This window comes from Solanum stenotomum, chromosome 12, assembly GCF_019186545.1.
Source record: "Solanum stenotomum isolate F172 chromosome 12, ASM1918654v1, whole genome shotgun sequence".
In the NCBI taxonomy this organism is placed as follows: Eukaryota; Viridiplantae; Streptophyta; class Magnoliopsida; order Solanales; family Solanaceae; genus Solanum; species Solanum stenotomum.
In genome coordinates this window covers 32,190,290-32,327,365 of record NC_064293.1, presented here as the reverse complement: position 1 = coordinate 32,327,365, position 137,076 = coordinate 32,190,290, and the positions used below count along the sequence as shown (strand labels likewise).

General features: G+C 32.8%; 9 protein-coding genes, 2 non-coding genes and 2 pseudogenes across 14 annotated transcripts; 4 read left to right on the top strand and 9 right to left on the bottom strand.

Annotated features, from left to right (window-relative positions):
• Window positions 1-6,004: 6,004 nt before the first annotated feature.
• On the bottom strand, window positions 6,005-7,354 carry LOC125847331 (beta-D-glucosyl crocetin beta-1,6-glucosyltransferase-like). The gene has a single exon (XM_049526973.1). It carries the CDS (start codon window positions 7,352-7,354, stop codon window positions 6,005-6,007), a length of 1,350 nt encoding a protein of 449 aa, XP_049382930.1.
• Window positions 7,355-11,137: 3,783 nt separating this feature from the next.
• LOC125848345 (amino acid transporter AVT6A-like) lies at window positions 11,138-16,426 on the top strand. 2 transcript variants are annotated; one of them, XM_049528196.1, is made up of 6 exons: window positions 11,138-11,269; window positions 12,148-12,668; window positions 12,800-12,952; window positions 13,532-13,735; window positions 14,429-14,894; window positions 15,909-16,426. In XM_049528196.1, the coding sequence occupies exons 2-6, from the start codon at window positions 12,239-12,241 to the stop codon at window positions 16,045-16,047; spliced, it is 1,392 nt and encodes a 463-aa protein (XP_049384153.1). In that variant the 5' UTR covers window positions 11,138-11,269; window positions 12,148-12,238; the 3' UTR covers window positions 16,048-16,426. The 2 variants fall into 2 exon arrangements, with proteins under 2 accessions (XP_049384153.1, XP_049384154.1); XM_049528197.1 differs by lacking the exon at window positions 11,138-11,269 and adding an exon at window positions 11,464-11,488.
• A 25,213-nt stretch (window positions 16,427-41,639) lies between these two features.
• LOC125848357 (biogenesis of lysosome-related organelles complex 1 subunit 2) lies at window positions 41,640-44,827 on the top strand. Its single transcript, XM_049528210.1, has 3 exons — window positions 41,640-41,825; window positions 43,803-43,907; window positions 44,431-44,827. Exons 2-3 carry the CDS (start codon window positions 43,830-43,832, stop codon window positions 44,695-44,697), a joined length of 345 nt encoding a protein of 114 aa, XP_049384167.1. The 5' UTR covers window positions 41,640-41,825; window positions 43,803-43,829; the 3' UTR covers window positions 44,698-44,827.
• Window positions 44,828-45,166: 339 nt separating this feature from the next.
• On the bottom strand, window positions 45,167-48,427 carry LOC125848349 (uncharacterized; annotated as a pseudogene). Its single transcript, XR_007444508.1, has 5 exons — window positions 47,987-48,427; window positions 46,925-46,961; window positions 46,608-46,844; window positions 46,454-46,501; window positions 45,167-45,830 (listed from the first exon to the last, which is right to left on the bottom strand). The product of XR_007444508.1 is annotated as an uncharacterized LOC125848349 (transcript).
• A 2,370-nt stretch (window positions 48,428-50,797) lies between these two features.
• LOC125848358 (GDSL esterase/lipase 7-like) lies at window positions 50,798-52,988 on the bottom strand. The gene is made up of 4 exons (XM_049528211.1): window positions 52,616-52,988; window positions 52,280-52,528; window positions 51,941-52,193; window positions 50,798-51,012 (listed from the first exon to the last, which is right to left on the bottom strand). The coding sequence occupies exons 1-4, from the start codon at window positions 52,976-52,978 to the stop codon at window positions 50,798-50,800; spliced, it is 1,080 nt and encodes a 359-aa protein (XP_049384168.1). The 5' UTR covers window positions 52,979-52,988.
• Window positions 52,989-56,415: 3,427 nt separating this feature from the next.
• LOC125848355 (E3 ubiquitin-protein ligase At3g02290-like) lies at window positions 56,416-66,805 on the top strand. 2 transcript variants are annotated; one of them, XM_049528206.1, is made up of 5 exons: window positions 56,416-56,582; window positions 57,395-57,773; window positions 58,678-59,098; window positions 59,471-59,580; window positions 66,565-66,805. In XM_049528206.1, exons 2-5 carry the CDS (start codon window positions 57,657-57,659, stop codon window positions 66,589-66,591), a joined length of 675 nt encoding a protein of 224 aa, XP_049384163.1. In that variant the 5' UTR covers window positions 56,416-56,582; window positions 57,395-57,656; the 3' UTR covers window positions 66,592-66,805. The 2 variants fall into 2 exon arrangements, with proteins under 2 accessions (XP_049384163.1, XP_049384164.1); XM_049528207.1 differs by lacking the exon at window positions 56,416-56,582 and adding an exon at window positions 57,261-57,282.
• Window positions 66,806-67,542: 737 nt separating this feature from the next.
• Window positions 67,543-71,905, bottom strand: LOC125848353 (truncated transcription factor CAULIFLOWER A-like). The gene is made up of 8 exons (XM_049528204.1): window positions 71,721-71,905; window positions 71,563-71,632; window positions 70,725-70,789; window positions 69,928-70,027; window positions 69,503-69,544; window positions 68,375-68,416; window positions 68,189-68,292; window positions 67,543-67,846 (listed from the first exon to the last, which is right to left on the bottom strand). The coding sequence occupies exons 1-8, from the start codon at window positions 71,903-71,905 to the stop codon at window positions 67,750-67,752; spliced, it is 705 nt and encodes a 234-aa protein (XP_049384161.1). The 3' UTR covers window positions 67,543-67,749.
• A 9,620-nt stretch (window positions 71,906-81,525) lies between these two features.
• Window positions 81,526-84,872, bottom strand: LOC125848352 (probable UDP-arabinopyranose mutase 1). The gene is made up of 4 exons (XM_049528203.1): window positions 84,541-84,872; window positions 83,251-83,501; window positions 82,913-83,081; window positions 81,526-82,177 (listed from the first exon to the last, which is right to left on the bottom strand). The coding sequence occupies exons 1-4, from the start codon at window positions 84,844-84,846 to the stop codon at window positions 81,845-81,847; spliced, it is 1,059 nt and encodes a 352-aa protein (XP_049384160.1). The 5' UTR covers window positions 84,847-84,872; the 3' UTR covers window positions 81,526-81,844.
• Window positions 84,873-87,300: 2,428 nt separating this feature from the next.
• On the bottom strand, window positions 87,301-92,786 carry LOC125848344 (cytochrome P450 85A3). Its single transcript, XM_049528195.1, has 9 exons — window positions 92,596-92,786; window positions 90,841-91,165; window positions 89,724-89,876; window positions 89,385-89,633; window positions 89,117-89,206; window positions 88,939-89,017; window positions 87,717-87,823; window positions 87,509-87,633; window positions 87,301-87,405 (listed from the first exon to the last, which is right to left on the bottom strand). The coding sequence occupies exons 1-9, from the start codon at window positions 92,784-92,786 to the stop codon at window positions 87,318-87,320; spliced, it is 1,407 nt and encodes a 468-aa protein (XP_049384152.1). The 3' UTR covers window positions 87,301-87,317.
• Window positions 92,787-100,159: 7,373 nt separating this feature from the next.
• Window positions 100,160-100,246, bottom strand: LOC125849585 (small nucleolar RNA SNOR75). The gene has a single exon (XR_007444664.1). It is a non-coding gene; the product is annotated as a small nucleolar RNA SNOR75 (small nucleolar RNA).
• Window positions 100,247-101,046: 800 nt separating this feature from the next.
• Window positions 101,047-104,713, bottom strand: LOC125848348 (protein COBRA-like). Its single transcript, XM_049528200.1, has 6 exons — window positions 104,457-104,713; window positions 103,493-103,572; window positions 102,731-103,187; window positions 102,328-102,487; window positions 101,939-102,216; window positions 101,047-101,701 (listed from the first exon to the last, which is right to left on the bottom strand). Exons 1-6 carry the CDS (start codon window positions 104,521-104,523, stop codon window positions 101,409-101,411), a joined length of 1,335 nt encoding a protein of 444 aa, XP_049384157.1. The 5' UTR covers window positions 104,524-104,713; the 3' UTR covers window positions 101,047-101,408.
• Window positions 104,714-115,268: 10,555 nt separating this feature from the next.
• Window positions 115,269-115,340, top strand: TRNAH-GUG (transfer RNA histidin (anticodon GUG)). The gene has a single exon. It is a non-coding gene; the product is annotated as a tRNA-His (tRNA).
• Window positions 115,341-128,656: 13,316 nt separating this feature from the next.
• Window positions 128,657-131,921, bottom strand: LOC125847330 (uncharacterized; annotated as a pseudogene).
• Window positions 131,922-137,076: the final 5,155 nt, after the last annotated feature.

Genomic DNA, 137,076 nt, shown 5'->3' with positions numbered 1-137,076 from the left:
GGGGGGGGGAACAGAAGCACAGAACAAGGGATGTCCTTGTGCAAATTTGGAATCTTTGATTCTTCCGGAATCAAATTTTTACGGAAGAACTTTTGATAGATTTCGCTATTGTGAGTGTGGAAGTAGGCCGTTTTCTATGAGAATTGGATTTATTTCCAAAAACACTCATAAAACTGAGATAGCAAAAGGCGGTAATGTGCCACCTTTTAAAACTCATGTCAACACCTTGATTATTATGTGTGAGCAGTGATATTTTATTTCTCTTAAGCAATCATAGTTCAAGTCTGAGATCACTATAACTCTAAAGTAAAAGTTACTATTTTACTAAGCAGTGGCAGATTCAGGATTTTTATTAGGGGGTTTGAAAAATAAAAGTATAAACGTGTGAATAAGCCAACAAAATACAATACCAAAAAGTAGTAGTATATATTTTATGAGTACAAAAAGTTAGTTTCATTAAAAGAGACCAATTAGCACGTTTGAATTTTCTTTCACGTTCGTATTTTTTGGGTTTAAATCTACTCTTTTAATTAGCACATTTAAAAAAAACGTGAAAGATTGGTCCTGAAACTAAATGAAGAGAAGCTAAAGAAAATGTTCACAATGAATTTTTTTGGGTTTAAATCTACTCTTTTAGCACGTTGAATTTAAAAGGAGTTCTACCACTACGCAACTTGTTTCTTGTTCATGAGGGGATGAGGGGGTTTAAAATTAATATATCTACATAAGTACAAAAAATTTACTTTATATATACAGTGTAATTTTGTATCGAGAGGGTTCGATTGAACTCCTGAACCCCACATGGGTCCGCCCCTATTACTAAGTGGAGGTTCAATACAGAGCATACATTTAGCTAATAAACTCTCTTATATCATATTCATCATATCATATCATATTATACTAAAAGTGGGAAGCCACAAAAGTAAAAATTGAAATATTATTTTATCCTTATCTTGATTCAAATTTTTTTTTAATAAATATCTAATAAGTTAAATATTAATTAATTACAACACTTTATAACCTTTTCACCTCCTAACTTAATTACAAACTAAAGAATTACAAAGTGACCATATTCATTTGTAAGTTAAGTGATCAGTTAATCATCTAATTGATTACGATATTATGAGTAAACACTATGTCATAAATGTTACTCTTGTAACCGTAAAAACTTAAAAAATCAAATCAATGATATAGTTGAAATAGGAAAAGATAATATTCTAAATAATAGTTATTATTAATAACATAGGTAAGGATGTATGACCTACAAGAATAATAGTTATTAAAAAAATATGTAAAGGTGTATTGATTTATTGGAATTATTGTCATTTCGTAGCTAATTTATTTTATAGTCTTACATATAATTTATCATGAAATCTAAATGTATGCCTCCATATTTATGTGAGGTTTATCCAACTTCTATTACATTTTTAACACCTATAACTTTTTATTACCAGTGCAATAAAAAGAGAAGAATTTTAAAAATTGCATTCAATATTTTATTAAATAGCATTAACCAAATTCGTAGTGATAATTATCAAATGTATACAAAAAGTCATTATTTACTACTATAAATATAGAAACTTATGGTTCAAACAAGTGCTTCCAATTAGGTGAAAAGAGATAAATAAAACAAAAAAAGACAATTTATTAGTGAAGAGGAGAGCATAAGGACTTAGGAAATCAAGTATTTTCATTATGTTAGATAACTTAGTACAAAATTTTAGCATCTTCATAAAGTCTTTGTGTATGTATGTTGTTGTAAGATAAATGATAAGTCTCAAGAGATCTTGAAATAGTTGAGTTATAATCAATTGTGTATCTATGTTAAAGTAAGCATTGATAGACTAAGAGGACTCTTTAACCTTTTTGGTTTTCCATCCGGTGTCCGGACCCCACATTGGAGCTCCGATTAAATTCGAATCGTGCTCTGCAGGGCACATTCGGGGGTGACGCTCCCAACAGGATTTTCTCCATACCCAGGGCTTGAACCCGAGACCTCTGGTTAAGGGTGAAACACTCCCACCAATGCACCACAACCCATGTTGGTAGAGGACTCTATAACTTAGTTTTTACTCTTTTTATATGCTTTGATTTTGAATTCATAGCACAAAAAAAGTCATATAACATATTATACCAAATTTATCATTTACAATATGTTAGATTAAGTTTTTGAGATAAATGTGCGAAGCACGTTCTATTAAAATGAGTGGAGGATTGTTAGTTTATTAGCATTTTAATATTATTCTTCTGTAATATTAATTTGCTTATTTTGGAGTATATATATCTTTTAGTTGCTGTTATTTTCAGCTGTTTGGTGGTCAATTGAGTGTGAGTTACTCCTTATGTGTTGTATTATCTTTGTGCAACAGTTTCTATTTTTGTTGGTGGCATTATGTGCCTAATAATCCTTATTTCACTTTTTATTTCTCCATTATACCTTGTAATTTATGTAATATCTTCTTTATTTATCATCCCTTCCCGGCCCAGGAAATATCATAATTCGAGTTAATTTTCCTAACATAACTAGTTCCTAAGATGTTTGCTTCAATTTCCTTGTGTGCAAACGGTTGGAGGAACTAGCAAAATCTTTGGTTCATCAAAAACTGCGTTCTTTGCGCTCTCCTTAGCTAAGGCGTCCGCCATTCTATTTTGTTCCCTGAACACGTTCGCCATGACTAGGGTGTCCAACGCGAGCTGTCGAGTTGAATATATATATTACTGCCAAAACAATAAATATGACTTGTATATTCCCAGTTATGAAGATTAAATTATGATGAAATAGATGTTATTACACAATATTTCAACCAATTTTTGCATAAGTTGTTATAAAATCCTAACTATAGCTACGAATTGTATTTCTTTTAAACTATAGTGATGTATAGTAAATACATATCACATGTTAGCTTACTACGTAATTTTTCCATTTTATAAATATACAACAAAGTAGTTTAGACTTCATTTGTTTTCTTTATGATCAACTTATTTTAAGTGTTTGGATTAGCTTATTTTTAAGTGATTTTAAGCTAAAATAGTTTTTAAGCACTTTTGGAGTATCTGAGAAAGTTTAAAAAGTGGGTGTAGCACTTAGTTTCAAGTTAAAATGATAAAAATAAATCAAAAATGAAAAGTCAATATAAGATGTTTGAATCTGAATGTACATCTGAATATTAAAATATGCATTAAAATTTAGAGGTTTTAATTCGAATACACATCTGAATATTAAGATGTAGAATTAAGATTTGAATACAAAATAGTTAAGACCGTTTGTTTTCTCATAATCACAATGTAATCATAAAATTTGTCTTTGTTTATAAAATAATAAATATAAAATACTAAATTAATGTAATATTATATCAATATAATATTTTAAAAATTTATACGACAATTGATGAAGGTGATGATTAACGATGGTGATTATATGTGCTAATTTGGAACGATATTGACTGATGATGATGGTTATGAATAATATCTTATGGTACAGCAGTAACGACGACTTTAGCATATTCACTCGATCTGATAAATTTGACAAGCTTACACATACATAGTCTAGTATTTCTGCTCTAAAAAAATGTTCACAGCTTACAAATAAATCAAATTACCTGAATTCTTATTATCATAATAACAAAAAAAAAAGTTACTCAAAAGGAATAGCTACGTCAGATAAAAATAGTTTAGGTAAGTAATAGTACCAGGATTAGGCATAATCTAGTTTGATCATTTTTTGTCTTAAAAATTGATGAATCATAATTCACAACTTACGAATGATATAACTTGTGTAGATCCTTATTAATCTAGTCACTAATCTCTTGCTTATCACAACCATAGCCATGTGTTTATATTAATAAAAAAAAAGAAGTTTACTAATGTACTCTGAAATTGACAAATTTTAATATTTTATTATATATGAAAGAGGAAGGAAGTAGAAGGTGATTGATTAAGTACCAATGGTTGCGATGGGATGATGTGGGATCACTCCTCCTGTAACTAGTCTCTCGGATTTAAAAAAAAAAATGAGACAAAGGATAAATATATTCCCGAACTATTATAAATGGTATGCAGATACCCTTCATCATTTTTTTGGGATATTGATGCCCTTGCAGTCCAAAAAGTAGAGCATATATACCCTTCACTGTAACGGAAGATAAATAGGGATACGTGGTGCAATTTTATCGGTCGAATCGGTGGATAAGATTATGACACGTGTATGTCCGTTAGTATAAAGGATATATATGCTCTAGTTTTTAGTTGACAGGGGCATCAATGTCCCAAAAATATAACAGAGGATATCTGCATATCATTTACGATAATTCGGGGTTTATGTCCTTTTTTCAAAAAAGAAAAAACATGTTAAAAACATTATTTTATAAATAAATTTTGTAATATGTAATTTATGTTTAATTAAATCACAATATAATATAAAAAAAGATTATTGCAGGTGAGGTAATTAAGAAAAAAAGGGGGAAAACAGAAGCACAGAACAAAGGATGTCCTTGTGCAAATTTGGAACAACAGCTGGATTCCATCTAACATTGGAATCTTTGATTCTTCCTGAATCAAATTCTTATTGGAGCACTCTCGATATATTTTACCTATGTGAGTATAGAAGTAAGTAGGCTGTTTTCTATGAGAACTGGATTTATTTTCGAAAACACTCATAATATTGGGATAGCACAAGGTTGTAATGTGCCGACTTTTAAAACTCATGTCAACACCTTGATTATTATGTGTGAGCAGTGATATTTTATTTCCCTTAACAGTCATAGTTTAAGTCTAAGATCACTAAAACTTTAACGTAAAAGTTACAATTTTACTAACGGGAGGTTCAATGCAAAGTATATCTTCGTTATACATTGTAGTCTTCCTTTAACTGATATATAAATTCTCTTATATAATATTAAAATGAGTGGAGAATTATTGGTTTATTAGCATTTTAATATTATTCTTCTGTAATATTAATTTGCTTATTCTGGGGTACAAAGGTGCTGCACCTCCCATCTTTTAATTGCTGTTATTTTCAGCTGTTGGTGGGCAATTGAGTGTGAGTTACTCCTTATGCGTTGTATTATCTTAGTGCAACAGTTTCTATTTTTGTTGGTGGCATTATGTGCCTAATAAACGCCCTTATTTCACTCTTTATTTCTTCGTTAGTTTGCTGCAGATTTTTGTATCCAATTTCCAGAAAAATCCTCACTCATGTAATCAACACTTTTCTTGTAGTATACCCCTTCCCCGCCCTGGCAAATACCATAATTCGAGATAATTTTCCTAACATAACTAGTTCCTAGGATGTTTGCTTCAATTTTCTTGTGTGCAAACAATGGAGGAACAAGCAAAATCTTTGGTTCATCAAAAATTGTGTTCTTTGCGCCCTCCTTAGCTAAGGCGTCCACTACTCTATTATGTTCCCTGAACACATGCGCCATGAATAGGGTGTCCAACGCGAGCTGTCGAGTTGAATATATATTACTGCCAAGACAATAAATATGACTTGTATATTCCCAGTTATGAAGATTAAAAATTATGATGAAATAAATGTTATTGCACAATATTTCAACCAATTTTTGCATAAGTTGTTATCTAGTGAGTTGTTTAAATTATCAAGTAAAACGAGTAGGAATAAACAAAGTTTTAAGAGTATCATATTCATGTTTTAAAAGATAAATTCCACATTCATTTCAAATTATGGGATTAATAAAAAAATCTGATAATGCATCTCCTGTGAAGGCTACTTCTAGACACAACACAGTACACACACTGTTATGTAACAAAATTTAGTTAAGTAATTTTGAAAGATAAAACATTTTAAATGGAGTAATTTTATTGATACAAAACAAAGTTCAATGACTTAACTAGATCAATTCTTATAGTTGATTGACCTTTTGAGATATTAACTCGTAGACCGAACAAGCAATCTGTTATCTAACAAATAGAAACAAATTAGAAGCTAGTTTATTCATATGAAGTAGTGCTAATAACACTAGTTCATTCATATGTTATCTCTTTATCAATCATCCATCTTTGACTGATTCTTCTCACAAATCTGTTTTAACACCATAACAACTTCATCCATCTCTTCTTCTCTTAGCAATTTTATATTTTCGCAAAGACCTTTCACCTTCCTCCTCAAATCCTCCCCAATTTTTTTTTCACCAAAAATCACGTCTTTGATAATCTCAGCTACATTACCTCTATGAATCTTCCCATTTCCATCTCTAGCCATCTCAATAGCTACACCATTTTCCACAATCAATCTAGCATTCAGAGGCTGATCGGAGTAAAAGTTCATAGGCAGCGCTATGATTGGGACACCAAACTCTATGGCTTCAAGAGTCGAATTCCAACCACAGTGAGTTAAAAATGCGCCAATACTTGGATGCTTTAGAATTGTTGTCTGTGGAGCCCAACATTCAATTATCCTTCCCTTTTCTCCGATATTTCTTTTAAGAAAACCTTGAGGAAGTACGTGTTCAAGGCTTACGACTTGTTCTTCTTTTGGAAACCTTACAACCCATATGAAATGAACATTGCTAAGCTCTAATCCATAAGCAACCTCTTCCATTTCTTCCTTTGTTAAGAAATTCTCACTCCCAAATGAAACATACACAGTTGAATTCTCCTTTTTATTCCCAAGCCATTTAATTATTTCCATCTCTTCTTCATTGATCGCGATATCTTGAATAACTACTCCAGTAGGTAAGATCTCTGTTTTTCCAATTTCCGAAAGATAATCCATGTACTTTCCATCTATTGCTCTAGAGCTATTCACCAGCATGATTGCTCTGTTTTCGCCTAATTCTTCCTTCACTTCAACGTCATAGGGACGCGTTATCTCTCGCTCATAATCCTTGAGATAGAGCGCGGGGAAAGGAAATTCCAGCCCTGGTTTAAGAAAAAAATGACCAAAATAACAACACATAGTTATACTTGTAAGGCAAAATTTAATTGATGGGATATTGAGACTAGATGCAACCCTTGCTGCCCATGGTTGCATTACATCATGTACTAAAACATTCGGTTTTTGATCTTTAAGGATTTCGTAAAATTGTGGTTTTGACATTGTGATGGCTTTGTAGAGAGTAGATTGAAGATGGATAGGGAGGCCATTTGTTGTGTGGTAATGAGGAGGAAGTTCAGGCAAGTTTGGTAAATGAAATTCCACTAGATGAATTGAACAAGAGTACTTTTGTGTAATCTTTTTCTTGATCAAACTAAGATTAATGGGAGTCGAACACAAATCAATGGAAAAGCCTTTATCTGAGAGTTTTTTGGCTAACTCAAAGAATGGTGTGATATGGCCATAAGCTAAGTATGGGAACATTAGAACTCTCACATTTGTTTTGTGCTCTACAGCCATGACTTTTCTATGTGTGTTTGTGTAATTGGTTCTCTTTATAGGCATTATTAAAGGGATGTTGGTGTGTGCGCTTTGCATGTTTTAAAACATAGCAATTGAGCGTTTGTTAGTTGTTACCCTCTTTTTCTCTAATTCATTTCCTCGAGCTTCTAAGTTATTAATAAGTCAAATATTTATATTTTCTTATTATTTTTATTTATTAATATTGTCAGAGGCGGATTCAAATGATTTGATAGGGGTGCACGTGCATCAGTTGACTTCGGAAAAAATCATGTGTATATATATGTATATCTATTTTGAGAAACTAATAGAAAGTATGATATAATTAACAGTGCACCCATAAAGAGCATAGGAGAACTCTTGTGCCGCTGATACAAGCTAGAGGAACTACCTACGAGACTAGGGTTTGAATCCAGCTAGTACCCTATTTTACTGTTTTTATTTTAAGTTTAGCTTAGAACTCATATTTGAGTCATTAGCTTCCATATTTCAAGATACGATTTTTTTAAAATCGAAAAATCCGACAAATCTGACATTTGCAACAAACTATATTCGATTAGGGAAGTTCAAAATCGAATTACTAAATAAAACATGTTTTCGTTCATTCCAAAAAAAGTGCTCAAATTATGTAATATTTTAAGCAAAATGTACAACTAGTTAAAGAAAAAAACTATGTTAATGGACTATTTTATCCCATAACAAATAGGCAGGCATGTTGACGTCTTGCCTGATTCACCTAGTAAACTTCCTTGTTATTAGAAAAATATAATCACTCTAAAATACCTGAAAATATATTATTATTATATATTTTATTTTTAAAAAATCAAATAAATCGATAAAATAAAAAATACGAACAAGTTTAGAAATACTTTCGACTTAAGTCTATCCACTTGACCTGAGAAATTTGACAAGCTTATACAATTTTATCATTACGATAAGAGTTAAGTGTCAATAACACATCTAAATTATCCTTTTTAGTTTCATACTTAAATCATTGGCAGTGTTAGAAATATACACGTACACTATTATTTATTAATTTGAAAAACACACATCAACGCTGATTGGATCAAATGTGTGTATACATATACACATACGCAGGCGCATCTAGCCCAATTTTCCCCCATGTGCCCTTTTTTATTACCGATATCTTTTTTTTTTAATTATTGAGTTAAGTGTCAAAAACACATCTTAGCTATCCAAAATTTTTTTTGTGAGTTTCATTCCTAAACTATGAGAGTGTGAGAAACGCATATATAAACTATCACTCATTAGTTTGAGAAACACACCTCAATGCTGAAATTATTTTTCACGTGACAGTCCATGTGACAATTTTTTATTTATAAAAAAAGAGAGTATACACACCATCACACATTATGAAGTGTATTTCTCAAACTTATGAACATAATTTTAGGTGCATTTCTCACACTCCAAATAATTTACGTATGAAACTAAAATAAAAAGAAAATATTTTAAAAGTGTTTTTTATACTTCACTCTTATAATAACAGAAAATATATTACTCAAAAGTATGGGTGACAATTGACCGTGTTGGATCAAATTTGGACGAGTCATAATGTGTTAAGACAACAATCGGGTCAAGATCCAACCCAACCCAAATTTGCTTGGGTCAAAATGGGTTAGATAATGTGTTACATTACGGGTCAAGACCCAACCCAACTTTTACGAAGCTTAATTGTTTTATTTGTTCTTTTAAATTATTTTAGTACCTAATAAAATTATTATTATTTCTTTATTATGGCTATACACAACACATCAAATTGAAAAAAAGAATTTAAAATATTTTGACAAGATTTTTCATCAGCCAATTTGAGTTACATATCAACCTAATTTTTAATGAATTGAGCTAATGAATCAACAAGTTATTAACCCGTCTAATCTTAAACGGATTAAAAAAATTGAACCAGTTAAGTTTGATTTTGCCACCCCTCTCAAAAGTCAAAACGAAGAGCTACGTAAGCTAAAACAGATTAGGTAAGAAATACGACAAGGATTAATAAGCATCATCTATGATGATCATTTTTTGTCCTAAAAATTGATGTATCACAACTTACCAATGAAATTACTTGCGTAGATCTTTGTTAATCTAGTCACTAATCTCTTGCTTGTCACAACCATAGCCAAGTGTTTATATTAAAAAACTTATACTAATGTACTCCCTGCTGTCAATTGAAATTGACAGTTTTCATCATTAGGAAGGGAAGGTGATTAACGAGTTTACGCTTAATGAAAGACTTAATCTTAATTATTCAGATCTCAGTCATTAAGTATATTTATTTTCAATGTTTTAAATTTTAATTATTCAGATCTTAATCGTTAAATGTGTTTGTTTTCTAATTTTGTAATCAAGTCTGAATAATTAAGGTCTATAATCAAGCCTATCATAGGATCTGTACACCCATGCAGAATCACTCCTCCCTTAATTAGATTTTTTTGAGTTAGAAAATTCATGTTAGAAGTTTCACTCCGTAAATAAATCAAGATCTCAATAAAAGTAATATTGAGAAAAAAATTATGCAAATTTGAAAATACAGCTGGATTGCATCTAACATTGGAATCTTTCATTCTTTCTGAATCAAATTATTGTGTAATAATGAACCTGTTATACAGCCTAAATTATTGTCTCTATTAAGGGGGATGCAATAAATAAATAATTAAGTTAGCTACATATGCTCTAAATTAATACAACAATTTGGTAAAATATGACATTAAAAATTAAAAAAGAGTAAAAACATGATGTCACTTTGAACTAGATTGAATTTGCCACAACTCTCTCATCTAATCATTCAAAATAAATAATAGGACCCAATTCATTAATCTATAATAAATTAGTGGTTATGGTTAATGCAATGTTAATACGAGTACTACTTCTAAAAATTATTGATATATAAAATATAGTCAAGTAGTTTTTAAAATTTAGTTTAGAGGAACTGTTTCTGAAAATGATTCAAAGATTAAAATCATGAATGTAAATTGTTTCAAACATTTATATCTTTACAAAATCAGAACATTATTCAAACACTTTTTTTTAACCTGTTTTAGTTTTTTTTAAAAAAATTATTAAAAAAAAAACTTTGTCAAGTAAGTAGGTATCACAATAAAAAAAAGTATTGTCATATGGTGTTTGTACAAAATTAATGAGTGCAATACACATATCACTTGAGCAGAAGGACTCAGAAACTAGATAGAGTCGAGGGATTGATTCAAATCCATTCGAATCTCCTTTAGTCTCTCTGTTATTTATTTTTGTTATATTTTAAATACATTTAATGAAAATTCTGAATTCAACACTATTAAAATAAAATATATTTTACTTTTGATACATGATTCTTGAAATTATATGGTTTTGATTCCATGCAAATAATAGTAGATGTAAAATTAAGTTTTTATGTTACAAATACTTACAATAACTAAATGCTATAGACCACCTAAAAATATGGTCGCAAGGGATGAAGCTATTAGGTCTCAGATTCGAGCCCTAAATATGAGGTTTTTTTTAGGTATCGTTTTCTCGTATGAGCCATATGTGGTGTGACTCTAGAATAGTCAAATTCCCATACAAATACAAGATAGCGAGTTGAAACAAAATTAGATATTAATACAATTTTTTTTTTTATCTCTAGTAGAGATAAAAAATAAAAATAAAAATTGGAAAGCAGCCAGGTAGTTGTACTGGTAAACAAAATATTTTTTTGGAAAAATAAATAAAAGATCCAACCATTTTTTTTTTTTTTAACAATTGAATTTTGGAATTTACATATCATTTGCAGATAATAGCAGTTTGTGAAGATCAGCAGCAGCAAAAAGGTTCAATCGTGAAGAAGAAGAAGAAGGGTGGATCTATTAACAACTTGTTAATGGACACACCCTGCTTCTCATCTTAAGCATAAATCAAAAGGTATTATCAATTTTCAATTAGTTTTTGGATAATGAATTTTTGGTTAAACCATTTCAGTGCCACACAATTTTTTCTTTTTTCTTTAACGTCGTTGTCATGGAACTGTACGTATTTGAATAATATAATACCAATAATTGCATTGCTACGTTTCGACCATATATTAAGAAGACGAAAACCATTGATTGTTACCCTAATCAATTTCATCTGTGGACTGTGGTGGTGTGCTCTCTTCGTCTTTACTATTTTCCTAATTGAATACTGATTTTTTATTCATTTTTTTAAAGCTTCAGGCTCATATATTGAGCAATTTCTGTTCTGGGTTTTTAATTTTTTGTTCGATTTCTAAGCTTTTTAGTTAATATTCATATAGTTTTTGTAGGTTTTAAGTTTTTGAGTAGTTAAAAGTGTGTAGATCAAGTTGATTCTGTTTTGGTTAATGCTTAGTTATGTCTAGTGCTAATTGCTTTATTGATTTCTCCATGAAAAATGAATAAAATAAGCTGATCTGTATCAATATCATTGATGGTAATTGGTATGAGTGTCATGTTTGTTTGGGAATTGAACTCTTACTAACAAAGTGAAAATTCAGGTAGCCAACTGAGCTACTAAGATTCCCCATCAGAAGAAAAGAATTGTTTTTTGTTCCTTAGTATATTGTTTTATTTTGGGAAAATGAACTAGTTTGGTATTCTTGGAGCTTCTGTTTACTTCCTTGTGAAAGTAGTTTGAAGTATCTTATATCAGTATTGTTGTGAATTAGAATTTTATAATAATCACTGATAGTACTGTTTAAATTAACCAAGCTAGATTGAGACTGAAAATGTTATTGCTGTCGACTATAATAATAATGGCTGATATTTGGTATTTGTCATGTGCAGATATTTTCTAAAGAAACCAATAAGTGAAAGCTTGTGTGTATCAAGTCGGTGAAGTTCTGAATCCTCGATCGCTGAGTTTCTGAATTCAAATATGACGATTGGAAGCCTAAAACAAGCAAAAGAGAAGAAATCACGAAAAAACAAACAAGCAGTGGTTGATGAGCAATCACCATTGTTGCCTACTAAGCATAAGGAAGATGCTGGATTTGATGAGTTCGATGGGGCTTCCTTTAGTGGGGCTGTATTTAATTTATCAACCACAATTGTTGGTGCAGGAATCATGGCCTTGCCTGCGACTATGAAGTCGTTAGGTCTTATTCCTGGGATTGCTATGATCGTCTTCATGGCTTTTCTGACAGAAGCTTCAATTGAATTGTTGATTAGATTTAGCAGGACTTCTAAATCTGCTTCTTATGGAGGTCTTATGGGAGACACCTTTGGAAAGTATGGGAAGATGTTGCTCCAAATATGTATACTTGTAAACAACATAGGTGTTCTTGTTGTATACATGATTATAATTGGTAGGTGTAGATAAATAGCTGAACAGGACTTACATTTATTTATCAACTTTCATACTCTATTTAAGGCTGTTTCTTTCACCTTTTAATCCATAATAGTTATAGTAATCACTCTTCATATTGTCCACTTAAAGGTGACGTGCTCTCTGGAACAAAGTCAAGCGGAGTTCACCATGCTGGTGTCCTGGAAGGCTGGTTTGGGACTCACTGGTGGAATAGTCGGTTCTTTATTCTTCTTGTCACCACTCTTGGCATATTTGCACCATTGGCTTCCTTGAAGCGTATAGGTGAGTTCTATCCAGATGTATCTTACGTTCTCGAAAGTACACTTTAATTTTCAAATCCTTACCTTAAGTGCTATTTTTATTACTTGAATCTGAGAATTAATTAGGCAATTGGGTATATATGCCTAGTTACTGTTTGGCGAATTCAATAGAATTCTATTTCTTGCTCCTTATAAACACAAGCCCAGATTAGCACTCACTCTTACATGTGGCTTGAATCCTGCACTTTTTCAAGAAATATGAAGACAAAAATTAAGGGTAGAATTCTGTTTTCAGTTCTTTAAATCAACTGACGAAGTTTTTGACAAGCATTAAGATTGGAGGTGTGTAATGTGATCTTGCAATGACATGCTTCAGTAATCATCTCTTTGCTCTCTCTCTCTCTCTATATATATATATATAAAACTTGATTGTGGATACGATCACATCAGATATTTTGACATCGATCTTTGCGTTGATGTGCAGGTTCCTATATCCTTTTATTTAGAGCAATCCATCAGTAGTCTTATTATCAATAGTATTGTCTTCCTGAATTTTAACGATGTAGTGTAGCAAGTCTAAGTTCCTTATTTTCCTTTGCAGATTCATTGAGATTTACGTCTGCATTATCAGTCGCCTTGGCTGTTGTATTCCTGGTTGTGACTGTGGGAATTACCATATTCAAGCTAATGAATGGAACCATTCTTATGCCCAGATTGTTTCCTGATGTGTATGATATAACATCATTCCTTAAGCTCTTTACAGTGGTTCCTGTACTCGTTACTGCATATATATGCCACTACAATGGTATGTAATCCAGTATCCCAACTATATTTTTTACATATGTTGCCATCGTATGCTTCTTTGAAAGAAAAGCTATACAAAATTTCTGCCAAATTAGAAAAAGGTTAACATGAGGCATTTCTATCATAATATCTTCATTAGTTGCCTCTGGTAAAGCTTAACTTCATGCTTTACCATAGTCCTTGGAGTTTCTAACAGAAGTATTGCTCAAATGTAAGTGCAGATAGGATTTACTGTATTGAAAGTTCTATTATTGCCAACTTCTGGTTATTTGGTGCATCATTTTAATCCTTGATGATCAAAGGCTCTCGTCAGTGATATTTAATCTTTCAAGTTTAATAAATCCCCTGCATTAATATGATTTCCCTATTTGTTTTCTTTTAGTCTATCCTAATATTTGTATTTGTCAGTTAATCAAAATACATACATTCTTGAAAAATTAGTATTAACTTAAATAATCCTACTGTGTGCTATTTTGGTCTTAATCTACATTCTTTCAACCAACTAGTCCACTTTATATATTGTCTACGCAACTCTGATTGACTTCAATGTAATATTTTGTCCCACTTTTCTTCCTTGATCGAAATGCTAGTCTGATTGGAAGATTTTATAGCTAAAGGAGAGTTAATTTTTCATCTTACAATTAGAAATGCAACATTAAGAATTGCTCGTTTTCTGAAAGTGAAAATTTTGCAGTTCACTCCATAGAGAATGAACTTGAAGACAGCACACAGATCAGAGCAGTGGTGAAAAGCTCTCTTGCTCTTTGCTCAAGTGTGTATGTGTTGACGAGCCTGTTTGGTTTTCTCCTTTTTGGTGATGCAACCCTTGATGACGTGCTTGCCAACTTCGATACCAATCTTGGAATTCCCTTAGGCTCCTTGCTCAATGATGTCGTTCGTGTCAGCTATGCTGCCCACCTAATGCTTGTCTTTCCCATCGTCTTTTATCCATTGAGGCTTAATTTGGATGGTCTTCTCTTTCCTTCTGCAAGGCCTTTGACTTGTGACAATTTGAGATTTGCATCGATCAGCAGTGGGCTCATAGCCATCATCTTTCTGGGTGCAAATTTCATCCCAAGCATCTGGGATGCTTTTCAATTCACTGGGGCAACTGCTGCTGTTTGCATTGGGTTCATATTTCCTGCTTGTGTTACTCTCAGGTAAAAACATTTTTGTTAGATAGTTTATTCCAGGATGTTAGCTTGTTCTGATATTTTTCTTATCCAAAACCTCGGATCCGAATCTTGCATAGAGATCTTGCTAACTCCTCAGCCAGACTGAAAGATTAAATGGGAACATTAGGATGCTCCATCAGGAGCAAATCTAAGTTCCACATATTGGAGTTAGACATTTAATAGAGTTTGTGGAATGGAAATAGAAGAACAGCTTCATTGTTTCCTTGATGTCCTTGCAAATTTTTATTGTGACATATTTACAGTCATCCTCTGACAGTGTGACTGATAAAAATAGATTAATGTTGTCTACTAGTGCATTTGATGAACTTGTAATTTTAGGTTGTAACATGCTTATTTGTCATCCTGCGATGGAAGCCATTAAGTCTGGAGCTAGTTGTTCCTGCTTAAATGCACCTTTCTCTCCCTTTTGAAAAGGTAAATTGAAACTAATAACATATGCATCCAACTTCTGTATTGGAGGGAGTTGGCCCGGAAACAACAGATATCTGCTAAGTTTAGAAAGTTCCTGCTTACATATGTCTTCTTGAGGAGTAAAGAAGTCACGTCTGGAAAAATGTATGCTAGTAGAACAGTCTTTAGTCCTTCATTTTTTCAATCCATTGAGAGAACCAGAATTGGGCAACTTATGTACAGGTTTCTGTGAACATAGAAGCTAAAGAATATAACATGCAAAAAGTGTTTCTGTTTCCTATCCTTTTCTTTTCTCAATGTTGCCTGCCATGCCCTTGAATTGTGTCTTAAACGAGGCTAAGGAGTTCTTGGTATTGTAATTTTGAGGTTTGCTTTGGTTGGTACTGCTGATGATCAAGTAAGTTCACTTATAATTCGATGTTCAAATATTTTAACTGTCAAAATTTTTGATCTACTAGGATCATGTAAACTTGTCAATTTACTTTTGCCATAGATCTTCTCTTTCTCCTTCCCAGCATGTATAGTGTCAACCAGTTATTGATATAGTTGCTGTCTTTCATGTTCCAGAGATCGATATGGCATAGCAACAAAGAAGGACAAGATCTTGTGTATATTTATGATCGTCATTGCTGTGTTTTCAAACGCGGTGGCCATATATAGTGATGCCTATTCCTTAATTAAAAAGAATTCATCACCAAGTGAGTGATTTTCTCATTTCGCCTGCTAGCAATAATTGAGATGGAACCATCAGATGCACTCCCGGGGAAGATAGACAGACTGAAGATGGGATCATTATGGTGTGCAGGAGATGGTGTTTTTCCTTAAATTTCCCGGTTCGCGATTTAATAAGTTTATATATATATATATATAAACTATATATTAAAACTTGAGTAGCTTTGCTCAAGATGTATCAAATCCTATCATTCATGTGCTATCAAGTTATCGTTTGTATTACAAAAATGTTGTCTGTTTAACGGAATGAGAGAACAGACAGTACGATATGGCTGAGACCTGAGTTGTATAAAAGTATTTGTTGTTTCCTTTTCATGTATTGATATATGAAATGTTGATGGAGTGTTTAGTTATCTGTTAGAGGTATGTTTGCTGGTCAGATAAAAATGGTAAATATAATACATTTTGATATGTTTGCTAGTGAAAGCTTAAAATTATCCAACATTTTTGGAAAGTTGGAGTAATGAACTGAGGAGTCGTTTGGTAGAGTGTATAAGAATAATGTTGAATATGATGTATTAGTAATGCTTGCATTATTTCTTATACATTGTTTGGTTTGATGTATTGGAAATAACAAGCCTTGTATAAAGACTATTAAAGAAATATTTGTTTACAAAAATACCCCCACATTCTTTTACAATAATANGTCATTAGTTAATCTAATGCATGCATTAAAACCATTGCATTGCTAATACCTAGAAATCCATGGTATTAGCAATACACACTTTAATACACAATAGAGTGTATAACTAATGCAAACATTAGTTATACATAGGTTGGAAAAGAGTACCAAACAAGGTACTAGTAATACACAATATTAATGCATGCGTTATTTTTCCTAATACACTCTACCAAACGACCCCTAAATTCAAACAAATTTAGATATAAAAACCACAAGTTTAAATTATTTTATGTGGTTAAGAAATTTAAAAGATATGTCAGATTTTATGTGGTTATATTATCTATATAATTGAAATTTGACTATTTTGAGAACATTAGTTGATTTGGAGGTGAGTTATACCGTTATTAAATTTTGCATAAGTGAATCATGTTTGGTAGCTAATTAGGAAGTAAATTGTTCATGAATAAAACTAATATTATTGTGTTTAATTTGTTATTTAGAAATCTGCATAATATATGTATAACGAGAGAATTTATGTACTTTTTTATATTAATAGAAGATGAAATAACTAATACAAGTATAACAGATATTTACATAAAATAATAAATAAGTTCCCTAATAACTAATCTCTACATTATAATAAATATATGCATAACTCTTACCAGCTACCAAACGACTCCTTATATATAAAAATAAAAAAAACTTCTTATACATCCAATAAAATTAACCTACATTAATACATTTAATTTGATAATCTAAAGAATAACATGATATATTTCATGTTAAATTGGATTAATATTGGAAAAATGCTTCTCTTCTCACTTCTCCCTAGCCTATTTGTATATACCTATGTGAGTTTTTGATCAAAATCATCCTTAAACTATACCTGAAACTTAAACTACATCCTTAAAATGTCATTCTTAGCTGAAAACATCCTTCTAATATTTAAAGTGAACAATTTTCATCATTCTACTTGAATTTATCATAAAACAAATTTCACAAAAATCAAGTCATCCCTTTGTATTTATTATTCTGAGATACGCCAAAATATTATCGTGAACTTTTTCGATAATTGAATTTAACATTATGCAAAATCTTTTAATTTGACAGTTTTTTTTTCATTTATTTTTCATGTAATTTAATATTAAAAATATTATTAGGTGAAATATGTTTCTTCTCACTTGAATATGCTAGAAGCGGCATTTGTTGGAGACTTCCGCTTCTAATAATGTAGAATGAAACTCAAATGCGAGACATAATCAATATTTTGATCACTTTAGTAACAAATTGCCCATCTAAATACAGTTTGACTTTGAAAAATGTAAAGATAATTAAGCTCCAGCTTCTTTCCGTTAGTAAATGAGAAAATAGTAGATCATGTATCCTTACACCTTCCAAACATTTTTTGTTTCAGTAAGCAACGGTGTCTAAGATTTTTAATATTTATTTCCAGGAGCTTCTTATAGCAGATAGTGAAATTATGCAGGAAAACTTTTGTTGATAGTCACTTAAACTATTCATGTTTTTGTAGGATCCCTTAGTTTTTTGACGATACCTAACAAAAGGATGAAATTGTTAACTTTCAAATACTTAAAGGATGTTTCTTGCCATAAAAGATGTTTTATTAGAAAAATATATTTTAGACTGGTTTAGAGTCGCCACTTAATTTTTAAGAAAAATTAAGAAAACTATTATTTTCAAAAAACTAAAACAGTAAATATATTGAAAACTATTAAGGGGGTTTGAGGTTCCTATTAATATTCTAGGAAGGTTTTTAAAGCACCTAGGATATCCGCTAATGCGGTTATCTGATAACTAATTTATTTGGCTAAAATAGTTTTAACTTAGCTTGACTTGCAAAATTGAACTATTTTGTTAGTTAGGACCATTTTAAGGGAGAAAAATAGAATTATGAAATGTTATCTAAGCGAAATATTTTGTAAACTTATTCTTTAAGTTTTGTTAAGAGATGACCGATTTAGTTAAATTGTTAAATCAAAATGAACGTCTCTCGAGGATTTGAATTTTTCAACCTTTAGATTAGTGGCAAATATTAACAAGCACGCAAACACAATAAAATAAAGAGGGAAAGAAACTCGGGCCCAAGTTTGATTTTCTGTCCGCCTGGACCAATACTTGGGGCCATTTTTATTTTAGACCTTTGGCCCATTTAAATCACAGGTACCTGTCCTAGTCTAACAAAAATAGATATCTTTCTTTTGGGCCTTAGGCCCAGTTCCTTCACCTGTCCTAAGAACTAACAAATAATAGTAAATAAGTGGGCTTAGGCCCAAAAATACAATTTTTTGAATTAAGAGTAGGCCTTTGGCCCAATTTTTTCAATTTCTCGATTGTTGGTTCTTTCAACTTTGGGACCTGTTCCTCAATTTTTAAGCTGGCTAACTTGAAAAAAAAGAAAATTGGGCCTTCGTTGCCCGATTCGAAGTGCGAAAAGGTGTAGGATTTGAGTCCAACTCGGACTCCATACGAAATCACATGATACAGAAAAAGAGGAACATATTAACCGAATGAAAGAGACATGGAATAAATAATAAACTAATGAGATAAAATAAAATAATATAAAAGAGGCTACTACTTCTAAACAACCAAAGCAGGGAGAACATGCATAGTCTAAGAAATGAAATAAAATCAATGACTGCTCCAAACTTATCCAAGTATTAAGGTCAATGGGGCATTATTTACATTACTTCAAGCATGCAAATAAAGCACCAAAAGAAATAACAATGAGAGCGACGACACAACTCTTAACCAATTTAAAACCAAAATACTAAACAAGTAATCATTGGATCTATTAATTATATGAAAATGGAGAAGCAAAATGAAATAGAATAAAAAAAAACAAAAGTTGGACCAGTAGTTATACTAATGAACATAGGAATCATATTCCATGTAATGGTTGGGGATGCAGTGACGAATCCATTTTTAGAATATTGAACATGCTATTTTAACAATCATCTTAACGAATTTAGCGACCGAATAACGTGAGCAACACATACTAAACTGATATTCTTATGCGAACTCACTTCTTTAACAGATTCAGAAATCAAAAGAGGTTCAGAACACGTGTGTGCCAATCCGCATAAGTGCTCAGAAAGAAAAGAGATAAGCAACGACTCAGAAAGAAAACAAGAATTGCAACAAGCTGTAATTTTAAAAAAAAATAAATCAAAACCTTGCATTTTATAACTCGACTACAAATGGTGAGCATTTTTAATTTAAATTTAAACAAAATAAGGACATAAACGCGATTCAAACAAAGCATGCTGAATAACGGGATAACCACGAGCTAAAGTAAAATAGGGCAGCCAGTTAATGCCCTCAACACATAGTAACTAATACAACATACTACTTCATATTAGCTAAATTTCGAGATTTTATTTTCATTTAGGGAGAAGGCCAGGCCAAAAAAAAAGAAGATAGTAAAACAAAAACAAGTTGACAAACAAGGAAATAAGGGCATACAATCATTAATATTCAGGCAAATGAACTTAAAAGAGATAACAGAATACTCTTAAAATAAATATCAACAACGCAACGGATCTAAGCACGAACAAACAGGAACGAAAACAACACTCATTGGCAGATAATATAATAACTAAAACGTCATAAATAAGGTGTTTAGATATACTAAGAACTCGACGACCATCAGTAATAACACAAACTTTCCAAAAATATCCCTTTTTTTTTAAATAGAAAGGACGAGAAAAGTCGAGAAAATTGGTACCTTTTTTAATGCAGCGAAATGAGGATGGCAAACGAGCTGAGCAACAATCTTTCAACCACAAAATTGAATTACGGACAGCAAACGAGAAAACCAGGCGGTAACTCGAACTCGAGTAAACTTAGGGGAGCGACGACGAACAAACTAGAAGAAATGAAGCCCTGAAAATTAACTCATTTCTCCTCTTTCGAATATATTTTGTATGGATTTTTATGACCACTTGCTTAAGCTATTCTATATGCCTTAGTTTAGAAGATTTTCAACTCAAAAATCTGCCCACTTTTCTCACCCCAAAAACAAAATCCCCACAAATAGAGATTCTGATGAACTCCCGTAAACAAAGAACGCACAAGAGAACTAAGCAAAATTTGTATCTGTTAATATAACTATCTCTAACAATTTTTATTATATTTTCATTCCTAATGGTCATCCCCTTTTTCTTAGGCTACTCTCTATTTTTCAGCTCTAAAAAATTTCTGACTCCCTCCGAAAAAATCCCCCTCTATCAGTGAATAAAAGGGAATACATATAGGAATTTTTTAGGGTTGATTGGGGGGAAAATTCAGGTCCGAATTGGGGGGAAAACGGATAGACAAGGGACCAATTCAAAATTCGAAAATCTTTCACAAATAAGGGGAGGCAACCTTTTCTTGAAGCTTCGTCCCCATTCCGAAAGAGGAAATGGGGACAGACGCGTGTTGCTTTATGCTGCTCTGTTGTACCGTTGCCGTGGGGAATTGAAGAAGACAAAAAAAATCGCAGCGCTGCCCGATTCGCGCGTCTTCTCACGCCGAAGTGGTCCACGCATTGAGGGGAAGGCGAGACGCGTACAGGGGTCGACTTGCTGGACTGGATTGCAATTTGGGCTTGTTCTCGCTGGACCGGTGCTGCTGGGTCGCGACTTCTGGAGAGGAAGATGCAGAGGAGTCGGTTGAAGTTGTTGTACGTATGTAACATTGTTGGGAATTGTATGTATTGTTGAAGGAAGAGTGGGCCGGGTTTGGGGCTGCTGTTGATGGGATATGGAATTGAAGAAATTGGGTTGAGTTTCTTTTATTATTGGACTGACTAAAGGGAAACAAATAAAACACAAAAGACCCAACATTTGTCTTTTATATGGGTTTGAATAAAAGGTTAGATTAGGCTAAAATTGTGATAGGAACTAATTAACAATTTAACTAAGCAGATTAAAAAGGTAGCCAAATGAATTAATTTTAGAAGGTTCGGCTAGAATTCAAATAGGATGAACTAATATAATTAATTTACGAGCTTCTTAATCTTAACGAGATAAAAATAACTAATTCGAGAATATTAACTAATATTAAGTGAACTAATTATGAAAACATTTCAAACAAGTAAAATCCCTTTCTTTTTAAATGATTTTTGAATGCTCGTAAGAAAGGTAACAATTACATACAAAATTTATATAAAAATATTATATTGTTTTTTTAAAAAAATTATAAAATGACTAAAATTGCTTTAAAACTTAGAAAATAATTTATTTATCCTTTTGAGTTTTCTAAAACTAATTATTCCAAATCATTGAAAATTAATCTTATCGGGGAGGGTCAAAATTAGGTGTCAACAACTGTCCCTCGTTTTACTCGGATTGATGCAAGAAATTCGAGGAAAATGAAATTGACTAGTTCGATTTTGACCGACCACATCTTCATCTTTTCTTACAAAGGGATTTTGGTACGGACTTTAGGAATTATGGTCGAACCTCGAAAATGGGTTTCCTACATATCTCAGGCTATATGAGAATTCAGGCCACTTGTAGTTCGATACGCTTGATTTGACGCATGATTTTGAAAGAATTCAAAAGCTATTTCGATATCGAATTATGAAGAGACTGAAATACTTGGGAATAAGATTTAAGGGAGAATGTTGGAACACAGCCGAGTTTTCAACAATGATTCTGCCTACATATCCTCAACTCAGGGAATCAAGCTGCTTGTAGTTTTCAATCTCCTATTTATTTATTTATTGAATTTGAGATTTTCTAAAAGGAAAAACGAATTGAATTATAATCAAATCGCTTTGGGTCGCTTACCAATGTCAATAATTGATGATTACACAATTCGAACAATTTCGAATTTACCTCAAATGCTTTTCTTGAACGAAGTTGATGATCAATTGATGCGCAATCTTGAAATTCACCCATTTGTTGGTCCAATTCGGTGATTAATTTATGGGACCAGTAGGCGATAAAGTAGCTGGAAGACACGAAAATAAAGGTATCATTTCCAAAATTTTGCCTAGACAAGATATGCCTTATTTACAAGATGAAAGATCCGTTGATATGGTCTTTAACCCATTAGGAGTACTTTCACGAATGAATGTCGGACAAATATTTGAATGTTCACTAGGGTTAGCAGCGAGTCTGCTAAACAGACATTATCGTGACCTCCTTAGCGAAAGAAAACCGCGCTCTATGTGAAAAAATAAGCATTCTCGCTCTTTCGTAATCAAAGCCCAAAGATCTATGAATTAACCCATGCTTGACTAGCCAAGCAGACAAACGACCCTGCATCATTTTTATCTCTCCCGCATTTTTATTTGTATAAGTATTTCACATTTATGATGAAATTGATGAAAATTGACCCACTACTTCTTATTCTGGACAAAGGAATCCTGTCTAATTCACTAATTCGGCGAAAGATACTGAATTTTTGTATTTGAAAAAGATTTCCGTAGGGATCTCTGAAGTAGATGGTGGTTGATAAAGAACTCTTTGATCATAATTTCCTGTATGAGTACTGCGTCAAACATGGGTTGAAAAGGAAATCTATTACGCAAGATATCCTTTGGTTCTGGAGGAGTGACAAGTAAGTCGAGTATGAAAAAGAGGCTTGCAACCTCTTGACCGTGAATGTGGTGCACTTTACACCCATAATTAGGAATTTACACGAACATAATTTCCAAGGCTTTTGGTGCATCGTCACTCAGATTGGGAAATTACTTCCGGTGAATCCAAAATTTTTCGGATGCACAATAGGAACTGATAAATCTAAGAAAAACCCACATGCCTTCTGATAGGGGTGTGGTTTGATCGTGGTGAAAGTCGCTCCTCTGCTCACGTCCTAAGAGTTTGGCATTCCTCTTTGGACTATGTCCCAGTTCGCTGCTAAGAAAAAGTTTCACGTTGTGCTGCATCCTTTTCGATGTCGTCCGCACCTGTCGTTTGTTTTGGAGAAATCATCCTTTCGGATGCTCTCGATAAAGACTGAGATAAAATTCATTAGCATAAAAAATGCAATTCAAATGGGAGACAACGTCTTTTACCGTGTTGACACTTAATTGTTCTCCTCGAACATTTGACGTCAATTCTATCCGATTTGACGTGAAGCAAATAAAGCTTGTGTTTTATATTTGCAATATAATCTTCAATGTACTCTTCATTTGATGTCCAAGTAATAAAAATAGACTGATGTGATATATTGATAATTCTTTTGATGTCGTTGTTGCAAAAAAAAATGATACATCCAATGTCAATCTTCTTTTGATAGGCGAATCTTAGTGAATCTTTTTCCTGCGATATATAAATTTATTTATTTATTTATTTTTCGCGATGCATGAATCTTTTCCCGCGGTACATGAATCTTTTTTCTCGCGATGCATGTATCTTTCTCCCGCAATGCATGAATCTTCTCTTGCAATGCATGATTTCATTCTCTTGCTATGCATGACTTCTCCGTGATGCATGACTTCTTTCTCTTGCAATGCATGAGTTCATTCTCTTGCTATGCATGACTTTCTTTTGTAATGCATGAATCTCTTTTCTCGCGATGCATAAATCTTCTTTCGCAATGCATGATTTCATTCTCTCGCTATGCATGACTTCTCCACGATGCATGACTTCTTTCTCTTGCAATGCATGATTTCATTCTCTTGCTATGCCTGACTTTCTTTTGCAATGCATGAATCTCTTTTCTCGCGATGCATGAATCTCTTGTCTCGCGATACATGAATCTTTTTCCCGCAATGCATGAATCTTCTTTTGCAATGTATGAATCTTCTCTTGCAATGCATGATTTCTTCTCTTGCAATGCATGATTTCTTTTGATGATGCCGTCCCCGGTACCGAACGAAAATAACGCTTCACCGAGCAACATAGGTGATCTTTTGGGGTATTTTTGGGTGGCGGTATCGTCTTAATCGACAATATAAATAAATATGACCCTCGGAGTTGTGGTATCATCTCATTTGACAATACGATATAAATGACTCTCTGGGTAGTGACATCGTCTCAATCGACAATATAAATAAAAATGACCCTCGAAGTAGTGGTATCATCTCATTTGACAATACGATATAAATGACTCTCCGGGTAGTGGTATTGTCTCATTCGACAATACGACAAAAATAACCTTCAGGGTAAGAATATTATCATATCTGACAATATAATGCAGATAAACGTCTTCCAGATATCTTTAGTTGTTGGAAAATAAATAAGATTTCTCTCTTCGAGTTTTTATTTGTCACCACTCTGAACATAATCGTATGTCCATTATGAATTTTGCCTTGTTGGGAATTTAAATGAAATAATGTTATTCATATTCCCAAATATTTGGTATAAGCAACATAAAATATTTCTTGCATCCACAAAAAAATTGTCAATTTTTGGGAGCTCTCTGCCCCTTTGACTTCTCCATGTTCATTAAATGGTGGAATAAGTTGGTCTTGAGGCAAGCTTATAGACCTGCGTTCATAGAAAAATTGTTAATTTAAAAAAAAACTGATCTGTGTCGATCTCTTCGGTTGGTCTGCTCCTTGTCTTGCTATCTTTGGTTGATTTCTCTGATCTCCCGTTTCTTGATAGATAAGACAAAACATTTTTTTTTATGCAAATATAATTGAAACATGAAGGAAAAGTTTTTAAGGAAAATAGACTTTCAAAAGTAATGTTTGAAAAAAGTCACTGCCAAGTGTCATGTCACGTCAAGTTTAATAAACGTCATTCGGAGTTGGTGTTTTGAGATCTGTCTGATTACTTGTTGGGAAGTATTCAAAGTTGTTCTAAACTTCCAATGAACCTTGTTGAAATTTTGAGGCCATCCTCAAAATTTTTGTCCCAGTTAACTATCTTGGCTTATCTTTAACCATCGGTGAGCAAATCACGAAATTTTTGAGATCCTCTCAAAATTCTGCCACAGTTGCATTTATCAACGCATTCTCAGTCTTGACTTGTTGAAGAAATCTCCTTCTTGAAAAGTTTTGAGTCCCTCTCAAAATTCTATCACAGTTGCAGTTATCAACGCATTCTCAGTCTTGGATTGTTGAAGAAATCTCCTTCTTGAAAATTTTTGAGTCCCTCTCAAAAAATTGTGTCTAAGTTTTTATTGTAAAAAGAAATAAAAACCTTACAGAAGATATGACCGAACCCTTGTGGCGCCTACATATCCCGTTGAGGCAGGAATCAGGTCAAATGTAGTTCCACCCAAGGATTAACAAAAGTAGGAATTTTACAAAGAAAGCGACCGAGGCCGACATAGGCCGCCTACGTATCTCATTCTTGAGAATTTAGGTCGAACGTAGTTCAAATACTAAAGGAAATATTTAAAAGGGATAAAGGGGTGACCGAGGCCGACATAGGCCGCCAACGTATCTCATTCTTGAGAATTTAGGTCAGACGTAGTTCATTACAAAGGGATAAAATTTCAAACAAAGCGATTACAAGCTAATATAACGATTACAAGGAAATGACAGAAAATACAAATTGAAACTTCACACATAATATCTTTTGACAGCATCTAAGTTGATCGGTTTCGGCTATTCGGTGCCATCCATCTCTGATAGAACTAAGGCACGTCCAGATAACACTTTGCGAACCATGTAGGGTCCTTGCCAATTTGGTGCAAATTTCCCTTTGTACTCATCTTGATGAGGAAAAATACGTTTAAAGACCAACTGACCAACCACAAACATTCTGACTCTTACCTTCTTGTGGAAAGCACGAATCATTCTCTGTCGATATAGTTGTCCATGACAAACAGCAACCATTCTCTTCTCATCAATCAATGTTAACTGATCGATCCACTTGCGGATCCATTCAGCGTCGTTCAATTCAGCTTCTTGGATGATTCTCAAGGAAGGTATTTCGACTTCGGCAGGTATAACTGCTTCTGTTCCATATACTAGCAAATATGGAGTAGCTCCAACTGATGTTCTGACAGTTGTTCGGTAACCCAACAAAGCATATGGCAACATCTCATGCCAACCTCTGCGATTATCAATCATTTTCCTCAAAATCTTCTTTATGTTTTTGTTAACGGCTTCTACAACTCCATTCATTTGGGGACGATAGGCGGTTGAGTTTCGGTGAGTGATCTTGAATTGTTCACATATCTCTCTCATCAAGTGACTGTTGAGATTCGCTCCATTATCAGTAATGATGGATTCTGGTACTCCAAACCTACATATCAGGTTGTTGCGAACAAAATCAGCTACAACTTTCTTAGTTACTGACTTGTAGGAAGCTGCTTCCACCCACTTGGTCCAGTAGTCAATGGCAACCAAAATGAATCTGTGTCCGTTAGAGGCGGCTGACTCTATCGGACCAATGACATTCATGCCCCAAGCTACAAATGGCTAAGGTGAACTCATCATGAGGCGGTACTCGAATCAAATCACCATTCACTTGACATCTATGACATTTTTGCACAAATTTGCAACAATCGTGTTCCATAGTCATCTAAAAATAACCGGCTCAGAGGATCTTTCTCGCCAAAGTGAGCCCATTCATATGAGTACCACAAATTCCGGCATGTATCCGGTCCAGAAGTTTTGCAGCTTCACTAGCATCAACGCATCTGAGAAGACCTAAATCTAAAGTCCTCTTGTAAAGGATATCCCCACTTACAAAGAAATTGAGGGCCATGCGGCGTATCGACTTCTTCTGGTTGAACGTTGCATTCTCAGGATAAGTCTCGTCCTCTAAATACTTCTTGATGTCAAAATACCAAGGTAAACCATCTGGTTCCGCTTCAACGTGTGAACAATGGACAGGCTGCTCTTTTACCTCTATATCCACTGGATCAATATAACTTCTATCCGGATGCTTAATCATTGATGCGATGGTGGCAAGAGCATCGGCCAACTCATTCTGTGTCCTGGGAGTGTGTCTAAACTCAATCTTGCGAAATCTCTTGCACAACTTTTGTATATACTGCATATACTGTGTGATCTTTGGTTTTTTCACGGCTCATTCCCCTTGAACATGATGAATCAGCAAATCTGAATCTCCAATAAACAACAACTCGTGGACATTCATATTAATTGCCATCTTCAGATCGAGGATGCAAGCTTCATACTCAGCCATGTTGTTCGTGCATTCAAATTAGAGTTTAGCCACCATAGGATAGTGCTGAACGGTTTCTGACACTAAGACCGCTCCGATTCCTTTTCCTTGATGATTCGCAGCTCCATCAAAGAACGCTCTCCAACCAGGGTACGCTTCAGAAATATCCTCACCAACATACGAAACTTCCTCATCGGGAAAATAAGTCTTGAGCTGTTCATACTCTTCATCAACTGGATTCTCTGCAAGATGATCAGCCAAGGCTTGCGTCTTTATCACCTTCTGAGTCACATACACAATGTCAAACTCACTCAAAATCATTTGCCATTTATCCAACTTCCCGATCGGCATTGCTTTCTGGAAAATATACTTCAACGGGTCCATCCTAGAAATAAGGTATGTGGTATAAGAAGACAAATAATGCCTCAACTTTTGAGCGATCCAAGTCAAAGCACAACATGTTCTCTCCAAAAGAGTGTAGCGAGCCTCATATGAAGTGAACTTTTTGCTCAAATAATAAATGGCTCGCTCTTTCTTTCCAGTTTTGTCATGCTCACCAAGCACGCATCCCAATGCATTATCTGAGACAGACAAATATAGCAATAACGGACTCTCCTCTCGTGGAGGGACCAACACTGGTGGATTGGACAAATAGTTCTTGATGGCATCAAAAGCAGTTTGACAATCTCCGGTCCACTTGGTCGAGACATCTTTTTTCAATAACTTAAAGATGGGCTCACATACCACTGTGGATTGAGCTATAAACCGACTGTTGTAGTTCAACCTTCCTAAAAAACTCATCACCTCTTTCTTGGTCTTTGGAGGGGGTAATTCTTGGATTGCTTTGATCTTGGAAGGGTCAAGCTCAATGCCCCTCCTGCTGACTATAAATCCCAACAACTTGCCAGCTGGCACCCCAAAAGCACACTTGGCGGGATTTAACTTCAAATTGTATCGGCGAAAGCGATCAAAAAATTTCCTCAAGTGAGTCAAGTAATCCGAACTCTCGCGGGACTTGATTATGACATCATCTACATACACCTCGATCTCCTTGTGAATCATATCGTGAAAGATGGTCGTCATGGCCCTCATGAAAGTAGCATCGGCATTCTTGAGACCAAAAGGCGTCACCCGATAATGATATACACCAAGGTGTGATGAAAGTTGTCTTTTCTGCATCTTCTTCATCCATCAGGATCTGGTGGTAGCCCGCATAGCAATCCACAAACGACTGCATCTCATGCTTAGCACAGTTATCAATGAGAATGTGGATATTTGGCAACGAAAAATTATCCTTCAGGCTTGCTTTGTTGAGATATCTGTAGTCGACACAAATTCTGATCTTTCCGTCTTTCTTGGCAATCGGAACAACGTTGGCTAACCAAGTTGGATATTGCGTCACTTCCACTACTTGAGACTCGATTTGCTTTGTAATCTCCTCTTTGATCTTCAAACTCAACTCAGGCTTGAACTTCCGAGTCTTTTGTTTTACTGGACTGAAATCTGGGTCAATCGGCAATTTGTGGGATACCATATTCGTACTCAACCCTGACATGTCTTTATAAGACCAGGCGAATACATCAGTGTACTCCTTGAGCAAACGAACCAAGTCTCTTCTTGGAGCTTCAGTCAGATGGACACTGATTCTGACTTCTTTGACACATTCCTCATCCCCGAGATTCACAGTTTCAGTTTCTTCAAGATTTGGTTTGTGTTGATTTTTGAATTGTCAAAACTCTTCATCAACATGTTCGGGTGCCTCATTTTCTTCTTCATATTCGTCACACTCATCATCACCTGCCTCATTTCGTTCACTCAGTTCATTACATGACATGACATTGGCAGATTTTAAATTAATATTACTGAAATCATAAACAAAAACAAAGTTAGGAAAGTAAAATATAAACAAATAAGTAAACAGACAAATTTTGATAAAAGAGGCTTTTATTTAAATTGAAAAAAATAAGCACAAACTTTAGCCATGGCCGAAGGCCATTTTGCTTTTTTTTTTAAAAAAAAAAACATCACAAGGGAATTTAAAAACTTCAAACAAATAAAATTGCATAAAGGGTGGGTCTCGAGTCTCTTTCGGACTACCACTAATTTTAAAACAAACAAAGACATATGTCTTTTCTACCAAGCTGCACAGGAAATCAGGAGCGGTGTGGAGGTCCAATTCTGCAATTGCTCCTCAGGTTCTGCATCACGGATGCCTGATGTCCCAGCTTCTTCTTCGATGACCGCATCAATCTCCTCAAAAAGGCCCAAGATTCCTTCCCCGAGACCATCATCATCGACATATCCTCGCATCGGGAATGATTGGTACAGATGAGGAATTGGCCTGGCCAATGCTTGATCATTACTCTTGTTCTTCACCTCGGCTTCGTTAGCATCTGTGGGGACATACCCTAAACCAAACTTTGCTCCTTTGGCGAGAATTTAGATGGGCTCGACGATTCCTTGAAACTGCTTCCCCAATCCAAAACATGGTTCGAAACCATTCTAGAGCATGACAGTAGCAATCATCTTATACACGACAGGCATAGGAGGCTGTGGAGCCAAGTCATCACCGGTGGCATTTACCAGCTCCACCGTGTAGAAATTACAACCTTGAGAGACATCATCAGCGATTGGTGCATACCCATTGGAATGACTCCCTTCACTATAAATGACCAATTCCTTTTCCTTCCAAACAAACTTCATTAGTTGGTGAAGGGTAGAAGACACAGCCCCAGCCATATGAACAAATGGTCTTCCCAAAAGTAAGTTGTAACTGGTGTCGATATCCAACACCTGGAACTCCACATTAAAATCCGCAGGACCCACCTGAATATCCAAGTTTACCGCACCCAATGTGTCTCTTTGCACTCCATCAAAGGCCCTCACATTGACTTGGTTCTGGTGAAACTTTCCCAAGTCGAATTTCCGCTGCCTCAAGTCGAAAGTGGACAAATATTAAGACCAGATCCGTCATCGACCAAGACGCGATTAATTATCTTGTCTCGACACATACAAATGACATGCAGAGCTTTGTTGTGCATCCTCCCTTCAAAGGGCAACTCTTCGTCACAGAAACTGATTCGGTGTCCTCGGATGACCTGGTTTATCATGGCTGCTAAATTATCACTGTTAGTACCCACATGAACATAAGTATCATCCAAAGCCCTCATCAGAGCTTGCCTATGTAACTGTGAACACATCAATAAGGCCCACACAGAGATCTGAGCCGGCGTCTTCTCCAAATGCTTCACAATTGAATAATCTTTCGGCTGCATTTTTCTCCAGAATTCCTCGGCCTCGGCTTCACTGATCGGCCTTTTTGTTTGGTCCTTCTTCTGCCCTCCTTGAGCTTACTCTTCCGGTGTGTAGCACCTGCCGAATCTGGTCATGCCTTGAGTAACAGCCGTTTCAATCACAAATTTTGGTCGGGTAAGAGTTTCTCGTGGCACCAAGGCAACAACCTTCTCGGGTGTCAGAATCACAAACTTTTTCTTCTCTCTAATGCTCAACGAAGCCACAACCTTTTCCAGTTCATCAGGAGCAATCAGAACTATTGCCTTTGTCACGCACCAGTCATCATTTTTATCTATCATATTGATAGGGCACCTCCATGATTCGGTAGGGGGTTACTATTGACGTTGGGCGCGACCGTCTGAAGAGAGACCACATTCTGGTCAATTAGGTCTTGGATCTTATGCTTCAGGTTGATACAGTCCTCAGTATCATGTCCAACATTGTTGGAATGATACGTGCACCTCTGATCAGGTCTGTAAAACTTTGAGCTAGTGTCAACCGGCTTGGGCCCCACTGGATGAATATATCCTGTCGCAGCTAATCGTTCGAACAGCTTTGTTCGGCTTTCAACAAACGGAGTGAAAATTCTAGCAGGCTTCTTCTCAAATCTAGGACGGGGGGATCGTAATTGCTTTGTTGAGGAGGAGGCATTTGACGATAATTTGGAGCGTTTGGACGGGGGGCTTGATATCTGGGATATGAGTTGGTTTGGTAGTTTGGTTGTGGAGCTTGGTAGTTTGAGGGGGTATTTTGGTAAAGTGGAGCTGGGGTTTGGTACATTGGGGGAGACGTTTGGGAATTTGTCTGAACGTTGGTACAGTTGGGGGCGGCATTTCGGTAGTGATGAGATGGAGTCTGATAAACTGGAGGGGGAGTTTGGTAGATAGTAGGGGGAGTTTGGTAATTAGGAGGGGATGTATTTTGATAGTTGGGAAGAGGGTATTTTGGTAACTGGTTGGAGGGATATTTTGGAAAACAGCCTGTGCATAACAAGCCGGGTACGAACTCTGTGAAGGTCGAGAACGACCTTGGTATGATGATGACTTCTTGGGGGTCTTCCTCCCCTCATAAGAGATAGATGACACATCCTCTCTTTTCTTCTTCAACAAGCCCGAAGATCCGGGCGAGGCAGCAACACGGGCAATCTTCCCGATTCTCAATCCATCCTCGATAGTCTCACCTACCTTGACTATCTCAGCAAATTCTGCTCCAACGAGCAACATAATTCTGTCATACTATTCGGGCTCCTACACCCGCACAAACACTTCGACAATTTCCTTTTCTGACATAGGAGGTCTAACTCTAACTGCCTCTTTTTGCCATCTATATGCGAATTCTCTGTAGCTTTCGGTCGGCATTTGCTTTATCTTATCCAAGGAGTAACGATCAGGAATGATCTCCACATTATAGGCGAATCGTTCGACGAAGTCCTTAGCCAAAACGTTCCAGCTAGACCACTGTTTCGTTTCATGAGACGTAAACCATTCTAGAGCCTCTCCGCTCAAACTTCGGCTAAAAAACCGCATTAACAAAGCTTCGTCTCTCCCAACTCCCACGAGTTGGTCACAGTAGGCCCTCAAGTGTGCCAAGGGGTTCCTCGTTCCTCCGAAGATGTCAAATTTTGGCACCTTGGACCCTTCCGGGAGGTCCAAATTCGGGTGAATGCACAGGTCTTCATAACTTAACCCGGCAACCTCAGGAATGCAGTTCAACTCCTTCATGACTATTCTAATTTCCTCCTTCATATCTATCTTGGCGGTCTCTTCTGTTGACTTCCACTCTCTCTCCCTTTTCTCATAGTGGTCGAGCTCCGAACCATGGGCATCATGCTCGTTGGGGACTGGTATTTGGAAAATGGCTTTTTGCGGTAGTGGTGGAGCGATAGAGGGACTCTGGCCATTTAAAGGGGCGTGATAGTTTTGGGGAAAAGTCTGGGGTTGGTGTAAATGAGGGAAGTGTGTGGGTTATTAGCGTTTTAGCTGTGGGGGGAGAGAGGTAGGCCAATTTGGTGGTTTGCATTAGGGGGAGGGAGTGGTGCTTGGAGGTTGGTATTTTGAAGAGGGGGTGGTGTTTGATAAGAGGCTGAGGCGTAATAGGGGTTTTGGGTGGTAAGGTCAATGATAGAGGGATTACGAGCAGGACTTGAAGGCGAGTTTTAAGCTTGTTCCACGTTAGGAGGGGGAATTTGAGCTGGAGGTCTTCCGTCTAGTTGAGCATTGACACCAAAAATCGGAGGAGGCAAATCTTGTTTTCTCTGCATCTCAACCCTCATCTCAGCAATTTGTTGTATCAACTGTAGGATCAGTTCATTCTGATCAGCAAGGGCGGGCTGAGCCACCACGACATCAGTAAGGTTGATTTCTTCGTTGTTATCACCCATTGCAGCTTTTCCCTTTTGTGAACTTTGACTAGGAAAGAAATCTGTAAGACCTTTAGATCTAGTGAAATAAGGATGATCGGCCAATGTATCAACACAGATCAGTTCTAACTACCTGTAGAGAAAAATAACTCAAAGGCAAATCTGTCAGTATTAGTTCTGGATGAATAATGCAAGACATCACATAAAAAACAGATAAACACATAAAAGTTGTTTTGTTTGAGGACAGGTTAACCCATGGGTAATGGGGACTGATTTTTTTTTTTTTAACAAGCAGAAATTTGCCCGTTTTATTTTGGGGCAAATGACTCAGAAAGGCTAAATTGCGTTGAGTTAAGGTCTTCTTGCTGCATCTTCTGGCATTTGTTAATCTGAACTCAATGTTTCCTTGCAGAATGAAAGAGGGGGAAAAGAAAATTTAAAAAAGATAGGGGCCGGGACTTGAAAGGCTGCCTACGTATCTCCCAAGGAGAATTCAGGCCCTACGTAGTTCGAATACAAAGGAAATTTTCATTTTCATTTTCATTCGTTCATTTCTGGAGATTACAAGGAAAGTGAAAAACAAATAATAAAGTTCTTAAAAGATAAAGTGTGCTTCCATCCAAGCCATTTTTCTTTCGATTGTTGCATTAATCATGGTGGGGGTAAACTCGTATGCTTCGAGGGCAATTTCTCATTCCCTTCTTTCCACCGTCCCTCTAAAGGAGGCCTATAGACAATTTCCTCCCCAGTATCTTCTTCAGTAGCTCCAATGTGAGTGTCTTCGGGACCGTTGCTGGTGGCCTCTTGGCCAAAGAAAGAGTACTTTCCACGTGGCTTCCGAAGCGTCATGGTTGCATCTTTGAAGGCATCGCGTTTCTTACGCACAACAACTATCTCTTCATTTATATTAGCATGTTCTGTCATCTTAGCTGCCAACTCCGTATCTAGTGCCGCATTTGCTGCTCGTGCGACCGCGGTGGCAAACTCCACTTCTATTCTCCTTTCTCTGGTTTCTTGGATCTCTCGCTTGAGCCGCTACAATTCCATCCTCAAATCCTTCTCAGTTAGCTCTGTGTCGATACCCTTGCCCTTTTCCATCTTAGCAGCAATTTCACCTTTTTTGAGATGATAGAGTAATATTTTAGAATTTGGTAGTAGGATTTTATTTCTGGCTGAGAAACTTAAGACTCGTGAAATTTTGGTCGGACATTTGGTAGTGACTTGTATTTGGTATTGGGAAATTTTCAGAAAATTTTTGAAAAAGGAGTGGGCTAAAAATGTCCTTATCCAAAGCAACATATCACATAAACAGTTAAAGTACACAAGCATACATCGCGTCCTAAACAGATATGTGACCCTTTTGTGCCCAGGGTAGGCATAGCGAATTTGAAGGATGTATTGCGCCATTTAAAACAAATTGTTGCACCCCCCAAAAGATTCATAAATAATTAGAGAATTCATTACAAAGTCAACGAAAGGGGTACATCTTTTAGGGAATGGATAAACTGCAAATACAATAAAATCAATCCCTCGTAGGGGAATAAGATAGCTAAAAGGCTGAAGGTTCCACTCCTCCTCTTGCTTTTTCCACTTATTTACGAATGAGGAACTTGCTAGTCATCACATGAGGCTCGGCGAACACAGCTTTGGAAGACATCGGTACTCCCTGGAAAGTGTTAAGTTGATCACCTAAATTCGAGTCCAAACGTACCAGGCAGGCTCTTGTGTGGCAAAGGCTAAGGCCCTTTGGCTTTCATATTCTCGATGTTGGAACTCTTGCTCCCTACGCAGGTATTCTTGCTCCCTACGTTGAAACTCTTGCTCTCTTCGATCCTATTCCTGCTGAAAGTGGTAGGCTTGGATTTGGAGCCTTACCTGGACATCTTCAATTTGTCGGCCCGTGCGTGACGTCGGGTCAAGTGTACCACGCAGATCATCCTGCAACCATTTTTTGTACTCGTTAACATACCCAGCGTCATATCTGTATTCAGTCATGGTTTCTTTTAGGTTAATCCGCCCGGCCCATTCATCGAGAATTTCATTGGCATGAGGTATCTTGTCACACCCGTTGTAGTCAAAGACGTAGCGGCTAGCGTCTCCTTTGAAAGGTAGAATTTGTGTTCTGCTGAATTACCGCATTACCCTGCTAGGGTTGTAAGGTCGCACACCTCTAATGCCAGGAAGAATTAGGAAAGGACATTTAGCCCCCGGAACGGCTATTTTCTCTGACATGAATTCTTGAAACATCCACTGTACATCTCCATTTTTTATGTCGTGGAAGACTTTAGCCCATGCTTCTCTCGTGCTGTGGATCTCGAATCTATTGATACTCAAGTGTAACTCGTAATGGTCGAAGTGACTTTCTTTTCGTGGTTCGGCTAATTTCTATTTCTGGGTCTCGCATGTCTTCACTAGATGTTTAGACATCCACCATTGCAGCAGGATATTACACCCATGAAAAAATAGAAACCCATTTTTGCATTGACCCAAAGATCCATAGATGTCAGCCACAATGATCGGGGCCAGGTTGAAGTATTTCTTTACTAGTCCCTTTTTACCAACGCCTTCAAAGATAGTGTGAGTTACCATGACAAGCCGAGTATCAATTTCATTCCCTCCGTCCTGGGGAAATACCATTGTCCCTAAGAGGCATACGACAAATGCTAAGGTTTGGGTTTGACTCCAACTAATGCGATTGAGAAACTCATTTGGAAAATTCTTGTAATAGTTTTCGTGTCCCCATCGTTCGTAGAATTTTATAAGCGGAATACTCGGGGTGTCTAGCCAGTTGCATTTACCAGTAACAACATGTTCTTCAGTTCTTTGCTGGTCGGCCTATCCGGTAGCAAAATGTGATGATCTAGATGATTTTTCCTTTTCTGGCACATTCCTACGTTGTCTAAGCAATCTCTGATTTCTTCAACAGTTGGTGTCATTTCGATATCTCCGAAGCAAAACACCATTCTCTCATCATCCCAAAATCGAGTGACCACCTCAATGAACTCAGGCCATACTTTGAGATTCATTATCGACGGGAGGTGACCCAAGTGAATGGAAAGTTCTCTTTTCTGATACGCGTTGAGATTTACCACCATACACGGAGAAAGTTTGGCGTCTCGGTGACCATTTTGAAACTCAAGTGTTGCTTGGCCATCTACAAAAACATACAAAGAATTAGATACCCCCAAACCCAAGACACAACAATTTGTCAAACAGCGCATACATCCTTCAAACACGTAAGTATGAACGTCCGTTCGGGCCGTGGGCCCTTTGGACTCAAGGTGGTCTTTCTAATGGGCCCAACACACCTTGGGTATTGGGTCATCTTAAGCCAATGCGCTAAATTTCGGGATTGAGTTTGGCTCTACCCTAGTCTTGACTAAGAGTAGGCTTTGTTTATAGTGGATAGGTGACCCAAGCGGACAACTTGGGCTGGGACAGTTAACGACCGTTGACTATCCAGTAGCCAACTACATTCGTCAGGGCGCCCCGAGAACAATTTGGTTAACGAACGACTGCGGCCCGCATAATCGTCCTTTAAATGGAAATTAAAATAATTGTCGTTTGACGGAGTATGTCATGCCATGAATGCAACAGTTCAATATATACGATAAGTAAAACAGGTAGACAGTTAAATCACATAGCCAAATAAATTAATCTTAATGTTATAACCATTCAAATCCCCAGCGGAAGTCCCCATTCTGTTTTATTAGAAAAATATATTTTAGACTGGTTTAGAGTCGCCACTTAATTTTTAAGAAGAATCAAGAAAACTATTATTTTCAAAAGACTAAACCAGTAAATATATTGAAAACTATTAAGGGGGTTCGAGGTTCCTATTAATATTCTAGGAAGGTTTTTAAAGCACCTAGAATATCCGCTAATGCGGTTATCCGATAACTAATTTATTTGGCTAAAATAATTTTAACTTAGCTTGACTTACAAAATTGAACTATTTTGTTAGTTAGGACCATTTTAAGGGAGAAAAATGGAATTATGAAATGTTATCTAAGCGAAATATTTTGTAAACTTATTCTTTAAGTTTTGTTAAGAGATGACCGATTTAGTTAAATTGTTAAATCAAAATGAACGTCTCTCGAGGATTTGAATTTTTCAACCTTTAGATTAGTGGCAAATATTAACAAGCACGCAAACACAATAAAATAAAGAGGGAAAGAAACTCGGGCCCAAGTTTGATTTTCTGTCCGCCTGGACCAATACTTGGGGCCATTTTTATTTTAGACCTTTGGCCCATTTAAATCACAGGTACCTGTCCTAGTCTAACAAAAATAGATATCTTTCTTTTGGGCCTTAGGCCCAGTTCCTTCACCTGTCCTAAGAACTAACAAATAATAGTAAATAAGTGGGCTTAGGCCCAAAAATACAATTTTTTGAATTAAGAGTAGGCCTTTGGCCCAATCTTTTCAATTTCTCGATTGTTGGTTCTTTCAACTTTGGGACCTGTTCCTCAATTTTTAAGCTGGCTAACTTGAAAAAAAAGAAAATTGGGCCTTCGTTGCCCGATTCGAAGTGCGAAAAGGTGTAGGATTTGAGTCCAACTCGGACTCCATACGAAATCACATGATACAGAAAAAGAGGAACATATTAACCGAATGAAAGAGACATGGAATAAATAATAAACTAATGAGATAAAATAAAATAATATAAAAGAGGCTACTACTTCTAAACAACCAAAGCAGGGAGAACATGCATAGTCTAAGAAATGAAATAAAATCAATGACTGCTCCAAACTTATCCAAGTATTAAGGTCAATGGGGCATTATTTACATTACTTCAAGCATGCAAATAAAGCACCAAAAGAAATAACAATGAGAGCGACGACACAACTCTTAACCAATTTAAAACCAAAATACTAAACAAGTAATCATTGGATCTATTAATTATATGAAAATGGAGAAGCAAAATGAAATAGAATAAAAAAAAACAAAAGTTGGACCAGTAGCTATACTAATGAACATAGGAATCATATTCCATGTAATGGGTGGGGATGCAGTGACGAATCCATTTTTAGAATATTGAACATGCTATTTTTAACAATCGTCTTAACGAATTTAGCGACCGAATAACGTGAGCAACACATACTAAATTGATATTCTTATGAGAACTCACTTCTTTAACAGATTCAGAAATCAAAAGAGGTTCAGAACACGTGTGTGCCAATCCGCATAAGTGCTCAGAAAGAAAAGAGATAAGCAACGACTCGGAAAGAAAACAAGAATTGCAACAAGCTGTAATTTAAAGAAAAAAAATCAAAACCTTGCATTTTATAACTCAACTACAAATGGTGAGCATTTTCAATTTAAATTTAAACAAAATAAGGACATAAACTCGATTCAAACAAAGCATGCTGAATAACGGGATAACCACGAGCTAAAGTAAAATAGGGCAGCCAGTTAATGCCCTCAACACATAGTAACTAGTACAACATACTACTTCATATTAGCTAAATTCCGAGATTTTGTTTTCATTTAGGGAGAAGGCCAGGCCAAAAAAAAGAAGATAGTAAAGCAAAAACAAGTTGACAAACAAGGAAATAAGGGCATACAGTCATTAATATTCAAGCAAATGAACTTAAAAGAGATAATAGAATACTCTTAAAATAAATATCAACAACGCAACAGATCTAAGCACGGACAAACAGGAACGAAAACAACACTCATTGGCAGATAATATAATAACTAAAACGTCATAAATAAGGTGTTTAGATATACTAAGAACTCAGCGACCATCAGTAATAACACAAACTTTCCAAAAATATCCCTTTTTTTTTAAATAGAAAGGACGAGAAAAGTCGAGAAAATTGGTACCTTTTTTAATGCAGCGAAATGAGGATGGCAAACGAGCTGAGCAACAATCTTTCAACCACAAAATTGAATTACGGACAGCAAACGAGAAAACCAGGCGGTAACTCGAACTCGAGTAAACTTAGGGGAGCGACGACGAACAAACTAGAAGAAATGAAGCCCTGAAAATTAACTCATTTCTCCTCTTTCGAATATATTTTGTATGGATTTTTATGACCACTTGCTTAAGCTATTCTATATGCCTTAGTTTAGAAGATTTTCAACTCAAAAATCTGCCCACTTTTCTCACCCCAAAAACAAAATCCCCACAAATAGAGATTCTGATGAACTCCCGTAAACAAAGAACGCACAAGAGAACTAAGCAAAATTTGTATCTGTTAATATAACTATCTCTAACAATTTTTATTATATTTTCATTCCTAATGGTCATCCCCTTTTTCTTAGGCTACTCTCTATTTTTCAGCTCTAAAAAATTTCTGACTCCCTCCGAAAAAATCCCCCTCTATCAGTGAATAAAAGGGAATACATATAGGAATTTTTTAGGGTTGATTAGGGGGAAAATTCGGGTCCGAATTGGGGGGAAAACAGATAGACAAAGGACCAATTCGAAATTCGAAAATCTTTCACAAATAAGGGGAGGCAACCTTTTCTCGAAGCTTCGTCCCTATTCCGAAAGAGGAAATAGGGACAGACGCGTGTTGCTTTATGCTGCTCTGTTGTACCGTTGCCGTGAGGAATTGAATAAGACAAAAAAAATCGCAGCGCTGCCCGATTCGCGCGTCTTCTCACGCCGAAGTGGTCCACGCATTGAGGGGAAGGCGAGACGCGTACAGGGGTCGACTTGCTGGACTGGATTGCAATTTGGGCTTGTTCTCGCTGGACCGGTGCTGCTGGGTCGCGACTTCTGGAGAGGAAGATGCAGAGGAGTCGGTTGAAGTTGTTGTACGTATGTAACATTGTTGGGAATTGTATGTATTGTTGAAGGAAGAGTGGGCCGGGTTTGGGGCTGCTGTTGATGGGATATGGAATTGAAGAAATTGGGTTGAGTTTCTTTTATTATTGGACTGACTAAAGGGAAACAAATAAAACACAAAAGGCCCAACATTTGTCTTTTATATGGGTTTGAATAAAAGGTTAGATTAGGCTAAAATTGTGATAGGAACTAATTAACAATTTAACTAAGCAGATTAAAAAGGTAGCCAAATGAATTAATTTTAGAAGGTTCGGCTAGAATTTAAATAGGACGAACTAATACAATTAATTTACGAGCTTCTTAATCTTAACGAGATAAAAATAACTAATTCGGGAATATTAACTAATATTAAGTGAACTAATTATGAAAACATTTCAAACAAGTAAAATCCCTTTCTTTTTAAATGATTTTTGAATGCTCGTAAGAAAGGTAACAATTACATACAAAATTTATATAAAAATATTATATTGTTTTTTTAAAAAAATTATAAAATGACTAAAATTGCTTTAAAACTTAGAAAATAATTTATTTATCCTTTTGAGTTTTCTAAAACTAATTATTCCAAATCATTGAAAATTAAGAAGCTTGAAAATTAATCTTATCGGGGAGGGTCAAAATTAGGTGTCAACAAAAGATATATTAAGGATGTAATTTAAATTTGGGGTATAGTTTAAAAATATACTCATACCTAGGGGTGTTCACGGTTTGGATAAAAACCGATCCAAACCGAAAAATCGAACCAAACCGATAAAATAAAACCGATTTTATTTGGATTTGGTTTTAGATTTTTGAAAATCGATAATATTTGGTTTGGTTATGGTTTTATTCGAAATAAATCAAAGAAATAACCGAATCGAACCGATGAATTATATACATATTTAATATATTATTTTTATAAACAATTTTATAGATCTTATACATATTTTCATTAAAATTTCTTTATAATTTACTTATTGAAAGCAAAAATGTCCAAGATGAAACATTTATCTTATTAATTTCACGTATATGAGTGTCTATGACAATTCTTTGTGGGACTGAAAATGTTATTGTCTCTTCTGTCTAGGCCAATTTAGTCAATTTTAAAGCTTTAACGATAGTAAATTTAGTGATCGAAAGTTTTGTAATTTAAGTCATTCTAACTATTTTTCATTTTGAATGGATTGTTGTCACTTTTTTCACATTTTGAATGAATTGTTTCTTTTATTTTTGTGCATGGTTAATAACCAAACCAAACCAAACCGAAACCGATAACCACCAAACCGATAAATGTATTTTATATTTGGTTTGATTTGATTTTGATAATTTTAAAACCGATTAAGTTGGTTTGATCACCCCTACTCATACCTATGTTAATAAGGGAAAAAAAACTCAAATATATAATTAAATTATGAAAAATAGCTTATTTATGTCATTTGTTAGAGGTTTGGTCTATTTATATCATTTTAGTAAGAATCAAATTTTCGAGGGATGAGATAATCAAAGTTTGATGCATATTTGAGTATTTTTCCTATTAATAATAACTCGGCACTTGTCCGTTTGTTCACCGGCGATCATTGATTCTGCGGTGACTGGCTCATTCTCCCTAGCTAGAAGGCGGCTCTCCATTTCGTATTTGTCTCTTTCCGGTCCTCGACAAGGTATCTATACTACTTTAAGCTTTCTATCGGTTCTCTCGATTTGTTAAGAGTTTAGTCTTTCAGCAAACGGGGAAGAGTTACCTCAAATTGAATCCATTGAAGATTATTTATTAGTTATTTTTGAGAAATTATTATTTATTTGAATTAGGGATTGCAAATGATTGATAATATCCTTAGGAGTTTAATTATATGTAAATTTTGAGATATTTGGTGAAGATTTGAATTGGTTTTGATCGGGATTTCATATGGTTGTGTTTGGTATAGAGGACAATATTTTCTGGAAAATGCTTACCTATTTTCTCTTGTTTGGTTGCCATAAAATTTTGGTGAAAATATTTTTTTAGAAAACTAAAATTGGTGGAAAATGACTTACTCCGGACTAAAAACTGTCTGGGTGTGTTTGGTATGGTGGAAAATGTGAGTGATACTAATTCATCAAGAAATGAAAATGGTAGTTAAGTAAAAGGAGATTTAGGAAGAAACATGTCAATAGATGGAGATGAGGAAACAGAAGAAACTAATGTAGATGATGTTGTGAAGTTGTTGCAGACTTGTACCAGATGAACAATTGCTCAATAAAGCTAAATCAACTTCTCCGACGAAAGGAGAGGGGAAATCGAAGTCGTGCTTGAGGGGTGTTATTTGTTGCTTATAAATGGACTGTTAGCAATTTTCTCTAGTTAGTAAAATACACTTAAAATAGTCTGCTTTTTGTAATTCATGAAAACTAGATATGAGTTCAACAGTTGACCTGTAATCATGTACATAAATTACTGAAAATATCATTGTGAGTTGTGATGATTCATTGCAGAATCTGATTTAAAGAATATATTACAAGCAATAATTGTATTGATTTTAAATAGGAAAATCCCCTGTATACAAGTGGTATAGCAAAAGTAGAAACTCTACTATTGTATTCTGTCATCTGTACTATCTGGGACCTCATGGTTTCACAAGATATTATTCTCTCTATCTAGTTGGATAAACTAATATTTGTGTTTGACTCTAGTCTCTATGGTGTCCATGCCTGACATAGTAGATTACCAAGCAAGGACGAGTGAATGTCAATCTTGTGCTGTAGTTTAAGTTCTTGGGTAAATTGAAAGAAGAGGTGTTAATAACATAGGTTCTTGCACAATTTCATGACACAGATTCTTGCGTTGTTATCACACCCTTTATGTCATGAAACAAAAGCCTTTTGTGTACTAAATTTATACATATGGTCTAATTAATCCGTGCTATCTCCTTCTCCATTCTTAAACCCCAAGATATACAAATGTGCCTCTGTGTGGGTTGCCTTCTTTAATCGCTCTTATTCTTGACATACTAGTTTTTTGTATATGTAATAAAAGGTGCAAAAGTTTCCTCCCCTACTTAATTACGTGGTGGAAATAATAAAAAATCCAGTAAAAGAGCTATATCATTTTCAAATTCTAAATTGCACAGCCAATTTTCCAGTCTTGACAACTCTTTCTCAATCTGACATCCCAGCTATTGTTTTGCTTGTATTGAGCAATGGTGGCTTCAGGATATGATGCAAAATTTGTACAATGGTAGCAATAATTGTTCTATACATACTAATCTTGATGCGTTAGTATGAACTTTCCCAGTCTACTCTGCTTATGCTCTAAATTTTGACTTTTGCAGTAATTTTTCTCAATCTAGATATTTGAATATTTTTGGTCTTGTATCGTTAGCTCTCCAGCAATAATTGAAGGCAGTTAAATGTACCCTTCATAGGGTTGTCTGCAGTTGGCTATTATTATCTTTTCCTTGTTTACCCATTCGGACATAATTGTTTTAAGTCAATCTCCACATTAAAAATTTCATTCTTTCATTTTTCCTGGAATATGAAAAGCTATTTTGTTTCTTTTATTTGTTACAGAACTCCAATACCAAAGTTCATATCTTCTGTTTTTGGTTGGTTATAATTATAATTTTATATCTACCATCATTAGCCAAGTTGTCACCCCTCAGGCTCTTAAACGTGAACTGCTGTGAAAGATGGAGCAGGACCACTTGGCTGAGTCGCTCAATGACCTTTTAACAAATGTTTCCACGATGATTAGAGGCGAGCTCCAGGTATAAGAAAGTTTTTGTTTCTGTCTTTTTTTTACCAACAGTGCTGCTTTGTATATCGTCAATTCCCTTTTCTTTTCTTTCATTAGGGATGTGAAGAGAGGGGGATCTCATTTACATGAGTTGATGGACTTCTGTAGATGTTAGTTTTTCTTCGTTCTCGTTTGTTGTCCCAAGCCTTCGTGTCTTGCTAAATATGCAACTAGTGTTGCACTTAAATGTAGCAGGATGGTCTGAATTTTCAAAGGAAATTAATCATTCTTTACATGTTCCTCACACATGTTTCCCACGGTAATCCTACTGCAACATTGCCATCCCAATAACCACCGAATAGTTTACCTTAGTAGTCAGCGTAGAAATAATTTGCACAGAAGAAGTGGAAGATTGCTTTTTGATGGGCCTGACAAATGTGTAATTCAGAAATGATCAGTTAATGGTGTAATTCAGAGTTGTCGTTCCTACCCTTGGTATATTAGAAACTATTATTGCATAACAAGCTTATGCTGCTTTGTTCATTGTATCCCAGGAAACTAACAATGTACTTGAACTTGTGGAGAAAATGAATACAAGAGTTGCTGAAGAATATAAAGGCTTTGGAGATGTGGCTTCAGGATTGACTATCTTTGTGGAGCAATTGAAGTGTAAGAGTGGCAGCTTTGACGAGTATGTTCAACAGATTGACACAATTGAACAGCAAGTTACAGAATTTGAAGCTGTAATTTCGATGCTTGATAAGTATGTTTCACTGCTGGAATCCAAAGTGCAATCTGCTTACCAAATTCCTCCACCATGAATCAACATTTTCTCGTCTTCTTTTTGTTTCAAATGCAATACCCTAAAAGTTGTTCCTGGATTGAATCAAACTTGGTTTTTGTATGTTATCAAGCAACATCATACATATAACAAGAAAATGAATTTACCAACCGTTCTATCTCAAACAGGATAATATTTGAATGAGTTTTAAGTACATATATTTTTTCAGTTAGCTTGTTTATCTTTTTGCAGTTTATATGAATCTTTTTATTGCCTTCAACTCTTTTTCTCCGATAATGTCTTTACTCTTCTTTTACATTTAGTGTTCTCACTTCTCGTCTGCTGCATGCTTCGTGATGTTTTATTTTCTGGGTTGGGAGAAGTAAAAATGGATACGAGATGGATTCCCATAAGCTTTCGTCCATGAAATGGCGTGCCCTAAGATGTAAATGAAGGGAAGTGGAACCAAAGAACATATACTGTTAAATGTTTTCTCAAATACGTTTTGTTAACTTCAAAACAATTAGTCACCACAGCACTCAAAAGATAAGAGGTAACTGGAGAAAGAATTTTCATAAGTGAGGTAACTGGAAAATTCGACACACTTAAAGCAGTTGAAATTGCATAATACGGCTGATCTCATAATATCAACAAGAAATTGCCACCAGTGGCATCCTTCATTTGTTAAAGCAGTGATCATGCTAATTAGTACAACGAAACAAAAGATGCAAAACACTCTTAGCCAGCTAATATAATATAACAGATCAATGTTGTTTCTTGCTTTCTTTGGTGGTTCTGGATCCATGTTCTTGCTAAACTTTTCATTCATGTCCATGCTAGCTCTCGTGATATATCTCTTCGATCTGTGTTTTGCTGGTATGCTTTTCACTCTCTTTTCTGTACTTGATCTAGATTTCTCTGTCTGGTATGTGCATCTGCTATCTTGACTTTTCAAGGTTTATCTATTTGGTCCATACTTTGCACATTTCCATTGGTAGAAACCGTTGATTTCTCAATAGCTGATATGAACTTCTTCAGATGTTTTATGTACTCGGGATAGAGCTCTAGATCACAATGGTTACCTCCTTCAACCCACAACGGATCATATTTTTGTTTACATAGATCAAACAGCTGCTTACCATGGGAACAATCCACAACATCATCTGCGGTGCCCTAGAAATGTCAAGAAAGTCATATGGGGATGTCAGCAGGCAATTGTAGAATCAAGCGCCACCATTGTAGTTGTTGATTCTAAGGAGTCAATACATCCAAACTACAGGCCTTCTATCTCTACCATTGCCTCTGGTTTTGACTCATTTCCTGAGGACAGCTAGATGATATAGAATAATGTTTTCCTGCTGTTATACTATTCTCTAGCTGGTAAACGATCAATTGAAAAACGAGGGCATAACTTCATGATTAATTACTAAAAAGAAGACTTTTATCAATGAAATCATGCAAGGAAAAGAAAATAAGATGAAGAAAGTACATTCCCAGAAAAAAAGTGGTTAAGAGTAGGAGCTGACAGGGGAAGACTAGAGGAGGAGAGGCATAAGGGAGTAAATTGAATTGTTACATCCCTCATGAGATTTATCCGGCCTCTAATTAGTTCCCCACAAAACAATCAACCGCGAAATAGAAGTGACTCATCAGTCCCTAACCAAAACTCAGAGAGTAACATGTGAATCAATTTTGCTAATTTATTGACAGTTACTAATCCATGACAACAGAAAAAAACACATTTAAGGTAATATCAAGTAGTATGATATATTTATGATGGGAATATGGATACTCACATGAATAATGAGGACCGGACATTCAACCAATGGTATCTTGTCAATGTTCTGCATTGGGAAAAGAAAGAAAACAGCTAATTACAAGAAGAAAATAAAGAAAACTAAAATTTGGTCAAATAGAGCTCCACATAACTACCACAAACAGAAGCCTAACCTTAAATATGTCAAACCAGTATGTCCGCTTAACTGGATGCAAGACACGAACTCCAGAGAGTATCGGGCTGTGCAGAACCAGTCCCCTCAATCTTGATAAGCGGGATCCCATATCTACTGTCGGTCCACTACCAACAGACTGTCCATATAATATTATATCCTCCTCTTTCACCCCGTATGTCTCTTCAAGACACTTATATGCAGCTTCTATGTCGGAGTAAGTGTTCTGCTCACTTGGCTACAGAAAAATAAGAATACAGAGTCAAATACTTTCATCTCAAACAGCTTAATTTAATCATCTACAGAAATATTCCATACCTTGCCAGTGGACTGGCCATACCCTGAATAGTCATACCTGCCAGAAAGGAGAGAAAACTCAGAAACATGAAGGTGAGTTTAACTTCCAATATGTACAGCCTTTTTGGCGTCCCAATTTACTGTATTTTCAACTGTGACATTAGGGATCGGATTTGATGTCACAACTTTTATTGCTTCACAGAAAACTTAGCAAACTTTCCTAAACCTCGCAGCTTCTCTTCCTCCAAATTTCATTAATATATAATCTGGTACTTCGTTTAAAGGAGAGAAGGAAGAAATCAAATGGGAAGGAAAAATGAGCATCTATTAGATTTTCAAGATGAGCTCGAAATAATTCGCGAGATGGCATATGTCAAAAGTTAAATATGTCACTTTGTATAAACCAAACAACAAAGCTTATGTCTCAACAAAAGAAACATACTTTTTCAACATTAATGCATATCCACCAGGTCAGATTGGAAGAAAAATACCCAAACCATTTCAAAGTTAAACAGCAACATCAACTTTGCAGAGATGGACAAATATCAATCACGAAAGTTAGAACATCAGCTATCAACTAGCCTTCTCTTCACATGTAAAGATCACAAACAAAGCAATTAAGAACAGTCGATATCAGATTCACACCATGGTTGTTGACACATGGTTTTGTGATACAAAAAGGTTTCCTCCAGCAAGCACAAGCTTATCCCTGAGTCCCTAGATGCACCTCATTAGGCTTAAGGTAGCTTAATTCTATTCTAAATTGACAAGCACATACGTAATAGAGTCACATATTATGTAACCCACTGTCAGTAATAGAGGCTAATCCAAATTCAGGATTGATTATGTAACATACAGTCACGAACACGGACTACAGATACACTATGTCCAATAGACCCTTCCCCTTCCCCTGATATCAAAGTGCAGCCATTGCTTTTGAATTCCAGAACCACCTCTACCAGACAGCAAAAATAAAGAACAGAATGATCCAATTAACCCTACTATCATAACAATTGAGTTCTAATCCAACACAACCTAAATTATCAAATGTTATGAATCTCATTATTACAGAGAGAACAATACCCCATCAAATTGACCCGGAGATGGAGACTGAGTTCTGTAAACAAATCGTACATCTGCCCTAAATCAGCAGCGTTTCCATGTGAGTAAAGCACGGTCAACTTCGCGGCCGGATTCCTCACGTACATAGCAATAATCTCCGTCCCCTTCTTCGTCTCTAGCTTCAAAATGTCAACGTCTTCCCCTTGAACCACCTCTGTCATCTTAAGTTTTCCGGTCGATTCTTCCACCACCACCCCATACGACGGCGGATTAGGCGGAAAAAATGCAAACTTTGCCGCCATAGACGACGTTACAGCTCCCATCGCTCCCCCCCAAATCTATATAAAAAAAAATTCAATAAATTACCAGAATAGCTACATGAAAATCCTGCAAATTTCTTATGCAGATGGTTGTAAGGTTTTCCGGCGAGTGATGATCATGACGGGTTGAGACGAATGGGAGTGGGAGCTGTACGGAGAAACTCAGATTTTTTTCTTTTTTTTTAATTTGGAGAAAATAATTTTTTTTATTTTTTAATTTGGGTGGTGGTTTAGTCTGACACGTGGCAGCTCATAGTAGATTGTAAATTTCCAAGGTCCTTCCAGGGCTTTTTTTGTACAGCCACGTACGTAGAAATAACATGACCATTTTTTTTGTTAAAAAAAATCCTAATACATAAATTGGACCCTTAACTTGGCTTTAAATTATAACTTTGATCTTTAACTTTGTCACTGCACAAGTAGACACTTTAACTATCAAAAACTTAAACAAAAAACACTTGAATCCTACCTGGCAAAACGTGTGAAATACACCCAAACTAGGAATGTCAGAGGTAAAATTCGATGACCCCAACAATTAAAAAAAAAAACATTGAAAAGACTACTAAATCCTTAATCAATTCTTATATATATTTTTTTTTAATTAAATTTCACTTTATTCTTTTTCTAATTTTTCCAACATTTTCCCCTCTTTTTTTTTTGCATTATTTGTTATTCATTGCAAAATGCACAAATTGCAAGTGACATTTAATTATTTTTTGTTAATGTGAAAAAAAAGCTATAATGAAGTTTTTTTTATTTTTTCCTATATCTATTGTGAGCAAGATGTGGTGAGTATACACTTGTAAAAATTGAACGCAATCTAAGTCCGAAGATTCTCAATCAACCACTCCGATTCACACTTAAGGGACTCCTTATATTTGATTTGAATATAAGGACATGAATTTCAGAAATTTAGATTAGGGTTTTTTTTTTTTTGAGAAGAAAGAGGAGAAGAGCATAGTAAAATTTTTTTACCAAAAATGAATTTGTTTTCACTTTCACCTTATTCTATATTATAATTTATTTTTATTATTTTTAAAATCTAGGTGTATTTATAACTGAGTGGTTCACTTATTCACGTAAGAGCATTTGTATATCACGCGTTTTGTCTGAAATATTCGAGTGTTTTTTTAAAAAAAAATTGGAAAGTTAAAGTGTCTCTTTGTGCACTATTAAAGTTAAATGTCAAAGTTATAATTTGAAACCAAGTTAAAGATCATATTTATGTATTATGCCAAAAAAAAAAACATATGAATTTATTTACTCTAATATCCTTTCAAAATCAAAATTTAAACTCCTCGCCATTTTTCATCATTTGTCTTTCTTCATGTGATACGCAATAACAACATCAACAATGTACTTAATAGAATACTATGAATGAGATAAATGAGAAAAGTATGGTGTACGCAAATCTTATCATTATTTAGGGGATGATTAAAATGATATTTAATGTATAGGTAATATTTTATTTTGGTTCTTAATATATTTTATTTGATTGAAATGATTCTTAATGTATAATAAATGTGTTCATTTTTGTCGTTAATATTTTTCACTTGATTGAAATAGTCCTTAATGTATAACAAAAGATGTTCATTTTAGTTCTTTGTTCTAAACCTAACGGATTTTATCAAAATAAATAAATAAATAAATAATTAAATTTAACTATGGACCCTTCTTCGTGGCTAACAAAATCCATCATTATTATCTTCTTTGTTAGCTCCAAAGAAAAGCTATGTGAAATCTAACACCATTATCTTTATTTTTATCTTGATAATTTTTTAATATTTTCTCTTGTTTAAAAAAGAAATAGATTTTACGTCAGTGGAATTTAGGAAGTAGAAAATAGTAAATTTTGTTGAAGAAAAGAAAATATGGTGTTAGCTTTTTTTGGAGTTCATTCTTTAGAGCTAACAAAGAAGACAACAATGGTGAATTTTGTTAGCCACGAGGATCTATAGTTGAATTCAACACTTTTTTTAAAAAAAAAATCTGTGAAAGACCAAAATGAACACATTTTGTTATATAATAAGGACTATTTCAATCAAGTGAAATATATTAAGGACCAAAATGAACACAATTGTTATACACTAAAGTCCATTTCAATCAAGTGAAATATATTAAGAATCACGATAAAGCATTACTCATATATATATTAAGGATCATTTTGGTCATTTTCTGGTTCTTCATGTGATAATACTGTTAAATTTACAATTTATAATCATAATTCATTTACATTATCACTATATATGTATTAATTTGTCCAAACAAGCTATTTAATCATTTTTTCATGTTAACAAATCAAAATTACAATAAATTGTTATTTGTTGATTCTTTCTTTAATATTCTTGTTTAACTTATTATCTGAAATTTATTGATTCACTTTACTCTTGCATAGATACACTAAACCCCATTAAAACTTCATAACGATTCTAGTACTAACTAATTAAGTACTCAGCATATACAAACCTTATTATTTTTTTTCTTCTGAAAAAACAAATTATAAATTCTCTTATCAGTCTTCCACAAGTTCCCTAATATTTTTGGGAATACAAAGAGATGTTCCATTGAAACATTTAGTAGCAATAACCCTATATATTGTTTCAGTAAGATGATAACCATCCCAGAAGTAGTGTTTATCAGCGTCGCGGCACGGCACAAGTTCTGGTATGCAAGCTGATGTCCCATTTCCCCAAGTGATGCAACATGGACTTGTTGGATCCATTAAACCTACAAACACAAAAATAATAAAGAAGGACGTTAATAATGTTTCAAATCTCATTAACAAGGTCTTCTGGATCATCTGATAATTGTTTAATCAAATAAATATCATGATTTAATAGACTTTAGGACTAAAGCAGAGGAAGAAATGTCCTTGTTAGCGCAACAAACCATTCAAACAAAGTTAAACTACCATAATCCACTTTATGACCAAATCAGAAATAAATTGTTGTAACAAATAAAAGCACATCAAGCTAATTATCCTATATTTCACATGAAATGAAAATTATCCACCAAAGGTTTATTTATAGACCCGGTATCGGACATTACTAATAATAAGTTGACGAATACGGTAAAATTAATCTTAAATTAGCACTACTACGTCATCAACACATAGTTACCTTCAATTTCTATGTCTTATTTTATATTAGCTAATAAAAACAATTTAAAAAAATATTTCTCAAATATATTTGGTGTCCGATATTCATATTAAAATCTCAACTAAATTTAGATCGCGCTTTGCATAGCCTAATAAAGAATGACACTCCCAACATAATTTTCTTCTAAAGCTAAAAGCTAATAAGCTTCAACTTTCATTTGAAAAATGGGAGAAACATGAATTAAATGGAGGTAACTTTTTTTTAAAAAGAAGTGGAAAAATGATGCCTCGTGGTATGATGTGGATATGAAATTAATGAACTCTTTTTTCGGAAAGTTATGCAATACTCTCTATCTCGAAATATTTTGAGAGTTAATTTGACTAAGCTTAATAGACTTAGATTAATTTAATATTTTTAAATTTTGATATAATATAAAATAGAATTCGTTTCATAACAATATGATCAAAAATACACTTCAAACATTGATCAATATTTATATAATTTGACGTTTGAAAAAAAATATGACAAGTAATTTTAAACGAGAAAAGGAATATTACCATAAGTAGATGGATTGATGATGGCGTCGTAGCCGAGCCAATGACCATGGCCAAGAATAAAAACGGAGCCTTGAAGGGTGGAAGTGAGATTTTTGAGCATTTCACTCAGCTGATTGTTGAAAATTACTGCGAGAGCGTTATATTCTTCGTTGCAACGTCCATTGTGTCGAAGCTTTTTTGTAAATGATGGAATACAACCAATTGGTCCTATCTCGAACATTATTATCTTTCTTGCTCCTAGTCGATATAATCTCTGCACAAAATAAAATCGAAAAATTCATAAAAATTACCTCATCTATCTTATATCAGCTCTAAATCATAAAAACGAGAAAAGCTCGCCTGAAGTTGTTGAGAAAGTGCATCAACGAGAAGTTTGGCAAATGAGTCAGGAGTATAGCGCTTGCTCGTCCCATAAATATTTGGCTGTAAATAGTTGTTTACATAATCATTGCTGCCTGTAGACACCACAAAAATTGACCGAGACAAATAACTCGAAAATTCCTCAGGATCATCAAATTTTCTGGGCAATTCTCGCTCTACCGTTCTCTCGAATAAATCAACTTGCTCTGAAAAATGCAGGCACTTCCCCTACCAAAAAAGAAATTTTTGTTTGGAGAATTTCGTGCATCCATTTCTACGAACATCTAACAGTAATGGAAAAAAAAAACTACTCACGATGAAATTTCCTGTATAAGGTAAAATGCCGCAGGATCCAGAAGCATAATTTAAGCCGGTGAGTTTTAACGATCCTCGTAAACTTAAATAAGGCGGAGAAAATGGCAATCCGAGAAATTCAGCAATAAAATCAGCAACAGTTTTTCCATTTGTAAATCTTCCAGTAGCTCTGCCTCCATCAAAATTCGAACCATAAGGTTTGAAATCAGCCTTAGCTAAAGTTGGCAAAACATTATTATTTCCACTGTCAAATATTGAATCCCCAAATACATACAGTGCTGGTGCTAGAGGAATTTCTGATTTTACTGATTCAACATACATCAACAGGACTATAATCACTGTTACAAAATTGAATTTCTCCATAACTATATTGTTGTTTGTATAATCAATTTTTTTTTTGAGGATATAATGGGCTTTTTAAATAAGCAAGAAATGTGTGATAGTAATCTGGAGTCTGTTATTACTTTATTCTCTTTTTTTAATAAAGTTATACCGTCTCCACGTTTTTTCTACTCCATATCTATGTTTAATTTGTCTCGTTGGCGGGATTTTCACATTTGTGTTAAAATTTTGGATAAATTATGTCACAACTCGATTTGTGTGTGACTTTATTCGGGACGAGTAGTTTGATTATGTAGATTTGAACTAGCTTTTTGTATTGTATTAGGCCCAAAGACCATCCTTTAACATAGTGTTTGAGTCAGGTTTGTTTTTGTTTTGGCTCCGTCGGGCGTCTTTAATTTAACGATACATTTATATGAAATTTCTTAAACGAAAAGAAAGGTTTGAGTCGTGTTCTTGTGAATATTCTAGAGAAGTTATCCATGTTGATTGTGTGATTGATCATATTTTTCATGCACTCGATCAGTTCCATCTTTGTTGTCGTTATGCACACTTTTATGTTTATCAAGTCATTTTTAGCTTCTTTAACAATCTTCAAATTAAGTTGAGTAGTAGTTTCTCTCAAGTTAAAGAGAGCATTGTTATATATTACTCTTTCTGGTCTAATTTATGTGACACATTTTAGATTTCAAGATTCAAACAAATTTATTTTTTTATCGTAAATTTTTCATATATCTTTTAAATATTTTTAATTGTCAATTATTGTGACTTATAGTACTTTTTACGTAGTTTACAAATATATAAATTTCATTTCAAAAGACTTGAAGATTTCATACGCAAATTTCTGGTTAAACTTAAATTATTTGACTCTCAAAAAACGAAATGTGTCACATAAATTGACAAAAAGGGAGTACCTTTTAGTTATAATACTTCCTCTCTTAAACTCTAGATGATTTAGCAAAATGACACTTTGAAAACTCAATTTACAAAATGACTATTGACTTTCTACTTTTCTGGCTTGTTTCGGTAGAACTTTTTCTGTTTTTGTTTATCTGTATACATAAAAGTTTATTGCTTAACTTGAAATTTTTGGCCTATTTTATATCGAAACGTGTGGTATTTCTACTTATTTTGTTTGTTTCGATCGTGTTTTTTTCTACTTTTGCAAATTTACCATGGTCTATTACTAGACTCGTTGTCGATTATTTATTATTTTTATATTTATTGGTCACACTCTATTATTTCATTTATTAGGGTTATTTTAGATCATAAAATTTTAAAATATTTAATCAGTACCACTTAAGAAAAAATATAATTTTAATATATATTAGGCCATTGCATAGCTTGTGGGAATCTTTTCTATTTAGAAGTTATTATATACTAATTATATATTAGGCCAAATGCATGGCTATTAGCTTGTGCGCATCTTCTCACTAGTTGTATAGAAGTTAGGCCGAAATTTCAATTTATATTGGTGCATGAACCCCTATTAGGATTAGGTGGGGTTACAAAAATCGAATCAAAAAGAATCAAATTGTAAATCGAGTCAAATAAGAAAAAAAAAAACTTGATTAGTGTTTTGGTATTGAAAAAAATACCTCGATTATACATGGTTTGATTTTAACTAAAAAAATCAATCCAAGATCAAACTAATCCGACATTATATATAATTTTAAAATTTTTTATTTTATACATAAAAATATTTACTCTGATATAATTTTTAAATATATCTTTTACTTTTTTATAGTTTTTATTTTTCATATTATTTCAAGTTTGAAATTTTAAATTTTGAATGGTCCGATAAAATTTATAGTTCATAGATGTTAGTAGCTCTAATAAAGCTCAAATTAATACTAATGTTTACGGGGAAAAAGATTCAATTCAATACTAAGAATGACAATAATGTTGAATATGTGTTATTTAGTTTTACATTGATCTAGACATTTAAAATATATAATCAATTTTAAAATTTTTCTTTTTAGTCATGTCATAATTAATACTTATTAGACTTAATTTAACATGTTAGTACTTTAAAATTATGAATCATTTTCATTATGACTTATTGATTTACACTATTTCTTTTATGTGATTTCAATTAATTCATTATTATTTTTTGTTGAATATTTAAGTAATCATATCATATTTTGTGTTATTTTCTTAAAAAACACATTAGATAGTTATATATTTTTGTAGAACCAAAGAAATATTTGAAGTGCAAGTTTATTATATGTTTGTATGAATACTTTATTGGGAAAAACCAAAAAACTCATGTACACCCCCGAGGATTATCATTAATCAACTCAAATTTCTCTTCCTTTTTTCTCTAGTTTTTTTAAAAAAACTAAACTCAATGAGAAAGTGTGAAACAACAATGCACCCAAATCATACCTCTAACACTTTGTTTGGATGGTTGTTACGTATTGTTTTATAATGAATCGTATTGTATTGTATGAATAGTTTTGGATCGATTGTATCGTTTTTCGTCGTTACATAATGTCACACATCTATAATTTGAGTGATAAACCTATAAAAAAAGTAGAGTACATGGTAGAACTACATGTAAAGGTAGGATAACAAATTAAATATGATTATTAAGTAATAAATAAAGACAAAATGAGAAGAAAATATTAAGACACGACACATTCACACCAAATCGGTTGTTACATAAACATGATCTTTTCGTCGTTACATAACAATGAATTTAATCAATACGATACAATAGAATGTAAGTAACAATCAAAAACAAACATTGTATCTAAACAACAATACAATAGGGTAACAACCATCCAAACAAGGTGTTAGTTTACTACCAATTTTCACCCAATGCTGACTTTCTTTTTGGTTTTTTTATTTGGTGTCTAGTTATGATACCGGCATTGAAGCTCGACTATATTCAAATTCGTGCCGCTTAGGATCCCATTCGAGAAGAAGCGCTCTCTACCAAAGATTTTTTCATTTCCAAAGCTCAAACATTAAAATCTGACTAAGAAAAAACAACTCCATCTAGTGTACCACATCCTTTGGCCTTGGTAGATGTTTACTTTTTCTTGCTCTTTTTTGTTGTTGTTGTTGATAATTGTGCTTCTATAAGAGGTACAAATTGTTAACAACATTCAAGTTCAAACTGATTTTTTTTTTTAAATTTCAGATAAGAATTAATTAAATTTGGAGGTCAATAACATAGCAACAAATGGCTAGAAGATCACGGATCAATTCAATGTCTTCTTTAAAATTCTCATTTGGTCCTTTGGAGGAGCGATTATACTAAAAAAATAATTTCGTCAAATATAAAAATTAAACCTTTGCAAATCACAATAGTAATTTTAGATAGCTTCCTTACATGGTCCAAAATTTTTATAGTAAACGTTTTGATGAACCAAAATTCTAACGGAGGACAAATTTAAATCATATGGCAAATTAAATCCTAATAAGGGCTTGGCCGCTTGAGGTATTCTTTATTGACGCGTAATAGTGCTTATGTTGGCGAAACAAGAAAAAAATAAACAAATCCAAATCATCGAGTCTCCGATTTCAAGAATTATTGGGCTTCTGTCTTTTATCCAACAAAATCATCCATTCATTCCATCGCTTTGTCTCTCTCTGTTTGTGTCTACGTAATTTTGAGGTTTTTTTTTTCTTTTTCCCATCTTTTACTTTGTTATCTAACCTGCAAATTGGGTGACCTCAAATGGGTATTGTTTGAATTTGGTTGATTAACAGATATATCTGCGTTGAAGTTTTGTCTTTTGACTCAACAATGGATTAATTCTGAAATTAAAATTACCAATTCTTGGTTGTCTGTTTGCCTTATGATTGTGGCAATTGAGCTTTTTAGCTGATCATTTATGGTTGCTTGCTTGCTTACTAAGATTGTGTGAATGAAACCCTTGATGCCCATTTAGAAAACAGGAGGAGAAAAAAGTAATCTTTTTTGTAATCCATGGAAATTTTTGATGTTTTACAATCGTATGTACTTTCTAATAGTGTTTGTTATTGTATAAGTTTTGATTGAATTCACGGCTAGTAGATTTTGCTCAAACAGTGTATTGTGTTAAGAAATTCATTATTCAGAACCCATTTAGTAGTTCTTCTAAAATCCAAAACCCATAAAGTTGAAATTATGCTCCGGGTGCTATGCAGTGGCTTAATTCCCAAAGAAAGTAAAATTTTTCACTGAGTTTCATATATAATTGCATATGAAGATATCACATTTAACTACTGTATTGGGCACTCTGAATTTTGGAAGTAAAAGGATCCAAGTGGAGTTGAATGAATATTGAGGATTCATATAGCCAACAAGAATTGTTTGGAGTTAAGCCTTTAAGGTGTGTATTTCTTCGAGAGCTGCAAGTTTGGAAGTATTGTGTGTCTTCTAAAGTAAACCATCCGGCTGTATATATCTTAGTTCTGATAGTTTAATTGTCTCTGCTGTTACAGGTGTCGAACATCATACTTTTCTTTCTTAAGGCCTTGATCAGAAAGGGCATTCACTCATTCGGGATTTCCTGAAGAGAGCGGGTGCCCAATTGGCTCGCTTCTTCATTTGCTTGCTGAAGGCCTTTTGTCAGTTCTATTAAGTTACCCCAAATTTCGATCACCACAACTTTTGCTTCCACAATCAGGAAATTGAGACAATTGGGGATTGTCAATGACACTTGAAAAGGTTTTTGAGGTACTATCATAGCTTGAAAGAGATATAATGGGTGCAGTTTGTTGCTGCTTGCGAGACGAATGTGAAGATTTTGCCAACCCAAACAGCTCAATGTATAGGAACTGTATATGCTTTCCAACTCTTGTTCAGAACTTCTTGCATGTGGTATGCTTTTCGACGACATCTTTGTATAATCACTTTATAGTTCCTTCTTTTTGAACACACTACTGCTTCTTACAGTCATATATCAATGGATTACACCTTTCTAGTCTCTTTCCTCTGAATCATTAACTAATATTCCCACCTGAAGTAATTAGGGAGTTTTAAATTGATCTTGTTACCGTTTCTTTGTCATGGGACAATGTTCAGTTGTAAGCGGCACTTATTTTGTGAACCGATAGCATCAGTAGTTTGGTGGTAGAAATTGATACTTGACTTTCTTGAACAATGAGACCCAAACTCATTTACTTCTTTGATCTGTTTAACAGGAATGCTCATATTTGCAATGAGTTGTTAGCTAACTCTGTCGTTGCATAAACTCAGTGGGAGTAGTATTGGCTGTTTCTTTTGCTAAATTTTGCTTGAAAAATTGGGTTTTTTTCTTGCTTTGTACTGAATCACTTAGATATACTGTGTTTGCTAAAGAAATTGAAACGAGAGGAAGGACGGATTTCAGGCTCTGGAAAGCAGTCAATTGTTAGATTTCATATGCTAGCGGATCCTGTCCATGGGATTCCTCCTTTGCATTGCAATTAGGTTTTCTCTGCCTCTATCAGATGATGAAACAACTTTACTATTTCAGTAAGGCTCATCATCCACAGCTCTGACACATGGAAAGTAAGGAACTTAATATTACTCGTAAATCTTTTGAGATTATTCGGTAGCTGAACTTATCTGCATAATCTGTTTAGGTATTTGTATCACAAAATATTATCTTTGGGTATGGTCTTGTATTTAGATCGTCATCAGCTTCACATCAAGACCTTTTTCATTCACTGAATAGGTGCTGATGATAATTACTTTCCTTTATGTGCCATAGAATTTACATATCTTCATTCTTATCTTGCAGTATGCATCACTTTTCCATAGAGGAGAAAGACATGTCATTCCTTCATCGGATCAAGGTGCAGCATCTTTGAGTTCTACAGCATCTCTTGATGACTCACTATCTGACATGTACCGTTCTCCTCCGAGACCACTGCCATATGATGCTGATCCAAGATATTTCCGCTTGCAACAAGATGGACAAGTCTCAAGAAGGGAGAAAGGCTCGAGCCACTCATATGAGGAAACTGAACCACTACAAAGAAGTTTTGATGACCCTGAATCGTTAAGTGATGTAAATAAATGGAGTCTGCCTACATTTGAAGAAGGATCAAAAGAATCCAATAAGTCTTCTGTGGAATTCTCAACTGCTAAAATGACTTCTGGAGATGCTCATAGCTATTATTATTCAGAAGATGAAGATGTCTGCCCAACATGTCTTGAAGGTAAAATTTTTATAGCCTTGTGTTCTACTTCATTGGATGTAACAAAGTAGTCTAATGCATGCCGTTTGCAGAGAGCCTTATAAAAAGTCTTCTTCTACTCCTCTTGTCCCACCCTCTGGTAGCATAATTTAGACATTAGTTTATCGAGTGGACAGTGTAAATTTAAACTACCCTAGTCACTGTTATAGTTTTTCAGTTTTTCCATCTAAAATCAATGGTGTAATACTATTTGTTAAAGAATAAACACTCAACTGGTGAACAACAGTATTTGATAGCAAGGTTCAAGGTGTATCTTTTGAATATTAATTTTCATGAGCCTGTAATCTTACCTTATCAAAACAAAAGATGACCCTGATGATCCTGTTCTTTCAGAATATACAGAGGAAAACCCAAAAATAATAACAAAATGCTCTCACCATTTCCACCTGAGTTGTATATATGAGTGGATGGAAAGAAGTGACAGCTGTCCAGTTTGTGGCAAGGTAATTGTGATATCATTTAAATTTATGTGTCATCTCCTTCTCTTCTTTTTTTATGCTTGATTTGGTGTTATGGTTGAGCTTATCCTATATATGCTGCAATGCTACACACAGGTCCCAGGCTTTCTGAGGGAAATGTATGCATATTTTTATTTTTCTACATTGACCTCTCTGTCTTAGTGACGATCAAGTAGTTCTAACATATACCCATTACAGCCTAACAATATAGACTCAAATCCCTTCATGAAGCTGCAGAAATCCTCCCCACACTTTTTAGCTGGGCTAACTCTATTCCTCTAAATAACTTAGATCACTACCTGGATTTTGTCAGCTCCTTGGCTCTATAAGTTTTTTATTCCGACGGAGCTGACAGATCCCCTTTTGTATCTTCACATCTACTGGATGCCTTAATGAAATTTCACTTGCTTCATCAAAAAATCCTCCCCTCACTGCTTTTTCTTAAAATGTGGATCCATAATAATTAATAAGGAGGCAGTTCCAGGAATGTTCATGGTGTAAAGATTAAATTATATTCTGATAAAAAAAAACATCTACATTTCTTGTCTTTTTGTTTCATTTTGGCGAGAAAGTGTGAACTAGGAAAGGCAAAACAAGGGGAGGGGTGTAAGGAACCGTATGTCTCCCTCGTTTTTATTAGTTTAAGATTCTTTTTCATGAATTACCCAGTTCTTATTCTCAGCCACACTCCTGACTTTGTCAAGATTATCTTCTTGGTGCACAAAAAAGCATGAGCTGACATTCTTCAGATTTCTTTTTTGATTCTTCTGGAAAAATTAATGATACATGGGCCAACTTATTACAAATACTTGCATGGGATAGAGCTAGCATCTATTTTATCATCATTAGCTTGTTTGGCATGGAGGAGTGGCTCATTGCTTATTTATTTAGTTACCTTTTTCTCAATTTGGCAATTATACCCAAATCAGCAAACTTAGCTTTTCCTGCATTAATTCTGCTTTATATGAAATACTGAGGTTTTATATATCATAAAGGTAGTTCATAGTTGTATGGAATGAACTCAGGAAAAGAGGTTATTGAAAAATCTCTAGGAGAGGTTTATTTTAATGAATGCCGATGATGAGAGTAAAAAAAGCTGAACTGCAGTCAAGTACAGAAGGTTTGGTGTAAAATACCAATCGTAGTGTGAGGGCTTGAACCGTGAACTGAGCAGAGAAAGCATGTCAAGGATTTCATAACTTGTTGCATTTCTAGGTCGTCAGAAGCAAGTCAATAACATTAGATGAACAGCAAATAAATTTAGAGGAAGCGTGGAGAATCTAAACGAGGTTGTAGAATGATACACAACCTGAACATTAACAATTACATTGCATGTGCATATTTGATTCAAATATTGTCCTATTCTTAAGAGACTTCGTATAACCATGCTACTGGATTGGCTAACAACCTGCAGGGTCTCTTTAAGTGCTCTCAGTTATGGTGCTAAAGTCTGGCGGCTTGTTATGCAGTTAAACATGTGCAATAGTGGAAGCCCACAATGTGTGACTATCTTGAGGAAGTTTGTAAATTTTGGGAATTGGTCTCTAAAAGAAGTTCATCAGACCGATAAAGACTGATGCCAATAGCCAGAGCAACAATAAATTAACGATTAACGAGGACAATATCTTGAGGTTTAGTAAATATTTGGATATGATACAATATTAGAGAGATTATTTAGGGGGAGATGTCACATGCAACTTTCTTTGGAGAAGTTGGTTGATTAAATGTTAAGTGAGAAACTAAAAGATCTATTCTTTTTGTTAAGAGAATTGTCATTGGTAAGCATCAAGAAAATACTTAGAAGTGCATCAAGGATTAAAAGTTGTATAGGTTCGTCAACGCGAGAGATATGAGGGCCCGTGATTTGGACTAAGTGAAGTGCATCAAGGATGTAAATGGAGAAATAGGGATTTGGGTATTGTAGGTGCATAAAGATTGTGGAGGTTAAGAAGGCAATTCAGAGGAAATTGGATCAGATGCCAGTTATTAGAGAAGTGAAAATTCACTTTCCAGAGCCACTGACCCCAACCACTTGTCCATCCAAAATTTTATCTGTGCTTCATTCCTTACCTTGAGTTTTGAGTTAAGACTCATCCCACAATTTTGAAATATGTTTCCATGGACCTGTGCCATAGGGTAATCTGCTCTGCTTTGTGTATTTTGCTTTGATCACTGCTTTCCACAACCCTAGAGTTTCCATGTTGATCTTCCAATGCCATTTCCTTAGCATACTTTTGCGATATAGTACCAGATCTGTCATACCCAGATCTCCATGCCCATCAGTGGGATGACTGCCATTTGATCAGATTAAATTTGTGATTCTGGCCCGTGTTATCAAAAGCAAAAAACACAAAAAAAACTCTAACTTGGAGCTTTAAGAGCAAAGAAAGCGTGAGCTTTAATGAAAAAAGACGGAAATGGAGAAAAAAGATACAAATTTTATATATGTTTAGTCCAAGACTGATAATTATAAGGATAAATAACAAATGTTTTTTTTGAGAAAGGTAACATGATAAATAACAAATATATGGACAATGAAATTGAATTTTTTTTTACAAGAAAGGGAAATATCAATTGTTTAGTGCAGTCTCTTTTAGAAAACGCTCATTGGCAAGGACAAATATGTCTTAGTGCCTTGATGATGACACGGAACCGCACATTAAGTGAGGCGAAGCTCTCAACATGTTTTGAACCTCACTTCCAGGCTTAAAGCATGCCTTTGAGAACACTGATTCCGGCCATTTCGTTCCCCAAGAAATTCACATCTTAGCTGATCTACTTCTTATGTGCTTCGACTGGTATTGGTAAAAGGAACATGAAGTATGTTGGAATGCTGCTCAGCACCACTATTACTGACAGTTAATTTACCCCCAAAAGATAGGTACTGTATATTTCAAGATGTCGATCTTTTCTCAAACTTCACAATAATCCTATTCCAGATTTTATATGACTTGCATCTTGCACCTGGTGGGAGGCCCATGTATGTTACTGGGAAGGGCCCAGATTGCAGCACAGTATTTGAGATAGATCCTCCAGTTCAGGGACTACATTAACTGGGTATATGGTGCCTTTTAACATGTTCATAATTAGTCTGGATAACGCTTCAAAGATTATAAGTGTGAGATTCAAGTACATTACATGTATCTCTCAGCTCTACACAATATGAGTGTTTCATCTGCATAGAGCAGATGAGAAACTGTGACAGAGTTCCCAGCATCATTTCCAACCTTAAAGCTTCCAACCAATGTAGTAGATTGGCTTTCTCAATCATTTTACTGAGTCCCTCCACAGCTAAAATAGATAGGAATAGGGAGAGGGGATCTCCTTTCCTGTCTTCCAGAAGCATCTTCTTCTGTCTCTCCTGTGAGCATTACATAAAGGGCTAATGTGATTGCATCAATTAGCTCAAATGTATTTATTCCTCCGGTAACCCAATGAGTGTTTTTAATTACAGCGTTGGCTATACCTTCTCAGATAGTTCTAACTGTTCTTGTTCAGAGTTTTCTGTTTCAAGTACCAGTATTCTTTCTTTTCCTTGCAGAATTTCTTTTAATTCTGGTCTGGATTTCATTTCTTCTTTTAACTGTGTTTCTTCCACTGTTAAAAGTTTGATGACTTCTTCCATTGGGGAAGTTGTCTTTCCATCTAAAATTATATCTTCCTTTTCGATATTATTCCAAAAGTATTCTTCTAATAACTCCTGGTAGTCCATGACTATCCTTTGTAGTTATCAAAATCTTCTGGCCATCTCATGGCTTTAGGATTTCCTGATGATCCTAATTCTGCGTTCCCAACATTGTAGTTAGGCCATTTGTATCTCCATCCTTGAACTGGTTTTTTGGTTTCCAGTTCTTTTGGAGTTTTTTGGATTTGGTCATCCTTTGGTAAATCTCCTGCTGATTTACTCCTGTTGATTCCTGCTTTGTTTGCAACAACTCAGTTATCTCTTTGTTGCATTCACATTTTATCTATCTTGTTAGATAAGTCTGTGATTATTTTTGCAGTTTGTTCCATTTTCTCAATTTCTTGAGATTGTGGTTTGTTTCTGAGAAGGTCTAAGATCTGGTCGATCTTTTTGTCCATTGCCTCAATTTTTGTACTGATGGTTGTTAACTTGTTATGCTTGCCATCAATTTCCAAGAATCTGTTTGAGATTTGTGTTAATCTCCTTTAACTGATTCTCAAGACTGTTGATCTTTTCCTTATGATCTTGGTCTTTTATCCTGTCTAGGATTTTATCTGAGAAGAGAAAAAAAGCCTACACATCCACCATTTATTAGGACAGTATTTAACAGTGGTAACACTGATGTTGATCCACTTAAGCCATCCTTCTCCAAATCCCATTTTCCTCAGAATAGAGAATAGATATAACCAGTTCAGCTGGTCAAAGCTTTCAATTTCCTCAAAAAAAGACCAGGCTGTTCAGATTTCAACTCCCAACCCAAGACCTCATTAGCTAACAAGGCTGTGTCAGAAATCTACCTTGATTTAATAATGCATGCTGATGCCCTGAAACCAGTTTCATTTTCACTCTAAAAAAATTTCAAGGCAGTTTTATACACTACTAATTAAATTAATTGGCCTTTAATCACTCAACTCCATAACCCCTTCCTTCTGAGGAATTAGAGTTATGAATGATGCATTGCTGACCATGTTTCTTGATTGATGAAAGTGCTGAAGAGCACCCATAGCATCATGTTTGACATTACATATGCCGTTTTGGTAGAATTTCGTGGTGTATCCATCAGGTCCGGAGCTTTATTTCGAGCACTTTTGGTTGTAGAGGCAAGTACTTCAGATTCCTCAGTCTTTCCAGCCACAATTTCTCATCCTCTGGGTTTGATGCCACCTCCTCCAGATTTGTTGTTCAATTCTCATTTTATTACCCTAATAAGTACTTCCTCTGTCCCAATTTATGTGTCGTTCTTCTCTTTTTAGTGTTTTCAAAACGAACGTCACACTCATATAGAGATAAATTAACTTTAAACTTCTCATTTGAATGAGATGATTTATAGCCACAGAAATATCTATGACTTGTTTTAGACCATAAGTTTCAAAAGTCTTGTCTTTCTTTCTTAAATTTCGTGCCCAATGAAACACTGCCACATAAATTGAGGGGGGGAGTATACTTTCTCTGAAATGAAGGTGTTGAGGTCTAAAGCTGATAAGGTAGTTGAGAAGATGAGAAGCTCCCATTGTTTTGATGTAATTCCATTGAGGTTTGACAGTCCCTTGGATATCAGTGGTGAAGTTGACTGAATGGATTCAGGTATCCAATCAAACTACTTGTGAACAATGAAGAATGACAACTATTCTGGTTGTTTGCCTAACCTGATTTGGTGCAATCACTCGGGCTTATGCTTGTGCTTACCAAATTAGTCTATGGGTTGGATTGGGTCTAAAAAATTGCATGTTCAAGATAACGACTTAAGAGTTTTTCAGGGCCTTCAAGGCAGTCTAAACAGACACTTTATTCCCTACTTATCTTTTTTAGTCAAACTGCACCAGAATGTTGTACCCTGACCTGATGTTGGCTTTAGCCAACCAGTCCACCCTTTTTAAGGTACATTTATTCTAGGCCTGCTTCATGCTTATCCACAAATCTCTTTAGGGCTATTATTGACAATCCACATGGAAACGTTCCTTGGGAAATTTTGTGACCAGATAGAGCCTGAAAGTGATTGGGAGTTTCGAACTGTGTTGATTTTAATAGAGTCGTCGAAAAGGCTATGATGAGATTCATGAAAAGGTTTGGTAAATCTAGCTAATTTCCATCTCTTAGCTTATATCAGGGTTTAGCGCGATGGATAAGTGGTATTTGACACCTCTAATATATAGAAAAGATTAAAAAAGTCTTGCTATGAAAAATTGAAGAGGACCATGTGAAGGGCCCCTAATATGTTTTCTGTTGTCCACCAAGGTTTGACATCATACAATCTCAAAGATATGTCTTGGGACACTTTCAGTTCTGTTAATCCCCCAAAAAAAAAAAAAATCGACGAGAGGGAGTTGCTCGGATGGTAAGCACCCCTCACTTCCAACCCAAACCAAAGGTTGCGAGTTCGAGTCACCAAGGGAGCAAAAAGGGTGGGAGATCCTAGGGAGGGTAAAAAAAAAAAAAAAAAAAAAAAAAGACTGCACTTCAATTGATGCTAATGTTGCTATAAAAACCACCTATGTGACAAGTGACAAGAGTATACTCTGGCTGCTTCTCCTCCCTACTCCCTCCTTTACTTTTTTTAATCTGTGCTATGTTCTTCAGGGGCTTTGCTGCCCTCCTTGCTATAGTTTCTCCTTGTCTCACGAATAGAAGAAGGTTCTTTTTTGCTAAGGTGCACCACATATGCATGTTAGAACTCGATAAATCATATTATATCCTTGGCAGTAGAAGCTAGAGTTATCAATCTCAGTTTCAAGTGGGCTGTGCTGCAATTTCGCGCTCAAGAATCACAGATCTGCTTAAGTTCTTTCAGTGCTTCACCGTGTGCGACAAACTTACAAAACATGTCCCTCTGTTAAATAGTAAAGTTGTCGATTTTGGATTAAAACAAGAATAGATAGCAACAGAGCACCAGAAAACACCGGGAATGAGAAACAAAAAAAAGAAAAGGGAGTCAACTAGGAGATTATGTTGATTCAGATACACTTAGTGTGTCATACAGTTATTATTTTTGCAACACATTTAATGATTTTGATGGGAATAATGTCTTTCGTCTTTCTTGAGCCTCACGTTCGCTTTACTTTTCATAGACAATGTAAGATGTAGATGAGGTTGTAGAAGGAGCATTCCATTCCAATATTTCTGTTTTTCTCTTTGACCATATAACACACACTAACTGGAGTTCTCTCCTAAGATCCTTCAGTTTCGTCGTACTTATTTCAGTAAGAGTTGTGTTTTAACAGGTAAATACTCGTATACAGGCATTGTTTCTAAAATTTCAAGTTTGGCCTTTTCTTTTTGATTTGTAGGTGATGGCATTTGACGAGACAACCTAATCTTTGCTCAAGAGGTTACAGTTCCAGAGGGGTGAAACCAGCAGTAGTAAGGGATTATAAAACCAGAACAGATAAATTTAAAGTCTGTGTGAATACCATTTTGCCAAATACATATATGTTATCATGTACAGTAAAATATAAAATAAGTACTAATTGTTAAACATATCCCTCATTAATGCTTGAGTTTCCATATTGTTATATGGTTTTCACTTTATTGTTGCACCCCCAGTTTGGTGGATTTTCCAAATACAGTTTTCGCTGTTGTTTACAAGTACATAGTTCAGAGATTCTTCTCCTGTTATAACATCTGTTTGGTAAAAGGTTTGTTCATCGATAGCCAACAATTCTTTTTGAAATGAAAAAAAAAATCTACTAGAGCAAAGTATAGAAATATTGTTTTCTAGTACAGTCTCTCTACCTTAACCGAGGTCTGGATAAGGTTTGTATGCACCCTATTCTCATGCATACCAGACTTGCTTATTGGATCATATTGGATATGTTGTTGTTATTAAGGATTAATTATTTATCAGAAAACAACAACAAGAAGGTATGGATAAGGTCTGTCTGCACCCTATTCTCACACATACCAGACTTGCTTAATGGATCATATTGAATATGTTGTTATTAAGGATTAATTATTTATCGGAAAACAACAACAAATGAATATTGATCCATATTTCAAAGATTCACTTGTTTCACTACTCAGACAATATAATCATATTGCTATGAAACACAATCTACACCTAACAATTCATAGTCTAAAGTTATACATATATTATTCCATGGAACTTCTAGTTTCTTTGATTCCATAACAAACCTAATATTGCAAAATCACAAGTTCTATAGAAGACGAATCTGAAGGGATGTCTCTCAAATTATCCTTAATACATATATACCTTTCGAAAAACATTTTTCACTAACCATCTATCAAACATTGAAAACATATTCTAGAAAAAAATATTTTCAGCAGTATCAAACACAAACGAAGGTGACATTTCTAATAGTTCATAATAACTATTAAGACTATTTGTTAGCTCATCATCTGCTTCATATTAAGCAAAACAAGTAGACAAAAATTAATTACAGATTGATTACAACTAATTAGTACAACAAAGCCATACAATTGCGATTTTATATGTATATAAATTAATTAACTTTTCATCCTTTGTTGTGGACATGGTGGAACATCCATGGAGGCATCAAGGTATTGTAACCATCGCGATTTTGACTTTCATCCGTTGCTTGAGAAGGACCTCTGAGAGTTTATTAACTCAAAATAATAAGCGAAATACAAGGTAAAACTATATACAATATTAAATCAATCCTGAATGCACCATGCTATCCCATATATGTGTGTCATGTGTAAATACGGTCTTTTAAACAAAATCTAAAGATTTGCACATATATTTTCAAGGGTACGGTACACATGACCTCGATATTGTTTATATATTGAGATCAAAGATTTAAAATGAAGGCTCGAAGCTTGAAAACATGTTAAATCAAGAAGTTTATATTTCACATTCGAATATTAATTTATTTGAAAAATTAATAAAAATAAATTTAATTAAAATACTCGAAAATAGAAAAAGAGTAGTACCCAATTGTTAGGTTAGTGACTGAGGGAGATTGTAGCAAGAAAGTCATGGTAGACCTTTGGCCTGGATTTGTTTGCACAATTTGCTTCTTCTCATTTTCTTTAAGCTGTTTAATTCATATTTCGCGCTTCAATATAAATATTGAATATCAAACAAAGAAAATGAACTCATAATATAATATATATTACCTTCTTAGAAATTAAGTTGTTTCGCTCTTGCAGTTCTTTTTCCTGCAGTTGAAGTGACTAAATTAACTATTATGACTTATGCCATAACATTAATTAGAATAAAAGATTTTTACAAAAATATACAGGATAAAATAATTACATCACATAGCTCATATCTTCGCTCAGCATAACCATTTTTTTTCACCTGTGCTCATACAGTATTGTACATTTACCATACACAATGTTTAAATTAAGACAAACGTGAATAAGTGGTATTTATACACATTTTAGTCATTTGTATGCGGTGTTTTAAAAGGCGGGGTGTGAGATGAGGCGTTTTATACAATGGGGAGCGAGGCATAAGTCTCATGGATCTATGGGGTGTAGTCTCATCTATATTCAATTTTATAATTTTATTACTATAGTAAAATAAGCAAAAGTAAACCTTTCAATGATCTTACAAATAAAGTTTTATAAATAACCTATATAATATATAGAAATTATATTATGATTTTTATTTGAGATAAGTATTAATAATCAATAATGAAGAAAAAAAGTATTATAATTACGATTTGAGAAATATCATTACACCAATAATAAAAAATATGATTTAAAGCAAAAAAGGTTCAAAAAAATAAATTAAAAACGCCCGAGCCTACGTTTTTACGTCCAGGACTTACGTTTTTATGCTCAAATAGAACTTACGCCTTATGGGTCTACTTACGTCTTTAATTTACGTCCTGGAGCGTTTTTGGTACACCCTGCCTCGAGACTCGCCCCAAAAACATTTTTGAAAACACTGTTTGTATGCTTTGAATTATATTTTGGTTTCCCACTGCGCCTGAAAGTCCCACAGTGAGGGTAAAACACTTCCTAACTAAGGCGACTTTGTATACAGGGAGACTCAAACCCGAAATCTCTAATTAAGAATGAATGAATACTTACCACTCAACCACAATCCTTGTCGATTGCTTTGAAAAATTCACTCATAGTTTCACATAGTTAATTGTGACAAGAAAGAAATATTAAATAAAGTGCAGTTACTTTAATAAAGTAAAAAGTATTTTTAGACTTTACACAATTAATTCGAGGTGAAATCAACCTAATATTAGTGAGGTCGTTTTTACAAGTTGAAGAAAGATTTTTTACCTTTTTCTGCAGCTGGGAAATGGACTCATGCATCAGTTGATTCTGCAAATTCCAGTGACAGGTCTTGTTGAGCAATTTTTATTTTTTAGGTTAAAACAACATTATATTAAATAATAATAATAATAATAATAATAATAATAATAATAATTAACTACTAGTATTAGTTAGTCAAACATACTTAATCGAAAAATTATACCTGAAATAGAGATCAAAAATTAATTTCTATACTTATATTAAATCTTGAATATCCCAGAGAATTTCTAGCTTCTCCAATGAATTATTTAGTTAATAATTTATTGAAAGAAAAAAAAAAGTTTATGGAATAATTTTTATTCGATAAATTGGAAAGTACCATTGATATTACTTATTTTCTTATATGTTATTATATGTCTCACATATTATTAATCGTTGAGAATAATACTGACCTTCCTAGATCTCACTCGTTTCAGAGCTGTATCGAGTTGTTGCTCTAAACCCTGAAATTCACGCAGATTAAAGGCATCCAGATCTTCTCCCATAAAATGCCTGCATTCATATTTCGATTTCAATTCCAAATATAAATCAAAGAAATATGCATGGTTAGTATGAATATTTTTTATATCTTCGTGTTTTTTTATCTGTTATAGCAAGTAACATATCTGATTTTTAAGATTTCATTTCCATATTCTAGGAAGGTGAAGTTATTTAGACTGACAGGGTATAAAACTTAACCTCTTATTTTAATGAGGTTTTAGCACAAAAAATCCAACTATAAACTCCCCTCCGTTTTAAGTTACTCCCTCCATCCATTCCAATTTATGTGGCATTTTTTGGATTTTGAGATTCAAATAAGTTTATCTTTGACCGTAAATTTTTCATATATTTTTTAAATATTTTGAATTGTCAATTATTATAACTTGTAGTGCGTTTTACCTAATTTATAAATATATAAATTACATTTCAAAAAACTTGAAGATTCCATACGCAAATTAAATTTCCAGTCAAATTTAAATTGTTTTGACTCTCGTAAAACAAAAAGTGTCGCACATAAATTGAGACACATTGAGTAATTGTTTGTCCGTCAATATAGAGTTAATATGCTGCAACATCTCTAAAACTTGTTTTCTTAAACATAAGATAACATATGTATTTGTGGCGATAAAATCTTTTCAATAAAAAAATATAGAAATATGTCATTTTTTTAAACAAAGTGATTATTCACCAGATGAAGTGGAGTAGGTACCTTATATTTCTTTGCAGAAGTTCAACTCTTGCCATGAGCTTTGGGTACTCGAGAGTCCAGTTTTCCTACAATAATCCATGAAATCATGCAACAAGACTTCAAATATACTATATATATTATTTCGACTCTATCAAAAACATTGTTAATTTTTTTAAAAAAGTAATGCATTTTTAAAGAACCTGACACAGGATTCAAGTCTTGCCACCACTTAGTAACAGTGGAGGTGGGAGATCAAGTTAACGAAAAGGCTAGGTTGAAGCTATTCAAGCATCTCAAAGTTTATCTATAACGAGGCAGTCAATGTTATTAGAGAGTCCAAATAATATAAAATTATAATATATGTTCACTTTTATCCTAAATCGTGCTTAAACATCTCACATAATTGAGACATTAAAATTTTAACAAATCTCTCTATCAATTGATTAAGCTCTTTGGAAATTAAAGAAATAAAAAGCAAATTTTAGCAAAGGAGAATTGTAACAGGTAATAACTAGCTAATTAGGGATGTGAAGAATCAAAATTCTTCACAATTTAATTGGATAGTTTTCTTCATCTTCCCTTCAAAGCACTCAACTACTAGTAGTTATTTACTCAGAAAATCATGTTTCGTCGTGATTCTAATTCTTAAAAAAAAAAAGCGATTTTTTAAAAATAATAACTATAGAGATAGCATATGAGAAATCAATTACTATATAACAAATTAAAAATGGAGATTGGAGTAAAAAAACATTGTAGCCAAGCTATGAGAAGAGAAAAACTTATTAGGAACAATTAAAAAAAAAAAAAAAATCTCAAATAAAAATTAAAAGAGATCTAAATGAAGGATATAATTAAATACCTTATAAGTTGTATTCAAGTTCCTCTCCGCATATGAGTAACTTTCATATCTTTCCAATATATTTTCCATGCTATATATAAAAATAGAAAAAAAGGTAATTAAACTAATTAATAAACTTCGTTTAATAAATTAAAATAGTAATAATAATTATTATGAACCTGGATTGAGTGGAGTACTCAAAGAGCTTGCCATTTGAAGAGAAGACAATTAATGCGACGTCAGCATCACATAGCACAGAGATCTCGTTGGTTTTCTTCAACAAACCGGATCGTCTCTTTGAGAAAGTAACTTGTCTACTTATTTTGTTTTCGATCCGCTTCATCTCCACCCTACCCCTCCCCATCTTTCAAACAGACGGATTTAGAGTGAGTTCTAATTTAACAAAAAAAATATATTCAAAAACATCATACCTAAAATTAATTTTTTTTTTTTTGAAACGCAGGGGTATGTGAAAATAAAGCATAAATTAAAACTCACAGCGTCTAAATTCCGAATTTACAGATGCTATGCAGGAGAGCAACAAAAGAAGAAACCCTAATTCCTAAAGGGAAAAAGTGCAAGGAAAAATCAAGTTTTTATATGTCGTAAGTCAATTATTCATGGTGTCAACTGTCAAGTGTATATATATATATATTTTTTTATTTTTTTTTTATTTTTTATCATTTTAACTATTAGTTATTTGGCTACGAGTATTATTTTTTTAGTGAATATTTGATTTGTTGTATTAAAAATAATATAATTTTAAAGAATAAATTATTTATTTACCAAGATATCTTTCGTAAGAGTAAAAAATGTGAAAGTGATAGTATAAAAAGAGATTAAGAGGATATTTTTATCATTTTAACTATTTTTTGCTGAGATGAATTATATCATCATTAATTCATTATTATTTCCACTAGAGACAATAATAACTTAACTCTATTGAAATAAGGAATTAAGAAGTATTAAAAAAAACTATTGTAGAATTATTTTTCTTTATCCATCACCCGGTCAAACGTCACTATAACATAAACAATTTTTAACAACAATAAATAAACACATTAATAAAGAGTGTTAAAGTCTATACCGGCATTAGTTGGGTGTCATTAGATCCACTATCGCTAAAGGCTTTAGGGACATATATATAAAGAATGTCAATTACTGCTAAAAATAAATATTTAAAAGCTATTATCGTTAATTAACTGACGTTAAAAATTATTTTTGATATAGTGCGTGTTGTAAGAACTTTAATTTGGAGTTGGTGGGCTAGCTGTTGTTATTGGGAAACCCGTGTGCATATTGAAAAAGTAAAAAGACAAGAGTGTTGTTTGTAGGTACATTTGGTGTCGAATAGTAATTGGAGAGTACTTCTGTGAACTTAGTGTAGTTGTTAAGTGTTTGTTCACTATGAACCACACGATTGACAAACGTAGTACAATCGAAGACAAAAAGATTCAATGTTGTTACAAACTCAACTAAGAAAACCACAAACACTACTATTATAGTACCTAGCTAGTTAATTAGCATCGGTAGTAAGACTATTTCATTCTTAATTAGAAATTTTGAGTTCGAATTTTTGATATGAAAAAATTATATTGAAAGCATCACCTCCGAATGGACCCGGTAGTACGCGGTCCAGATTTAGTCGGGGTTCTAATGTGAGTTTTGGACATCGGATTAAAAACGAAAAAAATAAAATAGTTTATAGCTATGATCAATCTACTCTCCAGTACTGTTACAGCTTTTTACCCTGCTGTGTTGTAAATTGTATTCTTGCATGAATCTCAGGGACAAAATATTTGATTATCATTTGATCATAGATTTTGAAAATTTTAAATTTTAAAATTATATCGGAAGACATAGCTTATTTGTGAATTTGGAGATTCGTAAGTGGAAGTCCTAAAAACTATTTTGAGTCAATTTTTGAGAACTTGAAAATATTTAAAGACAAAAAAAAATTTACAATTTGATCAATATAACTAAATTGATAATTCAAGATTAATTATCAAAATTTAATCCAAAATTGATGGGCAAGCACTGGATTGGTCATTCGATTTACTGACAAAGTTATCTTGAAATTATAATTTTTAATTAATGAGAGTAGTTAAACCTTCAACTAAACAAAATTCTCCTTCTATCTCAATTTATGAGATGTAATTAGTTTGATCTGATACAAAAATTTAAAAATATAGAAAGACATATCCAAAACTATTCTTAAAAAGAGCAGTCTGTAAATTTTTTGCTACATAAGTGAAACCTCACGAAAGTATCATATAAATTAAATTAAAATAAATATAAATTTAATCTTGAGATATGTCACATTATTTCATTAACCAAACAACCCACCATAATTAATCTCTCATCAATAACATACTACAATCGAACATTCATGTAAAATTTAAGTTTGTATTACCTATTTATTAATCCGAGGGACAAATTAAATATTGTGAACAACCTGCAGCTGCCATAAGCTGTGCATAAATATTCTAGCTATAACAACGTTTAATTATGGTTGTCCCAATTTAATTTATTTTTTTCATTTTTCACCCGATATTAAATTTTCTAACATAATTTTTTCTATGTTTAAGAATTTGAGTTCGAACTCAAATTCGTTAACTAAGAATGGAGGATTTTCAACCACTCATAATAACATAATCTAAAATGTACTACTCTATATTTTTTTTTACTTATAATTTCTTATACAAAAAATAGTTTTCATTTTAAATTATCTATTTTAACAAATTAAGAGAAAGTTATTATATTCTTCTAATATTACCATATCATTAAATAAATTAATAAAATACTCCTTCTATTCACTTTTACTTTTGTGATGGACTTTGCACTCAAGCTTATCAAATACTGATAAATGTAGCACATATTTTACCATAATTGAAAATATCTATAATTATTCGCATTTCAAGAATTCTTCAAAATGTAAGAGGTAAATTATGAAAATAATAACAATCTTGATATGCTAAATTAGACCACTAACAATGGAGCGAGTAATAATATTCAAATTTAGATTTCTAAAAGTATAATTAATGAGGGTAATTTAAAAACACAAACCCTAATAAATATATTTCATCGGTCTCAATTAATGTTGTACTTTTTAAATTTTAAGAGTCAAATAATTTTTTATTTAATCGAGATATTTTTCCATTCCTTTTAAATTATTAATTATTACTACTAATTTACTAGTTTCCAAATACGTAAATCATATTTCAAAAACTTAAAAAGATTCTAGCTAGGAGCTAAAAGTAATAATAATCCCATAAAAGTAATAATCTCATAAAAGTGGTCCATGTTGAGTACAAGAAACAAGTTGTCTCCCCATCTTTATACTATAAAAACAAAATATATTTAGCATCATATATGTAGGCTGGGACCATGACATGCAAGAGGCACGTTATACTAAAATACACAAATAGTACATTAATATATGGTTTCAAATTCCTTAAAATATTCCACCTACCAGGCTATAAATAATTGGGGACCATGTAACTCACACAATTTAAAGTAAGTTAAAGTGATGGTAAAATAATAATCTGAGTTATAAGAAAAAGAACAACACACTACTAACTATTTTAATATGTTCATTTTGTTTTATTAATGCTCACATTTCTTTTCTTTTTTCTCTTATGAATAAGCGGCTATATTGACCTAGGGTTAACATGCCTGCTTCAACTGCTGAAAATAGACAACTCTTTGTTGATATGTCTATTTTTATTCGAAGGTAGTTTTGAATTTTTTTAAAAGAATATATTACGTAACTTAAAATATGTATTTTTTGAAATCTGTTATAAAATGTACTACAAGTCATAATAATTAATAACTTAAATTTTTTAAAAACATATAAATTTTTTAGATGGTTCTCAAAATTCTATCAATGTCATATAAATTGGGGCAAAGAAAGTAACGCATATTATTTAAAATTTACGTAAAAGGTACTATAAATCACAATAATTAATAATTACTTGATTGACTCTCAAAAAATATTAACAGACATATAAAAAATTTGATTGACTCTCAAATTTTTATATGTGTCACATAGATTGGAACAAATGAAGTAACATATATTCTATAAAAATGACGTAAAAATATGATAAATCACAGTAATTAATAATTAAAAAAAATTAAAAGACAGAGAAAAACCTAGAGTGCCAAATAAATTGGGAAAGTAACATATATTATTGGATATTACATAAAAACATTAAATTACATTAATTAACAATTTTAAATAGCTAAAAAATATATTAAAAATTAGTTAATTCTCCAAAAATTATTTACGCCACATAAGTTGAAACAAAAAAATAACATATGTTGGCCCTATGCTGGCAGGGGCTCTTGTGACTAGTACTTAATAAGAAGAGACATTATTCCGTAAATATGAAAATTGAATCTTTTTTGCCAATTTTAACATTGAGTTCGTTGTTTTGTGTAAATACATAAATATTATCGAATTTTTCAAGGTGGGTAGAACTCTAAGAATGAAAAATAGTTTGTACATAGGATGATTGATGATCAATATTTAACTTGTAATTAATTGATTTGGTTTAATAGTAATTAGTAAGTATATTTTAATCTATCTTAGTTAATTTAATTTCTCATGAAAAGATCATCATAAATTTCAACAAATGCCTAGTATGAGAAACGTAATAGCAATTAAATATGAAAACAAACATTGACATATCACTAGAATTTCAACATAATTACTCTCCCATTTCTTTTATTTGTCACAATTGTTTTCGAGCGTCAAATTATATTGACTCATCAAAAACGAAATATGACAAGTAAAAATAAATGACGGAGAGTTATAACAATTTTATTTTGACTTTAACAAAGTTGATAAACATTCTCATTGGAAGTTTATAAAGTATATCTACTCTTCCTCAAGCATTTGTTTCGCATAGTTGATGGAACTTAGAAGCTTCTCGCTCTGAAAAAAGAAAAGAAATGAATAAAGCACGTAAATAATATCTATAGAATTTACATTATATACACTGACACTGTAAATAATATCTTTCTACATTATCAACAAATTTTAGCATGCATGCGATACGATGTTGCTTACCCTTTATATCAAATTATCTATTAATGTTTATGAATAAATTTATTATACCTATCAAAGTATAGAATTAATTAAACTTTAATATGTATAATGAAATAAAAACTAACCTCTATTTTTAGCTGCTCAATTTGCTTAGTTGTTTGGTCTTCAGCAAAAGTTAAGCAAGTTGGGTAACTTGTCCTTGCAATCAACTTCATGTGTTGAAAGCAAAGCAATGTGTATTGATCCATAAGTGCCATGATTTCTAGTTTCTTGATTCTTCTAAAAATTATTAGAAACATAAGAAAAATTTATGAAGAATGTTACATAAATAAAATGTTTGATACATCTAGAAAGAGTTTAATTAACAATTTATAAAAAGTGTGATTTATAATCGTAAAAATAAGATAAATTATACTACAACATGCACATAAATTGACTTGCTAGCTAGTGAAAAATATATGTATTCAATCAATTGGAGAAATTAAAAGAAACTCACTTGATCAGTGCGTCGTTTTCTTCCTTGAATTCTCTAAATAGGGCAAGCAACATAAAAAAAATCATGAAGAAAATGTTTGATACATCTAGAAAGAGTTTAATTAACCATTCATAAAAGTTTGATTTATAATCATGAATATAAGATAAATTATATATTACGATGTGCATGTAAATTGACTTGCTAGTACATAAAAAAAATTCATGAAGAACATAAAATAAATGAGATTTTAATTTATATACCCTAACAATATAATGAAAAAAGATGCAATTTATATTCTTGAAAATAAGACAAAAATAAAATAAAATAAAATAAAAAATCACTCACTCGTCAGAGTCTTGTTTTGAACTAGAACCCTTGCTTGGAGAAGCCATTTGAAACTAGAGAGAAAATTAAGAATAAAGAAGTTTTTATTTTTATGTTTAGCTATATGACTCAATTATCACAAGAGGAGAGAACCCCTTTAAATAGTTTGATTTCATAATGACCTTACCAAAATGAATTTCCAAATCAGATTAGTGTAATATATAGAAAATTAATAAATTTTAATTTTTTTGGATATCTTATGAAAATGGTAAAAAAAATTAATTTTGTTTCTCAATGACATGAGATTATAAATAGAAAATAATTAAAGAATCATTAATCAAAAATCTATGTTTTCAAATTTAAAACTTGATAATTAATTTTTCAAATGGGGGTAACCAAATATTGGGAGTGTCAAATAAGAGTTGTTTGTAGGGAGATCATAGCATTTTTGAATATATATGTTTTTAAGAAGATATTAGAGATTTGATTATTATTAATAAAATTAAATTATCTTATTCTACTAAGTCATTTTAAAAAGAAATTATTACTCCCTCTATTTTATATTAACTGAATTTTTGGGGTTTTTTCATTTTTCAAAATTATTATTATGTTCAAAGTTTAAGATGGATGTTTGAAAGTTTTTTCTTATTTATTCTTTCCTTTAATGAAGTGTGATATTTTCTAGGAAATAAATTGAACTCTTTGCAAAGTTATATTTATGATTTCGCAAAGGACAATAATGAAAAATATGATTTAAATTATGTCTTTAATACTTTCCTTATTAAGTGTGCATTGCCACAAATTTAATTAATATGTAATTGATGAAGTATTAACTTGTAAACTCAATTAGTATTTCTCACCTTTTTCATCTTAAAAATAATGTTTAGTTTTTATAGGTAAACTTGTTATATAGATACTTTTAAAAAAAGTATCATAATCTTAAAGAAGTAAAAAAGAATAAAGGTTAATGATTTAAAGATAAAATGGATATTTTCTTTTTAAAAATTCAATTGACATATGTTTTTATGACTATTCTAATTTTAGTAACCAAATTATGTTTCCTTCTGGCCTCTGGCTAGTGGCATCACCCTGTTAGTAAGAGAGAGAAACATAGCTATCAATTATTTTCTAAATATGTTTTTTTTAATTAATTTTAAAGCATTGTTTGGTAAAGGGATGAAATAGACGATATATATATGGAAACTTCTTTAGATTCTCTCAACTATTTGTCACATTTATTATGGTAGCTCTAGCTTATATTCTTAAGAAAAGAACAACATCTATATATACACCTATCCATATTATGAGCAACTTTAAGAATTATATGGAGTATATTAAAAAGGGAAGACTAATCCAGGTTAATCATGAAACTCTTGTACATATTGGGTGATTAAAATGTATGCCAAATTGAATTGATTATCACAAAAATTTACTCACACTCGATATTTATGATAAATCAATAAATAATGAATCACGCTTGTCTTTTAAATATATAATTTTATATGATAAATCAATAAATGATGAATTACGCTTGTCTGTTAAATATATATAATTTTAGCATGTAATCAATAGTTAAATAATATTTTAATCTCATATCGACTCAATGAAACAATCAAAACTTTCATACGAGGTCATCTCAAGCAAGTCCGTATCATTATTTAAGACATTCAGGAAAAATAATCGGGTCATTTCACTATTGTATGAGGAATGTACGACCTTTTTAGGGAAATTAAAATTGTTGATGCGCTGGTATAAATATTGTTGTTCAACAATTTAAAATTTTAAACGGTATTCAATTGGTATTTTAAGCATATTGGGAGTTCTAAAGCGCGCTCGAAACTCTTAGAAGTCTAGTTTTCAACTTATGACACTTTATTTTGGATGAAATAATTTAGCACATAAGGGATCTCCAACCCTAACACTTTATTTTACTCTCCAAATATATAGTTCTCTATTTTTTCAGACAACCAACTCCAACTCAATTCTCTATTTTACTCTCTAAAAAAGAATCTTCTTCTCTCTCCTCAATATTATATTATTATTTCCATTTCATTTTTATTTTCTTATTTCATAATATAGATCGATCTTTTCTTTCTTTTTTTTCCAAATAATCATCCTATATAATTTTCATGTAATATAAAGTTTAATTTTTTGATTTTTTTATTTAATATTAAATTATATTTCATTCTAAATTTCTAAAGAACAACTACAAATAATTGAAATAAGAAATCAACAAGCACAACCGCAATTACAACCACAACTTCTCTAAATCATACGCAAATTCCTTTTTCGAATATTGTTAAATCTAGAAACGACCTATCAGATTACTAAATTATTGTTGTGATTTTTAAAATTATTATGTTATGTATTGTATTGTATTGTATTATTATCTTGTATTTAAATTATTATGTTATGTATTTTTAAATTAAAATTTTATTTTATCATTTAAATGTTGTGCATTCTTCATAGTGAAAATTAATAATAACATCAAATTGTATCACAAGTGACGAAAATTTTAAAAAAAAGTATTATTAATTCGAGATGAAAGTAATATATATAAAATAAAATATTTTAAAAAAATGTTATATTACATTTAAAAAGAATTGTTAATACTAGAGATTTAATTAATAACCTTATATGACAAATAATATGCTAATTACAAAATAATAGAAATAATAATATAATATTCAAAAAGTGAAATAGAGAGTATGAATAGTAGTTCTCCAAATTTGAGTTCGGAAATAAGCCACAAAAAGATAAAAGTGACCAAAATAAGCCATTATTCTAGTAAGTAACTAAAATAGGCTTAGTGGAAGAAAAAAATTTGTTTTATGCAATATTCCAAACGTTTTCCGTTAGTATCATAACGTGTATATTTTAATATATAATGGAACTATTTTTTACACTTTGTAAAACAGAACTATTTCTTACACTTTGTAAAGTGTAAGTTTTTCTTACACTTTATAAAGTGGAAGAAAATCTTACATTTCAAGAAAAGTTACTTTCGCAAAATTCAGAATGATGGGTCTCTTTTTAATATATATATATATATTTATGCATCAAATTTTATATTTCAAAAGTTGAATTTCCGGATCATGCTTTTTGGAGAATTTGAAATTAAATTTCAAATCATAATTCCAAATTGCATATTCAATCATTAATTATAAATCATGACTTCATATCGTATGTCCGAACACAAGCTAGACACCATCAAATCTATATTTTTACTGATGAAATAGCGTGGTGTAGATTGTTGCTCGCGAGCTAGTGGAACCCAAATGATGTTGTTTGACAGAATATTATTTTATAATTAGTTTTAATTTACCTAAGGGAAAAATATAAATCTTTCATATTTGACTAATTAATCCTTTGATTCTTGGAGTAAAAGATGTTGGACTCTTATAGATTGAGATTCGACATTTCTAATTCTCACTTTACGTTATATACAATGTACAGGTAAAGTAACTTTTCTTAAAGTGTAAGATTTTCTTCCATTTTATAAAGTGTAAGAAATAGTTTCGTTTTACAAGGTGTAAAAAATAGTTCCGTTATATATTGAAATATACACGTTATGAGACTAATGGAAAACATTTAGAATATGGCATAAAATGGAATTTTTTCTTCCACTAAGCCTATTTTAGTTACTTACTAAAATGGTGGCTTATTTTGGTCACTTTTATCTTTTGGTGGCTTATTTAGGTTTCGAACCCTCCAAATTTGGAGAACTACTATTCAAATCTCTATAATTGAAGAGTAGAGGATAAAATAGAGAGTGGTTGGAGAGGGCATTCTCTATTTTACTCTCCAAATATAGAGAATGGAGAGTAAAATAGAGTAGGGTCGGAGATGGTCTAAGTTTGGTAAAAACTGGGGTTGATTCCATAAATGGTCATTTATCTTCTTTCTTTTTTTTGTTGCAACTAAAGTCATTAAACTATTTTTGTTGCGACTATCACTTAACTTTAATTAAGTATTACAAAAATTACTAAAGTATTTTTTTTAATGAAAGAGTTTCTCAACTTTGTATAAGTATCACTAAAGTTTGTGATCTTGACTATAATATCACCATATATTATAAAACAGAATAATCTTGACCTCAAAGACACATGGGAAATGCACCATTAGCAAATATAAGTGCAAAACAAGAGTAGAATACTTACATTATGACTCATTGCATTTTACAAGAACATAATAAAACAGGATTGCATCCACTGATATTATCAACATATCAAGTCGAAATATCTCTAAACCTAGACCACAACAATTATAAAACATGACAAATCAAATAAGTATTAAACTCAAAAGAAATCTCTTAAATACTACAAAGTACATGGCCAGAAAGGCTTATACCATTATGCTCACGAGAAGACAATTCAAACTGTAGTTGATGTCTATTATTTAATTATAACACGTGATCTAGTTACTAGTTGCTTTTAATCATAAAATTGATAATTTCATTTTGAAGAGGCATTAGCAGAATCTTTATTTGGGGGGTTGAGCATATCCCAAGCTTCAATCCATGTAACCATCGCATCTGCAAGCTTCAGAAAATAAGGGTCAACTTTTCCGAGTTTTTCTTTGACCTGCTTCGACAGTTCCACGTAGCATTTTTGCACAGTTGTACAGTCTTTGGAGAAATTATGTGATTGGAAGAAAGGAATAATTTCTTCTTGCCAGAAAATGCCAAGGTACTCTTTCTTCAAATTCACAAATGGATTGCTAGCCTTGCTGTGATATATGTAGGGTAATCCAGTCTTGATTCCCAATCCCAAGTGATCACAAATTACCTAAAAGTTGTTTAATAAAATCACTAAGAATTTAGCTTTCGCGTTATCATGTCACCTAGTTAAATAACAATTATATAAAACGCTTCATAAAAAAGTGAAATTAGTAACCTAGAAAACAATCTAGGTTACCTCCTTAGGCCTTACAGCATATCAAAATATATTATTATGTAAATTTGTATATACTAGTAATGTATATAAATGAAACTTAAATTACTGTACCTTCTAAATAAAAGAATTGAAAAACTAAAATACATTTTCACCACAACATAGCACCCCAACAAAGCCCACAATGGAAAATAATCTTGGATCTTTACATTTTACAAATTTTAACCAGTGTAATATGTGTACAATCAATATGTATATATTATACATGATTATACCCTCAATATATATACCAATGATAACTACATTTACAGTGGTGGAGCCAGGAATTTCACAAAGGGTGTCCAGAAAAGTGGAAACTTTTTATGCACACGCGAGCACTACCTCATTCCAAGGGTCTGAAACCACTAGGCTATAACGACTTGTTGTGTTAAGGGTGTCTAAAATATGTTATTTAATCATTTCGTGTATCATCTTACTTGGATATACAATATTGTTTTTCCGACGAAGAATGTTCAATTGAACACCCTGACAATCATATAGCTACGCCACTGGCTACATACTGTTATGACTAGGCGAGTGATTTAACCGTCGGACTAAATATATTTAAGATCACAAAAGTAAATAACGAACCTTGCAGCACCAACCAGCCCACATATCATCGTAACGTCCAATGGGCTGTCCATCTCCCATGAGTCCAAAGTACATTGCTGGGCCTATAAGCTCACGGTCAAATGCCAGATTCATACCACACATTGGGAATAGGGTACCCTTTGGGATTGTCAACACCATATCAACGTACCTATTACAATTTTAGACAATTAGATTACTTATAAAATAATTACTAATAAATTTATATAATAAACATTAATCGATAATCTAAGAAAAATAGTAGTACAGTCAAACCTCTCTATATTTTGGCGTCAATGAAGTCGATATTATATTGCACTAATAGTGTAAAAGAAAAGGACCTGGTATTCCTCTCGAGTGGCTTGACGAGTTGTGTAGGTGCATCATAATCAGGGATGTTGAGCCAGAGACCATGGGAGACCGCGGTTGGGATGCCCTCTCGGAGGCTGAAAGGGTATCCACGCACATAATCAGCACCTTCCCTAAAGGGATCGTAAAGAGTGTTGAAGAAATTGGGAGTAGATGGACACAAAAGGTTCTTTATGTGTTGCTCCAATGCATTGATGTCTTTCCCACTTGGGTCCTTTGCAACCTAAAACAAATTATTTCCAATTTTCCAAAACACAAGCAAGTTGGATTAATATATCTATCTAATCATCATATGAATAGTAGTATTAGTGTTGATTCAAAATAAGTGTATGTATACAATCTTTCTTTTTCATTTGTTAGAATATTTTGAGCTAAAAGTAATAAGTTTAATTGAACTTTCACATAACTCGCGCGGTAAGTGATGTGGAGACAAAGGAAAAGTAATAAGTTTAATTACATAATGCCTTTTATAAGTGATGGAGACATCCTTCTCCAAATGGTGTAATCCGACACTGCTTCGCTCAAATTAAAGTATATATCATATAAATGAAACTTATATATTTATATAATTGACATGTATTACTTTAAAATAATGTAAATTAATCATCAATTTGAGCCATGAAGTAAAGACTTAGTAACATCTTCAATTTTTTTCCTAATAAAACTTAATAGACAACTTGTTAGAGTGGGTAAAAGTTTCACATTGGTTGGGGAATGGATTGGTGGTCTCCTTATATGGACTATTGGCAATCCTTCACTCATGAGCTAGCTTTCATGGTTGAGTTAAGCCTAGGTGTCATATCTTTACATGGTATCAGAGCCAAGTTCATCCTCGTTTGAGCTCTCGGTTCACGCTCCAGTCGGGTCTGGGCGTGAAGGAGGTGTTAGAGTGGGTAAAAGTTCCACATTTGTTGGGTAATGGACTGGTGGTCTCCTTATATGGACTTGGGCAACCCTTCCCCTCATGAGCTAACTTTTGGGATTGAGTTAGGCCCAAGTGTCATATCTTTACACAACTCGAGTTACGATATACAGGTCGACACAATATGCACAAAATCTTATATACATTCTCAAACAAATGGAACTTTGATCTAATTTATAAATACACACTCATATAGTATCATAATCTTTTCTCTAGGTTATAACTAATAATCTCAAATTTCCTCAACAGTTATCTATAATTATCTTTTAGGTGATCTGATAGTGTAAATATAAATTAAACTCACAAAAGATTTACTTCAAAGAGGTGGATAATTACTTACAAAGCAATCATCATCAATGGTGTAAATATACTTCTTCTTGGAAACCATGTAACCAAAGCAACGACAAGCCGAGTCCTTAAAGGAAATACAAGAGGATCTAGGACCCAAGATCTTGTTAATATCATTGCGATTGTAAAGTTCATAATCAAAACCATCAGGGACCTTAATGGTCTTTGAAGGATCACCATCTTGAACAATGATGAGATGGTATTGTTCAAAAAAAGGTCTCCACATTTCCAAAAAATCCAAATTTCTAATTGTTGGTATGACAATATCTAATTCATCTTTCAAAGCAGCAGAAGCCATTATGCTAGCTAATTTTTATTTTTATTTTTCTTGCTTAGAGAAAAAGAGAGAGAGGAAAGAAATAATACTCCTATATGAAAGAGATAGAGAAAAAAAGATGTTATATTTATAAGAAGGCTAAAGTGAAGATAGTGGAATGAGCGGAGGAATTGGAGGGAGATGGAAGGGGACTTATTCAAACGAGACAAGTTCGCGATATTTGCGTTGGTGGAAGATTAACTTTATATCTTTTTACGCTACTTAAAAAGTTATATACATATTGTTTTTGACTATGAATATTAATATTTTAGGAGTTAATAAACTAGAAAATGAGATAGCTAGTAACAATATTAGAACTTTTAAATTGAAAATTGGGAGATTCTTATTAATATTTTCATCCTATATCGGTAATTAGAAACTTATAATTCTTTGTTTTTTTGTCTATTAATTGCGATCATAATTTGATTAAGCTATACATTGCATAAGATCTAAACCGTTCTTTAACTATTTGTGGTTGAATTTTCGATTCTATTAATTATAAATGACATTGTTTGATTGAATATAAAATTTAGAATGAAAACTTATGAAACTAAACATACTAAGCCAAAGGCCTTATAACATTCCATGGTTAACTCCTTACACAAAAAAAATCGACATTAATTAACACAAACAATTTTTAGAAGGATAAAAAATGTGTAATAAAAATGGGAAGTACTACTATAGTCTATATAGTAACGTTGCACCGACATATAATTAAGTCAGAAATTTGGCTCCACATTTAAAGTGCAATCTACGTGAAGTATAAGCAAAGTTTTACTTATATAATATTTAAGTTAGACAAGATTTAAATTTTACTGACCAAAGTGCAAAATGCAAATGGTACTTTCCATGATTATTTTTTTTAAAATCCCAAGAGTTTCCATCGTTTTTCTCGTTTGGTATTCAAATTCACAACTTTAGAGTTGAAGGTGAAAAGTATTTATCATCCGAGTAACTCCTATAATTTAAATTGAAAAACATAAATCCTACAATGTATTCTTATATTATATTTGTCGAATACGATTTTTTCTTAATTAATCATAAAAATGACCCTTTTTTAACCTACTTAAAAATTGGATTGATACGTAGTTGAAATTGACTCACGAAAATAACAAATATTATAACATGAAATAACAAATAAAGGATTTAAAATTTTGTAAGAATTGAGTTATAATTCATCTTTTAACGTGATTCATTTCAATCAAAATAACTCTTAGGCAAGTTTTAATTCAACTCAAAACATTTTGATCCGTTCAAATAGTCCATCAGGTAGAGCTTTTGGCTCGAGATTTGATGTGCAATACGTGATGTTTATTTAAATAACGCTTTAAAACCATGTGATGCATAAATTAAAGCAAATGGAAAAGAGTATAAAATAAACAAATTGTGAACTTTTTGCATGCAAATGAGTTGACTGGCAAAACGTTGGAGACTTTTAGTGAAGTTGAAGTTGGTTCATATTTATGGCCACATACAATGATGTTTAAGATTTTGAATAGTTAGAAAATCTTTTTATTTTTTCAAAAAATAACTTTTTCTAAAATTTTGAAATTTATTTTTAACCAAACACATTGTATACATTTTTGTATATAATCAAATGGCATCAATGGAGACTATGAAGTTTAACTTACAACAAAAATTATCTTTAGCAACAGTTAATTAACCATAGTAATAATATAATTATAACTAAATATAACATTTTAATGGCATTTAGCACTCTTTGTAAATGTTCCTATAGCGATATTGAATTCAATAGCAATTATAAAGATTTTCGCATTCTTAATGTGAAAATGAAGATCAAGAAAAGTGAGTCATATATAAGGGTCATTTCAATATTTCCTTTTTGGAATACGAATTGAACATTGAAATGAAGAAAGTGTTTTTTTTTTCTAGGTGTGAAACTATTGAAGATGAAAATTTCATTAAAATTCTCTTTTTCTAGGAGTAAATAATTGAAGCTTGAATCATAAATATATTCACAAGTATCATTGTGTGTAACGACCTAAAAGACAAATTACAATATTTATATACAGAGGCGAACTCAGGATTTAAAAACTCTTCATCAATATTAAGCTAAAAAAAGGTTGTAGCTAGGATAGGGAACCTAGGTCACATGGGTGGATGTATTAGTGTGTACAAGCAATCCAAAAAACCTTTTATGATTTTCATAAGTGCACTGATAACTATATTTCGGTTTCTATCGATTTTTCAAGATTATATATATGATTTTTCCCGAAATTAATGGCTGCACATGCACCCCACATACATACAATATATATGTAGCACATAATAATGTATAAGGGTGTACATATAACGTCTATGTAATATATAATAATAATTGTATAAAAGTATGTAGACACCATATCTCAAACATGAGCTTGGTGTATTCTACGTAATAAAGACATAAAAAGAAGTCTGCAGGGGACACATGAGTTTGGATAATTTGATAGTTACTAGTAAGTTGAAACCTTAATCCATAGGCCATTTGGTGCTTCAACTCTAGGAAATTTCATCAGTTTATTTCCTCCAACCTCTTCCCATCTGTGCACCATAACATTAATAATAATGTTATAATTCAAACAGGAAATTCAATTCTTTTTTTTTATAATATAGTTGTGAAACATGTATATATATTGTATATTACCTGTATCTTGTTACGAAGTAATGGAGAAATGTAGAAATTTCTGCCACACCTAGTTCCTTTCCAGGACAAAGCCTTGTACCTCCTCCAAACATCAAGAAAGAACTTTGGTACTCCAAGTTATTTTCCTACATATCGTAAATGTCCAATATTTATTCAGATGTTAAATGGTGCCACGTAAAATGAGACAGAAAGAGAGAGTATTACTAACCAGCCATCTCCATGGGTTAAAGGTATACGGGTCAGGATAAATTTGTGGATCATAATTAAGCTCTCTTGTATACACATATATCCTCCATCCTTTGGGAATCATGTATCCTGCAAAACAAAGAAAAACATAGTAAATAAAAGGTAATAGACTCTCGGCTCAAGTGAAATATATATAGAAAATAATAGAGAAAGAGAAATCATAGATAGTACTATGATAAACTAAGCAAAGAAAATAACAGGTAATAATAAAATTGAAGAATACGATAGTAGGAATTAGGAGAATTATTAATAATACTACTGATAAGGGAACCTAAACAATGCTAACATTCTAATACCCTAAACCTCAGCCCCCGTATCCTCCTCCTATATTGAGAGTCATGTCCTCGGTAATCAAGTTGTAGGGATGACATGTCCTGTCTAATCACCTCTCTAATTTGATACTTCTTCAATCTACCTCTACCTTTTCTAAAATCCATCATAACCAATAGAGAAAGAGCAACCATAGATAATACTAATAATACTACTGGTAAGAGATTCTCGGCTCAAGAAAAATATATACCTAGAAAATAATCGAGAAAGAGCAACCATAGATAGTACTATGATAAACGAAGTAAAGAAAATAACAGGTAATAGTAAAATCAAAGAATATTATAGCAGGAGAATTACTAATATTACTACTGATAAGGGAAACTAAACAACACTAACATTCTAATACCCTAAACCTCAGCCCCAATATCCTCCTCCTTTATCGAGAGTCATATCCTCGGTAATCAAGTTGTAGGGATTACATGATGTCTTGTCTAATCAAATCTCTTTAGTACTTCTTCAATTCAATCTACCTCTACCTTTTCTAAAATCCATCATAACCAACCTCTCGCACCTCCTCAATACTGGGGCATATCTATGCATCTCCTCTCCATCTTGTCCATCATCTCAATCTCACCTCACTCATTTTATTCACCACTTGGGATACTCCCGTCTTGACTCGAATATATTTGTTCATGATCCTATGTCTATTAGTAAGTCAATACATTCATCTCAACATTTTCATATCCGCTAATTTGTTGGTATATACAACAAAAGTCATGAAGTCTTAGTAATTCACCAGAACGCTGATACCCATCATTAAAACAATTAACAAGATAACATCACAATGATTTAAATAATCTACCAAAGTAAAAAAATAAAATATCAATAGCATCATTTAAATTTGCATGTATTACCATTTAATTCCATATCTTGTGTGGTTTTCCTAAGAACACCATTTACAATTGTTGCTAACCTGGATGTCTCATATATCACCTGCACCACAAAACAAAGAATAAAAAATAATAAAAATAGAATCAATTTGCAACATTCATTAATTTCACAAACAATCTTATGAAAAAATGTAACACTTACAGCCCTTGTAAATCTCATAGCCTTATAATCATTGTAATCAATTGGATCCTCCAGACTCAATTTCTTTTCTCTGATTGCCAAATGTTCTTTCTACAAAATTACAACAACAAGAACAACAACATACTCAGTGTAGTCCCACACAGTTAGGTCTGAAAGGGTAGAATGTATGCAGACCTTACATTTACCTTAAAGGTAAGGTAGAGAGGTTGCGTCTGATAAAACGATTTAATATTAATCAAGCAATATCTATTAATTATTAAATACTTACTCTAAGTTGTTCAAGAGCTTTTGGATGATCATGAAGATACTTGACAGCCATCATAGAAGTAGTGGAGACAGTTTCAAATCCAGAATACAATATTGTTATAATTTGATCAATTATCTCTTCATCACTTAACTTGTATCTTGCTTTTGCTTCTTCATTCATCATGAAACCAAGCATGTCTTGTTGAATTTCCTTGCTACCTCTTCTATCTTCTATTATTTTCCTCAATAGTTTCACAATGTTTTTCCGCCCCTGGATCAACGCATTCATATTGTAATCAAAATACGGTACATCTATTATATTATCAGTGTATATAAGTTAAATATATGATACGTTATTTACCTGGAATCCGCGATGATAGTTTGTGGTGGGAAAATTTATAGGCAATGAAATAGTCCCAAGTACAAGCTTCAAGAATCCAGCCCTGAATTTTTGAGATATTGATGAGCTAGATGCAAATCCGCCAATTTGGTCCAATGATGAGAAAAATGCCATCTAAGAGCAATTTGTTAGCACTTTAGAGGTGTTTTCTAATAATATGGTAAGTAAGCAGAAAACATAATCTCAAAAGTATTTATATAAAATGTAGACAAACTGTCTTATTGAGGTGGGGGCAAGGAGGGATTGGGTATTTTGAAAGAGGGTGAGGAATAAATATTTGTTACTCTATAAAACTTGTTTTCACTATTTTTACAAGGAAAATCGATTTCTTCATTTCTTAAGAAACTTATCGTCCTAGAAAAATATGTTATAAAAAAATATGACTCCCTACCAAATATTTGAATATTCTGTAATTAAACTCTTTGGATATTCATAAATATATCAAAATATGTTACTCTTCTTGATAATCAAATACTTCAAAAATATCCACAAACAAATCCTTTTATAGGGATCAAGTCCAAATCATTGTAATTCAAGAAATACGCCACTAACGGTCCTTAAATCACAAAGAAATCTTAAGAAAGAAAAAGCAAGGAATCAACAGATATATACCCACATTACTTTTATCAATAAAATCATGTTTCTTCATATTTAATTAAAAAAAAAAAAAAAAAACTACCAAACACAGTCTTGCTAGTATTGTCCTACTCATTAATATACTCTAAAAAAAAGTGACTCTCCTTCTCTTATGAGAGATAGGCGCTCTCTCTGCGGCCAATTTCTTCCATGTTTTCCCCAAATTTCATCATTTCTAGCTAGGGCCCTTCAAACTCAGTTTGAACCTATGTTCAAGCCAAATCCATCCCCTATTTTACTAAAGCTAGAATCTTAAGCAACTCAATTTCGATCTTCACTAATCTGAAACAACCCTCTGTTCAAGTACCCCTTCTTCTATTCGAGTCTGTTTTTTTTTTTCCAGTTATAGGGCGGAGAGAGGAAGAATATATAAAACTAAATCATAGTACTAGTGATCAAAAAACAATACTATTATATTAGAGTATTAGATTTGTGAGCTCACCTCTTTGGTCTTTTGTTGAATATCAATGACATTGCAATTATCCCAATTACTCAAATGTGATCTCATGAATTCATCAATTTTGGGGAAAACATGGTCTTTGATCATTGTGGGACTTATTAGAGATAAAAGTGTTCCTCTAATGTGCTTGTGAGCAGCACCATGGACAGCAGCAATATTGCATTTCCCTAAAATGTCTAACATGGACTGTGGGTAGCCTGGGACAAGTCCGTTTGCTTCATTATTCAGAATATATCCATTTAACTCTGCATCCATTGAAACAATAGTAGGGCAACCAAGTATGTGGGATTTGAAGAAATTCCCATACCTATTACAACAAAAACATCACTAATTAAGGTAAATCAGGAAAAAATAATAAAGTAGTACTTAAGATTTGAACTTGGAACATCAAGATGACCTCGACCACTAAGTCAACCTTACATTCAGGAGGTTCAAAATCAATAAATAAATTACTATTTCATTATTATTTATATTGAAAATAAAGTTTAGGTTTGTGATAGATTTATCTGTTTTTTTAGTACATCGCTATTTGTACCGTATTTAAACTTTATTATGTTATATATTTTATGACGACTTGGAAAAAATTGACTTTAATTGAGACATAGTTTGTCACAAATTTAATTATCACAAGCATTTGTAACACGACCATTATTTCATAACAAAAAGTTTATGACATGATAGAGCAAAAGTATGATGTTAAAATCGAAAATTTTAGCTCATGTTTATTAAATTAGCTCATTTAATTCATATTTTAATGAATTGGATCACTTGTATTTTGATATAGTTGGATAAATATGAGTTGAAACTATTGTTAGCCTATAAAATATTGATAAACATAGATATTTATATTTTACTACGGCAGTAAACTCAAATATAATATATTTCCATAAGTGGGTTTAAAAATACATATTTTAATCCATTGAAGGTTAAATATATTGAGTCGTTTATTCAGATTAATATTCTCTTAACATTTTTTTAAAAAAACACAACAATTTTTCTTTTGTTGTACTTCTGCTACATCATTACATAGAAGCTATTTTATTTGTTTTACTTTCTCCTAAATCTAATCTGTAGATTTTATTTATTTATTTATTTTTGTAGTAAGATCTTACTGTAATCAAATCAAATATTTTGGTCAATTCACTAACAGTAAATGTGTTTTTTGTTTGTTTATATGATATTGTTTCCATTTATAAGGTTTGACGAATTATTTTTTTTTATATTAATGGACTGTATTTGACCAAATTGAGTGTAAGTCTAATTATTCAGTCAGCACATCATCATTCATAAACATACTTATCCTAATGACAAATCTAGGATAAAAATAAAATTTGTGATGAAATTGCTACAAATTCTTTAATTAGTCACACTTCTTATTTTTCTTGTAGCTAAAGCATCCACAAAAATTCTAGTCTTGATACTAGTGTATAAGATCTTTAGTGACGATTGTAATAGGGATTTTAAAAAAACATATTAAAATGTACAAAAAATAGATGTATAAGGTTTGTCTCGATTCATTTTCTTTTTTAGTTTGATTATGATATGTGTCACTCTCATCTATTCTATAGCCAAAGCAGGATCCTATCCTTAGCAGCAACATGTGTGCCCTGGTTGTCATTTATGCCTTTATGTATATCTGAGTGGGATCTTTACTCGTGAATTTTATATATATGTTAAACCCCCTTCATACATTTAAAGCAAAATGTAAAAGAGTGAAAGAAATGAATATATATGTACCTGACTCTTTGATTTTTCATGAAGTTTGGACCTTGATTTAGAAATTCTCTTGTCTCACCAAAAATTGGCCAACCCATAGTTCCAGGAGGCAAATTTTTCTTGTTGTACACAATGTCAATCCATCTAAATAGAGTAACACTCAACATGCAAAATCCAAAAATCATAACAAAAACAATCAAGAAAAAGGCCATTGATGCTCCTAATAATTAAGAAATTCAAAACCACCTTATAACACACAGGCTAATTAATTGTCTAGACTTTCTTTGATTTCTAACTTTTTAAAGTCATAATAACTTGTTGATCATGTTTTAATTTTATATTGACTCATAATAAATAAATTAGCTTCCATGTTTAGAGAAAGTAAATAAGATTATATTGACTCATAAATAATAAATTAATTTATATGTTTAGAGAAAGTAAAATAATGATAGCTAGATACATTGTATTGTGAATTCTGATTATTCATTTTCCTAAATAAGTCTTCAATCAAATAAGTTTGTAATCATACAAGATTGCAATTTGATAATTTTCCATAACATCTTTGACTTTTCAATAAATAGAATAATACATTAAATTTCATTTTTACATAAAAATTATAATTATAATTAATAATAAATAAATACATTGTATTGTGTATGCTCATTATATAGTCTCCTAAATAAGTTTGCAATTGAATAAGCTTGTAATTAAATTGTATCTGCTCCTTTTTAGTTGCAATAGTCTCCTTTTCTTTTTAGAGTCAAAGGATAAAACTTTGACTAACATTTTAAGATGTATTTTTTTCATTATAATGATATTCAAAAATTTGCAATTTATAGTACTTTTCGTATTGTTTTGAATATCTAAATTTTCAGTTTAAAATATTAAATTAATGTAATCTAATTTAGCTTTGAAAATTAATTAGTCAAATTTGACTTTCGAAAAGTCCAAATGACATCTAAAAAGAAACCGAGGAAGTATATCAATCTCTATATTATATACTTTTTTCTCTATGTATTGATTTTATAGTTTTTATTTTATAATATGCTATATCAATGTGATGTCATCTCGAGCAAATACTTTGAAAGTTTCGATGGAATAGATTTTCATTTTTTATTAAAGACATTTTTTTTCTAAACGTGAATTTATTGTTGGATCGATATATCAGACAAAAACTACATGTCATGGGTTTTTGATAGTGAAATTCATCTTCCCAAAACCGTATCAAGGCAAAAAATAGAGATGGTATGTAAATAGCAAAAGTCTAATCAAACGACATAATATACTATAGCCTTTTATAATAATTTTCTGTTAATAATATTATTTTAGTTTCAAAAAATAAAAATAGTAACTTTTCAAAACATATACAACCTCTAACAAATCCAAAAAAAAAGGAATTTTGTGTTCTCTTTCACACAAATCCTAAACATCGTTGTCCACATCCCACCGGCCACTTTTCCGTCGTCGGCCATTGTTGCTCCGTCGAAAAAACGCCAGAGTTCCACTAAAAAATCAAATGACTCCTCGTGAGTTTTCTTTTGTATATCATGTGTATATCACTGTATCAACAATGGATGCATAGAATTAATATGAAAAAAATATATGGTTAAGCAAACTTATACTACTTAATTAATTATTATAGCTATAGTTTGTTATAATTATCACTCGCGACTAACATTAACTATTAATTACGTAGGCTGACTTCGAGTTTGTATAATTAGCCACGTTAGTATAATTCGCCACATTTGTATAAAAAAAATTTTGATCGAACTAACATTTTATTGAAGAAAACCAACTAGTGTGACGCTATTACAATCTACTTCTCCATCCTCTTATACTATCTAACACTATCTCCCCTTCCATTTTGTAGAATTTTCTATCTATACATACAAATTATCTATCCATTTTCTGTCTTTACATTTGATCCCTTTATGTATTCTGCTCATGAATCTCCCTTTGCTCTCCTCCCTGATCTTTTCGGTTGGTCTGACTACTGCTTTGTTCCACAATGCTCCATTCAATGATCTTTACGCATTTCATAGAGTACTCACATTCAAAGAAGAGATGGTCTATGTTTTCTGGTTTGCATTCACACAATAAGCATTCTGTTTCCTGACATATTCCCATCCTTGCTAGTCTATCTCTTGTTAATAGTCTCATGTGCATAGCCAGCCAACATATAAAACTATGTTTAGGAATAATATAATTTGTAGAACTATTTAAAGTTCATATGTTTATGTTTGTATAAATTCGTTATTTCGAGTTTTATCATATTTGTACAATTCCAAACTTTGTATTACTCAATTATACAAAAACACGCGAATTATACAAACGTACCCGCGAATTATACTGTCACTCCCCAAGCCTACACCCCGGACGTGGCTGGCACTCAAGTACCATTGTTGGCCCCAAGCGAACCCTTGGCCTGGCTTACTTACTCAGTGGAAGACTTAATTCAACAAAGACAAGTCTATGTAATAAACTAGAATGTTATAATGGAACAATCAACTTGGCCATTTAGGCAAACTCAAGTCTTAACATAAGATAATGACAATGAAAAAACTAAAGAACTAACATCTGACTGTCTATGAAACCTCTAAAACAACTGAGATAGATGTCGGGACAAACCCCACGACATCTTAATGAACTAATAAAATAACTTAAAGCAATAAAAGGAGTCCTCTCGAATGCAAGGAGGCTCGCCAACTGACTCTGGAGTGCTCACTGGATCAACTATGCGCCGAATGCCGATCCTAGTTACATGTGTCTGCATCATAATAAGATGCAGGCCAACTGGCATCAGTACATTGAATGTACGAGTATGCGAGTTGGAATGCTAAACACAACATAGGCTTGAAAAGAATTTGAAGAACTTACATGGCTCGACTCAACTCAACATAATTGAACTCATTTCAATATAAAGTAGTTTAAAACAAGTGCAATATAAAGAAAAGTTGTTTAAAACATGATTTCAACTCTATGTGTATGCAAAGATGCATATAACTCTGAAATGTATGTAAAAATGCCATAAACTGTGTATTTAAGAATACAATTACTTCTGTGGGAGTTTCTCTAATCGACAACCATCACGTAAGAGTTATTGTGATGATACAGCGTTTTGTCTCACGCTGTCAGGGCCGTCCTATACCTTGCCGAGGGTATAGAACTTGAACTACTAAGTGGATCCACTAGTCTATGCTAAAAAGCACTAAAGGAATCATCTAAAAAGTATAGCCCTTTTCTACCCATGATGGCTACATGGTTTATAGGGGATGTGAGTTGTTTGAACTCTCCCCAATATCGGTGCTCAGTACTACTCCCAAAAATATAATATTAGCTCTTATGTTTAAAACATACTTCTTTCTGTGATTTGAGATTAGTGCTCAAAAACTTAGCTCAAAGGCTATCTTGGAAATCAAAGTTTCCTCTCTTGCTTCATTTAGAAAGTGATTACTCTTTTTTGAAAACTAGCTCAAAGGCTCTTTGGAAATCGAGGTTTCCATTCTTGTTTAAATGTGAAAACATTTTAAACCCTTTGGGAATACATAGTCCCCATATACCTTTGAAGAAATGAACTTCAAACTTTACTCTTTACTCTTTACTCTTTACTCAACTTGAACTTTAAGTCTTAAAACAAAGTTAAAACATTTGGAAAAGACTTTTGGAAAACTCTAAGAACTTCTCTTGACTTTGATCTTAACTTTCCTTGAATTGGATTATGGATTCAAGGTTCATGATCTCATATTTATGGATGATTTCATAATGTTTAAATGTACCTTAGAGTGTTGGAATCAACTAGAAAATATAGGTACATTACTAAGAACAAGTACAAAAAGCTGGGGAACGAATATGGAGAACTAACGTCCCTGGCGCTCTGAGAGGCGCGGGGCGCCAGCCCTCAAAATTCATAGAACAAGTTGGGGCGTTCTGGCTGGCGCGTCGCCCCAGAGCCCCTCATTTAGAGACTGTTTTGGGGCACACTGAGAGGCGCGGCGCCCCAACCCCTTCCCCAGAAAATCCCGAATTTTCTTCTTCGTTTTTCAACTCTAAACCCTCTAATTCCACTTAGTTCTTTCCCCAAACATTTAGAATCATTTATACTCTCAATATATGGTAGATTCAAAACGAAATTACACCCGGAAAACATGAATCAAAGCGCAAGAAACTTCTACAACACAACCCATAAGAATTCAAACGAAACCTTCAACAATGTTCATCAAGAACTCAATTTCTAAACTTTTCAAAGACTTAAATTCGTTGAATTGAATCATGGTTGGCGCGTGGGTGAACTAACCCAACGCTATGTGATCTCTAATACCTTGTAGGGATCTCCCCCGACGAAATCCACAAGCTAAACTCGACGATCTTGACGAATCTTGCTTCTCTNTTGTTTAAAAACATGATTTCAACTCTGTGTGTATGCAAAGATGCATATAACTCTGAAATGTATGTAAAAATATCATAAACTGTGTATTTAAGAATACAATTACTTCTGTGGGAGTTTCTCTAACCGACAACCATCACGTAAGAGTTATTGTGATGATACAGCGTTTTGTCTCACGATGTCAGGGCCGTCCTATACCTTGCTGAGGGTATAGAACCTGAACTACTAAGTGGATCTACTAGTCTATGTTAAAAAGCACTAAAGGAATCATCTAAAAAGTATAACACTTTTCTACCTATGATGGCTACATGGTTTATAGGGGATGTGAGTTGTTTGAACTCTCCCCCATATCGGTGCTCAGTACTACTCCCAAAAATATAATATTAGCTCTTATGTTTAAAACATACTTTTTTCTGTGATTTGAGATTAGTGCTCAAAAACTTAGATCAAAGGCTATGTTGGAAATTAAAGTTTCCTCTCTTGCTTCATTTAGAAAGCGATTACTCTTTTTTGATAACTAGCCCAAAGGTTCTTTGGAAATCGAGGTTTCCATTCTTGTTTAAATGTGAAAACATTTTAAACCCTTTGGGAATACATAGTCCCCATATACCTTTGAGGAAATGAACTTCAAACTTTACTCTTTACTCTTTACTCAACTTGAACTTTAAGTCTTAAAACAAAGTTAAAACATTTGGAAATGACTTTTGGAAAACTCTAAGAACTTCTCTTGACTTTGATCTTAACTTTCCTTGAATTGGATTATGGATTGAAGGTTCATGATCTCATATTTATGGGTGATTTCATGATGTTTAGATGTACCTTAGAGTGTTGGAATCAACTAGAAAATATAGGTGCATTGCTAAGGAACAAGTACGAAAATGTGGGGAACGAATGGGGAGAACTGGCGTCCCTGGCGCTCTAAGAGGCGCGGGGCGCCAGCCCTCAAAATTCAGAGAACAAGTTGGGGTGTTCTGGCTGGCGCGTCGCCCCAGAGCCCCTCATTCAGAAACTGTTTTGGGGCACACTGAGAGGCGCGGCGCCTCAGGCCCTTCCCCAAAAAATCCTGAATTTTCTTCTTCGTTTTTCAACTCTAAACCCTCTAATTCCACTTAGTTCTTTCCCCAAACACTTAGAATCATTTATACTCTCAATAGATGGTAGAATCAAACCGAAATTACACCCGGAAAACATGAATCAAAGCGCAAGAAACTTCAACAACACAACCCATAAGAATTCAAACGAAACCTTCAACAATATTCATCAAGAACTCAATTTCTAAACTTTTCAAAGACTTAAATTCGTTGAATTGAATCATGGTTGGCGCGTGGGTGAACTAACCCAACGCTATGTGATCTCAGATACCTTGTAGGGATCACCCTGACGAAATCCACAAGCTAAACTCGACGATCTTGACGAATCTTGCTTCTCTTCTCCTTTCTTCTCTTTTTTTCTCTTTTCTCCAAGCCCTAGCGTATTTTGGTAAAGGCGTAAACTGATCTAATTCTGATTAGACCCTAACTTAATTACCAAAAACGAAATAAATAATTGGGCAAGGAAAAGACCAAACTACCCTTTCAAAATCCGAATTGGACTTTCCTTATTCCAACAGCCCAACTTCCAAAGGGCATAACTCACTCATACAAACTCGGAATCACACAAACTCAGCGGCGTTGGAAAGATCAATCCAAGAGCTTTCATACCATATCTGGAAGTACCTCTAACTCATCCTGAGTTAGAAGTTATGGCCGTTTGAAGTTGGTCAAAACTCAACTTTTTCTAACTTGACAAAATTTCCAGATTTTCTTTCTTTCCAAAAATGACCATTTCCAATTATTAGTTTCTTCCTAGTTATTTCAAATTGCGAGATGTTACATATACAAACGAGATGTGAATTATAAAAATTATTGCCCTCTCTCACTCGCCTCTCCTCCCTCTCCCAATTTCGCTCGTCTCTCTCTCAATCTCGCTTGCCAGATATACAAATACATATGTATACCAATTACATATATACAACTATATTTTTGACAGATATACATATACAATTCGCTTCTCTCCCACTCTCTCGCTCGCCTCTCTCCTCCCTCTCCCAATCTCGCTTGCCACTCTCCTCCCTATAACATGTAGTTACGAATCATAATTAACAAACTATAGTTATGGAGCGTAATTAAGCTATTTTTGAGTGGCTATATACGAAAGTTCCCCTAATAGATACAGTTACATTAACCAAACATACAATGAGAATTGAGATGAAGACTTGTTCAGAGCAGCATTGTCACTGTTTTAATTATCTGAGTTCTCATATTGTGTTTCTGCAACAAAATGGTTGTTGAGATGTTATACTCGTTAACAAATTGCTCTTAATCTTCTTTCAAAAGAGAGAGGGTGAAATGGTTGTTGAGATGTTATACTCAATTCACAAGAAATTCTTGCTTCGAGATTCAAAAAGGCCAAGTAGAGTAAAATAAAGAAGAGCCAAAACAAGAAAAAGAGAGATTACATTATATTCCTCTTTTTGTTACTAGATATCATCAATCAATTGGAACCAATTCTCTAAGAAAAATGTGTACTTTGATTGCAGCTCTTTTTTTGGGCAGGTGAAGTTTTCAGATTCAAAGATTTTCTTAATTTAATATTCTTGCTTGTTTATTTTTCTCAAACAAACATTTGTGATATGTTGCTTCCTATAATCCCTTGATTCCAAATTGGCATGCATGATATGTGGAATGTCTACACCAAATGGTTTGTTGTTAATTTCAAATTATCATGATATGAATAACAATAATAGTTACTCAGTCTCAAACATGCCATTTTGCTATTCAGAGCGAACTACTCAATAATAGGGCTCAGTTCATCCAACAAACAGGTATCTCCAATATATACTTATTTTCAACTACAAGCATTTTTATTTTTCAATTACTATGCATTTGCTCGTTTGAGGTGCTGATTTCAATGTTTTATTTGGGTCCAAAGTCAGATGTAGGGTATCAGTATTCAATTCATTTGAATCCAATACTTTCCATGTAAAACATAAATTGAAGTATTAAAAATTGTAAGATATGATTGCATATCTTCAAAAATGTTATGAGTTCAATGTTAAAAATCTTAGGTCTACTCACAAGGAGTGCAATTTAAAATATTTGTCCACATAATGGACAGCCAACCTAACTTTGGGGAAAAAAAAGAGGTGATTTTGATTGGAGTTCCTCTCAGACAAATGCCTCGTTTTGTCTTCACACTTTTTAAAAGAATGGATATCAGACTCGTCATCTGTGTTGTTCATCACTGAGGAACTCCCAAAGCCACCATAACTATAGAGCAAAATCACAAAATCAAAACATATGAGGAGAAACCGAAAATCACAAAATCAAAACATATGAGAAAAAACCGATAAAATAATACGATAATCAACACACAAACTCCACACTAGTAGTAAACAATCGATACTCAGCAGGTGTAGCAATTGACAGATGCAACAATAGTTTACGAAGCAGTGTATTTATAGGTCGTGAGTAGCCTAGCGTTAGGGTTTTCACAGCCAGAAGGGCTTTAAAAATCATATGGGCCGGGATTGAGCAGCTGAACTTGCAACTTGTGGCCTTTTCTGATTCTATTTGGAGGAAAGTAGAGAAACATAGTATATAGTCCCTTATGTTTGACGGTAACTAGGAGCAACTACATTTTTTTTACCCCTCGCCTAGAGCTTCCACCTTTTTGCGCTCTTAATCACTCAAACTCACAACTTAGGGTTGAAAGTGAAGGTGCTTACATTTCGAGCAACTACATGTAAAATGATTCATTCATGAAATAATATTTGATCTTCTCTTCTCTACATTCAATTCAGCCTTAATTACCCTGATTTGGCTATCATCTTCTTCGCGTTCGTCTCAAACTTCATTGATAGATCATTTAATTTTACCTGTAACTTAATTGTACAGAACGTACTATTAAAATGTTATAAAAACACATTATGACAGCTGATTATAACGACAATAATACGCAAAATTTACAGAGAATGAACCTGGCTTGAACAAATGAAACCTTTTTTACAAAATAGAAGAAGTGGTTACATGGTGATAACTGTGTAAAAATAAGAGAACTAAAGAATATCATATAATTAACTCTATCTGTTTCTGAATAGTCTTTATTCTCATACAACCCTGATATAACTGTGAACTTAAGAAAATCTACATAACAAAAATGACTTTACCACAGTAGAAAAAACATTTGATACAAACTGCTGAATGAAAATTATCGCACCATTTGCACCAGCCCTTCAAACAGCATACAGAGGAAATTAAAATTCGTCTTCAACAAGCATACCCGAATCCATAAGAATGGTCAGCATCACTCTGCCCAGACATCTAACTCTCTGATCAGTTTTCCTCGGCTGTGCAAGCGAATCAACCCAAAGATAACTTACTGAGACAGGAACTTGGTGTTTATCCGGTTTCTAGACGGTTGCAAAGAAGAAAGCCGTAGAGAGCATCAACATCACCACTAGCTTTAACGAAGAAACCTTCCATACAGTACCAGCATTTGGCATATATGGATATGACTCAGGTTGTGGCATGACACAATTATCACCATTGAAATAAACTCTGTGTGGAAAAGCCCACCCCTTCTCAAAAGTGAATGTCGACATATCCTTGCGGAATAGCAGCTCAGACTGGACATTTCCTAATGGACCAGCTTGCATGAGCAGATCGTTGTAGAATTTCATACCCCAGAGCATAGCAGTGTCATCTGTAAAAATTCCACGAGATTAGCCATATCCTTCAATCTCTCAATTGATAGAGAAATCATAGTATTTTCAACCAGCAGTATGAAATAAAATTCTTTAGAAGTGTAGAAAAGAAACTGCTGAAAATTCATCGAATGTATTTAACAGTAAAGTAGTAGCAACTAGCTCACTCGACCACAAATGAAATGGCAGAAACTGCTCATTAGAGATTTAATTGCAACAATAGATAGATAACTTACTTATTGCTCCATAAGGAGTTAATGACTTGTAATGAAAGCTGAATAACTGAGTGAGGTTGTCAAAGTTGGGATGCTGGACAACTAAGTTCCACTGCGTATAATTCATATTGTAATTGAAGTTAGTTATAGTGACCTTCACCCTCCAATACTCCTTGTAGTTGAGTTTCACATGCCAGTGAATTCTAATAGGGCACATATGACTTGTGCACTGAACCAAAGGAGCATAATTGTTTTTTCCAAGGCCTGAAACAACTGAAGCTAAGTGTGGTTCATCTTGACTGCGAGGAGCAAAGGAAGAACTATCAGGAAGTAAATAACCAAAGTTTTTTAAAAAAAGAAACTGTGACAAAAAATTGAAAGAAAAAAAAGACATGTTTTGCAGGACTTACTCTACACAATTTCCATGCTGAGTGCCATTCTTCTGGCAGCCACAAGTGCATGTTGGGCACGGTACAATGGTGTCATTGTAGAAGGATGAAAGGGAGACACAGCATGTAGGAGTTTTTTGAGCTAGGAACTGTGAGTATGTGCATGTGACATTCCAGGTCACTGTCATCAACAACATAAATAATTAGAAATTAATGCTCATGGTAATTATAAAAATATTAATGACAAAGATTGTGTAGTTAAGGTGTTTTGGAAAATAATGCAAATGCTTTGCAAGGAAAACTAATAGCCTTTAAAGAACCAAGGCATTCTAGAATTCTCATTTGTTTCATGGACAAAGAGAAATTTTAGCAACTGACTTAGATGAATCATTGACCATAATGAAGAATGCATGTAGTAACTTACTCATGGCTTGTGTTATTCGTCTCCCATCATTAGTAAAGAACTTAGTGGGTTTAACAACTTTAGCGGGTCCACAAGTATAACCAGGCCCTGGTGCCTTAAGGGTGAAGTTCTTAGGAACTCTAACTGTTTTATTCGTTGTTCCTGCTGAACCAACACTGACTTGGAATGAGCTAACGGCAGTTTCAGGATCTTGTCCCCATGAGTTGATCACTCCTCCCTTACAGCAATTTGCAATCTGCTGATTGTAAGGAGTTCCGGGCAGTAAATCGATGACGGTTGGATCCCTCTTGCAGCAATGGGGAATGTTTCCTTTAAATTTTGAACAATCTCCTTGCTCTGTTGTTTGAGCTCCCATCATGCCCCATATCACCTCCTTCTTCGCCCATGTCCATCCCAACGTCCAACCAGGTGCTTGAATATGTCTATATTGTTGGAAGTTGAACATAGTCACAACAGCCTGTCCATTGGCAATGAAAATGATCAGAAACTTACAATTTGTTGGTACTAATAAGGAGTAGGAGAAGTAGAGTTAAATACAGACTAAAAAGACACTAAAGTTCTATGTCTGGCAGGCTGAAGCCACGGGCGCTTTTGTTGTATGTGCTAATTTTACACGCAGTAACACTTGAAACAACTAAAGAGTGGAAAGGTAATTGTCAATGAAACTTAGAAACTGCAGCGCAATAGATTCAAACTTGTTTTAGTCCACATAAGTTTTGACAGAAAAAGTGGGAAGGGGAGAGGAGAGAGACTACTACTTACAACATATCCATCAGGTGACCAGCTGATGACATCCCATTTAATTGTGATGTTCCCATTGGGATCAAGTGCATCGAAGGCATCTACAAGAAAACCAGAAATAAAAATGTGAAACTTGTAAAAAGGCACGGGGACATGCGCAGACAAACAGATCTTTACACTTAAGTATTAGAAAAGAGTGAAATCAAATAGTTTAACTTTCCCTAGACAGTGTAAGGAGTTAAATCATTGTTCGACTCAATTCACCAGTTCTAAATATTTTCCCCAGGCTCATATTCAACCAGCCATCAGAATTGACATATTTATACAGGTACGGAGCCAAACTTTAACGATCTTCTTCGATCTCATCTTTAGGAGATTGCTGAAGCATTGGATTCTTATTAGTCATGACATCATTGTGTCGGACAATTCAATTATTAAAGCACATTGACTTGAAAAGGAAACATTCAACTTCCTGTATAATCGTGAATCATAGGGTAGAGCAAAACCTCAAGTGAAAGGAAAACAGGATTGATCTGAAATCCTTTTCAGTGAGATTGATCACTATCCACAAGTGTATCTTTAGGGGATCAATCAATAGTGTAGTATTAAAGATCTAACTTTTAAGTTCAATTGCCCCTACAAAATCTCAAATCAAGTTCAATTTCCCAGCAAATTCCTAAATCAAGAACTCATTTGACTTGCTCCTCTATATTTTAATTAGCTAGAAGCAGATCAATCTTTAAGTCCAGCGTGATTTCACTTCATCAAATCCAACAACAGAAATATGACATAATCCAACACATAAAAATCAAATCTTTATACTTAAAATCACAGTAAAAATCCTAATCCTCCTAGAAAAAGCCATCAAGAACTGTCAGCATTACCAAATACTTCAAAATCAAAAACTAACTGAACCCCACATTCCAATTTCACAAAAAAAATGAAAAATTGATAGCAGAAAAAAAGGGTAAAGTCATTAGCAAACCTGTTGCTGAAAAGCTGAAGCATGACAGCAAGAAGCCTAATAATATGGTAGATCTGAAGAACTCCATGTACCCCTCTGTAGCTGCAACAGATTTTCTCGAGGTTTTTGTAACCAATGTATGTTCAAGATCTGCTAAAATGGTGCAGAAAATGAGAGTAAAAAGGAGGAGAAAAATCTTGGCGGTGAGTGGCAGCTGGAAGTGAGCTCACATGGCAAGTTAGTCTATTGAAGCTAAAGTGGACTTTAATAAAGTCTCTTAAGACAATAACCACCCACTAACTACTGTAATTAAATTAATTAAAGTTAGAAAAGAAAGAAAAACTTAATAATTTTTTTAAAAAAAAATGTAAACCAACACTCTTCTTGAATCGGTAAATTTAGCACTTTTCCACCCGAATCTCCCTTTGTCTTCCCAGCCAAGTATTCATATGTTCTTTCTCCGTTCACTTTTGATTATCACATTTTAATTTTATATATCCAATAAAATATAATGTAATTAACATGACTTTAGTATTAGATATTTAAAAAATAATTTAAAGAATAAGTAATTAATATTAAGTGAAAAATATTTAAATAATTATATTTTTTATATTAAAAGTAATAAATAAAAATATATTCTTAAAATAATGGATAAATAAAAATAGACAGCAAGAATAATATTTCCTCCGTCCAATTATAATCGTTGCCCATGCACTATACTATTTTGGGATGTCTAACTATACTTGTCCACTTTTTGAAATCAATTAATAATTCTACACTTAGTTTCTAATTTACCCATATAATTAATTACACTTAGTTTCTAATTTACCCATATAATTAATTATAGTCATTTTCCGATTACATTTTTTAAGACATTATATTTATTATATTCAAAAGGCGATATAATAAAATAATCCTCCAATTTATAGCTTCTTAAAAAATGTGCAAAATAGTATTGTTGGACAAAAGAGTATAAAGAATGCATTTAATTTGTGCTCTAAAAATTAAATAGTCGCTCGTCTTTTTCAATTCGTTGTGTAGCTGCTAATTTGCTAGCAAATAGGAAATAAAAATGTAGACAAGAACTTTTTAACCGTAATAAAGAAATTAAAATAAACGTACTCCCTCTATTCAATTGTAGTTGTTGCACCCTTTAAGAAACTATGAATACAAAAGTAATTTTATTATATCACCATTTGAATATAATAAATATAATGAAAAAATGACTATAATTAATGATAAGAATAAATTAGAATTAAGTGTAAAATTATCCATAAATTTCATAAAATGAACAAATATTATTAAATATTTATTATTAGTATAATGGACAACTATCATTAAACGGATGAAATACTTAATATATTAATTCATGTGATGATATTTGAGAAAATTACAAATAATTAAAAAGAGTAATTAAAGTTAGGTGTAGGGCAAAGAAAGAAGAAATAATCTTTGAATAGCTGCCGACAGTGAGGAAAGAGAAAGACAAACCAACAACCATTTGATTTGTTTTATTTTATTTTGTGTGTTGTAATAAGTTTGTGGACTAAATAAATACAGACCTACTAGAATTTGCGAATTCAGTGTCGGTGAGACCAAAAATGCCACGTCATAATGTACAAAGAAGCAAATTAAATACCAATCATATGGACTCCTCTTCAAGATTTCATCAATTAAATTAAGAGCAGCTTTCACATATAGCAAATATAAAATTATATTTGTATATTATAGTTATAGTTTGTATAATTGTGTTTTATAGCAAATTTTATATTTGTTATGGAGCATCAGATTGTATAAATTGTTGGGACATCAAATTTGTATAAAATCGCTGGCAGCCTCTCATCAGGGGCGGCTCTAAGGCTTGGCAAGTGAGGCCATTGCCTTAGGGCTCAAAAATTTGAAGTCCCGAAATTTGTTTAAATTATTATTATTAATTTAATTATATATTAATATAATTTATATAAATAAAATTGTTATTGTATATTTTTTATTATTATTTGTTTGAAAATATTTTTTACTAATATGTTCATAAATTCTCATAATCTTTTCACCCATTATTTGATATATTTGTTTTAACTTTCAATTTTAAATTTTATCCTTTATATATAGAAACTAAGTTATATATATTGATAACGTAATGAATTTTTTTCAATCTTTTCTTAAACTACACGACACAAAAATATTCATGCACAAGTTTCCATTTCGTTTTAATTTAATATATTATATTAAAAATTTATAATTTGTTTTAGATATTCACGTACTGCCTAATGAAATAAATTATATCATTTAAATTAATCATAAATTTGGATATTTTTGTTAGTGTCCATGCTCAAAACTTCAACTATTAAGTTATGTATGTTATTTTCTTTTTCTTATTTGTGATGATAGCCAAATTAAAATTACAATTTGAGTTTTGAAGCTTAACATCGATAATCCATCACTTTTATCTTTTGTACTCTTCTTCCTTTCTTTCTTTTTTTTTGTGTGAAATTTGATATTTTTTTTGTCTTAAATGATTAATCTATTGTGTAGAAAATAGATTTTCTTATTAGTGTATAAATTTTATAAAATAAATTTAAGGGCCTCTTAGTATGATTTTTCCTTAGGCCACGAGATTTGTTGAGCCGCCCCTGCCTCTCGTTTGTATAAATCGTTGGCACTCTCTCGTTTGTATTAATCGCTGGCAGTCTCTCAATTCGATTTTACATGTTTGTATATCTGCATAAAAATTGAATTTTTATACAATTGAATCGAAATAAAACGTTTGTATATCAAATATCTCTCTCTCGCTTTATACAACACAAATTATACATTGTAATTTATATAATTTGTGTTTGTATAAAGTGAGAAAGAGAGAAAGACAAAAGAGAACTGGGAAAGGGAAGATTTATATTTATATAATTATAAGTGTATAGGACGAAAATACATGTATTTGTATTTGTATATACATTTTTCTCTCGCTTTATACAAACACAAACGCATTTTATACATTTGTGTTTGTATAAAGTGAGAAAGACGAGGAAGAGACTGGCGAGCGAGAGAGGGAGAGTGGCGAGCGAGAATTTCAGGGAGAGAGGCCAATGACAACAATTTGCTACGGGTTACAATTAAAATCAAACTGTGGTTATTGCATTTAATTTGAATTAATAGTTTGCTATTATATACAATTTTCCCTTAAAAGTAATTACTATTTGTTTCAAAATAATTGTCATGATTAAATATAAGTTAAATGATAATTTTTTTATTATTATATTTTTAATAAGGGTGGAGAAGGAGAAATGAGGAAAGGAATTATAATGTGGAGAATCGAATCTTGATCAATAAGGTGGGAGTTCAGGTAAGATTTCCCATATTTTTATTTTGATATCATAAAAATTATAATTTATATTGCTTTCTCTATAATATTTGAATAAAATTTAATTTTATTTAGTTTTTAAAATTAATCAAATTGACTCGCAAAAAGTGCAAGGTGTCAACTATTTTGGAACGAAGTGCTACTAAAATAATACTCACTCTGTGGATTTGTCTATATTTACTTATCGGGTATTGATTTGGCACACTCCTTAAAAAATAATAAATAAAATAAAATAATATTTTTTAAATATAATAAATTTAATAATTTTAAAAATGTTATAGTTAATAATAAGGATAAATAAAAAACTAAATAATAAATTAAATAATTAAAAATGAACATATATTTTAGTGTAGTGAATAAGTTAAATAAACAGATAAGTATAGTCTTAGAAAATTCGCCCAGGTTAAAGAATATCATCTTTATTATAAATATTTACTTTTAAAATTATAAAAATATGGTTTCCTACAAAAAATATTTGACCATGGGAATATTGAAAATATTTCTCCGTGCCAAATACTTTAGCTATTCCCTTTTATACTTGGACGAATTGCATCAAATTATTATCTCTTTGTTTATTAAAACTTGATTTTTCTCGAAATTGAAATTGCATTTTTGTTTCATCTTTTGCATTGCTTTTAACGTTTTACATTTTTTCATAACTTTTAAATATTGAAAACATTTTCCTTAGAGTTAATTTTATACTTAGTTTTTAATTTACCTTTATCATTAATTATAGTTATTTTTCTATTATATTTTTCAAGACATTGTATTTATTATATTCAAAGAGTAATATAGTAACATAATCCTTCTATTTATAGTTTCTTAAAAAATGTGTAAAATTAATAGTGAACAAATATTATTTGACAAGAAAGTATTAATAATCTTTCAATTGCCATGGCAAATATTAGACTGAAAATAAACACAACATATATTCGTACTCTTTTTATCCCAATTTATACAATATAATTTAAATTGGTTTGATGGTAAATTTAGAGATGAAAACCACTTCATGATTTATAACATGTAGGGGTGTACGTGATGGGGTTTTTCAAATATCAAATCAAATCATTTGTGTCGAATTTTTAAATCTATAAACCAAATCAAACCAATAAAACTCGGATTTTTTCGGGTTTTTCAGATTTTTGAGTTTTTTTCGGTAAAGTATTCATACAAACATATAATTTATTTGTACTTCAAATATTTCTTTAGTCCTACCAAAATACAATAATCTAAGGTGTTTCTTGAGAAAATAACACAAAATATGATATGAGTAATGACACTAAAATATCTAATAAAAAAATAATAATAATGAAATCACATAAAATAAATATTGCAAATTAACAAGTCATAACTCATAATGAAAATGATCATAATTTAAAAGTACTAAATCATGCTAAAATAAGTTTAATAAGTATTAGTTACATGACTAAATATTAAAGGAAATTAAATTAGATTATGTATTTGAATTGTCTAAACCAATGTAAAACCAAAGAACAAATATTCAATATTATTGTCATTCTTAGTGTTGAATTGATTTTATTTTTGCATTAGTATTAATTTGATTTTGATTTAAGCTTTATTATAATTACCAGCACTATAATCTCTATTGAACAATTCAGAATTATAAGTTTCAAACTTGAAATAATATATTAAAAGATAAAAATTATGAAAAAGTATAAGAAATATTTAAAAATTATATCAAAGTAAATATTTTTATGTATAAAATAAAATTTTAAAATTATATATATAATGTCGGGTTGATTTGATCTCGGATTGATTTTGTTTTAGTTAAAACCAAACCAATCCAAATATAGTCGAGTTTTTTTTCAATACCAAATCAAGTCAAACCAACCACTAATTGAGTTTTTTTTCTCAATTTAACTCGATTTGTAATTTGGTTCGATTTTCGGTTCGATTTTATACCCCTAATAACAGGTGACCACAAAGGAAGCCCATTAATTGTTTGGACATAATGGGTAGATAGCAGCCCATGACATCTGAGACAATGATTGTAAAAGGAAAAAATGGGCCTTTTCACTATATGGCTGAATATGCGTAGAATCTCTTAAATTAGTCAGTGATTTTCATATAGATGTTAAAATTATAACATATATATTTTGATATAGTACCTGAATATATGATAAAATATTTTATTAGATAAAGATTGTTATGTATGTTCTCAAGTGCTACGTTAATCACTTTAACTATGTCCCTTTCTTTAATGGGGATCAGTGGCGGATCCAGGATTTTAAGATCATGGGTGCTCACTTCTTAATATAAATATATAATTATTTTAATTAAAGTGAAAATAAAAGTCTTATTATTAAAACTAAGACTTCTAGTCATAAGTTACCGAGTGAACTACGATTAATATATATATATATATATATATTATTTTTTTTTTTTTATTTTTTTTTTTTAGAAAAAGAACCTTCTAGTAGTATGATTCTCGACGACCTTTCATATTTTGAAGATATTGAATAATTGTATCATATCGCAAATTAACAATTACAAATATTTATGCTCTGAAGTTTTAAAAGCTTAAGTTTTTTTGTTGTAATAAATGAGATATAGGAAATTAAAAAGGTGAAAAAATAAACTAAACAAAAAATTTAAGATTGAAATGTTAAGCGGAAAAAAGGGCCAAGATTGAAAAAAAGAAAAAAGAAGAGAAAATGTCTAGTAATATATGAAAGACGTTAGTGACAAAACTGAAAAAAGTTAATGCTTCAATTGAGATTCAAACGCCCAAACTCTCGCGTGTTGAGCACTGGATATTCAGCTTCCAAATCAAAGCAGCTAAGACACCTTATTATTTCTGGGTGCTCAACTATTTAATATACTAGNATAAAATATTTTATTAGATAAAGATTGTTATGTATGTTCTCAAGTGCTACGTTAATCACTTCAACTATGTCTCTTTCTTTAATGGGGATACACTTAGCTTTAATAGGCTGTAAAATTTTATGTATGTTCTAATTAATATTGACGTGTACAATTAAAATAGGAGACAAACACATGCAAAAAATCTTCCACACTTTATCATATGATCAGTTGCTTAATTGAAACATATCATAGTTCAAATGTTTAATTGAAAATTAGTGACAAGTTTAAAGTACTATTAATGTATTTAGCCTAATTATAAAATCGGAGAAATATTTATTTCATCCATTTACTTTTTTTTTTACATAAAATTATCCTTGAAATGAAGCAAATATGTCCTTGAGACATTGAAAATGGAGCAATTATATTCTTCATTAGCCAAGTAGAGAATATATGTTCTCTTCACTAATAAGGTTCAATACAACCCAAAATAGGTTATAATTTTGAATCCTAATCTTTTTTTTTTGGTCCAATAATATTAGCACTGGGTAGTAGAGAACTGTTATTTAATAGGCGCACACTGATTCCAAATATTTTCCTTTTTATTTGAAATTTGTGGAGTTGAAGTTGAAGATTGAGTTGTGTTTATTATATTTCTTGCAAATAATATTTCGAACATTTTTATCCTTGAATGTACTAAATTAAATACTTCAAAAATAAAAGATGTGTTGGAAAACATGTTATAGTTTGTTTTCCAATTTTGAAATACAACTCAAGTTGAATTTGAAATTTTCATTATCAAATTAAACGTTGAATTCAAATAAGTGAAAAATCATTCCTAAATAAATAAATAATTTATATGGCCAGACTAGCTAGTATCCTTTTTAGTCGACTGCTAATTGTATTTGCAGAGTATTATATATTTAACTCCTACATTAGATTACAAAAACTTGTTTTGTATTCATTTCATTGTCAAAAAGAAGGAAGAGACATTAACCTGCCTCAATTTCAGATAATTCAAATTGGGCGAATCAAAATAAATTGAATATAATAAAATAAATAAACGAATTATTAATCTGCTCAAATTATTACGAATTGATTGATTAATCATGCTAATCTAACTCCCTAAAACTCCATTAAGTGATCACTTCATTTCCATTTGTTCTCCAAAACAATTTTATACTATTCTCTATTACATTAAAGTCCTTATAAAAAGGATACTCCGAATAAGATTTTTGTGGCCGCTAGGGGTGTTCACGGTTTGGTTTGGGTCGGTTATTGGTCAAAACCAAAATCAAACCAACTTAAACTGTTTTAAAATTATCAAAACCAAACCAAACCAAACCAAACCAAATATAATATACATTTATCGGTTTGGTTGTTTTCGATTTTGGTTTGGTTTGGTTCGGTTATTAACCATACATAAAAATAAAATAAACAATTCATTCAAAACGTGAAAAAAGTGGCAACAATTCACTCAAACAAAAAAATAGTTAGAATGACTGGCATTACAGAACTTTCGATCATTGAATTTACTGAATAAAACTTCAAAATTCACTATTTTGGCATAGAAGGAAGAGACAATGACATTTTTAGTCCCACAAAGAATTTTCATAGACACTCATATACATGAAACCAATAAGAAAAATGTTCTCACCTTGGACATTTTTTCTTTCATAAGTAAATTAAAAATAAATTTTGATGAAACATATATAAAATCTTTAAAGTTGTTTATGAATATAATATATCATGTATGTATAATAATAAAATTTATGTATATAACTTGTTGGTTCGGTTCGATAATCGATTCGGTTCGGTTATTTCTTCGATTTTTTTCGAACAAAACCATATAACCAAACCAAATACTATCGGTTCTTNNTTTCATAAGTAAATTAAAAATAAATTTTGATGAAACATATATAAAATCTTTAAAGTTGTTTATGAATATAATATATCATGTATGTATAATAATAAAATTTATGTATATAACTTGTTGGTTCGGTTCGATAATCGATTCGGTTCGGTTATTTCTTCGATTTTTTTCGAACAAAACCATATAACCAAACCAAATACTATCGGTTCTTAACAATCTAAAACCAAACCAATCCAAAATCCAAATTAAATCGGTTCATTTAATCGGTTTGGTTTGGTTTTTCGATTTGGATCGGTTTTTATCCAAACTATGAACACCCCTAGTGGCCGCTATCGACATACGATCTTAATTATTATCTTTTGCCTATGATTGTGAAAGCTTACCAACCTCCATATTGCATAATTGTTATAGTTTCCCACATTATTATTTTAGAGAACAAGTAGTACTATTATATAATTTTGAGTAATATTCGATTTATGAGTTAATTTTTTTTATTTATTTAGAGTTATATTTAATGACAATTTGTTTAACATTTGCAATCAACACGAGAACTTACTAATTTTATTTAGTTTTTAAAAGAGGAGATAGACAGTATTATTTTAGAGTAGGAAAGAGAAGTACTCAAAAGAGACCAAGGACGAAATTAGAGAAGGATAAATTAATGAAGGAAAAGAAACTAAATACTCCCTCCGTTCTAATTTTACATTTTACGGATTTTGAGATTCAAATAAAAAAAGATCTGAATATAAATCATATGATAATTTATATATGTATTTCATCCGTTTACTTTTTTTTTACATAAAATTATCCTTGAAAATGAAGCAAATATGTCCTTGAGATATTGAAAATAGAGCAATTATATTCTTCATTAGCCAAGTAGAGCATATATGTTCTCTTCACTAATAAGGTTCAATAATTTTTTCTATGTTCAGTATTAGCACATCATAGAAGTTCATCTCAAATCAATATTCGATAGGTTATACTTGAATCCTTAATCTTTTTTCTTTGTCCAATAATATTAGCACTAGGGGAGTAGGGAACTATTATTTAATATTTCTCATTTTATTTGAAATTTATGGAGTTGAAGTTGAAGATTGAGTTGTGTTTGATTATATTTATTACAAATAATATTTCGAACATTTTTATCCGTGAATGTACTTAATTAATACAACTTCAAAAATGAAAAGTCTGTTGGAAGCACATGTTACAGGTTGTTTTTCAATTTTAAAATACAACTTCAAGTTGGATTTGAAATTTTCATGACCAAACGCTGAATTCAAATAAGTGGAAAATCATTCGAAAATAAATAAATAATTTCTATGGCCAGACAGACTAGTATCTCTTTCTACTTTACTGCTAATTGTATTTGCAGAGTATTATATATTTAACTCTTACGTTAGATTACAAAAACTTGTGTTGTATTCATTTCATTGTCAAAAAGAAGGGGGATGGGAAAAGGAAGAGACATTAACCTACCTCAATTTTGGATAATTTAAATTGGGCGAATCAAAATAAATCAAATATAATAAATAAATGAATTATTAATCCGCTCAAATTTTTATAAGTTCGTTGATTAATCATGCTAATTTAGCTCCCTAATACTCTGTTTGGATCATTGTTACCCATTGTATTGTATTGTTACTATACCTACAATGTTTGTTATGATTGTTACTTAAAATGTATTGTATTGTATTGTTAAATTTCGTTGTTACGTAACAATGAAAACCCCTATTTAATGGAACAATCGATTTGGTGTGTTCTAATTGTTACTTAATTTCTTTTTTCAATTATATCTTTACATAATATTTCAAAATATTATTTTACCTTTTACCTTATATTATTTAATTCTAGTCAAACCTCCTACCCTAGAATAATTAAGGATATTTTAGTAAATTTATAAATTACAATACAGTACGATACAATCAAACCAAACAATTAAAATGTTATTAAACAACAAACAATACAGTGCCAAACATTGTATCTACCATACAGTACAGTAGTACAATAGAGTACAATACAATACATTATGAAAGAATGGGTATCAATGATCCAAACAGAGTGTAAAACTCCATTGAATGACCACTTCATTTTCATTTATTCTCGAAACGACTTTATATTATTTTCTATTACATTAAGTCCATATAAAAAGAATACTCCAAATAAGATTTTTGTGGCTGCTATCGACGTACGATCTCAATTATTATCTTTTGCCTATGATTGTGAAAGCTTACCAAACTCCATATTGCATAATTGTTATAGTTTCCCACATTATTATTTTAGAGAACAAGTAGTACTATTATATAATTTTGAGTAATATTCGATTTATGAGTCAATTTTTTTATTTATTTAGAGTTATATTTAATGACAATTTGTTTAACACTTGCAATCAACACGAGAACTTACTAATTTTATTTAGTTTTTAAAAGAGGAGATAGACAGTATGTTTTTAGAGTAGGAAAGAGAAGTACTCAAAAGAGACCAAGGACAAAATTAGAGAAGGATAAATTAATGAAGGAAAAGAAACTAAATACTCCCTCCGTTCTAATTTTACATTTTACGGATTTTGAGATTCAAATAAAAAAAGATCTGAATATAAATCATATGATAATTTATAAATGTAAATTTTATTCCAAATCACACTTTAAGATTTCATACATAAATTCACAATTAAAATTAAAGTTGAAATTTAATTTGTGCCATATAAACCGGGACAAAGACAATATGAGCATATCTAAATCTTTTACAAATCTTATAATCTTTACACTATCTCAAACTCAACAAAGTGGCTGTAGTTTAGTGGTGAGAATTCCACGTTGTGGCCGTGGAGACCTGGGCTCGAATCCCAGCAGCCACAAACATTCTTTTTGGCCACTTTAAACTGTCGAAAAATGAAAGTGTGACGTAAATTGAGATAAAGAGAGTAACAATATTCCGGCTAACTTGACGGATGAGAATCAACCTGAAGAACGGTCGCATCTAGCGTAGAGCGAACATGTGCGTATTTTGCCAGTCTTCTCGTCCACGCAACTGCCGTAGACTCCCTCGTCGCAGACCGGTGGCTGCTGCAAAGCAGAGTAAGACGGGTAATTTCCACCACCTGCAAGACTAACCTGCCAATTAATACCATCGATTTCTCCGGTGCTGTTCGACCGCAAATCAACGTTCATTGTTACCGAAGAAGCAGAGAGTAAAATCTCCGTTATCATCACCATGGATAGGCAAAAGAAAATGAAGCTCCTCATTTTAGCTATTATTTCCTTGTTCCTATCAATATTATGAAGGTGAATATTCACACATCACTAATAAAGGGTCTATTATTTTAAGGGCCCCTAATAATGCATTATTAGACAAAAGAAATACTACAGACAATGGCGGAGTCAGAATTTTTGATAAAGAATTCAAAATCTGTAGAAATAGACACATGAAGTAGTCGAAGGGGATTTGACATATACAATATATACATAAAAAGTTATTTTAATCATATATAAATAATATATTTTTCCATCAAAAGGGTTCGATGAACCGCCTTAGTACAAGGTGGCTCTGCCCTCACTACAGAAGATGCAGACTTTCTACCAGTTATCTTTTTTGTCCATTTTTGCGTTTGATAGCAAAAAATATGTTCCTTGTAATAATTTGAGATAAGTGTCGAAAACATATTTAAACTATCCTTTTTTGGGAGTTTTATATCTAAACTATTGAAAGTTTGAGTTTCATATCTAAACTATCATTTATTAGTTTGAGAAACATAACTCACTGGTGTGTGTAATGCACTATCTCTTTTATTAAAATTATTTTTTGACACATGACATTTTACATAGATTAAAGGGAAAAGGGCATGATATATCCCTCAACTTTATCATTTAAAGCTAATATACCCCTCATTATGAAAGTGGTTCATATATGCCCCTATTGCTATACAAATGGCGCGCACATATACTCTTTTCCTCCAACGGAAATGGAAAAATTAATTTTTAATTTAATATTTTAATTATTTTTTTAAAAAAATAAATATAATCTCATATGTGTATATTTAATCCTCCTTACACATAATTTTTTTTTACTTTTTTTGTTTCAATGACTAATTTAAAGTTATTATTTGATGGTCAAATTTATTTATGTTTCTCTAATTTTCTTGTAAACGTTATTATAGATGACCCAATTTTTTTTCAATACTAAAACTAAATAACAAAATAGTCGGAAAAAATAGTTTTAAATTATAATATAGCCACAAAAAAATTAGTTTTAAAATTTTCTCTTTACACTAAGGAACGAAAGGGAAAAAAAAGAATAAGAAACTCAAAAAATAAAATCAAAGACGTCAAAAAATAATTTATGTATAAAAGAGATTAAAATATACCTTGAAATTCGCTAGAAGGATCATCTATACCCCTACATGATTTGTTTTAAAATTAAAAGTCAAAAACATAACTTTAAAAATATTTTTTTTACTTCCGTTAAATTAAGGGTATATGTAAGCTCATTTTGTAACGGTAAGGATATATGTGAGACGTTTGTATAACGGTAAGGGTATATATGAGTCACTTTCATAACGAGGGGCATATCAGCTCCAAATAGCAAAGTTGAGGGGTATATCAGACCCTTTTCCCTAGATTAAATATTCTACATTGACAAAAATTAAATAATAAACTATTAATATTAATTAAAATCGGAAAGACTCAAAAATACCCTTAACCTATTAGAAATGGTTCCTTCAACCTATTGATTTAAAAATGCTCTCAACGTTTTGTGTTTGAACTCAAAAATACCCTTTAGTTAATAGAAATCTAATGTGGAATTTAATTAAACAAGTGGCCAGATTTCATTGGTCCAGCAAAATTCTTTTATCAAATAAAATAAACCCCACCCAACCCAAACCAGTTTCACTGTCAATTTAAATGTTTATTTTTCTATTTTTCTTCCTCTTTTTTCTTTCTTTTCCTCTTTTTTCTTTCTTTAAGAACAACAACTTCCAATCCAAAACTAGCAGAATTTTTATAAACCCAATGTGTTTGTAAAATCTTATTATTTAAAAATCAGACATACGGATTAAACAAGTAGTTAAAATATTTTCATATAATGCTTTATAAATCGATATTTATGAAGTTTGAACTAATCCTAAATTTAGAAAAATTTCTATCTTTAATCCTTTTCAAAAGTGATTCAGTCAGATATGATGAGCAAACAAAAGTTTAAAACTCCATGTGAGAGAAACAAGCAAATAACAGGAGGTATAAAATTAAAGATACGAAAATTGGGTTAGATTTATCAAAAATGGTTTTGAGCGTAAGGTTTATTTATTGTATAAATTATAGGAACCACATATTATAAATACTAAATAACATCCTATCCCTTCTAGTTTTCTATTTACCAAAAATCCCTTAAAAATAATGTTTGTGGGATACATAACGTTGTGCACGAGATACATTGCGTTTGATACATTCCACATAGCGGGATACATAGCATTGTGCACGGGATACATGCATGGTACATAGGAAAATAAGGGATTTTTGAAAATTTTGAAATAAGTAGGGATAGATGGATATTAAGGTAAGTAAAGGAGTGTAATTAAGTAATTTGTCCTTATTTATTTGATAAAAAAAATAGATATATTTTTAGGAATTTTTTCTACTTGTTTACTGAATATAATATAAATAAATACTTTATTTTTAAAAAAGTCTTGCAGCAGCAAGTAAAAAATATCTTCGATATGTATATATCTAACACAAAACAAGAAAAAAAATTTGAAAGCGGACGTTAGGTGAAGTGGGTAAAATGATTCTTTTAAGAAAATAAAATAATATCTAAGTTAGTATTTGAGGTGNGGGGGGTCGGTGAAATGAACTGATGGATTGGGGTAAGAAAAATATTTTACATTTTATTTAATAACAAAAATATTATTTTTTTGGAATAATAGTTTTTAAATCTTTAATTTTAACTAATACTAATAATTTATTAATTTTTGTCAAGGTGAAATATTTTGTGCATGTGGAGTGTGATGTGGTAAATTTTTAAATAAAACAAAAATTGTATTACTCACACCATGATGAGAGTGTTATAAAAGAGATATGTGTTTTTGACATTTATAAGTGCTTAGATGAGCTGATCGTACATTTCCATACAGATATAGAAGTTACAAATTCAAATCTCAATACCACCTATTAACAAAACACAAATTTTAAGTGTTTAACTACTCAAACTAACATGTGAAAAAGACCAATTAAAAATATAATCAAATATTACATGGTTCAATCAGAGGTTGTGCCACCTTAGTGAAAAATTATATTATTTATACATGATTAAAATTATTTTTTATGTATATATAATAAATGTTGAACCCCCTTCAGCTACTTCGTATGTCTATTTCTACAGATTTGTACCCATGGGTTCAATTGATTTTTGATAGGTCTTAGTCTCTTGGATATGATCATGTTAGTGAACTACTCCATTACATTTTTCTCTAAAAACTTTGATGCAGGCTTTTTTAGATCCTAAAAACTGAGAATTGGCAAAATTCATAGTTTATCCATAATAGTACAAATCAAACCACATCATATATATTGTATGATGTTGGCTGCTTAATTCCAGCTATCCAGAAAATCATTTAGATCACCTGTGAAAGTTTTTGGTTAAAAATATCCTTAAATTATACCCCAACTTAAAGTCTATCCTTAAATTACCCTTCTTTAACAAAAAACATCCTTCAAGTATTTAAAACTTAACAACTTCTATCCCTCTGTTAAAATTTGTCAAAAAATTAGCGAATTCCACATAAAAAGATATGCAATTCATATTATTCTTATAAAAAAAATGTATAATTTTATTACCGGTTGGAAAAAGCTTCCAAAAATGAAAAACTTTTTTTTTTAAAAAACTCTTGTTTGTTGTTTTAAAAAAATGTTAGGATAGTGTGAGTCTACGAGGAGACATGATCTGCTCTTCTAATTTTACCAATTGAATGGACTTGGAGCTTAATTTCACATCATCTTCACCTTGCAAATTAAAGTCAAAATATCGTTAGATCTATAATTATTTTGGGGTAAATCGATACTTGAGGTGATCAAGATTCAGCTGATTTTGATCTCTAGTACTCGAGTTTTGTTTTCCATTATTAGAAGTAAAAGTCCCTGATCTACACCACTTTTTACAGATTCAGTGAGAAGAAAATATTTCAAGTGATAATTCTTTGATATCAAATCCAATGAAAAGTAAATAAAAACAAAATTGTTTATTAAAAGGAAGACTATGTAAAACGGTGTTGCTAAATAAAATTCACAATATTATTTTAGATGTATGTAGAATGAACAGTATTGATTTATTGAGGTGAATGGTGATTTAAGGAGTTTTGTTTAGAATAGCGTGAATCGTACATGTTTTTGTGAAGAATTTGCTAATTTTTGACAAATTTTAACAAAAGGATGAAAGATGTCAAATTTTAAATAATTGAGGGGTTAAGAAAAATAATTTAAGAATGTACTTTAAGTTGGGGGTATAGTTTAACTGTTTAAGAATGTTTTTGATAAAAAAACTCTCAACAGTGACGATGGGGGAGACAATCATATTTATTTTTTCAATTTAAAAAAAACTTTAGTTTCCTACAAAAATATTTCTCCGTGCCAAATATATAAGGTCTGTTTGGAAAGCCATCAGGTAATTGAAATTAATGCAATTGAAAATATTTAAGAGCAAATTCTAGACTAAATATTTAAATTTGGTGAATCAAAATAAACCAAATATAATAAATAAACGAATCATTAATTTGCTTAAATTTGTACGAGTTGGTTGATTAATCATTTGGCTCCCTAAAACTCCATTAAATCACTTCATTTTCATTTGTTCTCGACACGATTTTACATTATTATCTATTACATTAAAAAGAATACTCCGAATAAGACTTTTGTGGTCAATACGATCTTAATTGTTATCTTTTGTCTGAATTGTGAAAGCTCATCAAACTCCATGTGCATAATTTTTACACTAGTTTCCCACATTAATTAAGAGAACAAGTAGTAGTACTATTATATAATTTTGAGTGATCCTCCCTCCGTTCCAATTCTGACACTTTTCGAATTTCGAAATTTAAACTTTTGTTCTTTCATATATGTATCTTTTAAATAAATACTATCTGAATATAAATTATTACTGTAATTTATAATACATTTTAAGTAGTTTTCAAATATGTAAATTTTATTTCAAAACACATTTTAAGATTTCATGCTTGAATTCACAATCAAAATTAAATTAAATTCTCGAAATACATAAATTGGAAAAAAGATAATATGAACATATCTAAATCTTTCCATTTTGGAAGTATATACACACAGGTTATGTTCATTTGCATAGCTTAATCAATTTATAATCATTATCATGAGCACACAGAGTAATTAATTGTAATTGTAGTTTAGTGGTGAGAATTCCACGTTGTGGCTGGCTGGGCTTGAATCCCACCAGCCAGTGCCACACACACTTTTCTTTTTGGCCACTATAAGATACTAATTAGGTAAAAGAGAAAAAACTTGTAACAGCAATTAATTAACAATACCCCCTCCCCTCCCCTCCCTATAAAACATAAGTAATACTAATATACTAGAGGAGATCATCTTTATTCAAATGTCTCGCAATGATAATCCTATTTATAGGTAGAGAAATCACTCTAAAGTCACTTAACTTCATAGCTGAATAGTTTTAACCTGGAGAACGCTTGCAGTTATTGTAGTAGGTACATGGCCGTTGCCCAGGCTTCTTGTCCCCTATGCAATTCCCGTACACTTTCTCGTTGCAGATCGGCCGCGTATCCTTAATAACTTTGAAAGACAAGTAATTTCCACCACCTGCAAGACTAACCTGCCAATTAATACCATCCATTTCTCTGGTGCCGTTCCACTGCCTATCAACGCTTATCGCCCCGTGTGTTACCGAAGAAGCAGAGAGCAAAATCTCCGCTATCATCATCATGGATAGGCAAAAGAAAGTAAAGCTCCTCATTTTAGAAATCTCACACTATTATTGCTTCCTTCCTATGACTATTGACTCATGAATATTATGCAGGTGTTCACGGATCACTAATAAATGGTCTCTTTTTTANTGGATGCTTGCAGTAATTGTACTCGGTACATGGCCGTTGCCCAGGCTTCTTGTCCCCTATGCAATTCCCGTACACTTTCTCGTTGCAGATCGGCGGCTTATCCTTAATAACTTTGAAAGACAAGTAATTTCCACCACCTGCAAGACTAACCTGCCAATTAATACCATCCATTTCTCCGGTGCCGTTCCACTGCCTATCAACGCTTATCGCCCCGTGTGTTCCCGAAGAAGCAGAGAGCAAAATCTTCGCTATCATCACCATGGATAGGCAAAAGAAAGTAAAGGTCCTCATTTTAGAAATCTCACACTATTATTGCTTCCTTCCTATGACTATTGACTCATGAATATTATTATGAAGGTGTTCACGGATCACTAATAAATGGTCTCTTTTTTAGGTAGGGGGGTCCCCAGTTCATCTTTCTACCAGTTCATCTTTTTTGTCCGTTTTGCTTTTTATATATAAAAAAATATGCTCTAGTCTGTTAGACATGCTTGCATTAGTAATGATGGTATTAGTTATGTAGATTTCTAAATCGTCAATCAAATATCATATCTACCAAATGAAGGGTACTAGTATGATGATTTCATTTTATCTATTACACCAAACGTGTCAAAAGTGTTGGGTATAACAAGAGTTAATGGGAAATGGAGGAAAGATAAATTGAAAAAGATTCTCTTATACTTTAAGAAAAAACATTTCTCCTTCATTGGTGGTGGAAAAGAAAATAGATGTGTTTAAATAGAGAAACACTTCTATTAGTTGTTAAAAGGGTTGGAAAGAGGGACCTCCTCGCGTCGTCGTCGTCGCTCGCTTGGCTCGGCTTTGGCGTCTTTAGAAAACGATTTATCGAGAGATTAGTTTTTGGACAAAGTTCTGTATTAATCGAAATTCCGACCCGACTCGAATCCGCGCAACCCATTTTATTTAAATTCTTTCCCAACTTTCAGGAACAACCATGACCGTTTGAAAGGTTGTAAACTTTCATGAATGGTTGTGTAGATTCTGAAAGGTTGCAACCTTTCGGAACCAGTTCCTCTTGGCTATAAATACCCGTAATTCTTCAAACTTTTTACTTACGAAAATTTCTGATTTCTTCTTCTTCTTCTTCTTCTTCACAAATACTTTTTGTGTACTTTACTACCGTTGAGTGGCTCGCTGACACCAGAGTTTTGGGTATCAATACACTGGTGATTGAGAACATTCTATCCTAGGATGACATATTCCAAATCAAACCTCCGATACTAGAGGGGAATAATTTTCTTAAGGGGACACTGTATATTCAGTGGGCTTGATCTTCTTCCTGTTCTGTTTTTCCAGATTCTGGTATGTTTTTACAGATTTTAGTTTTGTGAATTAAATTATGTTCTTCTGTTCTTCACTGGTTAATTAAACTTTGGTAACTTCATGTTTCTGCAAAGTTTATTGTAATCAGTAGTACTGTTTTAAACACAGATTGTGCAACAATCTTAAGGAAATTATTATTTTATTTTAATCTGTGTTTCTGGTGGAGACAGAAACCTTCGTTGTTTTTTACTCCTATTATGTTTGCAATTTAAGTTATTACTTACTAAGTCATTTGTATCAATTTATGTTTATTACAGATTCTGAAATGGCAAATGATAATATTACGGTGGTTGTTACCACCAACTCGAACTGTTGTACCACCAGCAGAGAAACTGAGAAAATTTTCTGGTGTGAATTTTAAAGAATGGTAGCAACGGGTAATTTTCTGGCTTACCACTCTTCGTATGCATAAATTTACCAATGAAGAAACTTCAATGCCTGCTGCTGATATGTCAGACAGAGAAAAATTCATGATTATTGAAGCATGGACACAGGCAGACTTCCTATGTAAGGGCTACACTCTGAGTGTTTTAGAGGATGACTTATATAATGTCTATAGTGCAATGACAGCTTCGAAAGAATTGTGAAATGCACTTGAGAAGAAATACAAGACAGAAGATGCGTGCTTGAAAAAGTTTGTGGTCGCAAAGTTTTTAGACTATAAAATGTCAGATAGTAAAACTGTTAGATCACAAGTGCAGAAACTCCGACTTAATTTCCATGATCTAAATGTTGTGGATATGGTAGTAAATGAAGTTTTTCAGGTGGCTACAATGATCGAGGAGTTACCTCCTTCATGGAACGACTTCAAGAATTATTTAAAGCACAAACGTAAGGAAATGAAACTTGAAGATCTTGTGATTCGGCTCAAGATCAAGGAAGATAACAATACCGCCGGAAAGAAGTCTCATGGGAATTGGACACTAATGGGAGTTAATATTGTTAAAGAAGCTCTTACCAAAGGCAAGAAGAGAAATAAGTCTAACGGACAGAAGTCAGAACAGACCAAGAAGAAATTCAAGAACAACTGTTATAATTGTGGTAAGGCTGGTCACAAGTGTTCTGACTGTCGTGCTCCAAGAAAGGAGAAGGACAAAAGCAAAAGTCAAGCAAACATCGTGGAAGAAATGAAAGATGTAGATGACCTCTGTGCAATGATCTCGGAGTGAAACTTAGTTGGAAATCTCAAGGAGTGGTTTCTCGACTCAGGTGCCACTCGACATATTTGCTCTGCAAAAAAAGCCTTTGTAACGTATACTCCTGCTGAGTTCGATGAAGATTTATTCATGGGGAACATAACAACAACAAGGATTGCAGGAATTGGAAAAGTAATGTTGAAAATGATATCCGACAATGTGTTGACTTTGAACAACGTTCTGCACGTTCCTACTATTAGGAAAAATTTAGTTTTTGCTGCACTGCTCGTTAAGAATGGGTTTAAGTGTGTCCTTGTTAGTGACAAAGCTGTAATAAGTAAGAATGAGATGTTCTTAGAAAAAAGCTACCTCACTGAAGGCCTCTTCAAACTAAATGTAATGGTTGTTGACAGTATTAATAAGAATTCTACTTCTATTTACTTATTGGAGTCAAATGATTTATGGCATGCCCGTTTAGGACATGTAAATTACAACGCCTTGCGAAAATTGATTACTTTAGAAGTATTGCCTAATTTCAAATGTGATAAATCGTAATGTGAAATCTGTGTGGAATGTAAGTTTGTTAAACATCCTTATAAGTCTGTTGACAGGAATTCTAAATCTTTAGACTTAATTCACACAGATATATGTGATATGAAGTCAATACCATCTCGCGGTGGAAAAAAGTATTTATAACTTTTATTGACGATTGCACTCGATTTTGTTATGTATATTTGCTTAATAGTTAGGATGAAACAATTGATGCATATAAGAAATACAAAATGAAATGGAAAATCAATTGAATCTAAATATAAAAATGATTCGGAGTGATAGAAGTGGAGAATACGAATCTCTTTTTGCAGTGATATGTTTGGAATGTGTATTATTCATCAAACTACTGCACCATTTACTCCACAGTCAACTAGTTTGGTGGAACGGAATAACAAAACATTAAAGGAAATGATGAATGCCTTGATAATCAGTTCTGGTCCACTGCGAAACTTGTGGGGGGAAGCCATCCATACGGCTAACAAGATACTCAATAGGGTACCCCGTAGCAAAACGCAATCGATTCCATATGAGTTATGGAAAGGAAAGAAACCCAACTTGAAATGCCAAGGTAGAGGTTCCTTTACCCCAAAAGGGTAAAAATTGGACCCAAAACAGTGGATTGTGTATTTATTGGATAAGTTGTGAACAGTAAGGCCTGTCGATTTTTGGTTCACAAATATGATAATCCTGAAATTCATGATAATACGATAATTGAGTCAAATAACGTTGAGTTCTTTGAACATGTTTATCCGTATAAAATTGAGTGTGGTCGACAAGTGAAAGGCCTAAACGACCACGTGAAGAATTAATGAAAAATACAATACCTAACGAGGATCCTAGGTGTAGTAATCGCCAATGGAAATCCACTTTTTTCGGACCAGATTTTGTGGCATTCTTGCTTGAAAATGAGCCTCAAACATTTAAAGCAGCTATGTCTTCGTCTTAGTCAATATATTGGTAAGAGGCAGTCAATAGTGATATCGAATTAATTTTAAGTTATAACCATACTTGATAATTGACAGATCTTCCTCCAGGAAATAAACCTTTAGGATCAAAGTGGATCTTTAAAAGGAAAATGAAATCTGATGGGACTATTGACAAATATAAGGCTAGACTAGTAGTCAAAGGATACAGACAAAAAGAAGGTCTGGACTACTTGGATACCTACTCTCCAGTAACAAAGATAATATCAATTAGGATGTTAATATCACTAGCGGCAGTGCATGATCTTAAAATCCACCAAATGGATATCAAGACAACCTTTTTAAATGGAGAATTGGAGGAAGAAATTTACATGGAACAACCTGAAAGGTTTGTAGTTCCTGATAAATAAGAGAAAATGTGCAAACTTGTGAAGTCGCTTTATGGGCTCAAGCAAGCACCCAAACAATGACATGCTAAATTTGATCAAACAATGTTGGCAAATGGATTCAAGATTAATGAATGTGATAAATGCGTTTACATTAACAACGTTCCGAATCATGAAGTCATTGTTTGTCTATATGTTGATGACATGTTAATAATGGGTAAAAACATTGGCGATATAAATGCTACTAAGCTCATGTTGTCCAACAAGTTTGATATGAAGGACTTAGGAGTTGTTGATTTGATCTTAGGGATCAGGATTCTCAAAACTCCTCAGGGACTAGCATTATCTCAATCTCATTATATTGAAAGAGTATTGGATAAGTTCAAGTACTTGAATTTTAACAATGTCAAAACTCCAATTGATCTAAGCTTTACATTTCAAAAGAATGGAGGTGAAAGTGACTTTCAATTGGAATATGCTAGAGTGTTGGGAAGTTTGATGTATATTATGAATTGTACGCGACCAGATATAGCATGTGCTATTAGCAAACTGAGTTGGTTCACTAATAATCCTAATCAAACTCACTGGATGGCAATGAAATGTGTGTTGGGGTATCTGAAACATACACAACACTATGCTTTGCATTATAATAAATATACTGCCGTGATTGAAGGATATAATGATGCAAATTGGATCACCGGGTCAAATAAAGTAAAATCCACAAGTGGTTATGTGTTTACACTTGGTCGAAGAGCAGTCTCTTGGAAATCGTCCAAACAAACATGTATCGCTCGCTCCACAATGGAATCTTAATTTATTTCCTTAGATAAGGCCGGTGAAGAAGCTGAATGGCTCCGAAATTTCTTGGAGGGTATTCCATTCTAGCCCAAACCTGTGGGACCTATTTATATACATTGTGATAGTCAAACAACAATAGGTAAGACATGGAGCGTCATGTACAACGGGAAGTCTCGTCATATACGACGGAGACATAGTACCGTAATACAACTTCTCTCTAGTGGAATTATCACAATTGACGATGTGAAGTCAAGTGATTATGTGTCAGATCCACTAACGAAAAGCCTAGTAAGAGAGGCAGTTGAACGATCATCTAAGGGAATGTGTTTACGGCTTAGGACAAGTCATCATGGCGGTAGCTCTATCTAGCAGACTGGAGATCCCAAGAGCTAGATTTAAGGAGAAAAACAAAGTTATGACTAACGGTTCGACATTGTCAATCAACTGAATCTATTCTCATGATGAAGACAATGTTCAGGAACGAGGTTAAAATATTAAGGCTTGTTAATGAGTTAATAAAACTTAAAGTTTTTAATGATTTGTTAAGTTTGGCAAATTTGACCAAATACTGTATCTATGAGATGACACAGTTAGAAATCATATATGTGAGTGTGAAGTGTAAGTCGCTTCAAAAAGAATTTTATGTCAAAAGTCTATTCTCTATAAACACATGAAACCAGGAGGTGTTCATGGCTGAAACGAACACAACCGTAAAAACCATAAACGGTAAAGGGTTAATTGTGTGACATGTGGTTGTCTAGGTATACACCAAAGCTCGATAATTCAAAGATATCGCATCTACTGATTGATCGAGTATATCCAACATATGTTCACTACGGAAAGTCCAAGGGGAAACCTACTTATCCAGATGCAATTGATCCTTGCTTGTAAAGTACACACTCGTCCTTGCATTCCTTTATGTTATGACCATTCCCCATTAATGTGGGGGATTGTTGGGTATATCAATTGTTGGGTATAGCAAGAGTTAATGAGAAATGGAGGCAAGATGAAAAGAGGAATTGGAAAAGATTCTCTTATACTTTAAGAAAAAGCATTTCTCCCTCATTGGTGGTGAAAAGGAAAATAGATGTGTTTAAATAGAGAAACACTTCTATTAGTTGTTAAAAGGGTTGGAAAGAGGGACCCCTCTCGCGCCGTTGTCGCTTGGCTTTGGCTTTGGCTTTGGAAAATGATCGATCGAGAGATTATTTTTTGGACAAAGTTTTGTTTTAATAATTTAGTTAATTATTTAATTAATTAATTAAATTAAATTAAATGGCCAAAACGTTTTAATTATTTAGTTAATTAATCAAAATGTTTCGACCCGACTCGGATCCGCACGACCCATTTTATTTAAATTCTTTCCCGTTTTATATTGAATTTCTAGCCGTTGGAAATGACTGTTCTAAAAGATTGCAACTTTTAAGAACAGTCATGACCGTTTGAAAGGTTGCAAACTTTCATGAATGGTCGTGTGGATTCTGAAAGGTTGCAACCTTTCGGAACCAGTTCCTCTTGGCTATAAATACCCGTAATTCTTCAGACTTTTTACCTACGAAATTTTTTGATTTCTTCTTCTTCTTCTTCTTTGTGTACTAATATATCATAATTATCTCACTTTATCCACCACACCAAATTGTCTACTAAGAGAACGACAACAACTCTAAACACACCTCCTGATTTTAAAAGGTCGAAACAATGGAGGCAACTTTATCTCCAGAAAAAAAATTTGACACCTTTATATTTCTTAGACATGTTCCAAGGATGCCGAAAAGATTGAAAGTTGGACATTTAAATACTGGAATCAACTGCAAATTATAATTGAAACCTTGTAATCTTATAAAACTACATATGTAAACTTGTTTGAAAAAAAAAGCAAGTGTAGCTTAAGAAATTCGGAGAAATTTGGCGCAGAAAGAATAATGTCAAAATTTCTGCTTGAACTTTCAGTGGATCGCTAATCCTTGCATTGTTTGTGTGATATCTTCAACTACCTTGTTAGCATGAATTGTACTAATAACACCCGCAATATTTCCCTATAAACAGTTTATACTCATCAACATTAATCATACACGGAGAGTACAATAATCATTATAAATGAGAATTGGATGTTAAAGACATCTAACTAGATGAAATGGGAGAATAACAGAAATATGCTCTCTGCATCACTATGTGTCTAGAAGCTCTGGAAGAGAAGCAACAAGAATCATGGTAAATAGCTACACCCGCTCTTAGAACACAAATTGACTATATGAATAGAGTTTAAGAAGAATGTGACTTACTCTCCAGGTTACAAGCTTTGCTCAAAGCAATTGCCACTGACCTGTCCCAAATACACGCTCTGTACATCGGCTGCACAACATCCATTCGAAGGAAAAGAAAAATGTTATGAATAATGAACAACAAAAGCTTTACTAACCAGAGTTAACTTATACAACCAAAGCAGAGGCAATGATAATAAAGGACGACCACCACAGAAAGCACACCTCACAGTTATTACTTGGTTCATTTGATCTATCTTGCAGATGAGTAACTTAACTGAAATTGCTTTAACAACCCACGATTTCACCTCAATATCATCGATCTGCAAAGAGCAAAAGACCAATGGTACGACCAAACTGGGGAGCACGAATACAAACTACAAGACATGGACAATAAATGTACCTTCAATGTGTCTTTGATCATGGAATAAGGAATTTGACCAGTTTCCGTCATGCCAAGATCTACCAAGGTCAATAATCTTATTTTTTCTACACAATCTTCATGGAGAAGTCCTGCCGCATTAACCAGAAGAATCAGGCCAAGGGCAACATTATAAATTCAAGGGTTCACTCATAAAATACACCAAAGTTCCATTTTGCAGAAATGCAAGTACTGACCATAGGTTTTTAATAATTCTGAATTTGCCTCCTGGAAATTCATTTAATCATCTAACCTACTAGCAAGAAAGATCTTCAGAAGCTGATATGCTAGAGCATGTATAACATGTTTCTCTAATTGGACTATAGCAGACATATCTAGCAAACCACACTGCCATATTAAAAGTCAAGAGTAAATATGGCAAGTAGGTTACCTAGAATAGTAAAAATCATACCACACCGTGTATGATGTTAGTTGCTTAATTCCAGCTACCTAGAAAATCACTTAGATCAACAGTGACGATGAGGCAATCATGTCGTACAATAGTAGTCTTTTTTTTGGATAATCATGGTGTTCGGGCCAATTTTCATGCTCTCAAACTAATTCCATAGTATACATATCACCTCCCACCAATATTAGGTATACGGTAACTCTAATACAAGAGTTTAATTTGATGCACTTATACAATTACATGCTAGCAATAGAACGTATCCAATGCATAAAAAACACACTCTACAAGATACCGACAGAGCATGGGAAAAGAAAGAATTTGGTGATTCGAAATCTAAAACAAAAACAACAGACTGTTCAAATTAGAAAATAGTTGCCTTTCTACCCAAGCAATTCAACTTCAGAGTACAGTTGAACATAGACATACCTGAAATATGTAAGGTGCCTTGACAAATGCAATAATTGCATGGAGAGCTTCTTCCTTTGCCTCATTCATGGCAGAAGCATCTTCATCCGAGAAAGTTTCCAAATACTTTATAAGAAACTTGAAAGACGTTTTTGCAGAGCTGCAAATATAGATGGGAGTCAGAGAAGAATGCAAAAATTTTAAGCACAGGTTTCTCCAGAAAATACAATTCATTCACTCTTACCTTTTGTGTTCCTTCAGAATGTTTGAGATCTTAAGAAAGAGCCCCTTCTGATCTTTGACTCCAAGATTCCACTCTTTCAAGAAGCTATCTATCTTTTTGAAAGATGGCAAGAAATGGTCAGCGACTTTTCTATTTATGGCCAAATTAAGGGCCTCCATATACATAAAGAAATGGCTATAAGGATTCTCCAACAGGTTGTAGAGATTGAACAAGCTGAAATGAGAGAAGGAACAAAGCACATTGTGACACCAGAAACAAAAACTCCAGGAATTAAAGTGATTAATTTCAAGACATGATACATTTTTAAGCGAAATGCAGGCTTATCACTTGGTTGTTGAGAAAGTATAAAGGATATGAGCTCTGCCATCTCGTGTACTTGGTCCAAACTCTCAGGTTTCTTAACGAAGTTACAGATTATAGTGAAAATGCACTCAAGATTTGAGGTAGAAACCAATTAAAACAAATGAAAACAAACAAAATTCAGAAAACATAACATGTGAAAAGATGGTTTCATTGTGCCAGACAATTAGAGGTTGCTTCACATTGATGAAGAAAGAAGAGATGCCTCTAAACAATTTGCTCAAAGATAGAAGTCCCGTATGTGCTAGATAATAACATAATTTGACTCAAGAATTTATTAAAATATGATGGAACTTGTCTTCTAGAAAATTATGTATAATGTATGGAGAATTTCTGGATTATATATTTGGTTGGTCTTAGTGAAAAAGTGTTGGGTGAGCTTGTATACACATTGACTAATCTTATTGCAGCTTGTTACAACACACGTATCGGGTAAATGTACCCACCAAGATTGGAATAGAAAGGCTCACACTGAGTGTAGTAATTACGAAGATTTTAACCACAAATCTCCATGTTGTTACTCTTAAGTCTTAACCGCTCAGGCATTCCCGTGTAGACTATTCTGGATCATTTCAATCAGCTGAAATGTGAATTTTACCTTTCTTAGAAGCTTTAGAAAATATCAAATCCGTAGGAGAGAGCATCAATGAAGACAAATCTAGTCATCTTCCTTCAATTGTCCATTTCTTTGTCTCGGCACACAACCCACTCACCTGATGCTCTGCAACCTATGTACATGTCATATAAATCCATTCAGAACATATACAAATACCACAGCCATAGAATTCCAGCCTTAGAATCTATCCTCACAAATTCCATACAACAATTTACTAAACCACCCGCATTTCAAATCCAGATTGTCTAAAACACCAGTTTTTTTGAAATAGGAAATTAAAACTAGATTACAACGCATGAATCGTTTGAGAGAATCCTGTCTAAGCTAAATAAATTTTCAAACAAGCAATAAAAATAGACGCAGTTCGAGTGATAGAAGATTGTCGAGCAAGATATAGATTACCTCTTGGTCAGCGTCAACCCATGACATCTGTGCGGTGAACCGAACGACGGTAAGCGACGGATCTTCCTCCGAAGTCGAAACAACGATGGTCATTTTTCCTCTGAGTTTATCGTCGATTGCAAATTCGAAACTCTCCGAGAAAGTGAACGGAGAAGAAAACCTAGCTTGATGAAGTGGAGTGTAGTGAAAATGAAATAGAGAAAGATATTCACGTAAAACTGAGTTGATGCATAATTTTGATTTATTTCAGCTGATATGTAATATTTTTTGGCCACCTTATATTTTTCATTAAACTTAATCAACACGTTTTTATAAAACTAGTATATAATGGTTGATAGTAGTAAATGTTGGGTTTTGGGCCTTTTTTCCATTCCTATATGGATAAATAAAAGTCTAAGATTTTTAATCTTCCTTCATTTCCTTTGTGGATAAATTTAGCCCAAATTTGACTATCCCACTTTTACCCATAAGCCCAATATTATGGTGCATATGTAAGACTTTCTTTTAGGTCTTATTTGAGAGAGATCACAAGAGTTTGAGAGCAACCATATAGAGAGAAAAGTGAAGATTTTCTCAGAAGCCCTAGCATCCAAGTTCAAATTGCGATTCCCACTTCGTTTTTTATCCAATTGAGCTGATTTTTGGACAACTTGTTCCTTTCAACTTAATCTTTGATTGAGAACTGAGAGAAAGTGATTTGGAGTCCTGTAGCTCCATATTCTTTGCTCGTGAACAGCAATTGCAGTTTGGTGTTTGCTTCTCTTATTTCTCTAGTTTTTTGGTGCTATTTGTAGTTGTGTTGCTCATTGTTTGGGACTTTGTTGGTGGCCATTTTGGAGAACACTTTTGTAACTCTTGTTGATTTTAGTTGAGCTTTGGCCTTGTGGTTTTTACTCTTCACACCGAAGAGGTTTTCCACGTTAAACTTTGGTGTCTCGTGTGTTGATTTATTTTTCTTGCTATGTTGATTTGTTTGCTGCCCAAGCAGTTTGTTCTTGCATTATTTTGTCTTCTCTTGGTTCAAATAGAAGGGAAAGTTTTGACTTGGGTTTTCTTCCGCTATAGCCCTGTCGTGCACATTTATTTTGTGCTTGCCTTTCCAAACAAAGTGGTATCTGAGCATTAGGTTGTTGTTGATTATCTATTTGAATGATGAAGTCAAATATGAGCAATATGATGTGTTTGAATGGTAGTAATTGTTGACACCCAATTTCGGACCTCCACAATATAAATTAATCATCGAGCTTCTTAAATATTCAAACGATTTGAAATAATTGACCTTATAAAATTCAAAATATTTTCAAGTTAGTTTTATGTAATTTTGTCACTTTTAAATAATATATATATATATATATATATATATATATATATATATATTATTAATTAGCATAATTTATAAATATTTGAAAATCATCTCAAAAAGATTTTGTTTTAATTAAATATTTGGTTAATTAGTTTAGTTATATAGTAGTTTATATTTTTAAATCATTCGGTTTAAGATTAAGTTAATTATTTCATTTCATTAAGTTTAAGAAGCTCCTTAATTAATTTTAGATTTTAGCCGAATTTGCAAATTTAATTCAATTCGGTTATATTGTGAATTCTATGGCTATAATTGCAATTCATTTAGCCATTTATATTTGCAAATTTAACCCTTTCCCTACCTTAACTCATTTGTAAAACCATTTTGGGCCATTTAAAGTGATCCAATTCAGCCCAAACTCACTTCCTATTCCTTATTTTCAATTAAACTTACCAGCAGCCCACCANCTGATGATATTTTTTGTGGTAATGTAATTTTTATGTATTGCTCGCTTAGTTATTGTTATTATAAATTTTTTGATCTTATCTTTAAAGCAATGGTGCACCCGTTTTCTTAAAATCCTGGATTCGCCTCTGCACACAGGTTATACTCATTTACATAGCTTAATCAATTTATAATCATTATCATGAACACACAGAGTAATTAATTGTAATTGTAGTTTAGTGGTGAGAATTCCACGTTGTGGCTGGCTGCGGAGATCCCCACCAGCCAGTGCCACACACACTTTTCTTTTTGGCCACTATAAGATACTAATTAGGTAAAAGAGAAAAAACTTGTAACAACAATTAACAATACCCCCTCCCCTCCCTATAAAACATAAGTAATATGGATAGGAGATCATCTTTATTCAAATGTCTTTGCAATGATGACCCTATTTATAGGTAGAAAAATCACTCTAAAGTCACTTTAACTTGATAGCTGAATAGTTTTAGCCTGGATGCTTGCAGTAATTGTACTCGGTACATGGCCGTTGCCCAGGCTTCTTGTCCCCTATGCAATTCCCGTACACTTTCTCGTTGCAGATCGGCGGCTTATCCTTAATAACTTTGAAAGACAAGTAATTTCCACCACCTGCAAGACTAACCTGCCAATTAATACCATCCATTTCTCCGGTGCCGTTCCACTGCCTATCAACGCTTATCGCCCCGTGTGTTCCCGAAGAAGCAGAGAGCAAAATCTTCGCTATCATCACCATGGATAGGCAAAAGAAAGTAAAGGTCCTCATTTTAGAAATCTCACACTATTATTGCTTCCTTCCTATGACTATTGACTCATGAATATTATTATGAAGGTGTTCACGGATCACTAATAAATGGTCTCTTTTTTAGGTAGGGGGGTCCCCAGTTCATCTTTCTACCAGTTCATCTTTTTTGTCCGTTTTGCTTTTTATATATAAAAAAATATGCTCTAGTCTATCAGACATGCTTGCATTAGTAATGATGGTATTAGTTATGTAGATTATTAAATCGTCAATCAAATGTCATATCTACCAAATGAAGGGTACTAGTATTATGATTTCATTTTATCTATTACACCAAACGTGTCAAAAGTGTTGGGTATAACAAGAGTTAATGGAAAATGGAGGGAAGATGAAAAGAGGAATTAGAAAAGATTCTCTTATACTTTAAGAAAAAGCATTTCTCCCTCATTGGTGGTAGAAAAGAAAATAGATGTGTTTAAATAGAGAAACACTTCTATTAGTTGTTAAAAGGGTTGGAAAGAGGGACCCCATCGCGTCGTCGTCGTCGCTCGCTCGGCTCGGCTTTGGCGTCATTAGAAAACAATCTATCGAGAGATTAGTTTTTGGACAAAGTTCTGTATTAACCAAAATTTCGATCCGACTTGGATCCGCGCAACCCGTTTTATTTAAATTCTTTCCCAGCTTTCAGGAACAACCATGACCGTTTGAAAGGTTGTAAACTTTCATGACTGGTTGTGTAGATTCTGAAAGGTTGCAACTTTTCGGAACCATTTCCTCTTGGCGATAAATACCCGTAATTCTTCAGACTTTTTACTTACAAAAATTTCTGATTTCTTTTTCTTCTTCTTCTGCACAAATATTTTTTGTGTACTTTACTACCGTTGAGTGGCTCGCTGACACCAGAGTTTTGGGTATCAATACACTGGTGATTGAGATCATTCTATCCTAGGATGACATATTCCAAATCAAACCTCAGATACTAGAGGGGAATAATTTTCTTAAGGGGACACTGTGCATTCAGTGGGCTTGATCTTCTTCCTGTTCTGTTTTTCCAGATTCTGGTAAGTTTTTACAGATTTTAGTTTTGTGAATTAAATTATGTTCTTCTGTTCTTCACTGGTTAATTAAACTTTGGTAACTTCATGTTTCTGCAAAGTTTATTGTAATCAGTAGTACTGTTTTAAACACAGATTGTGCAACAATCTTAAGGAAACTATTATTTTATTTTAATTTGTGTTTCTGGTAGAGACAGAAACCTTCGCTGTTTTTTACTCCTATTATGTTTGCAATTTAAGTTATTACTTACTGAGTCATTTGTATCAATTTATGTTTATTACAGATTCTGAAATGGCAAATGATAATATTACGGTGGTTGTTGCCACCAACTCGAACTGTTGTACCACTAGCAGAGAAACTTAGAAAATTCTCTGGTGTGAATTTCAAATTATGACAGCAACGGGTATTTTTTTGTAATTTATAATACATTTTAAGTAGTTTTCAAATATGTAAATTTTATTTCAAAACATATTTTAAGATTTCATGCTTGAATTCACAATCAAAATTAAATTAAATTCTCGAAATACATAAATTGGGAAAAAGATAATATGAACATATCTAAATCTTGCCACACAGGTTATGCTCATTTACATAGCTTAATCAATTTATAATCATTATCATGAACACACAGAGTAATTGTAATTGTAGTTTAGTGGTGAGAATTCCACGTTGTGGCTGGCTGCGGAGATCCCCACCAGCCAGTGCCACACACACTTTTCTTTTTGGCCACTATAAGATACTAATTAGGTAAAAGAGAAAAAACTTGTAACAACAATTAACAATACCCCCTCCCCTCCCTATAAAACATAAGTAATATGGATAGGAGATCATCTTTATTCAAATGTCTTTGCAATGATGACCCTATTTATAGGTAGAAAAATCACTCTAAAGTCACTTTAACTTGATAGCTGAATAGTTTTAGCCTGGATGCTTGCAGTAATTGTACTCGGTACATGGCCGTTGCCCAGACTTCTTGTCCCCTATGCAATTCCCGTACACTTTCTCGTTGCAGATCGGTGGCGGCTGCAAAGTGGAGTAAATGAGGTGATTTACATCACCTGCAAGACTAACCTGCCAATTAATACCTTCCATTTCTCCGGTGCCGTTCCACTGCCTATCAACGATCATCGTCCCGTGTGTTCCCGAAGAAGCAGAGAGCAAAATCTCCGCTATCATCACCATGGATAGGCAAAAGAAAGTAAAGCTCCTCATTTTAGAAATCTCACACTATTATTGCTTCCTTCCTATGACTATTGACTCATGAATATTATTACTCACGGATCACTAATAAATGGTCTCTTTATTAGGTAGGGGGGTCCATCATCCCAAGATGATTTCATTTTATATATCACACCATACGTGTCAAAAAGATAATAAAAATGTATATCAGAATTATCTCCCTTTAACCACCACACCCAACATCTCTTATCCTAAAAGAACGACAACAGCTCTAGACACACCTCTCGATTTTAAAAGGTGGAAACAATGGAGGCAGCTTTATCTGCAGAAAAAATAATAATTATTTGACACCTTTATATTTCTTAGTTATGTTCCAAGGATGCCGAAAAAATTGAAAGTTGGACATTGAAATACTGGAATAAACAGCAAATTATAATTGAAACCCTGTAATCTCATAAAACTACATATGTGTTAAGATGTCCCACATC

What these genes read in the sequence shown, in the direction of transcription:
- LOC125848353 (XM_049528204.1), bottom strand. Translation starts at nt 71,905, where the DNA reads ATGGGGAGGGGTAGGGTGGAGATGAAGCGGATCGAAAACAAAATAAGT. An exon ending in GAGTACTCCACTCAATCCAG is followed by an intron (nt 71,633 to 71,720) that starts GTTCATAATAAT and finishes TTTTATATATAG; the next exon opens with CATGGAAAATATATTGGAAA. An exon ending in AACGAGTGAGATCTAGGAAG is followed by an intron (nt 69,545 to 69,927) that starts GTCAGTATTATT and finishes TGGAATTTGCAG; the next exon opens with AATCAACTGATGCATGAGTC.
- LOC125848357 (XM_049528210.1), top strand. Translation starts at nt 43,830, where the DNA reads ATGGAGCAGGACCACTTGGCTGAGTCGCTCAATGACCTTTTAACAAAT. An exon ending in TGATTAGAGGCGAGCTCCAG is followed by an intron (nt 43,908 to 44,430) that starts GTATAAGAAAGT and finishes ATTGTATCCCAG; the next exon opens with GAAACTAACAATGTACTTGA.
- LOC125848355 (XM_049528206.1), top strand. Translation starts at nt 57,657, where the DNA reads ATGGGTGCAGTTTGTTGCTGCTTGCGAGACGAATGTGAAGATTTTGCC. An exon ending in CTGCCCAACATGTCTTGAAG is followed by an intron (nt 59,099 to 59,470) that starts GTAAAATTTTTA and finishes CTGTTCTTTCAG; the next exon opens with AATATACAGAGGAAAACCCA. An exon ending in GCTGTCCAGTTTGTGGCAAG is followed by an intron (nt 59,581 to 66,564) that starts GTAATTGTGATA and finishes TTTGATTTGTAG; the next exon opens with GTGATGGCATTTGACGAGAC.
- LOC125847331 (XM_049526973.1), bottom strand. Translation starts at nt 7,354, where the DNA reads ATGGCTGTAGAGCACAAAACAAATGTGAGAGTTCTAATGTTCCCATAC.
- LOC125848345 (XM_049528196.1), top strand. Translation starts at nt 12,239, where the DNA reads ATGACGATTGGAAGCCTAAAACAAGCAAAAGAGAAGAAATCACGAAAA. An exon ending in ATATATATGCCACTACAATG is followed by an intron (nt 13,736 to 14,428) that starts GTATGTAATCCA and finishes AAAATTTTGCAG; the next exon opens with TTCACTCCATAGAGAATGAA. An exon ending in CCTGCTTGTGTTACTCTCAG is followed by an intron (nt 14,895 to 15,908) that starts GTAAAAACATTT and finishes TTCATGTTCCAG; the next exon opens with AGATCGATATGGCATAGCAA.
- LOC125848348 (XM_049528200.1), bottom strand. Translation starts at nt 104,523, where the DNA reads ATGGAGTTCTTCAGATCTACCATATTATTAGGCTTCTTGCTGTCATGC. An exon ending in CTTCAGCTTTTCAGCAACAG is followed by an intron (nt 103,573 to 104,456) that starts GTTTGCTAATGA and finishes GTTTTCTTGTAG; the next exon opens with ATGCCTTCGATGCACTTGAT. An exon ending in AACTCCTTATGGAGCAATAA is followed by an intron (nt 101,702 to 101,938) that starts GTAAGTTATCTA and finishes GAATTTTTACAG; the next exon opens with ATGACACTGCTATGCTCTGG.
- LOC125848358 (XM_049528211.1), bottom strand. Translation starts at nt 52,978, where the DNA reads ATGGAGAAATTCAATTTTGTAACAGTGATTATAGTCCTGTTGATGTAT. An exon ending in CTTATACAGGAAATTTCATC is followed by an intron (nt 52,529 to 52,615) that starts GTGAGTAGTTTT and finishes CTTTTTTGGTAG; the next exon opens with GGGAAGTGCCTGCATTTTTC. An exon ending in CACTTTCTCAACAACTTCAG is followed by an intron (nt 52,194 to 52,279) that starts GCGAGCTTTTCT and finishes TATTTTGTGCAG; the next exon opens with AGATTATATCGACTAGGAGC.
- LOC125848352 (XM_049528203.1), bottom strand. Translation starts at nt 84,846, where the DNA reads ATGGCTTCTGCTGCTTTGAAAGATGAATTAGATATTGTCATACCAACA. An exon ending in CCATTGATGATGATTGCTTT is followed by an intron (nt 83,502 to 84,540) that starts GTAAGTAATTAT and finishes AATTTGTTTTAG; the next exon opens with GTTGCAAAGGACCCAAGTGG. An exon ending in GGGCTGGTTGGTGCTGCAAG is followed by an intron (nt 82,178 to 82,912) that starts GTTCGTTATTTA and finishes AACAACTTTTAG; the next exon opens with GTAATTTGTGATCACTTGGG.
- LOC125848344 (XM_049528195.1), bottom strand. Translation starts at nt 92,786, where the DNA reads ATGGCCTTTTTCTTGATTGTTTTTGTTATGATTTTTGGATTTTGCATG. An exon ending in TTCAACAAAAGACCAAAGAG is followed by an intron (nt 89,877 to 90,840) that starts GTGAGCTCACAA and finishes AATTGCTCTTAG; the next exon opens with ATGGCATTTTTCTCATCATT. An exon ending in AAGCTCTTGAACAACTTAGA is followed by an intron (nt 89,207 to 89,384) that starts GTAAGTATTTAA and finishes GTAATTTTGTAG; the next exon opens with AAAGAACATTTGGCAATCAG.